The 132036-nt window shown below is 40.7% G+C and overlaps 2 protein-coding genes across 6 annotated transcripts in view; one reads left to right on the forward strand and one right to left on the reverse strand.

Annotated features, from left to right (window-relative positions):
- The window catches only part of LOC121396386 (protein kinase C delta type-like), a 5432-nt gene extending 3104 nt beyond the window's left edge, over window positions 1-2328 (forward strand). The window contains exons 7-10 of the mRNA XM_041571253.1: window positions 1-55; window positions 584-775; window positions 864-992; window positions 1448-2328. The exon at window positions 1-55 is cut by the window's left edge and continues 84 nt beyond it. Coding sequence (XP_041427187.1) covers window positions 1-55; window positions 584-775; window positions 864-992; window positions 1448-1579 — 508 coding nt within the window. The 3' untranslated portion in view covers window positions 1580-2328. The remainder of the gene's footprint in view (window positions 56-583; window positions 776-863; window positions 993-1447) is intronic.
- A 14765-nt stretch (window positions 2329-17093) lies between these two features.
- Window positions 17094-114972, reverse strand: LOC108697425 (leucine zipper putative tumor suppressor 2 homolog). 5 transcript variants are annotated; one of them, XM_041570952.1, is made up of 8 exons: window positions 114817-114972; window positions 79696-79807; window positions 79304-79373; window positions 78455-78532; window positions 27083-27604; window positions 22917-23459; window positions 20925-21194; window positions 17094-18192 (listed from the first exon to the last, which is right to left on the reverse strand). In XM_041570952.1, the coding sequence occupies exons 4-8, from the start codon at window positions 78470-78472 to the stop codon at window positions 17488-17490; spliced, it is 2058 nt and encodes a 685-aa protein (XP_041426886.1). In that variant the 5' UTR covers window positions 78473-78532; window positions 79304-79373; window positions 79696-79807; window positions 114817-114972; the 3' UTR covers window positions 17094-17487. The 5 variants fall into 5 exon arrangements, with proteins under 5 accessions (XP_041426886.1, XP_041426885.1, XP_041426888.1 ...); XM_041570951.1 differs by lacking the exon at window positions 79696-79807; XM_041570954.1 differs by lacking the exon at window positions 78455-78532 and having other exon boundaries at window positions 114817-114970.
- Between the last annotated feature and the right edge of the window lie 17064 nt (window positions 114973-132036).

Here is a 132036-nt window from a genome sequence, read left to right on the forward strand (position 1 = left end):
TGATGGAGACCTAACAACTGGCTGGGCCGGAACCATAGAATACATGGCCCCGGAGGTGAGATATGCAATTACAGATTATTTACATGGGTATTTATTTTCTATCTGTGAATATACCTTCATGTGAGCACTTTCACAGGCTGTATTTATTACACACATATAAAATAGCCATCCTAAACAGCACATCAATATACTAAGAGTAAATTTACTGTAGGTACTGGTAGCTAATAGGCCCGTGGAGAGAACCAGCTTAACAACATTTCTTTACTTGACATGACAAACATTTTTATTACTTGCTCAGCTTTACATAGAGCTTTGGTGCCACTCACATATTGCCAGACATTATCCATATTTGCTGACACAGTTTATTTTACCTGTGGCTGAGTTATACCCATCCAGCACTTACTGGGCTCTGGCAAATGTGACAGTTCTGATCCACACTAGAGAAACTAACTGGTCACATGCATTACTCACTGCACTCCATATGCTCAATGGGCAGCTAAACTCTGTTGCCAATATTATCTCAGTAGACTTACTTAAAAGCGCCATTTTACAATTTGGTAAATGATTCTTTTTCTTTTCTAAGATCCTGAACAGAAAAACATACAACGCAGCAGTAGACTGGTGGTCATTGGGCATCACCATCTGCAAAATAGCCACTGGCAAGTCACCGTTTCATAACAGCGGGAACAAGAATCAGCTCATTAGTTCCATCAAAGACCATGAACCCAAGATCCCTGATTGGCTGGATGAAGATCTAAAACATCTTCTGGGGCAGGTGAGTAATGACAGAGGGATAAAAGTATTGACATATTTACTAATAAATGAATTGCTGGGATTTAAATAATTTTCCATTACTCCTTTAGCTGCTAGAAAAGAATCGGAAGCAACGCCTTGGTGTTCGAGGAAACATCAGATGCCACCCATTCTACAAATCCATCGATTGGGTGGCGCTGGAAGAGGAAAGATTACAACCCCCTTACCAGCCGAGAACAGTAAGTACATGGTTGGGGAATAATAATCACAGATGATTATAACATTGACTAGTGAAATCAGAAAGCTGCAGCTTTAGTTTGTAGAACTTGTATTTAATCCTATAGGAAAACCTATACAAATAAGGCAGAAGGGATGCTCTGTGGGTACAGGTAATGAGATTATTAACATCTCTGAACCTTCTGGATTCTTCCAAATCTGTTTTAAATTAGCCCCACAATATCCCAAAAGAATGGCACAATATCGTACTGCCCTCTACAAATGTTGTATATTGCCATTGTAATCTTTTTTTGTAAAAAGATGTGAAATACATGGCAAACTGAAACACAAAGTGATATATTAATAGAATCAAAATGCTTCATATGGACTTCTAAAAGCAAATCCAATGACTATTCTCTTGCTCATAATATATATTTTTCATTGTCTTGATTAAAATAATTTTTCCCTTTTAATGCAGCCATCACCTGAGCTATTCCAGCCGTGTAAAGAGAAGCTGTCATTCCTGGAGTACAAGGAGGATGAAGGAACATCAGGAGACAGGGACACCATTCCCGGCTTCTCATTTCAAAGTTCCACCTGGCTGACGTAAGTATGGATAGGCGTGTAATCCAGCCAATAGTAACAACTATTCCATCAGCACAGGTTTTAGCAGATAGTGGACATGATTGTGGGCTGCAAGAACTTTTCCGCCTGCTGCATAAAGGCCAGATCATCTCTTGAGATTCCTGTTTCAACCATCGGCTCCACCTTCACCTGGGATTCCATCTACCAGGGTATGAGACTGCCGGGTAACATCAGGCCTAGAATTATGAGGGGCAGTCACTCATCTGGCACATCACACGTAAGTATAGGTGGGTATCTTTATGTGAGTGAATGTGTGAGTGAACGTGAGATATGAAAGGATAAGGGTGTAACATGAAGGCAAAGCAGAGTCTAAGATCACAGCCTGCGTTGTCTTCCTGCACATCATGTCTATGGAAGCCATACCCTGTTAGTTATGTATATAGTTCTGTAGTTCTCATAGTTGTGTAGAAATCCAGGTCAAGGGTTTTTTCCCATCTGAAGTAAGATGGGGTTTTTACCTTGTCCCTTAAGTTTTGAGGTTAAATGAGCAAAGGGTGGGACATAGACACGTGCAGTTTAAGCCTCGTTTGTTGTCTTTGTTTGTCACGTTTGTCCTGTTGTGTGAGGCGTTACACCCGGCGTGCCGGTAACAAGGTTGAAGCCTTGACGTGGCGTTACTGCTCACATGTATAAACATGTGCTAATTCAACCAATGCTGAGAGTGTGAGTTATGTATTGTTTCATTGGCAGAATTTGTTTCACTTGCTCATAACCTCTTTATCTCTTTGAATACAGCATTTACAGCATTCACTGTTGGAGGCATGTAGGCCCTATGGCAGTTGGGACAGGGCACTACAACCTATGCTTAGATTGTTTTCTTTCTACAAGCACTAGGTACAGAGGCCGCCAGACCCTGTATGCAGTGGCTTTTAGAATATGCACTGAAGGTGCGCCCTTTTGCCTTGTCGTAATAAATATCCCCTAACATTACATCTCTTTCATAACCCCTCAAAACACAAAACAAAAAGTTGTGGGGTGGGGGCACCCAGGTCACATGGTCTACTCTATGGTATTTCCCAGCTACTTTAAACTACAAAACTTGCCACCACCACCACCACTGTGAAGGAACCCATTGTCTACAACTTTACTCACAAACTTGTAGCCAGTGGCATTGTAATGATTTCCTTCAATTCTTGCTGAGTTGTGCTTTGTGTGTATGTCTGAGTATGCAATACACCTGAGATGCTTGCGGGAGGGTTATTATTTATTTAGCAGACCCAGGTAGTTTATCCAAGACACTGTAATAAAGCTAATCAATAGGAAAAGTTAGCGACACTCTGCTTGTATTACTTTTATTTTGGTTATTCATGGTTATTATTACTTAAAAGGTAAAGTGAATTTTGTTATTCAGCTAATCAAACAAATCATGTGATTTCAGTGACACAAGATCAGTCAGCTCCTGAGTAATAGTGCCTATTCTATATGTAAACTGGTATTCGTAATGATTTGAAATATTTTATTTGGTTTTCACAATAAACCATAAAAATCAATATGATAACAAATAATATGCAGAATAAGAAGATGAATACAATGACATATTATACAGAATGTATAACTTACAATGAAGTAATATGTAAAATAAAATAGAAACTAACAAGAACTAACTATCACTAACTAAGCCAGTGGACGCATAGACATTCTGAAAAGAAAAAGAAGAAAGAAAAAGCCCATTGTCTTGGGAATGTCAGATAACCCCCCCTATGAACAGTTTACAATTGAAGAAACTGAGATATTTGACTTTTGGTATTGGAGTCACAGAACTCAAAGTAAAGAGACCATATAAGTCTAAATGATTCTTTGGAATTATTTCCTTTAGTTTTTACTAATAAAGCTTCCTGCCAACTAAGCTGGTTCATATAAGCCATTGTGTCTGTCAATGAGGGAGACTCATTTTGTAGCCAAAAATAAAAGTCAATATTTTATTTTCTTGGGACTTTCATTCTATATTAAAATTTGAAGAGAGCCTACTATCATCTAGAAGCAACAAAGCAAAACTGCTATACTTAAGGCCCCCATGCACGGGCAGATAAAAACTGCAGACAGACCGATTTTTAGGGCCATCCGACGGGCGTCCATGATCGATATCTGAACGAAATTCGGGCAGATGGCGATCGGGCAAGGTAAAAAATCATTGATGCGGTCCCGTGATCTGACCGTAGAGTTAGACGCAGTGCAGGATCACGCACACCCTGTGGAAGATAAGAGACGCCTGGTGCACAAGGGTAGAGGCTCGGCCACCTCACAACAGGATACAAATCAGCAACATCCGATGGCACACAGGACTACAGGAATTCTTCCAAAAATTCTTTATTTACGGATTGCAAATGCAACGTTTCGGGGAAAAGAAATCCCCTTTGTCAAGCATGCTTGACAAAGGGGATTTCTTTTCCCCGAAGCCACAGATATCAGTAGTATTGGCCATTATGTAAAATGCAGAAGAAATGGAAAGAGTTACTGGCGTTTGTAGGTGCTATTTTACATTCCGTTTAGAGCGACGATGGTCTAAATCACCTGGTATGACTGTTGCGCCACAGATGCAGCATCCGTATCTGTCAGGAGCGCCCGATGGCGCTCCCGTCTGCGCTGCTTCCAGGATGGCGGCACAGATTGCCGCCACGTGGGTCATCCGTCTGGAGCGAAAATTCAAAATAAAAAGACGTCAAGGTCACGGGTTCGATGCCCGAGTGTAGGGTTTCCTGGGTGCTTCTAAATTTACTACTGCCTGTTTCCTGAACCTTTTGACCCTGCCTGAACTTTGATATTGCTACCCTTCTGCCTGCCTACTGATCTCTTGCCTGCTATTGACTACGATTACTCCTGATCCTCCTTGGTCCAGAATTCTCCCGCTGGGAGCCGATAGGTCCCCTGTCAGCATCTTTCTCCTCCTGCTGCTTTAGCCTTTTAGAAAGCTGTGCTGGTATCTAGGAGGTGGAATTGGGGGGGGGGTTGAGGAGCCCTGGGCCCCCCAGTCCGAACCTGCTCCAGAGTAAAATTCCAGCTGCACAAAATTGGGTGGCTCTTGAAAGTCCAAACCGTGGCAAATTCCAAAAGTAGGCAAACCTGGGAACCCTGATGGAGAGCATTTCAGCCAAAAGCCAATTGGCATATTGGTTTGGAAAAGACATTAAACAGCCACAACTATGAAATCCATTCTTGGCAGACACTGTGAAAAGAAAAATTATGTAACATTATCAAATTTTCAAATTATAAACCAGTTCGGTTTCCATGGAACAGTGAAAAACATGGCCACCAAAATGACTTTTGAAGCTCAACTTGGCTCCTGTTTATTAGGTGCCATAGCTAGGTCTGGAAACCATGATGTTTTGGCAATGGCTTATTGGGGCTTATTATCATTAGTATTAATTTAGCTCCAAGCACCAAACGCTTTCTTTTTATCTATCTCAGTGAAGGCTTTGTGTAACATAGTAAGTTAGCTTGAAAAAAGACACATGTACATCAACTTCAACCTTTTAACTGTATTTTAACCTGCCTAACTGCTAGTTGATCCAGAGGAAGGAAGGCAAAAAAAAAAACCTTTGAAACCTCTCCAGAGGGGGAAAAATTCCTTCTTGACATGCAATAACACATAAGGGCTCGTATATGCCCACAAGTACAGTTGCACTTGCACATTTTTCCTTGCAGTGAATTTCCCGTGAAACCCCATTCATTAAAGGTACAGGCATGGAACCTGTCATCCAGAATGCTTGGGACCTGGGGTTTTCCGGGTAATGGATCTTTCCATAATTTAGACCTTCATACCTTTAAGTCTACTAAAAAATCATGTGAACATTTAGGGAGTTATTTAGTAAAGTCAGATTTTTTTCTTTTCAGGCTCCATAGAAAAAAAAACTAGAATTTTTTGGGATTTATTAAACCCCGATTGTCCCAATAAAAAAGTACCCCAACTCAGGCATGCCCAGTTCATGTAGAAGTCAATGGCAGATGTCCCATTGATATCCTGATCTGTGCTGGGTTTTGTTCAATAAGATTTTGTGGTTATCGGGCGTCATATCCGATAAAAAATCATACGGTTCAGATTTTTTATCAATTTTTTTCCCGCACAAGAAATTCAAGTTTAATTTGCCCCTGAGGCCGCTTCAAACTGCCGCCAAGGAGGGTCTGCAGGAAACCCATTGTTTAATTGCCACAGCTCTATTGCGGACGCTAGGATACAGATCTATTTATTTACATAAAGGCACATTATAAAGTGGCAAAGGTTTATATTCCCACACACTTGACTTCTATAGTTTCTGGCAAAGTGGGAAAGATTTTGTCAGTGTATTAATATGAATCATGATTATGCTGCTCTCATCCCGCTAGCATTTGTAAAACAGAACACAAATCTGTGCAATATTACAACATACAGTATTTCTTACTTGTCCGGTTCATTTTCTGAACTGTCCTGCAACTGCCAATTAAGGTTGGGGGCAGTGGCATAACTAGATGTTACTGGGCCCCACAGCAAATTAAATTTAGGGCCCCAAAACATTGGTAAGCAGACGGGTTCTATAAAGATATATTGAAATTGCTTATTATATAGAGCCTTACTAGGCCCCCTACCCTCCTGGGACCCCCTGCAACCGTAGCGTCTGCTTTATCTGTAGTTACAGCCCGGTTTGGGGGACTAGCAACGAGCTTATGTTCCTAGGGACACACTCACTACAGTGTTCTAGAGTCTCTTTATTCCCCTGTGCAATTGATTTCCAGCCATTTTCCACGGTGTCCCCAAATCATAATTCCTTCTCTGGAAGAACAGAAGTAATACTCAATGCAATTCAGTTGGCCAGTTCAGGATCAAGTTTTTATTTTGGGTTTTTCCAACAGCACAAAAAAACATGCATTACTATGACTTTTTCAACATGAGGGTTTACATATACATATTATTATAGTACATCCTGGGGAATAAAGCAAAACTGGACAGGTGGCAACCCTAGCGCCAATCCCCATTGCTCCAGTCCTGATGATGAAAATTTGTGGGAATAAAGGGGAGGGGTTTACAGGGGCAATGAATGGCAGTGGGCCTAGGGGCACCCACTATGTAAATCCAGGCCTGGGTGAAGACCTCATTATTTTGAACTCCTGATGGAGGATATCCTTAGCCATATTATTGCTATAAATCATATCCATTAGGCTCCTTTTTACACTTCCCTAAAACTGTCTGTACCAAGCAGGCTCCATTTCTTCAGTTACCTTCATTGCAGAAAGGACTTCCCACCCAGTACTGCACCCAGTGAAAAGGAACATGGCCTGACAGGTGCCACCATCAAACAATTCTGATAAGAGTGCCTGCTTAGCATGCTAGATACTGTATGTTTACAGCACTAACAATGAGTTTAATAATGTCAACAATGTGCTGCTCGTTGAATAAAAACCTTTTATGGATAATGGATTTCCAGATAACGGATCCCATACCTGTATAACATTTTTATGTTGTTGGAAACGCGTGCTGTTTAATATTAATTTTATCAAATAGAGGAAAATAAACTCTATCCAAAATGACATATTCAAACATGCAAATCCCAAAGCGTCAAAAAAATAGATGTCATTCTCTAAGTCTGCTTGATATATGCTGTCATATTGATTTTTCTGGTTTATGTGAAAATCAAATAAATATTTTGAGAAAGAAAAAAATAGATGAAATGTCCCTTGTGTGGGGCGCAGTCGGAGCCCTGGGCCGGGGAAGAAGACTTCTTGGCTCTGGGCAGTGTAAGCAGAGCGGGACAGTTTATTTAACAAAGGTGCCAGATCTATTAAAAACTCTCCATTGCAAAAAAAAGTTTATGGTCTCAGGTATAATTGACATATTTTTTAGGGACGTGACTAGTTTACTTGATGAACTAGAACAGATATATTTAGCGGTGTGTTAGCATATTTTCAATAGAACATTTTAACAGACAGATGTTGGGGGGTGAGTTCCTGATATACATATTTTCCGTTATAGCTTTTAAATCGGTGATGCCCCAGCGGAGCTTGCAATCTAAGTCCCTATCCTACACACAGAGTCAATTTTATCAGGATGATGTTGGAGTGTGTGGGATGAAACCGGAGAACCCAGAGGGAACATACAATACTTTAAACAAGTACATTTATTTTCTCAGAATTATGAGCACGTTTTTGAAGGCCAAGTAATGAAAACAACTGTATTTGAAGATGCTGGGCAAACACACATTTATACATTCAGCATCAACAGAATATTTCTTGGCAGCAACAATCTAATATTTCCCTTAAATGTCAGCTTACAGGTTACATAATGGTTTATTCATGTAAATAACAGGAGAGAGAAGGTGCTGGGAGATGTGCATGTATAATACAGTCATGGAATTCCTCTGTGGCTTTTTATATCCTTATATTTTACAATAAGGGGTTCATTGTCTACTATACAAGTATAGGACCTGTTATCCAAAACGTGGGGCTTTCTGGATAATGGATCGTAATATGGATCTTCATATCTTAAGTCTACTAAAAAATCATGTAAACATTAAATAAACCCAATAGGCTGGTTTTGCTTCCAATAAGGATTAATTATATCTACAAGCTACTGATTTATTATTACAGAGAAATCATTTTTAAAAACTTGGATTATTTAGATAAAATGGAGTTTATAGGAGATGGCCTTTCTGTGTATGGGTTTCTGGATAACGGATCCCATACCCGTATATTATATAGTGATTAAAGTACCCCCTCTTGTAAATATAAGGATATTATAAGTTACTGAGGAGTTTCATGACCATATAAAAACATGAGGCCGAAGGCAAGGCCGAGTGTTTTTATACAGGTCATGAAACTCCGAGGTAACTTCTAATATCCTCATATTTTGCAACTGGGGGTACTTTATTTATTATAATACACAATTTTCAGTGAGTCACGTGACAGAAATGACATCAGAACTCACCGTTTATAACTGATGACATCAGAACTCACCGTTTATAAGGATATAATTTACAGGATATTCATGGATTTTGTGTATTATATATATATATATATTTTCACACCAATAGGCCCACATCTTACAGGGCCTCAGCAGAAAAGGGAGTTTTGATTGCAAGCCCTGTGTGACAGATAAATATAATAATGTCATATCACTGGCACCAGAATTTAATGGGAGGTGGGTGTACCCCTTATTCACGGCAGTTCCCACACAAACACTTTGTTGCACCTGCCACAACTGAGCCTGAGTTAAAACACTGGCACGTGCACATTTTGACAATTTGGAAACCGTTGTCAAAATTGTCCGAAATCGCATTATTAACGGCACAAAGCACATTTACATGTGATTTTTTGGGTGCGAGTCTGTTGTGTCTATTGCAGCCGGCAGTGAGAGCCCTGGGTGGCACTTGCTCCAGGGTCAATAGGGGCACTTGCTTGCCATTCAGCTGCACAAACTTGGGCATGTGCGTTGGTGGAAGAATCATGTTTAGATGTTTGTGCCTTTAATTAATAGCGACCGTATGTACAATTGCCTCCTCCAGCTGCAATTGCATAATTGTCTTGATATCACCCAGCATTACAATAAGGGAGTTTTTTTTATCAAAATCTGAATTTTTCAGATTTTTTTTAATAAAGAGAACAAACCAAACTAGACTCCACGATTTGCCCTTATTTATCGATAAAAAAAAAAATTGACCAGCGTTACACCCAAACATTTTGTGAGAGTTAAACATCTTCAAATGGTTAAGGGGACATCTGCCATTGATGTTTACGTGAATTTGGCAGGTTTTAGATGGTGTATTTTCAGACTCGGACTTGGAATAGCTTTGGAGCTTTTTTTTTTTTTTTACCACCACTTTTTCAGGTTTTCAGCGTCAAAATGGACACAGTGAAAAAAAAATGCCTTAATAAATAACCCCCTAAGAGTCAACGAGCAATTCCAGCGAAGTTCTGTTTATTGGCGTCTGTGCTGAAATATTGTCCTTATGTTCTGGTGTCCAAATGGTAACTCCTGTGTGTGGTTAGGGCAGTGGAATTATAAGTAGATGTAACCTATTGCAGATGCAGATCAAACAACAGTAATATTTTAGGCTCAAACACAAATAAGAGCATTTCTATTTTTATTGTACCTTGAAAGATGATTTTATGATAGGAGAGGGCCAGCGGGACACCGGGAAAATACCCGGGGGCCCCAGCCTACACCTGTTCTCCGGCTCTAGGGGTGCCATTAAGAAATAAACGTATGCAGCGTTTTCGCACATGTGCGAGCGGTGCAACGTGTCTGCGCGTGTGCGAACAGCACCTTACAGGCCAGGGAGTTGGAGCTTGGGAGGGGGCCCCCGGGGTCTGCCAGGATGGCCTTTTGTTTGCAGCCCCGGTGGACCCCCAAGGCTGCAGTCCGACCCTGGATATTAAATCCATCATCAAAGTAACACATTCACTTCCTCTCGGCTTGGGAATAATTTCAGGGATTTTTTAAGATTGAACAGTTTTGGCAACTGTGAGAATTAATTAAAAATTCTGCACAATTTCTAAAATAATCAAGGTTTTGTTCACTATTTTGCACAAATTCTGCATGTAGAGAGACATGATGTCTGCTGATTTTAATAGAATGAGCTCTAATACATCTTCTAGGCAAAAGGAGCCCCCCTATAAAATATATTGGATCATTCATCTGACGCCCAACTCCTGAATGAAGATAGAATGAGGAGAAACAGATGCTGAGAGAGGAATAGTGAACATAAACGTGATTATTTCAGAAACGGTACAGAATTTATAATCGATTGTATTTTGAAAGTTTCTTGTTTCAGTATGCTGATGCTAATATTCATATTTCATTTTCGCGATAGTTCCCCTTTAATGTAAGTGGACCCAAATCACAGAAAAATCTCTTATTCATAAAACCTCAGGTCACCAGCATAGACCTGTACAGTTATTATCAGGCCATAACCTAGTTTGAAAGAAGTTTACATACGCTTATAAATATGTGAAGTCACAACCTGGGCTGTTCTTGCTAGTGACAGGGCCTTGGGAAAAATACCATCTGTATATTTATTATATAATCTACAGCGGTTTAGCTGTTCTTCAGTTATTCCTCCACCCACATGATATTGGGAACATGGGCTCACGCTGATGGAAATATGCACCGATAAATGCGTCCGGAAGGGGGCCCGGCTCCTCTGCTGACACCTGGGCCGTGGTGCCTATTGATAGTTACGTTATTGGTTGGGAGTTATAGTTTTAACAGCCAACATCTGCAATTCAGAAAGCCATTTCACCTTGTCTTACCATGGAACATGCAGGGTGTTAGGGTTTTGGTAGATAAATGTGGTTAGATTTAAAAAAAAAAAAAATGATGTTGATTCAGGGGGTTAAAAGGAGTAGTCCTCGTGTACTTTTGGTAGTATCTCCATGCTGAGAATGAACAGCCAATGAGTAGCAAGAATGGACAGTGCCAGAGCTACATCATTGATACCATCTGCTTAGAGGTCCCTAACTATGTTTTGTTATGGGTGCCCAGCTGGTAAGGAAGAGAACACCCCCACCACCTTACTCGCAGGGTGGTTGTGAGTTCTGCAGGTCCCTTGGAAGAAGCAAACCTGGGTGTCCCACCAGACCAGTCCCATCCATTACTCTCAGAAAAGAAAGTATTGCCAATACCTGTATTTGATTTCAACGGGGTGCTCCCACTTTTATTCAAGGTGCTTCCAGACACTTAACAATGGATCAAACGTTTCGGGACCGCATGGCCCTTCCTCAGTGATGATGAGCGTGTGGCTAGGCCAGGGCCATATATACCTGCATCCCCTGCTACGATTATTTTCCATCCATTACTCTACCTCATTTATATGTTTCTAACAGATAAAAAAAAAAGGTACAATTTCAACTCTCATTCTGCTCATACATCCCCATGGAAAACCAGGAGAAATTTGACGAGTGTTCTGTTTCAGATAGGGATGCACCAAACCCACTATTTGGGATTCGGCCGAATACTGAACATTCGGCCGAATACTGAACCGGATCCTAATTTGCATATGCAAATTAGGGGCAGGAAAGGAAAAAAAAATATTTTTTTTGATGAAAAGTCACGTGATTTCCCTACCACCCCTAATTTACATATGCAAATTAGGATTCGGTTCGACCAGGCACAAGGATTCGGCGGAATCTGAACCGAATCATCCCTAGTTTCAGACAACTAATCTGCTTTTGATACAAAGACATTGGTGCTCATTTATAACCACTGGGCAGAAACCCATAGCCACCAATCAGTGATTAGATTTTTTCAGACAGCTGCTTTAACAATGAAAGCATCTGATTGGTTCCCATGGGTAATTTGCCCAGTATTAATAAATTACCCCCATTATTATTCCTTATTAAAAAAAGCACAGATTTGCTAAACAGCACTTCCAGAGATTACAGACTTTACCATCCCTGGCATGTACACAAATACAATGGACACAAATTAGGGTTGCCACCTTTGAACAAAAGAGGCAGGCTGTGACATCATAGGGGTGGAGCTACGGCACATAATTGGGCAGACGGCAGTGAAAACGGTAAGTTTTGATCGGATTGGGGGCAGGCCAAGGGCCTTTTTTAGGGTTATTACAAATTTACCGGCAGCTACATTGCCAGTAAATTTGTAATACCGGCCCTGGCAGGTGTTTTACCGGCTAAGCCGGTAAAATACCGGCCGGGTGGCAACGGTAACACAAATACAATGTACACGAATACTGCACACACTATGCTGAGTTTTATCGGGAGCCAGTTACTCTATCTGTATTTTTCTGGAGTGTAGGTGGAAACCAGAGAACCCGGAGGAAACCCCAAGCAGACAAAAGGAGAACTGGTATTTCCCTGGGTTGGAGTCTGTTTTTGTAGTTAATCAAGCAGACTATTGTTCCATGTCGGTTCATTCTATTTCACAGGAACGATTGGCGATTATCTAAACACTTGATCATACTGTGAAGCTCGCCTCTACATGCAGCTGCTTATCCATTGATTGTGTTTAATACTGTTAGCATTTGGTCTGATTTGTTGTGACAATGTCAGTTTTGCCGAAAAAGAACATATTTAAGAGCATGGCTTTGTTTTGGCTCTCTCTTCTCGGAATCACGGACATCTCAAAGCCCTCGAAGATCCACCAGAAGTTGAACCTTCTATTGTTTATTTTTTTTAAAATTTAGAACATATCCATTAACATGTAGACATTACTCAGGCTGGTGTCATGACCGCACATTGCTACTACAGTGCTGTGCGTGCAGATGCAAATCAAAACTACTGGGCCGCCCGTAACCCCAGCCAAGAAACCGAAATGTCCCTAAGGAAATAATCAAGACGTCGATTCAATGCAGATGCTGAAAAGAGAGAGAAGTGAATCACAGGCACAAAACATTACGTCAACTCAGCTGCAAATACAATACCCAGACCCGTCTTTCCATTACCCTCTCGTGCTTTTGGGTCAGAGAAATCGATACAATCCAGGATGAAAAAATATAGAATTAAAGGGGTTGTTCACCTATGAGTTAACTTTTAGTACAATGTCAAGAGTGATATTCTGAGACAATTTGTAATTGGTTTTCATTTTTTATTGTGTGGTTTTTGAGATATTTAGTTTTTTTTATTCAGCAGCTCTGCAGTTTGCAATTTAAGCAATCTGTCTGCTAGGGTCCAAATTCCCCTAGCAACCATGCATTGATTTGAATAAGAGACTGGAATATGAATAGGAGAGCCCTGAATAGAAAGATGAGTAAATAAAAAGTAGCAATATCAATACAGCGCATTTGTTTTTAGATGGGGTCAGTGATCCCCATTTGAAAGCTGGAAAGGGTCAGAAGAAAAATACAAATAAATCAAAAACTAAAAAAAAAAAAAAATAATGAAGGCGAATTGAAAAATTGCTTAGAATTATCCATTTTATAACATACGAAAAGTGATGGATTATGGTTTCTCCTTAAAAATGGATATCAAAAGTACATTGTTTCTTTAGGTCGAGATAATCCGAAGCCATGGACATGAAAAGGAGTTCTTGGCGGCTTAAAAGTTCTGGGCAGTAAAGATGTCATACATTGAAAGAGTCTCTGGTTTGGTCACCAAGAACGATATTGAAATGGTCTGTATAAGGCTTAGGGGAATGCAGGTCATCAGGATGAGGACAGCATCAACAAGCGATGAAGTCCTAAAGCTGGCCATAGACACAAAGATCCGATCGTTCCAAAAATGATTGACGTCCCCATCTGCCGACCTGCCATTAACCTTCAGTTAAAAAAGAACAGATCAGCCAATGTTAGAACAAGTTACCGGCCGCTCCATCTCCCTGCTGCCGGCTTCTCATCTGACTGGGACCAGGGAGACTTCTCCACGTACCGGGACACGTGTCTTCTACCGGAGGCCTAGTGATTTGCCATTTTTTATTTGGCTGCAGGTAGGGTTCGGGGGGAACAATAGAGACGGGGGGCCCCATGGGGATGCAAATGCGGCGCCCCCTAGAGACTTGCACCTAATCCAGCTCTCGCCTCATTCACTGCACTTCAACTACAGCTCTCCGCTTCCGCCGGCAGTCTCCCACTGAAGATCGTCAGATCGGCAATACACACAGAGCTATATCGGCAGCCGACAAAAATGTTCAAACCTGTCCGATCAACTGAACGACCGATCATCAAAGCACGACAGATGTTGGGACACTACACACACAATCCGAAAATCCTACAAATTGAGAATTCGTATGACCGGATCTTTGCGTCTATGGCCAGCTTAATTTTTAAACATACCCAATTTTCAGACAGTTTTTGGCCAGGCAGGCCCATTGAAGGGCCCCATACACAGGCCAATAAGATACCGATTTAGGAAGTAATGAATCGTGTGTTTTTACCAGGCCGTGTATGGCCACCTTAAGGGTAGGACTCCACTGGCGCGATTTCAGCAAGATCTGACGCAGGAGTCACGTCAGATGCGACAGAAATAAGGTAATAGCATTGTCGGATTTCATATGCAAATTAGGATTCTGCCCGAATACTTTGCAGAGGATTCGGCCGAATCCAAAATAGTGGATTCGGTGCATCCCTAATCCATATATGGCATTATGGACAGACAAGCCAACCCCATTCATAAGTACACAAATAAAGACAAGTTTTCACTGAGCACTGGAAATAGCAAGGTTTTATTAGACTCACTAACAAACTCCCAGAGAAAGTAGATATGGGGGGGGGGCAAGCAAATTGGCTTTAATCCCTTTGTCAAGAGAGGAGAGAGAGCAACTCTGGGCCATGTAATGTGCTACAGGCTGACACAGAAGTACCCGACCCAATCCGTTTACTGCATGATCAGTTATCAGAGGCTTGTGCTGTGATTGTGCTCTAGCAATATCTACCTGAGAATTTAAAGTGACTTTCTCATTCAGAATGCAAAAGGAAAGCATAGAAAGGTGCTACTCGAATATGTACAAAACCAAAGATATTGCTTTGGGGAAAAAGAAAATAAGATTTCATTATCTTACATTATGTACAAGTGATAATACAGCCATATTAAAATGTATTCATACTGTATTTAATATCATCCAAAACATAGTAATGAACGTAAAGCCTTGTTCCTTAAAGGAGAACTAAACCCTAAAAATGAATAGGGCTAAAAATGCCCTATTCTATATATTGAACATATTGCACCAGCCTAAAGTTTCAGCTTGTCAATAGCAGCAATGATCCAGGACTTCAGACTTGTCACAGGGGGTCACCATCTTGGAAAGTGTCTGTGACACTCACATGCTCAGTGGGTTCTGAGCAGCTGTTGAGAAGCTAAGCTTAGGGGTCTTCACTAATTATCAAGCAGAAAAATGAGGTTGGTCTGTAATATAAGCTGATGCTACAGGGCTGATTATTAAATTCTGATGCTAATTGCACTGGTTTCTGTGCTGCCATGTAGTAATTATCTGTATTAATTACTAATCAGCCTTATATTGTGACATTTCTATTCTATGTGTACTGTATATTGTGAGTGGGTCCCTAAGCTCAGTAAGTGACAGCAGCACAGAGCATGTGCAGTGAATCAGCAGAAAAGAAGATGGGGAGCTACTGGGGCATCTTTGGAGACACAGATCTTTACTGCTAAAGGGCTGTGGTTGACTTGGGCTGGTACAGAAGCACAAAACATAATGTACAACATTTCTAGCTACTTCTTTAGTTTAACTTTCCTTGTCCTTTGAGCTGTGTGATTAAGCCTTAAGGAGAAAATGCATAGCTATGATACAGGCTGCCCCTATAGAGTAATACTCACATTTATATAATATTATATTTCATACACACAAACACACACTAGTTTCCATGTGCTGCAGGAACTTGTTATTTCTTTGTGTGGTTTTCTTTCAACTGGGCACTTTCCAGTTAATAACTTCCCTTTGCTGCTACCAAATTCCACACATTATGATATACTGTTAGGGAATATTCACAGAACTTGTGGGAAGCCATAATGAGAAGCAAGCTGCTTCTTTCCAGGGTAATAATCGTCGTACATGGTCAGATTTGTTTCAGCAGCATTGCCCAACCATTTCAACCATAATAATTGAAGTTCTAGGCATGTATGGCTCCTCCAAGCTAGAAATTGCATTTGCTGATGCCCCTTCTTCACACAGAAATGGGTAAGTAAAAGTAAGGGTACATTTAGGTAACTTGGAAGCTAATAAATAATGTGAGCAATTATTTAAAGGAGAAGAAAAGGCTAAAATTAACTAAGCTTTATCAGAAAGGTCAATATCGGGGATCCCCAACCTGAGCAACATTCAGAAGTAAAAGGAGTTGGGGAGCGACACTACAATGAAAAATGTTCTTCGGTGCCAAATAAGTGCTGTGATTGGCCATTTGGTAGCCCCTATGTGGATTGTCAACCTACATTGAGGTTTTTATACAACCAAAACTTGCCTCAAAGCCTGGAATTCAAAATAAGTTTCTGATTTGAGGACACTGAGAGCAACATCCAAGGGGTTGGACAGCAACATTTTGCTCAGGAGCTACTGGGTGGGGGATCACTGGTCTATATAAATACACTAGTAAACCCTCAAAATAATGCTGCTTTGAATCCACTTTCAAAAGAAACACCACATTTCCTTCTATTGTGTACACATGGACTTCTGTATCAGACTTCCTGTTTTCAGCTTAAACCTCCTTGCCCCGGGCGTGAGCATGCTCAGTTTGCTCTTCTTCCCCCCCCATCTCTGCTGTAATCTGAGCCCAGAGCTATAAGTGAGCAGGGCGAGACTCAGGCAGGAAGTGATGTCACGTCAAGCTAATATGGAAGCTGCTATCGTAAACTAACATACAGAGAGAGTGTCTAGAGCTGTTTACTCAGGTATGGAAAAGCATTCTGCAGAATAAATATAGTTATAGCTTGCACTATTGTGGCTAATCTATTGGCAATAAACTGCTTCGGTAGCTTTCCTTCTCCTTTAAGGTGAAAAATAAACCTAGATGTGTTAGCAGGGTCACTGGGACCAGCAAAAAACACTGACAGTATTAAACTGACATTTAACACAACGGTGCCTTCCTGCTCCATGACAGTACCTATACTTCAGTCAAATTACATAACATGATGGGTTTTTTTTTTTTAAACAAAAGTGATATGCAAACACAAAAATAAGTGCTGTACATAGTATCATACATTCCTTATTGAATGACAATGAAATTCCATATCATTTGTGAGTATACATATATATATGGCTGCTTAATACTATATTTTGGATGAAATTCAGTGTTCAAGATCTGCCATTTAGAGATCGAGTTGCATTTAGTGTTAATGTCCATAAACCTATGGTTCCCTGTCAAAACAAATCAAATATGGTTTATCCACAGCAAGTCATATGGAAGAGCTTTTTTTTTTGAGTTGTGTTTTGGCAAAACCATTGGCTGGAATGTTGTAGGTGTGTAGAAAGGCAATTGTGGTAGCTCTGCATATTCATTGGCTTTAGATTTCTGTGGCTGTAATTTCCTCAAAATGAATTTCAGCCCCGTGCAAGTCAAACTCATTGAACTCTCTTGCGTCAAGTTCTACGGTCAGCTGCTTAATGTCCCTCTCCAGCTCACGGTTCTGCTGGTACATCTGGATATAATTGTGTTGCAGCTGTTTTTGATACCGTATCACCTTCTCTTTTTCCTCTTGCCATTTCCGCCGCTCATCTTCAAAGTGTTCAGCTTGCTCCTGATATCTGCTGCGCTCGCTTGCAAGGGCTTCCCTGAGACGCTCCACATACTGCTGCAAGCCCTGCAGGTTGTCTGCATTCTGACGCTGTGCTTTGGCCTCATCACTTTCATATAATAAGAAAGGGTCCTCCTTCTCATGGCAGAAGCATAGTCCATGGCGTAGGCTGGCTACAGCTGCTTCCCTTAGACTGGCTACTTCTTGGTCTAACTTGCTGACTTTTTCCCGCAACAGCTCTGCTTCGTTCTTCTTGCGCTGCAGTTCATTTTCGCACACTTCCATCTCCAGTGTCTTGGTGTGAGCTGTGTCCTGGAGCTCCTGCACCTGCTCCTCACTGATCTGTAGGTCACATCGAGCCTCTCGGAACTGAGACCGGAGAAGCAGTATTTCATTTGATTTCTGTGCAAGCTCAGCCTGGGAGTCCTTCAACTGTTGCTTCAGCAATGATATTTCACCAGATTTCTGACAAACCTATGAGAATTAAATAATAACAATTAGACTATTGAAATATTGGTTTACAGTTTAGATGCATTTGTAGAGACAGGAGATTCCCCTTTACATTCTATCAAACCCTGTGCGGGTCCATATTTATAAACCTGTCCCGTACCCCAATTGGCCAACTAACCTTCCAACCCAGGGGACTAGGGAAACCGGAAGTGACATCACATTTGCCCAGAAGTAACATCACTCCGGTGCTGAATGTTCCCAAATTTTTTTAAAAACTGGAGGAACCACAGGGGTAGGTGGGAGGGATCAAGCACATTTGTTGTGTACCCAGCCGGGTTACCCGCATGGCCAAGGAATCTGGGACTTTTGGACCGAAACCTGACCACTTTGCGGGTACCCGACCTGTTGCAGGACTCTACGCTACACCTACAAACTGGTCAAAGCTCTACAATGAATAAAGTTACAGTTATGAATATTATGCTTTTTTCAGGTGGTCTGAAAAAGAAACACTAATTAAGCAACAGTTTCACTAAAAAAAAAATCATAAAATGTGGCACAGAAACCTGAAGAGGGCCAAAAACAGTAGATAAGTAGGAGGAACCGCTTGAATGCTAATTAAGATGAACACTATGGGGCAAATTTATTAAAATGTTAGATTAGAACTCGCCACAACAAAATTTACTTTCTATTTATTCCTGTGGGATTTTTAGAATCGTATTTATCAATGGAGTTCACATGTGCTTTTGAAAATCCCATAGGAGTGAATAGAAAACGAGTGAGTTTTATTGTGGTGAGTTCTAAATTCACACTTTGATAAGTCTGCCCTTAAGTATTCATGGAGCTACAGCAAGGTGAATCATATGACAGTATCTTTTATATGACAGGTATGAGATGTCTTATCAGGAAAGCCAATGTTCAAAGGAACAGAAAGAATATTTCAATTTAAACATATAATTTAAAACAGTAACTTGTTCTTGATGGTAACTAAGCTGCATGAATCCATATGATTAAGTACCAGGGGGTATGAAACGCGTAAGGCGGAATACCATGTGGCCTGTATACCTATCTTTTAAACATGATTTTTTGAATAAAGACTATATTTTTTAATATAATATGGAGTTTTGGGATAACTTTTTTGGTTTTGAATGATTATACCCTTGTGAACTGGGGGTTTTATCCTAAAAATCATGGGCCCTTGTTGGCAGGCCCTGTGGAGCCTAGCATCCTATTATATATATATTTTTTCTTTAAAACTCTTGCAGACTTATGCCAAAAAGGCTTCTCAAGATGCAGGTTAGCATGAAATTAAGCAGAACATATATAATTTTAGCCGTTGCCCTAGTCTCAGAATAAAAAAAAAAGCTTTAAACAAAACCTTAACCACCTTTTCAATATCAGTCTCATCTTGACTTCAAAGTACAGCAAAGTACTTTCTTTGCACCAGGTAACCATGCAAACAAACTTTGGAAGGGGGGCCCAGCTCACAACTGCAGGTCACCAACCCCCTACTGCAGCAAAAGAACACATGGGCAGTGGGTTTGAATACAATACAATCCAGGTAGGTAAGCTCCTGTCAAAGTAGCATCAATAACACTGTAGAAAAAATGTTCTGACTAAGGGTCACCAAACTATGCGATACCATAGGAGACAAAATGACCCTAGTTTCCTTCCCACAAGCAGTAATGTGATTGGCTGGTGTAAAGAAATACACATTGCTTCCTTTTTCCAAACTATTCCAAAGGTGCCTTCTGAAGAAACTCCAGGCATTGCTGGTTAGACTGCAACTATCTAGTCATGTGTGGGCCAGCTTCACTTGTGTTGACATGCTTGGGCATCCCCTAAGTAGACTTCTAACACCTAACATACAGTTGCCCAAAATGTCACCTAGGTGCCCACACACAGTAAGAAGGCTGAGCTACTGTATATGGTAATTGGACCCAGTTTTTTTCCCCTGCAAAAGATACAGTCGATTGAAGCTAAAATTCGGTTTAGACTTAAAGTGATACTGATGCTTAAACTACTTTCAAAAATATGAATGTACATTAAAAGTTACCTATACTGTAGGTCATGTTGATCGTTTTTTGCTGAGAGGTTTGTTTTTGTAAGCAATTGTTGTTGACTGTCTTACCAAACATTTGTTTCTAATGCTAACGGACTCCTGCTGCACAAATATGGCAGCCCCCTTCATACAGGAACATGGGGCATCAGACAGGTAATGTAAAAGCATCGTGCAGATACTTTATGGCATAGTTATAAGTAGCTTTCAAAGGCATTATTATGAGAGATGTAAAAAGACTTTAATTTCTGGTGTCCGTATCTCTTTAAGCATGACCGCCTGGCAACTCCATTCAAAGGCCTACAGAGTTATCGCCGATTACATTCTGGGAATTAACTAACAGGTTAGACTACAGGGTATCACTGATAACACTCTGGGGATTACCCAATGCTATATCAATGGCTAGCAGGTGGTGGCAGGATTACTGCATCATGATTGATGGCATTCCTTCTGATTTGAGATCTGTGCTCACACAGCACTATACCTGGGAACATGTGCCCTGATGACTAAAGAAAAGCTGCCGAGGAATACCATCTTTCTCTAAGGTTGCAATCAATTTTGTTGTAGTGCAGTGTCCCTTTAACCAGTCTGGCCAATAAGAGAACTACATTTTAGTTAACGGAGTTTCCACACTGAACAAATTTGAAATTAAGTATTAAGCCCACTGATGACCAACAGCACCCCCAGGGGTGTGACCTACCTCCCACTTGGTCTCCTCTAGGCGAGGCCCAAACTCTGTCTGTTCTCTCTCAAACGAGGCACATCGCTTCTCTAGCAGCTCCCTTTCCTGCAGTAACTGGGAGAAATCCTCCTGCAGTTTCTTCTTCTCCTGTTGCAGTTGGAATATTTGCAGCTGAAGAACCTGCTGGAGCCGCTGAGCCTTTTGGGCTGCTTGCTTCATTTTCAGAGCGCAACTCTGTCGTAACTCCTCCATTTCTTGCTCGCACCGCTTCTGCTTTTCCTCATACACCTAACATGAGAAATAGCGTGATAAACATTTCTTCTACTTTAAACCTTTGACAGAACCCTGCGTTTTATCCTTCCAACTAATTGACTGGAGTATCTGCTCAGCCGTCTCAAAGTCTGCTTGCACTATTGATATGAACTTAGGAAATGAATGTGCTGGGTATATTTCACTGTATGAGAGATTAATTCATATCACAGCCCTTCTGTTATATTGGTAGCAGGATGTTAAAAACAGACACTAACTAAAAGTTCTGCCAGCAAAAACAATGCATACAAAATTAGGAAAACATTGTGGAGAGGAAACAGCCTGGGTCTTGGTTTGACAAAACCCCAGCTGAAATAAAGCAAGTGATGGGAGAATTTAGGTAAAGGTTATAGCCAAGCCTTTTGACCCCTTGAACCCTCAGTAAATCACATGTATCCTTGGTGCATACATATGTCAGCACAGGAATTTAAACTGCCACACCATGCAAATGTCAGCTAATTTCATGCACGCTCGAAGGGATATACAGAATACGGAATAGAAATACAACCTAATGCATTGCCAGTCAAAAGTATCTAGGGATGCACCGAATCCACTATTTTGGATTCGGTCGAACCCCTGAATACTAGATTCGGCCAAATACCGAACCAAATCTGAATTTGCATATGCAAATTAGGGGGGGGACATTTTTTTTACTTGCTTGTTTTGTGAATTAACTCTATTTCCCTCCACGCCCCTAATTTGCATATGGAAATTAGGATTCTGATTCGGTTCAGCCAAGCAGAAGCATTCAGCCGAATCCTGCTATAAAAGGCCGAATCCCGAACTGAATCCTGGATTTGGTGGATCCCTAAATGCATCTAAAAGATACCAGTCACAAATACACACAAAACTGATGTTCAGACAAATCTGTCATGGAAAAACCAGAAAAGCTTTTTAGATGTGGCCAAACAAGGCAAATCAAGCCTGTGTGGCTCTGAAGTTGTAGCGGAGTACATTTCATATCATTCCCAAAAAGCAGCTATGCTGGGTAGTTCACCCACATTTACAGATGTGCCTTTGAGGAATACTGGGACTTGTTGTTCAATCACACTAGGGGTACTACAGATATTTAATGGGGAGCTATCGTGATAATGAAAATTTAATCTAAGCTTCAGCATACTGAAGTAAGAAACTTTCTAAATACAATCAATTAAATATTCTGTTCAATTTCTGAAATAATCGAGTTTATCATCACTATCCCTCTCTCAGCAACTGTTTCTCTTCATTCAGGAGTTGGGTGTCAGATGAATGATCCAATACATCTTATAGGGGGGGGGCTCCTTTTGCCTTGAATATTTATTAGAGCTCACTCTATTAAAATCACCAGAAATCATGTCTCTCTACATGCAAAATTTGTGAAAAAGGCAGTCATTTTGTTTGTACGGAATCAGTTTTTTCTGTTAGGAAAAGGAGCCCCCCCCCCTATAAGATATATTGGATCATTCATCTGACACCCAACTGCTGCATGCAGAGAGATTGATGAGAAACAGTTGTTGAGAGAGGAATAATGAAGATAAACTTGATTAATTTAGAAACAATTCAGCATTTTTAGTTGATTGTTTGAAGAAGTTTATAAATGTTCATTTTCACAATAGTTCCCCTTTAACCCATTTTCCCCTGTGTCAGGAACAGGTCATTACCGTTCCTATTATGAATCAAAAGATAAGTTTGCTGATGGTTCTAACAAACATCCTGCCGTACCTGGCAAATGGCAGCTTCATTTTCGTCCAGATTTTCTTTAAGTTGCTGAAGCTCCATTTCCCTGTCCTTTAATTTTTCCTCCAGTTCTCTGATCAGAATTTCATCGTTCAAGATCGGGGACCCGGTGCTCTTGCTAGATGAAGAGCGCCCACTGTCTGAGTTTGAAGGACGAGTGCGACCCCTGGATGCTCGATCAGAATATCCATTTAGGTTACTGTGATTATCCAGATTAATATGACCCATAGAAACACTGACTGAGTCTAGCTGGTGACTACAGTTCGTGTTGGAAGTTGGAAGGCTTGACAAGGAAGTGCGTCCAGAGTCTGACATGGTACCAGAATGCGCGATGTTCCGACAGCTCAAGGAGTTGTGCTTTTCCGGGATCCCTGCTGAATTGCCATTGAATAGAAGATTCAGACTGCTCTGACTTTCTGAAAGGCCTGGCCCTCCATTGCGCTGAACAAGGTACTGCAGTGAGGGGTTGCGTTTCTTCGGCACTACTGGTTTGAAAGCTGTAGGTTTTATTAAAGTCTTTTCTACGTTCTGAAACATCAAATAAAGAAAAATGTTACATATTATCAATCTTTCCCAACAACAAAAGGTCTTTTTTTATGCTTCTTTTTTGTTTTCTGTTATAGAGCCCTGCTAAAGAGGCCTGATACAGTGGGGAAAATAAGTATTTAACACACCAAATATTTTTGTCAGTAAATATATTTCTGCAAAAATAAGGTTGAGAAGCTCTTGGGAGAGGCTCTTTGCTTATACCCAACATGAGATGCTACTTGTGTGATACCTTAGTAATGAGAAACCTTTTTATAGATCATCAATTAAGACTAAACCAGCTGATATTCATTTGCACAGAATTGCTTTCAGACAGATTTCAGCATGTTTCTTAAGGTGCTCATACAGTGAGAGATCCGCTCGTTTGGCAATGTCGTCAAACGAGCGGATCTCCCTCCGATATGCCCAGGCGATATATCAGGCTGATCCAATCATGGGCCCTAGGGCCCAACGATCGGATCCTAACGATGCCTAACGGGCGGTCGGATCGCGGGACCGCATCAACGAATAGATGCGGCCACGATCCGACGGGATTTTTTGTCCCATCTGATCGAGATCTGGCAGACTTTCGGCCAGATCTCGATCGGTGAAGCCCGTCGGGGGGCCCCATACACGGGCCAATAAGCTGCCGACACGGTCTGTCGGCAGCTTTTATCGGCCCGTGTATGGCCACCTTTAGCTTTCCATGCCTTTTAGAACCTAATTTTATTCATGTGTTCATTACTTGTTCCCTGTGTCATTCCACTTTATTAGACATAACTTAATTTATGGACTTTTTTGTTTTGAGATCATTGTATGCATGAATTACTTGGGTTGTTAAGAGACATCTGGTGTCAATTTCATATTAAAGGGGTTGTTCAGTTGTTTTCAGATTGTTCCCTATAAACAAAGTCTTTTTTCAATTATCTAGTATAGGTAAATCTAAAACAACTGGACTTGCTGAGTAATCATTGAAGACGTTTCACTACTCATCCGAGCAGCTTCTTTAGTTCAGTTGTGATTGGATTAGTGGGAGAGTTTATATGGCAAACTTCGCATTCCCATAGCAACTGAAGAAGCTGCTCGGATACAGGCCACTGAGCTGCCAACTGTAGAAAGGGCGGATTCTGCAGCTTTTATATTAGTGGGAAGTAGAGTCCTGCAGCGGGTCGGGTACCCGCGGGTTACCGACAAAAAAAGCGGGCACCCTGTGGAATGTGGGGAGGATGTTCAAGTGTGGGTATACCTGTGGGTCTGATCTAAATTTCTTATCTTATGTAATATTGTTTATAGTTTACTCCTTTTTAAGTTTTACAAAACTTGTTTCTGTCCCGCCCACTTTTAATGATGCCACTTCTGGTTTGCAGCACCATCACTTCCTGTTTGATGGTGGTCGGCGGGTTGCGTTGCGGATAAGGCAGTTGCGGGTCCGGGTCGGGTAGCGGCTCAAAGTGGCTAAATATACGGGTTGCGGTTCGGGCACATTTAACCGTGATCCATAACATTCTAATTCTAATTGTATAAGACTGCTCAAAGCCAGCTGCTGATTGGTTGCTATAAGTTGGCTGACAAGGGCCAATTTTGCCTGTGTTCAATTGTTAACTCTACTGTATGGGGGGAATTTACAAAAGTGGTGGTAAACTGGAGTAAAATACATTCTCCATATTCACAAACAGAAATCCACCTAAATTCCAACTCAACCAGCATTTTTATATTTTTATATTTTAGTGAAAGACAGTTTACAGACACTTATGAATTTGTCTTTCAAACAACATAAAAATGGTGCAAATACGACATTTTAAACAACATTTTCTCCCGACATTTTAAAAATGGAGTAAAGCTCAGTATAACTCTTCCCTGTGTGTCAGATCAAGTCTAAACTGCTCTGCTTTGGTTCACCCAATCTTCATTTCACCCCCTCTTGTAGGTGCCCCATTGGGGAATTATTATCATATTAATAGGGATTAGCATTTTATAGTCAGGGCACAAGTTTCTGTCTAACCCTATAGGTGTAAACTCCTCATTAACAAAACAAGTAAAACACTGATTAAACAAAGTGTAATTAATACAATTTGTTATGCAAAAAGTTTTAAACTCACACTTGCATTATTTTACGAGTTTTATCTTAATGAACGAGGCAATATTAGCAATTTGAGTGCATATATTATCTACAGGAAAAGTAAAGCCTCCCAGCAATTGTTTTAGTTTTAGCTGTAATTAGACACTTGACCTAAGATAATAAAAACTATTTCTGATACAAATCCCTATATTATTAGCATTTCTTGTATTTAGACCCATATATGTTGTTACAGAAGTAGAATTACACAAACATGTAGGCGATTTAGAAAGCCCATGTTTTCCTGAAAAAAAAACAATATACAATTTTCCTAGTTTAAATAAACCCCCTCCCCCAAAAATTGCAATTTGATGTCTGACTGACAGGTGTAGTAAGGGCTAAAGACAAATTCAGAAAAAAATGTCTTTAAAATGTTGTGCAAAAGACAAAATCTGAAAACTGTGTTTAAAAGACAAATTCACAAAAGTGGAGATAGAGGTATGTGAATTTGGTGGGAAATCCAACATTTTTATTCGCCCTATGTGTACTAAGCCCTCCAAGGGACATGTCTAACATCCCTACTCTTTATTTAGACTATATGCAGTGTTCTGCACTGGTTTAATTCAGGCAAACTAGGGAGTCTGTACTAAGAAGAGAGATTCTTAGGTAATACAGCACCTATCATTACTCAAAGGATGTGGAACAGGAGCTAAAAGCTGCCTTTAATTGACGTGCTGAACTTGGCCATTTCAATTGTGCATTTCAGTAGGGATTTGTAATTATGAGATAAAAATAAAGCAGTAAGTGAACAGAAACACTAAGCTCTTTGCTAGATTTGGACTTTTTATTCCACCTTCATCTTTTAAGGTTAGACAGAAATACATCAGAAGAATCCCGCAACACCTAGAAAAATAAGATTAAAATTGTGGCAGAACACTTTTACCGGATTTATAGATAGCAGCCAGAATAAAAGAAACTCCGGCAGTAAAGCTGCTGGTCCATTAGGTGTTTTAATTAATGCTATAAATAGGCCATTGCCCAGGATCATTTATGCAAATACGGCATCTCTGAGGGCTCTTACAGATAAGCGTCTTTTTACCTGCGCTCCCCTGCGTTCTGGTTTCATGCGTTCAGCCGCAGGGGAACGCAGGAGTAGACGCACTGAATTCTTTTCAATAGAATTTGAAAAGAATTCAGTGCATCTACTCCTGTGCTCCCCTGCGGCTAAACGCATGAAACCAGAATGCAGGGGAGCGCAGGTAAAAACGCTTGTCTGCTCACTGACCCAGTACCATTGATGTGAATCAGACAGCAGAGCTGAAGCGATGTCAGCTTAAATACACGAAAGGAGATATCTCCAGGCTGACCTCACCTTAGCTCTGCTGTGTCAGATTCAAATCAATGGAGCAAGGAGCAGATTCGCTTCTCTCAGCCTGCAAAAATACACAGTCTTAGAGCAGCTGGAGCCTTCAGCCTATGTGCCCATAGAAAATAGTCCGGTTTAGGCATTCAAATGTTAATAAAAAAATACTTGCAGATACCCAATATCCAATCAACTATTACAACGTACCTTTTCTAATTTGCCTGAAATGGGAATGAGCTTGGGTGGAGGCCCTCTTATATTTCCATTGATGGATCTCTCTTCCCGAATATCTTCAGCATCACTAGAGGGGCTGATTGGTACTCTAGCGTCATGCCATTCCTCTTTAAAGTCCTCATTGACATAGACATAATTCCCATTATTTCCAGAGGTAGTAGTCGAGGGTTTCTTTGTAGGAAGCCCATTAAACAGAAAATCCTGTGAGCTATAATTGGTTTTTAGTAGCCCCTCTTGTTGTTTAAAACAGTTTGGCATGTTGGTTGGTTTGCGGCACTTGTTGCTGAATTCGGAGGCCCTGCATTGCTTGTCATGGTATGTCCTCCCAGAGATTAAGCTGCTGACGCTTCCCATCGTATTTTCTGTGACAGGAGACCTTGTGTTTGTGTGGCTTTGGCTACCACTGGCCTCAGTGTTTTGGTCAATGGATAATGGAAGAGCTTGTACTGCAGCCATAGTGTAGATGATCTGAATACAGGGGACTGCATAAACCACCTAGAGAAATACACAAGAGAAAGGACACTTACATATTTTATAAGCTTTAAAACATAAACATTTATGAGAGATTTCTAAAGAAATTACTAAATTCATTTGTGAATTCATCAGCCTAGTATAAAAGATACAAAACAAAAGTTATTTATGAACAGTTTACATTCATGACTATAGTTTCCTTGTTTGCATATTAGTGGGAACCATCATTTTGCCTCTAACACAACGCTCTCCAAAAATAGTATGCCTGGGCCCTGAATGTGTGAAAGCCAATAGATAGTGCTCCGTAGTGTTCCCTTACGTACGGTCAACTGAGAGATTTATTGGATGAAAGCTGGAATTTTCAACATTTTCAAGCAGCATTTGATTGTTGGTTGGGGAAGAGGACTACAGATATTCACTGTAAGCATCAAACACACAAGTGCTTGACGGCACCATGATGCTTGGCAGCAAAATTTGTGGAGTGGAGCCCATGGGAACTAAAAGAGCAAACAATGATTTTACTCAGGGAAATTATGGATGTTTTCATACTAGTGATGTGCGAGTTAGGGTTTCCTTGACCCGCACCCGACCCTAACCCGCCCCTCACCCGGAGGTCCTTTTATAGACCCGCACCAACCCGCCGATGACGTCACAAAAGGGGTTGGCCAAGCAGACGTGAGAGTATAAAACAGGAACCCAGGAATACTAACTATATTAGAAAATGTTTTATTCTGCACCAATACAGAAGAATTTCCTCATCTATAATGTTAAAGATAAAATATACAAAGATTCTTTCATGGAATCTTCTGGCATTCGCCTAAAACAATTAACTGTAGTTATAAAGAGAGAATAGAGTTCCCAGGGGAAGGAAAGTGTGTGTGTGTGTGTATTTCTGGATGAGTGGATGTTTGCTGATCTAGCAGATTGTTTTATTGCTCAGTGTTGCAATTAATCAAATTGTTCTGGATTAGTAAATTGTATTGTGTCAATGAAGAACCCCTCTCCTTGCCTCTCTTTGTACGAGAGAGAGAGAGAGAGAGAGAGAGAGAGAACGAACGAGAGTGTGTGTGTGTGTGTGAGACAAATGCATATCTGACCTAGTCCACAGACTCAACGGTTTTACAGAACAAATACTTAACCAAATATCTTTTCAGATTTGCACTTTGTTTTCTGGTTTCCTGTTGTTTCTCCTACTCAATGTAACTGAATGTGTTGCAGCGGGACCTGGATTTTACTATTGAGTTCTGTTCTTAGATCTACCAGGCAGCTGTTATCTTGTGTCAGGGAGCTGTTCTGTTGTTGGGCTGCTGGGGGGGGAGGGGGGTGATATCACTCCAACTTGCAGTACAGCAGTAAAGAGTGACTGAAGTTTATCAGAGGGCACCTGGGAAACTGACAATATGTCTAGTCCCATGTCAAATTTCTAAATTAGAAAAAACTAAAAAAAAATCAGTTTGCTCTTTTGAGATACAGATTTCAGTATAGAATTCTGATGGAGCAGGACTATTAACTGAGGTATTTTGAAAAAAATGTTTTCCCATGACAATATCCCTTTAAGGGTCAGGGCACAGAGGCAGATTTGGGGCGGCTAATCAACCCGAACTGCCCTACCGCCGGCTAAAATGTTTACTGACCGGCGGGATGGCACTCGAAGCAATTCGTTTTCCGAAAGTCGCTCGAGGTTTCCTCTTCAGGCAACTTCAGAAAATGAATCAATCCGAGTCCATCCGAGTGCCATCCCGCCGGCGATTTACATTTTAGCCAGTGGGAAGGCAGGGGAGGCAGTTCGTGGAGATTAGTCGCCCCGAAGAAGAGGAGATTTGTCGCAGGGCGACTAATCTTCCCAAATCTGCCTGTGTGCCCTGATCCTGACCCTAAGGGTGACATACAGTCTGTGGACAACCCTGGTACGGGCTAATGCAACAGGGCCAAGTTGTCGCTCTACCTCTGCACCACAGGAACTTCCAAAAACCAAACACAGGGTGAGTGGAACTCAAACGTTCCATACAGAAGCAAAGCTAAAGTGAAAATTAGATAGAATTTAAATAGAAGAGTAGTAACTATATCTTTCAATTCTTTAGTAGCATTGGGGGGCAGCACATGTGCACCCTGCTTTTCACATTACGGCAGCAAAATCATCATCGGTTTAGGCATGATGTGTTGACTAGCAACAAGAAAACACAAGGAAAGCATCCAAAAACTTCAGGTATAAAATGTGCAAATGAATATACAATTATTAACAGTAACTGAATGACTCCCCCTGGTTCCAGGGCTGTGGAACATCTGAATAACCTTTCATAATCCATTCTCTACTCCCTCTTACCTCTTGGAGTGAAAACAGGAAGACAGAGCCATTATGCTGTCATCGCATGGCGGTGATTCTGCTAAGCAGCTGGCCTTTCTTCCCTTGCATGTAAAAACCTGCTTTATCTAGTTTAGGTCTAAAGTCAAACTTTTAGATAAACTGCAGAAAGCTTTGTGGTTACTTTTATTCAGAAGAGGGGTTTACAGTGGTGTGAAAAACTATTTGCCCCCTTCCTGATTTCTTATTCTTTTGCATGTTTGTCACACAAAATGTTTCTGATCATCAAACACATTTAACTATTAGTCAAAGATAACACAAGAAAACACAAAATGCAGTTTTTAAATGAGGGTTTTTATTATTTAGGGAGAAAAGAAATCCAAACCTGTGTGAAAAAGTAATTGCCCCCTGAACCTAATAACTGGTTGGGCCACCCTTAGCAGCAATAACTGCAATCAAGCGTTTGCGATAACGAGTCTTTTACAGCGCTCTGGAGGAATTTTGGCCCACTCATCTTTGCAGAATTGTTGTAATTCAGCTTTATTTGAGGGTTTTCTAGCATGAACCGCCTTTTTAATGTCATGCCACAACATCTCAATAGGATTCAGGTCAGGACTTTGACTAGGCCACTCCAAAGTTTTCATTTTGTTTTTCTTCAGCCATTCAGAGGTGGATTTGCTGGTGTGTTTTGGGTCATTGTCCTGCTGCAGCACCCAAGATCGCTTCAGCTTGAGTTGACGAACAGATGGCCGGACATTCTCCTTCAGGATTTTTTGGTAGACAGTAGAATTCATGGTTCCATCTATCACAGCAAGTCTTCCAGGTCCTGAAGCAGCAAAACAATCCCAGACCATCACACTACCACCACCATATTTTACTGTTGGTATGATGTTCTTTTTCTGAAATGCTGTGTTACTTTTACGCCAGATGTAACGGGACGCGCACCTTCCAAAAAGTTCAACTTTTGTCTCGTCGGTCCACAAGGTATTTTCCCAAAAGTCTTGGCAATCATTGAGATGTTTTTTAGCAAAATTGAGACGAGCCTTAATGTTCTTTTTGCTTAAAAGTGGTTTGCGCCTTGGAAATGTGCCATGCAGGCCGTTTTTGCCCAGTCTCTTTCTTATGGTGGAGTCGTGAAAACTGACCTTAATTGAGGCAAGTGAGGCCTGCAGTTCTTTAGATGTTGTCCTGGGGTCTTTTGTGGCCTCTCGGATGAGTTGTCTCTGCGCTCTTGGGGTCATTTTGGTCGGCCGGCCACTCCTGGGAAGGTTCACCACTGTTCCATGTTTTTGCCATTTGTGGATAATGGCTCTCACTGTGGTTCGCTGGAGTCCCAAAGCTTTAGAAATGGCTTTATAACCTTTGAAATTGAACTCAGGTGTGATAAACCACAGTTAAGTTATTTTTTAACAAGGGGGGCAATCACTTTTCACACAGGCCCATGTAGATTTGGAGTTTTTTTTCTCCCTTAATAACGTAAACCTTCATTTAAAAACTGCATTTTGTGTTCAATTATGTTATCTTTGACTAATAGTTAACGGTTTTTGATGAGCAGAAACATTTAAGTGTGACAAACATGCAAAAGAATAAGAAATCAGGAAGGGGGCAAATATTTTTTCACACCACTGTATATAAGATTTAAAGGGATACTGTAATTTTTCATGGTGTCGTTTCAATTTCTGTATCACACTGCAAATAATTCACTCTACCATGTAAAATTTAATTTCCTAACCCAACAAGTGTATTTTTTTAAGTCATAATATTAGTGTGTAGGCAGCCATCTCAGATTTTGCTTGGTCATGTGCTTTCTGAAAGAGCCAGCACTTTAGGCTGGAACTGCTTTCAGACAGGCTCTTGTTTCTCATACTCTATGTAACTGAATTTGTCTCAGTGGGACATAGATTTTTAATATCAGGGAGTGGATATCTGGTTACCTTCCCATTGGTCTGCTGCTGGAGAAGGGATGGGATGATATCACTCCAACTTGCAGTGCAGCAGTATAGAGTGACTGAAGTTTATCAGAGCACAAGTCACATGACTGGGGCACCTGGGAAACTTACAATATGTCTAGCCCCATGTCAGGAAAACACAACTAGAGAAAACAGCAACTGCTTAAGATGCTGTGCTGCTTGAACACAGATTATCTGGGGACTGGGGGCTCGAAAATGAACTGAAGTAAAGTCAGTAAGTTGAAAGTCAAATTTTGAGTGAAAGCTACTATTGCCAAAAGCTTGTCAATATGGTCAATTTAAAAGGAGAAAACTATTTATGTTCCCCGCTTTTAATTTCCAGGTAGATTTTCAGCAAAGGCCTGCTCCTGAAGTAGTGGGAAATTGTCAGAAAGCAAGAAGTGCAAAGATTCACGAAGCATCACATTCAAATCCAAAATATTGGAAACATTTATATATTTTTGAAAGAGTGAATTCTCATTTTCCTTTAAAGGACATTTTATAGAGATTTACAACTTTGAGTCTTGGGAAGAGTCAACAAAATGCTTAATAAACAGTAAATCTGTGCTGAGACTCTAATAGAGAGGAAAAAGTTGTTGCCAAGAATCTGCTTGGCAAAGGACCTTGTCAGATCAGTTCATGGCTGGCAAGCCTTATACAGACTTATTTCCTAAGCTACAAGAAGGCAGTTCTTTCGTTTCCCCCTGATTTCAGTTTAGCTTAAAGGGGACCCGTCACCCAAAAAATTATTTAAAATCCTATTTTATTACATTAGTCAAGTAAAATGAACTTTAATTACACTATATAAATGATTTAAATTTTGTTTCCTTCAGTCTGGGAACTCATAATTATAGCAAACAGGCAGGAGCCATTTTGTGGACAGTGTTATTAAGGCAAGCCTTGCATCATCTCAGAATCTTGTTCGTGCACCAGATTGGGGGACCCGATGTCCATCCCCATGCACTGGCCACAAAATGAAATGGTGAAGAGAAAAGGGGAGTGTGGGGAGAGCAATGACATCTAGGAAGTGCTGAATGGAAAGTGAAAATAATTGTCTGCCCCGCCTCTATGCCTGACGGCTGAGATTTTTAAATGAAATAAATACATTTATACACTGGGCATTACTTGTTCATCTCACTGAAACTAAAATGCAAAGTAGAATTTAAGAGCATCTCAGAAAGAGACACTTTATAGTCCTCTTTTCAAAAAAAAAAAAAAAAAAAAAAAAAGCCCCTAACCAGTGGCCTTTCACATGCCTGGTACTTGTACAGTGTACAGCAGAAGGTTTTGATCACTCAGGTATAAATTAGAAAATGAAAACAAATATTTGGTTACTGTGTGTAATAGCATTTGTTAACACACAATAATAAAGGAAAATGATTTGCCTTTTATTTATAAAAGTTAACATAAAGGGGCACGATTAAATCCTTTGAATCGAACGATTCAAAGGATTTTAATCCATCAATCGAAGGATTTTCCTTCGATCAAAAAAGCTTAGACACCTTATGGGGAAGGTCACCATAGGCTAACATTGAAGCTCGGTAGGTTTAAAGTGGCGAAGGACGTAGTCAAAGTTTTTTTTTAAAGAGACAGTACTTCGACTATCGAATTGTCGAACGATTTTTAGTTCGAAACGTTCGAATCGAAGTCGACGGTCGTAGTAGCCTTTTCGATGGTCGAAATTCGATGTTTTTTTACTTCGAATGCTTCACTTAGGAAATGTGCCCCCTAGAGTAATGTCCATAATTCTAAGCCACTGACCTTGTCAGAAAAGCATCCAAATTTTTTAAAATCCACCAAATGACTCCCCAGTTCGATTGGAAAAACCATCATCTGCAGAGCTATCTCCAAGAGGCCTCAACAAATCATTTACCCAGACATCTCTTAAAAGGACCAGTAACACCAATTTTTTTTAATTAAAAAATTGCGCTCCTCTTCAGAAAAAGGACAATCCATCATGCGGCACTCGATTACTCCTCCCTGGCTATCTCCTATAAGGAAAGCAGGGAGGAGAAATTGAGCGATGCACGATGGATCGCCAAATGACCTTTTCTGAAGAGGAGCGCAAGCGGAGTTTCGGTAAGTTATTTCTTACTATAAAGACTTAGCGAGTTAAAAGTTTAATATGTCTTTGTGGTTTTTTTTTCATTCTACACTAATGAATTTTGTAATAAAAAAAATTGATGATACTGATCCTTTAACCCTATATTTAAAGACCATATGTCCCTGTGGGTGAAGAAGCAATGCAGTAACATCAAGGTGCATTGGCCACAAAATACACAATGTGCTACAGGGAGGTCCAGCCACTACATAAACTCCTCAGCCAATTCCTCTGACAAGGCCAGCACAATTCAATTAAACAATCCCCCCATTAAATAAACATGAATTTTTGAACTGAAGCATTAAAAGCCATTAAATAGCCAATACTAGTAGTAAAGACCTTGTATATACTTAATCTATACTCTCTGTTCATTAGTTCTGCTGTGTACTGCAACAATACATGCATAATTTATAACAATAAAAGATGCATAAATAACTTCTCTTCTTAGAAAGTTGAATTTCTCATTTTACCAGTTTGTTTCAATTCAAACAATTGCTTCCCTACTGAAAGGCCCACAGCCAAGCAAGGATAAGGGCTTCTCAATAAGCTAAGGCACTATGTTGTAAAACTACAACTTCCAGAAAATACCACTGGAGGATGGTTTGTACCCATCCCTATCACATTTATTATGAAGTATTCACCTAAGCTCAATACTCTATTCTTTATGGGCATGATCTCTATACTAATCCCAGGTGCTCCTCTTCATACAACATTGTTTAGCCTGGTCAGTTTAGAAGAAGAAGGATTTCCCCTTCTCCTAAGCAATGGATGTCATGCAGTGTTCCTGGTTGCAATTCCACTAATCTGCTTGTAGTCTAAACCAAGTGGTTTAATTTCCTGGTATCCCAACATGTTTAGTGTGTCTATGGCAATATCATGTCCTTGTTGAGTTTGGTTAAGAGTTCTAGTTGGTGGGCTTCCATTTGTCATCCTCAAACAAATAACTCCTCAAGATTTAATGATGGCCCCCGAATCCTGCCTGTGGAGCCCAATTGAACAAAGGACTAGGTACTGTTGTAACCTTCACAAGACCAGTAGCTACTCTCCCCATTTGGACAACACTGTTCAACTGTAGGCCCTCAAGCCTAAATGTGGCCCTCTATGGCTGATGATAGATGGGACCATCATTAATAATTATGTAGGTAACCTCGGATGTTTTATCACCCCACACTAGAGGAGATCAAACAGAGGCAACCATACATCCAAAGTAACATTGCTGCCAGGATTAATGCAAATCCCTGGTGCACTGTATATACACTGTGTAGTAGCACAAAATTGCCATGAAAGGTAGGTCCATGCTACTACTAAGTGACACATACTGCATATGTTTTACCACTGGCAGTTTACATTAATACAGGCTGTCTGAAGCATTTTTATGGGCTCTGAGGCCTTCTTTGATAGTTTGAGTCCATCCACTGTAGGAAACAGAGCTACTGTAGATACGGATATTTTTTAAGAAAAGAAAATATTCCCATTCTGCCCAATAGTCTGAAATAAAGGGGCTAATGTGTTGCAACAAAGCTTTCCCAGCAGAAAGACAGACAAAATATGACTCATGAAAACATAAAAAACGAAATTCGAAGGATTTTCTGTGGATTCCAATACGACTTAACAGGCCCTCTGGGAGAAGGAGAATGACAGTGTAAAGGAATTTTCTTTGCAAGACTTCACCAGTGGTTACAGGGCTGGAATAAATCATGCAGACGTGCTATGGTGTTTAAATAACATCACCAAGATGGTCCGTCTCATAACAATCTGTGTAAATATCCTACCCAGTTCAATTCAGACATCTGAATTTTCTCATATCATCTCCCAGAGTTTTCCACTCTTTCAAGTCTGTGCGGATCTTTTTAGTTTTTCGGTCGGCCTGATCTTCGCTTTGTTTAGAAAAGAAACTTCTCCCCCCCCCTCTTTCCTATTTGTTGACTCTCTCCCATTGCTGCCATGAGTTCAAGTCTGCATTGCGTGACTAACTCACATTTGTGGAAACCCTAGACACCAGTACCTGCCTTGCACTAATCAAAACCATAGCTGGCAATGACCGTCTGCCCCACAACTAGCACTGCCCTGTTAAAGGAAAACTATACCCCTCAAACAATGTAGGTCTCTATAAAAAGATATTGCATAAAATAGCTCATATGTAAACCCCACTACATGAAAATAAACTATTTTCATATTAATGTTCTTTTTTAGTAGTATGTGCCTATGGGTGATCATAAATAGAAAATTGTAATTTTAAAAAATAAGGACCACCCCCTGGGATCGTATGATTCATGGTGCACACAAACATACCAGACAAACTATACATGTTAGGTCACATGAGCCAATTAACAGACAGAGTTATGTCTTTTGCTTCCGCACTTCCTGTTACAGTTAAGAGTTGCAGTATTTCTGGTCAGGTGATCTCTGAGGCAGCACACAGACCATCACTAAATGGTGGCTCAAGGCACGAGATGTAAAAGCACAATATTTACTTAAATATATATTCAAGTTTGATGATTCTTTAATATGAAACTTAATTTAATATAAACTGTTGCTTAAGTATGCATTTAGGGGTATAGTTTTCCTTTAACTACATAAAGTAATGGCCACCACCTGCTTTCTGTTCCAAGGGTAACACTGTGCCATTATCCGCTTAGTTTAAGCACTTTAACAAGGTCAGACATCAAAAGATCACAAATAAACCAGCTGCAATTCAGACCTCTGTTGTCGATTTCTCTGCACTTGATACACAGAGAAAGAGTTGGATGTTTTGCAAAAGGCAGAACAAATGTTAGAGTCAAAGAGGGGTAAAACTAAACGGAGTTAAAATTATTGTTTATAATTCATAATGACGGAACCTTTCAACTTATATGATTGTCTGCACATTGTGTAAGCTCATCAAACCTTTTACCTGTGATCTGTGTGCTCTTCTTAAGATGCCAGCCATCACAATGTTTACAGCCACATCATATTATTAATATAGAGCCAACATATTCGCATATGCATTTTAGAGATTTTATAGCATTCAGACCCTGCCTTAAACGGATATTGTCATGGGATTTTTTTCAAAACACATCAGTAATAGTGGTGCTCCAGCACAATTCTGCACTAAAATCTGTTTCTCAAAAGAGCAAACCGATTTTTTTATATTTAATTTTGAAATCTGACACGGGGCTAGACATACCAGTTTCCCAGGTGCCCCCAGTCATGTGACTTGTGCTCTGATAAACTTCAGTCACTTTTTACTGCTGTACTGCAAGTTGGAGTGATATCAGCCCCCCCCCAACAAAATAACAATGGGAAGGTAACCAGATAACAGCTCCCTAACACAAGATAACAGCTGCCTGGTAGATATAAGAACAGCACTCGATAGTAAAATCCAGGTCCCACTGCAACACAATCAGTTACATTGAATAGGAGAAACAACAGCCTGCCAGAAAGCAGTTCCATCCTAAAGTGCTGGCTCTTTCTTAAAGTACATGACATCCTTGGCGAAGGATTCAGCCGAATACCGAACCTGAACCCTAATTTGCATATGTAAATTAGGGGTGGGAAGGGGAAAACATTTTTGACTTTCTTGTTTTGTGACAAAAAGTCACACAATTTCCCTCCCCGCTCCTAATTTGCATATGTAAATTTGGATTCGGTTCGGCCGGGCAGAAGGATTCGGCCGAATCCTGCTGAAAAAGGCCAAATCCTGGCCGAATCACGAACCTAATCTTGGATTCGGTGCATCCCTAGTAATTTCGAAATAAAAACGACATCATAAAAATCATGACAGAATCCCTTTAAGGTTCCAAGACCTCACACACATCATTCAGATGAAAAACTGTGTGGGTCAGACACTTTTACGGAAGAGGTCTACATATATTAAGGCAGTGTTTCCTGAACTATTTCTCAAGAGACCCAAAACTATGTCTCAGTAGCATTATCATCCAAATCACAATTGGTTTAGAAACAACTGCACACCTTGTTAGAGAAAATTTCACTGCATTCAGCACTATCATAGTGACCCACTCTGAACAGCACAGAGGGACATTTTTGGTTCTGAATCAATGCTACAAGTACTACCCAAAAGTAGTATTATGTATTAAGTAGAAACGTATTCTTTACCTTTCCTGTTAAAAATATGAGTGTAAAACCTATTTATAAAAACCTCCTGGTCACCACATGCTACAAGACAATCATCTTTCAAAGCCTTAGCACTAGGGTTGCCACCTTTTTCGGGGGAACGAGTGGATGACGTAGAGGGGTGGACCAGTGACATAAGGGGGCAGGGCAGATGACGTCAGGGGCGGGGCTGATGACATGACGATCAGCAATTGGCTGAACGTCAATGGCCTGTCCGGATTTCCTAATTTGGAAATCTGGACAGGCACTTTTCAAGCAGACAGCCCTTCCAAAAACCGGGCTGTCTGGGTGAAAACCGGATAGGTGGCAACCCTACTGTAAGCCAATATCCCTCCATACATTTCTCTATTCTCTGGCATAAAATAAACAATATGTGCATTTGTTTTTGCCTTTGCTGGAGCCTACTGTATACTCATATTTAATGTTGTAATGCCAGCATTCAAAATTCTCTCTAACAGTGTTTCACTAAACGCTCATCTTGGAATAAACTTTGAGTTTAGAATAAATATTTTTAAAATATCGCAATCTAGTCTAGGAATCCGCACAATCCAGAAAATAAAAGGAAAATAAAAAAATGTTTATCTGTAAGCGTGAATATCCAACAGACGGCAATAATGCATTTATACAAAGGCGGCCTCGGATCAGACAGAAAGTAGATGGAGAATTACAGATAAGACTTTCACTGATATCTACTGTATGTCCCAAATCCATCTGGAGCCTTATTGTAAATGTCTTTATATTGGGGGGTGGGAATGCTTCCATTCACCATATGGTGTCTCCCGTCACAAATACTCCCCAGAATGATGTCTTATGGGAAAAAAAGAGAATCCCTGAGGGAGATAATGGCACTCATTTTCATATATATGATTTATGCTCTAATAATCTTCATTCCATAATTACATGGAGACACAAAATTAGCCTTTTCACTGGAGCCAAATTAAAATAAAGGCTGATTCTAGCCCAATGTTTCTGACATGACACAAATGTGCCCTGATTTAAAGTAAAAGAAATGAAGAAAAATACAGAGAGATCAGCACGTGTGTGACAGCATGCCTTAGCGATAGATGTAACCTCTCATAAAGAAATCTCCTGTCAATGAAGTGATTACTTTATGGGTCACTGATGTTAAATAAATGGGTAATATTTCTAAAATGGTTATCTTCAGTGACACATAAATCAGAGCTAATATGTATAGTACACAATTACATGTATTTTTATGAAGTTTATCAGTTACATATGTGTGTATTTATTTTACTATTAGTACAGGTATGGGGATGGTTATCCGGAAATCAGTTATCCAGAAAGATCTTAATTACGGAAAGGCCGTCTCCCATAGACTCCATTTTATCCAAATAATCAAATTTTTTTAAAATTATTTCCTTTTTCTCTGTCATTAAAAAACAGTACAGATATGGGACAGGTTATCTAGAATGCTTGAGACCTGGGGTTTTCCAGATAACTGATCTTTCCGTAATTTGGATCTTCATACCTTAGGTCTAATAGAAAATCATGTAAAGATTAAATAAACCCAATAGGCTTTTTCTGCTTCCAATAAGCATTAATTATATCTTAGTGTGGATCAACTAAAATGTACTGTTTTATTATTACAGAGAAATCATTTTTAAAAATTTGAATTATTTGCAATAAATGGGGTCTATGGGAGATGGGCTTTCCATAATTCAGAGCTTTCTGGAAAAAGGGTTTTCGGATAAGGGATCCCTTGTACTTGATCCCAACGAAGATATAATTAATCCTTATTAGAAGCAAAACCAGCCTGTTGGGTTTATCTAATGTTTACATACGTTTCTAGTAGACTTAAGGTATGAAGATCCAAATTACAGAAAGATCCATTATCCGGAAAACCCCAGGTCCTGAGCATTCTGGATATTATCTTTTCTATTTATTTATTTATTAAGCGGATACATTTACATAGAGTTGAAAAGAAATAATACATCACTCACAGCAATGCAGTGGAGCTTGCAATCTTAGATGTGGATTAATACTGCACTAATTATATCGAATAAGATCCATTAATACCATTAATAGTTTGAGAACCTTTATCTGCTGCATCTTTTGCCAGCAGACATTTGTGCTACCATTTGAATGAATCTTTAGAAAACCTAAACATGTGCAGATTATTATGCTGGGACACAGCAATATTCATTAGAACGTCCTTCCAAAAATAACTATTATCTGTAGGCCGAGTTAAACCAGTTCCCTTGGGATGCTGAAGTGTAGCACATACTGTATCACAATTCATTTCTCCATTGGCTGCTGGAAGATCCTGGGAACAGCAATTCGGCCAGCACGTTGTTGTCCCCAGACATTTGGAAAAATGTAACTTTCCATATCTTCTAAACAGTTGTGTTATGTGAATTTGCACAAAATCCTATGTACAAGTTATTCTGAATTGAGAAAGCCAGTTGGATGACTGGTGAAACATCTTCAAGAAAAACACAGAAAGTCTAGTTGATTTGACTTATTTCTATAGATATACCATGACCTGGATGAATGAGAACTTTCACAAACAAGGTTCGGATTAATCCAATCATAATAGAACCTGAGGGGCCAACTCTACATTTTGAAAAGATGATACTGTGCCCAAAGAAGAGACCTAAGTTTCCCAGAGAGCTCGCATTCCAACGCTTTAAGAGAACCATGTTTTTGGCCGCTAGGTTTTAACTAGGAATGGCAGTAAGCAGACCCGAATGAATAGAAATTTGGTGCCAGCGTAACTATAACGTAGGTTTGCTTTGAAGAGAAAAGCTGGAGGCTTTTTATGTAAATCACTGCAACACTTAAGTTTTACTTTATGAGCTTGCCAGCCACTGTGATATAAAAGCAACAATTAACTTTCACTAGGAAACACGTTATACTCAAAATACTTGGTCTCCCAATGTGTCCTTAGAAAACATGGTAATAGAGAACAAAATAGATGATGGACTTTGTGTTGGGAATGAAGGCTGTCTAGATGTTACCCATTCTCTTCTTCCAGTAGCATTACACAAGCAGCCCTTTTTAGAAGAAGCAAGTTTATTAAGGTCTAAATCAATATTACACATCCATACACAAGCACCTGACCTGAGTAGCCAACATGCACAGATCTCACAAGGTATATAGGAAGTATTCACCAGGAATAAGCTTGACAGAACTAGCAAGTACATTTCAATTGATTTAATTCTTCATATGAAATGGAACGGGCCACTGTGCACCACACTGCTATGCTGCAGTAAATCCTAGCAAGTAGCATTAGTAGCCCCTACCTCAAAATAGCTTACAATCTAGTTAAAGGGTGGTGGCACATGGGGAGATTGGTCGCCAAGCGACAAATCTACTCTACTGCGGGCGACTAATCTCCCCAAAATGCCTTCCGCCGGCAAGAATGCGAATCGCTGGCGGGATGGCATACGTATTGCTTCTGTTCTCAGAAGTCGCCTGAAGTTTCCTAGTGAGGCAACTTTGGGCAACTTCGGAAAAAGTATCACTACGTATGCCATTGCGCCAGCGGTTCACATTCTTGCCGACGGGAAGGCATTTTGGGGAGATTAGTTGCCCGCAGTAGAGAAGATTTGTCGATGGGTGACCAATCTCCCCTTGTGCCACAACCCTAAAGGACCACCGATTGGGCAAGACTAATGTACAGCATACCACAAACCCTTTCACAGTGGCCATTACCCCCACTGTTACTATAGGCACCATCTCTTCCTACTATACCTGCTATCCCACAGTCACACTCCCTTCCCAGAGACTATTATCCACTGTTACTATAGACACTATCTCTCCCTACTATACCTGCTATCCCACAGTCACACTCCCTTCCCAGAGACTATTATCCCACTGTTACTATAGGCACCATCTCTCCCTACTATACCTGCTATCCCACAGTCACACTCCCTTCCCAGAGACTATTATCCCACTGTTACTATAGGCACCATCTCTCCCTACTTTACCTGCTATCCCACAGCCACCATCCCTTCAGTCACAGTTTAAGAAATTAATTCATTTATTTATTTTACTTATTTCCTTCTTGTCTGTAAAAAATAGTACCTTGCAACTAAGATGCATAAATTCATACCGGTGGTAAAACAGTCCTATTTGGTTTATTTAATATGTCAATATTTTTTGGTAGACGTATGGTGATAAAAAAAAAGCACAAAAAACCTGTCTGGAAAATCCTAGGTCCAAAGCATTCTGGAAACTAGATCCCATACCTGTACTGCTCATGACTAATAAATACTAATATGTGACCCTTGTTTATTCTTTTCCTTCTCTTTCATAACTAAAACATTAGCAATTCATTATCAATATTCAACATGGTAATAACAAAAAGAAAACAACTCAAAATGGAAGTGTTGCCTCTCCCTGAGGGAACTATGTAAACTATAACAGTAATGTCCGGTGTCCCGTCACTGTGATTGATGATATATTTAACTGAAATCTAATCCCTGCAAGTAAATTATTATGTAGGTTGTTTATGTAAAATGGCAAAGCTATTCAGCCATGGTGGGTTTTCTCAGCTCTTGAATAAAAATGCAGCATTAAAAGGGAAAAAAAGTATCTATTGACAATCTTTTTAAAATGTTTAAGAAACGAAGACTTCAGTTGCACAAACTTATATTTTAGTAGTATGTTTAAGTAAAATGTGGGTTCTCATGGTAGAGAACCTGGTTTGATTCCCCGTGGAGCGGAGTTTCGGTAAGTTATTTCTTAATAAAGGCTTTGCGATTTTAAAGTTTAATTTGTCTTGGTGTTTTTTTCCAATGTATACAAAATTTTTTTTTAAAAAACTATTTTGATGTTGCAGTTCCTTTAGGGATACTGTCATGGGAAAACATGTTAATAGTGCTGCTCCAGCAGAATTCTGCACTGAAATCCATTTCTCAAAAGAGCAAACTGATTTTTTTATATTCAATTTTGAAATCTGACATGGGGCTAGACATATTGTCAGTTTCCCAGCTGCCCCCATGTCATGTGACTTGTGGTCTGAAACTTTTACTGCTGTAAAGCAGGTTGGCGTGATATCCCCCCCCCCAGCACCCTAACAAAAGAACAATGGGAAGGTAACCAGATAGCAGCTCCCTAACACAAGATAACAGCTCCCTGGTAGATCTAAAAACAACACTTAATAGTAAAAGCCAAGTCCCACTGAGACTGATTCAGTTACATTAAGTAAGAGAAATAACAGCCTGCCAGAAAGTAGTTCCATCCTAAAGTGCAGGCACAAGTCATATGACTGGGGCAGCTGGGAAACTGACAATATGTCTAGCCCCGTCAGATTTCAAAATTGAATATAAAAAAAATCTGTTTGCACTTTTGAAAATTGGATTTCACTACAGAATTCTGCTGGAGTAGCACTATTAACTGATGCGTTTAGAAAAAAAAAAACATTTTTTTCCCATGACAGTATCCCTTTAAGGGATTTCTATTTGAATCTCGTGCACATGCACTAATAGTATGGATGCAGGCGATCAAATGCCTTCTTTTCTACACTGAGCAATAACTTAGAAACTGAGTAGATCCCTAGCAATATCAAAACGAGAGGGCATAGAAGATATTTATGGTTGTTTTAATACAGTGTTTTACATTGTATAAATGTACCCGATTCGTAGGGTTGTAAAAATGAAATTTACTAAAAAAATGCTACTGGCAGAGATGAGGGTATATTCTAACAATCGCATAAAAGGCCCAGCCTTTCTATCCTGTCAAAGCAATTTTGTCTTCATGCTTAGAACTGGGTATTTCTGTTGGTTTCACTGCTTGCCATAGGTATGACCAAGTACAGGGGATTTGGGAACCTATAGTATAAAGAAAGATAATACAAAAAAATCTACAGTCTACAATATATTGAAACCCAAGATTTTTTTAAATTTCATAAAGAGCAGAATAAAAAAAATCTCAGTGATGCAGCTGGGAAAGTCGTTTGCCAGAAATGACCAATAGGAAACCAAAGCGCAACAAAAGAACGGCAAGTCCGATACAAAACAGGAAATGTTTTATCATGTCGCAAAGGCGCGGGGATGTTAAACTGGAATGCACATTGTTTTAAATTTAAAAAGAAACAAGCTTGCAAACAATGCTGATGAGTGAGAATGACATACGTTCCTTAGTAACTGATGAAAATGCTTCACAATAAAGACACTTGTGCTGCCACTTTCATTGGAAGGATTTGATAATTATTGCATTACTTGTTACGCCTAGTTGTTATGGATACCCTGACGGTTTGGGGTTTCCATGTACCAGCATTCTTATTTATTTTTATTTTGCGTGATATAGTGCTTATAGAGCCACTTTACCTGCACCAACAGCACTGGTGGGTATAAGGGAAGTCACTGCAATTATTGGAAAAAACACAATTGCAATTATTGGAAAAAACATATTCAAAAATTCAAAACCAAAAAACATCTAATGATCACACATGCATGTCTGGCTAGTGAGCGACAATGATGTCCCATGATAATAACCATGAATCTTCCTGTGATAATGAAGAACAATCTGATTTAGGGACAAAACACCACAAGCCATATTGTCTCAGCAATGAAGAGCTCTAGTCACCTTGCCAATGAAAATAAATCTGACAGGATATTAGTAGTGACGGTCTTGTTAGTCTGTCCCGAATCAACATCATCAATTGTCATACATTTAGCCACCAACTGGTGTCATGTCACTCACATCACAACATAATAATAAGTCACCTTTAGCACTATAACCTTACAAATATAGTTTATATACAAGTTGTCTATTGCCTGTGTGGATATACTTTACTTGCAGGAGTTTGTCTACATCCTGTCACATTGAGAAGCTGATTTTAGGGGAATTGAGGTTGGTCTGTAATATAAGCTGATGCTACAGGCAGAAACGTAACTAGAGGGGGGCGGCCCTGGCGCAGGACGCGCAGCCGTGCCCCCGCCCCCCTCCGTATGCCCGGAATTGGCCGGGAATAAGCGGCGAGCGAATATATATATATATATATAAATAAAATGATGTCATGATTCCTTGGCAGGGAAAGCAGTGTGGTAGCTCCAGCACTGGGTGACAGTCTATCTCTAAAAACCCGCAGGAAACAGACCCCTTAGAAAACCTGTGGATTGCTGTTCCATTTTATGATTTATGATGACCAAAGTATGAAGGAGAGTCTTCTGGGGGTGCCAAATGTTAGGCACCCCAAGTGATTGTATTTACTTACCTGAAACCCCGGGCTGGTGCTCCTATCAGCAGAAAACTGCACCAGCCCGGTGTTCTTCCAGTGAGCACCATGGAGCGATCCTCTTCCGTCTTCCTCTTTCTTCTCGAGCGAAAAGCTGAACTTTAGCTATAAAGTCGCCGAATTCGTTCTACTGCGCATGCGTCTGCCCAAGGAAACCCGAAGAAGATCTCTCTGTGGTGCTCACTGGATTAACCCCGGGCCAGTGCAGTTTTCTGCTGATAGGAGCACCAGCCTGAGATTTCAGGTAAGTAAATACAATCACTTGGGGTGGCTAACATTTGGCACCCCCAAGTGCAAGACGACTTTCCTTCTCCTTTAATAAAACAGGCTGAAGGTATGCAATATAAACTCATTCAGTGAGCAACCATTACAAGAGTGAGCATCTCCAGTCAGGCTTTGAGATCTCTGTAGAGGATATATGTTATCTTGCACACAGTTTTTCAACACTCTGAGGGAAGCCATATTCTCTTGCACCCCTCACTTCCTTTACAGAGAGCAAGCAGGAAGTGATAAGTGCAAAACTTATAAGTTATCATCATCATCCCCAGCTGATAATGGATGGGCCCCTTTTTCTTTTCCCACAGCCAAGGGAAGCAAAATAATCAGCTGAGGCATTTGCCCTGTCATATATAAATGACACAAAGCAGAGCCAAAGGTTTTGTGTACATTTACTTATTTCTTCTTCCAATTATTAATGCACAGACCTGTCAGGTATTTGCAGTATTTTTTTTGCAAATCTTTCATAACATAATATGGAGAATATTGAATATTTTAAAACTATGACTGAAAAGGAAAATCGGGGCAAATAGTCCGGACAAAGTAGAGCGATGGTTTGTCCCACACAGACATGACATAAGGGGTAGTGTGAAACGGACTGACAAGCTGATAAGTTTACATAGAAGTCTGAAAGTGGCGGAATCCAACCTAAACATCCGGGGTCTGAAAGGAACAGGGATACGAAGGGGGAAATGCCAGGCTTTGCCCCATTCATATTAGCGCTCTCCATCCTCATTAGCGCAGCGCTCCCCTTACCTTCCATGGACTCATCCATCCTGCTGAATGCGCGCAAGTGTCCCAAGTGAGCCGACGAGCGGAATCCTTTCGGCTGCGCAGTGATTATTAATAACTGCTTCACCTTCTGCAGACACATAAACCCGCTCTTCAGACCGCAGTCACAAAGCCACGACTGCCTCCCTCTCCTGCTAAACTGATTAAGTTTGAAAATGTTGCTTGCCCGTGTAACTCATCGCTCACTCCCCCCGCCCCCCTAGTAATCAATCTCCCCGCCTCCCAGAATTCATTGCGCGGCCAGCCCACCGCCTGCCAATGTCCTTTGAGTGGCCCCATAAGAGAAAGTGTTGTGCAGCGAGTTCGTCAGTCCCTCATACAAATACACAACTACTGGGCTGACTTTCCCTTTATATCAGTGACACAGATCCCTCAATAAATGTATCTTTCTTTTTTCTTCAGCCATCTAACAGAAATGTTCGAATTACAGACACATTTGACTTAAGCTCTGCAAACAATTTTGGCGGTGACAGCAGCAGGGTTAGATTTACAATTTAAGCCATCCTAAAGCTTGGCCACACACACACATCAGACCTGCCCATTAGAAATCTGGCTGATTTTTAGCCAAATATCTGTCAAGGAAGGCCCATACATGGCCAGAGAAGCTGCTGCCCATTCTGAATGATCCAAATAAACAGCTTACAGGGATGGTTCACCTTTCAGTTATCTTTTCCTACATTATAGAATTGCCAATTCTAAGCAACTTTTTAATTTGTCTTAAAGGAGAATTCAATCCTAAAGTTAAAAAAAACCCTATCCCAACTAGGGTTGCCACCTCTTGTTGAAAAAAATATCGCCCTTCCTATATATTTATCTCTTTTCCTATAACATTGGGATGAGCCATAATTTGTACCGGCAGGGCCGGTGGTAAAATACCGGTCAGGTGGCAACCCTACCCCCAACCCTACATAGACACTCCTCCCTCCAGCCTAAGCTGGCCATAAACGCAAAGATCCGATCATACGGATCAACGCACGATCGGACTTTCCCATCTCCCGACCCTCCACTAACCATAAAGATCAAAGTCGTACCATTCCGATCAAATAAAGTAGTAAAAGAACATATCAGCCAATGTACTACCTCTGACAGCAATCGTACGATAGTTATGTCTGACAAAGCTAGTGACAGTCTCCCACTGAAAATTGTACGATTGGCAATACAAGCAGAGATATTATCGGCAGCTGACAGAAATTTTCTAACCTGTCCAATCGACCAAGCGACCGATCTCAGCTGGACGAAAAATGTCGGGACTCTACACACAAGGTACGAAAATCGTACGAATCGAGGATTCGTACGATCGGATATTTTTGTCTATGGTTAGCTTAAGGTTGCCACCTGCCCGGTATTTTACTGGCATGGCTGGTACAAATGATAGTTGATCCCAATGTTATTAATAGGGAATAAATATATAGGAAGACCGGTATTTTTTTCCAGAAAAGGTGGCAACTCTAGTTACCCCGGGCAAATGCCCCTAAAGTTTTACTTACCCCTCGGTACAGATTCAGGCACTGAAGCGCCAGTCTCATTACGAAGACTACCAACGTAACTGAAGATGGCGCTATCTTCAGCTGCTTCGGTAGTCTTCGTAATGAGACTGGCGCTTCAGTAATTTTCATTAGTTTCGGCTACGGTTGCCACCTTTTCTGGAAAAAAATACCGGCCTTCCTATATTCTTGCCGTTTTTTCCTATTAATAACATTGGCATCAAGCATCATTTTTACCAGCCAGGCTGGTAAAATCCCGGCCAGGTGGCAACCCTAGTTTCGGCGCATGCGCAGATGTCGCGAAATGGAAAATTGCGCAAACTGCACATGCGCCGACATGCCGGTCTCATTCCGAAGATATGAAGATGGCACCCGTGAAGTCTGATGCCTGCATCTGCACCGAGGGGTAAGTAAAACATTAGGGGCATTTGCCCAGGGTAACAATTAGGCTGGGGGGAGGAGGGTCTATGTAGGGTAGGGGGTAGGGTTTTTTAAGTTTAGGGTTTTAGTTTTTTTTAATCATTTGTCTATTTCTTCTGAGCTTTCAAATAAGGGTCACTAAACCCATCTAAAAAACAAAAGCTTTGTAAGGCTCCAAACGTATTGTCACTACACCTTTAGTTTTTTTACTCATCTTTTTATTCAGGCCTCTCCTAAACGTATTCCAGTCTCAAATCAATGCATTTGGACCCTAAAAAATAATTATACCAATAAAAAAAATAAAAATCCAATTGCAAAGTGTCTCATAATATGACTCTCTACAGTCTACAGTACACCATACTAAAAGTTAATGCAAAGGGGAACAATCCCTTTAAATCTGCTCATGCACAGCAATCAAACCAATCTGTCCAGGAGTACTTTATAGCAGGGTAGGTGCCTTCCATCTTTCCAGGAATCCTCCATGCCAGGTCAGGCTTGACCATCTACCCGTAGTCCACTGAGAAGCCCTCTGTTTAAACAAACCTCTCTTTCCCCCACCCCCATTGCAGCCTGTAAGTGTGATGGCACATGGTACATCTTGTCAGTAAATCTGTGCTGCCACGGGCGACAAAACATACAGCAGGGGGAAAATAAGTATTAAACACGTCAACATTTTTCTCAGTAAATACATTTCTAATGGGGACGTGAAATTTACACCAGATGTCGGTAACAACCCAAATAATCCACACCACCAATAAACCCATAAATTAAGTTATGTGTAGTAAAGTGAAATGACACAGGGAATAAGTGTTGAACAAATGAAGAAACGGAGGTATGGAAAGCTAAGAAAAATGCTAAAATCTGTCTGAAAGCAATCCTGTGCAAACCTTAGCTGGTTTAGTCCTAACTGATGCCCTATAAAAAGGTTTCTCATTACTAAGGTACAGGTATAGGATCCCTTATCCTGAAACCCGATATCCAGAAAGCTCGGAATTAGAGAATGGCTGTCTCCCATAGACTCCATTTTATCCAAATAATCCAAATTTTTAACAAATGATTTCCTTTTTGTATCACACAAAAAGCATCTCATGATGGATAAAAGCAAAGAGCTCTCCAAATATAATTACTGACAAAAACGTGGACGTGTTCAATACTTATTTTACTCACTGTATACGGTTCTTCCAGTTTCTAGACTATCACTCTCTTCATCATACTAAAAGTTAACTCAAAGGCGAACATTCCATGAGAGCATAGGAAACCTTTTATTTAGCTTGGGGTAAGTTAATAGTCTGTATTTAACAGAAAGAAAGGAAAATGAAAGCAAAGCAAACAAAAACAAAATAGGCCTGGAGATTCCTAAGTTAAATTCCCATGACAACCCCTGTGCATATTCCTTGTGAAAATAAATTTTATTCCCCTGATCCCAGAATGTTGTGCAAATCACCCATATATTCCTGGCCGGGCAGAGCAGGAGAAAGAGGTCTGGACTTAACAGGACATGGTCGGGGCAGAACAGGGTATAGTGAACCCAGAAATCGAAAGAAAGCATGCTGGGAATTGTAGTCCAGCAGCATCTAAGGAGCTTAGGTTAGGAAACAATAAAACTGTGATGGTCGATGCTTGGTACAGTTCAAACTGTGCAATCAGGGGCGTAACTACAGAGGAAGCAGACCCTGCGGCTGCAGGGGGGCCCAGGAGGTACAGGGGGCCCCATGAGGCTCTCATTGATGAGCAATTTGAACATATATTGGTAAAACAGGACAAACACTGGATATGTTGGGGGCCCTAAAATTAATTTGCTGTGGGGCCCAGCAACATCTAGTTACGCCACTGTGTGCAATACATAGATATCTGATTTCTCTATGTAAGTGAAGCATGAGATGGCAATAGAGACACCAAATTAGTGATGCAAAATGGTTGGAGCTAGTGGAGCAGGAGCACGAGGGGTGCATTTGCTGAGAAGGCATATTGGCACAGATTCACACACACACACAGGAACTATATTAGGATAAGAGAATGTGTGCTGGCTTCTCTGCAAAGGGAGCAGCATTCCTGGGACTATTTATAAAAGCCCAGAGAGGGCACAGTACAGCAAATGGCTAGCAAGGTATGTTCCTCCACCTACAAGACTGTTTTGTCTGATGTCCTCCATTAACCCCAACTGCTGCCAACACAGAAGCTCTATGGCTGCCAGGAACATATATATATATATATACATATATATATATATATATATATATATATATATATATATATATATATATATATATATATATATATAGTCCCCATTTCCCTATTCAATGGCATTGCCCATTCCAAAGCTGCTGCTGACCATAAAGGGTCAACAGGACATTTAGGGCTAGGTTTATCAAAATGCGAGTTTAGATTTTAATAAATAAAATCTCACTCACGTTCTATTCTTTGCTATGGGATTTTTAGAAGCATATTTACCAATGGGTTACATTTAGAACTCCCTACGTGGGTGAATTTTTATTTATTCAAATCTAAACTCACCTTTTTGATAAATCTGCCCCTTATAATTATCACTGCAGGTCAGAAATGACAAACAAAATTCTCACATTGTTCTACCCACAACTGAGTGTTTGGTGCAAAATGCAAATATACAGATAGTGTATCAATGCACCTTTAGTAAATAGTAAAAAGGCTAGAAATCCACAGATTAACGCCCCACAGTCCCAACAATCTGCTGTGTTTCTAGTTTACAGGGAGTCTATCAGCGTTGCGCATCACAGGGAGCAAATAGGGGAAAATAACAGTAATACAGACAATAATAAAGGGGTTCCTATATTCACTAGTGTTATTCTTCTCACTAGTCACTAATGCCTGTGTAGCTGTAGAAAGTTACTAGGGTGGTTCAAAGTTACCGTATATACCCGAGTATAAGCCGAGTTTTTCAGCATCCAAAATGTGCTGAAAAAGTCTACATCGGCTTATACTTGGGTCAGCGGTACCCGACCCAGTAGCTGAGATTACAGTCACTTTTAATCATTCCTCTACCAACAGTACACTTGGGGAGAGACTGCAATATCCCACAATGCCCTCTGTTGGTTATATGAAAGAATAACAGTGCGCCCTCTGTTGGTTATATGAAAGAATAACAGTGACTGCAATATCACACAGCGCCCTCTGTTGGTTATACGAAAGATTAACAGTGATGGCAATATCAAACAGCACCCTCTGCACATAGTAGTGGGACAATGCACACAGTAATCCGTTTGGCAATTCTCTGTCACCATCAACTTTGCAAAGAAGTCCGGTTGATCGCTGGGGTCACTTTGGCAGAATGTGCGCTGCTGGGAGACAGGGCTGTAGTTGTGTCTAGGCTTATACTAGAGTCAATAAGTTTTCCCAGGTAAAATTAGGTACCTCGGCTTATACTCGAGTATATACGGTAGTTTTCCAACTTTTCAATTGTCCTTTTTTAAAAAAACAAAATAGTTTTGGAATGATTCGCCTTCTTCCAGGGGCTCTGCTGCCATGAGGCAAGTTGAGAAAGTTAAAGTTGCTCATAGTAACCTTAATAGCCAAATTTCACATCATTAAACCAAAAATTGGGCTCATTACTGATGTGCCCTGGACTCACATTGCAGGAGCAGAGGCAAAAAAATCAACCCTGCCTTCTTTCCAGCTTTACAATGGGGGTCACTGACCACAGCTAAAACAAATGCTCTGTACTACAAATATATTGGCATTGTTAATTTTTATTACTCATCTTTGTATTTAGGGCTAGTGATGATCAGAGTTTTGCCGCAAACATGACACCCATAGACTTATATGGTGAAAAAAAATTTGACGCGCCGCATCGCGAAAAAACAAAAACCATTAATGCCAATAGACTTTGATGCATTTTGGGGAATTTTCACAGTTTTGATAATTTTAGGCAAATTGAAACAGATCAGACTCGCCCATGACTATTCAGGGCCTCTCGCATTCCTATTGTAGTGTCTCATTCTATCTGATGCCTGGTTGCTAGGGGAATTTGGACCGTAGCAGCTGAAATTGCAAACTAGATAGCTGCTGAATAAAAAGCTAAATATTTACGTGCAGAGACACACGCTCAGATTCAGGGATATTAGTCGCCAGACGACAAGTCTCCTCTTCTTCAGGGCGACTAATCTCCCTGAACTGCCCTCCCGCTGGCTGGAATGTAAATCACCGGCGATGGCACTCTGAGTGCTTCGGTTTCCGGAGTCACCCGAAGTTTCCCCGTGAGGCTACTTCGGGCGACTTCGGAAAACGAATCGCTCAGAGTGCCATCGTGCCAGCATTTTACATTCTAGCCAGCGGGAGGGCAGTTCGGGTAGATTAGTCGCCGCGAAGAAGAGGAGATTTGTCGCTGGGTGACTTATCTCCCCGAATCTGATCGTGTGTCTCTGCCCTAAAGAAAACAAAAACTAATATTGCTCGCTACATCATATTAACAGTTGATTTAAAGAATCCCTTTAAAGCTAAGCACTGTATATATGATTGCCAGAAGACAAAACAGATTCCTGCATTAATCTTTCTGTTTGAATAGGAAAGTACAATTTCCATCAAGGCCTCACTATGAACTGCATCCGACAGATATTTTCAGAGGTTACACTGCCTCAGCTGTGTTTGTTTAGTTAGTGTGACAACTTGTTTGTCTGAGGCCACAATTTACCCTCCGTGGCAGCCTCTGGTGAAAGTAGTGAGCTAGATACTTTCCCACCACGATTCCGAACATGTCACATAAAATCTATTGACTGGGGCAAACGCCAGACAATGTTCCTGAATTAAAGAATCAGTGATCCTCTCCTAGAATAACTGTCAGAATTCCATTATCACAACCCGAAGCAACCGGCGAATTGTTTTGTAATCTCCCGAGATATCGGACATGCCCTTACATTTTCCAGCCGCATTAAATACAGATTCCTATAAGAGAGGATTACACAATCCCAACTGCCTTCACATGTGCCCCCGCACATTTACTTAGGGTCGAATAACGAGGGTTAATTAAACCTCGATATTCGACCGTAGAAGTTAAATCCTTCGATTTAGTGCTATTCAAACGATTCGAAGGATTTTAATCCATCGATTGAACGATTTTCCTTCGATGAGAAATTGGCTAGAAAGCCTATGGGGGCCTTCCCCATAGGCTAGCATTGATGCTCGGTAGGTTTTAGGTGGCAAATTAGGGGGTTGAAGTTTTTTTTAAAGAGACAGTACTTCGACTATCGGATGGTCAAATAGTCTAACGATTTTTAGTTCGAATCGTTTGATTCGAAGGTCAAAGTAGCCAATTCGATGGTCGAACTAGCCAAAGAAATACTTTGAAATTCGAAGTATTTTTTATTCTATTCCTTCACTCGAGCTAAGTAAATGTGCCCCATAATGTCGTTTTCCTAAGTCTCCCAAAATTGCCTCACGAGGAAAGTTCGGGCGACTTCGGAAAACAAACAGATGCGTGCGATTAGCGCCGGAGTTTTTCCATTTTAGCCAGCGCTAAAGAGAGATTGGTCACCGCAAAAACGAGGCGATTAGTCGCCAGGTGACCAAATCTCCCAAAAAAGCCCTGACCCTTAAGAGCTCATATACAAAGCCCTGACGATTACCAGGGATTGCCGTATGTAATGTGTTTTTCATGAAGTATTTTAAATGAATTAAAAGTGAAGGGCGATGTATTGTTGGCTGATTCATCACACATGGAAAAGAAGATTTGCCATCAGGGGATGAAGTACTCCTGTATTAAAGAAAAAGTAACAAGAGGTCAGACTCAGGTCTGACCTGTTGTTTCTTTTTGTTCAATACATTGGTGCTTTATCACCCGATGGCAAATCTTCTCTGACACTATAAAAGAATATGATAAAAGGTCCTATATATGCAGTTATATATCGCTATAAACACCATCTCTCCCTACTATACCTGCTATCCCACAGTCCCTTCCCAGAGACTATTATCCCACTGTTACTATAGACACCATCTCTCCCTACTATACCTGCTATCCCACAGCCACACTCCCTTCCCAGAGACTATTATCCACTGCTACTATAGGCACCATCTCTCCCTACTATACCTGCTATCCCACAGTCACACTCCCTTCCCAGAGACTATTATCCACTGTTACTATAGACACCATCTCTCCCTACTATACCTGCTATCCCACAGCCACAGTCCTTTCTTAGAGACTATTATTCCACTGTTACTATAGGCACCATCTCTCCCTACTATACCTGCTATCCCACAGTCACACTCCCTTCCCAGAGACTATTATACCACTGTTACTATAGGCATCATCTCTCCCTACTATACCTGCTATCCCACAGTCACACTCCCTTCCCAGAGACTATTATCCACTGTTACTATAGGCACCATCTCTCCCTACTATACCTGCTATCCCACAGCCACACTCCCTTCCCTAGAGGTAAATTATTACTCTTTTATTGCGATTTCTAGCTCTCTTCCTGCATTAACCACTGATCAATGTGAAGGGCCCAGAGCAGCTGCCTTTGCATGTACCAACAGTAAAGCCATCTCTGCTCACCAGGCCTATCCTTTAAAAACACCAAATTCAGGCTAAATACATATAATTACATATGACAGTAATTACGCATTATGCCAAGGACTGTTATTATCCTATGTATGCAGCGTGATGTAGCTGCCACTTTAACCACATGGCTAAACATTTATTATTCATGCTGAGTGAGTGGGAGATACATTGTCTATCCCACTGTTCTTTGTGCGAATGCTGAAAGTCTACCACAGTCACTAAATCCTGCAGTCATTTTCTCCCTCCCTTATAGTTAGGCGAGGAGCAGGGAGGTACAATCCAGTTCGCAGAGACAGAAAGGTTAACAATTAAGTGTATATGTATGTCAGCTGGCAAAACTCGTACTAAACAGTGGAAAATCACACATGCTCCTGACATAAACTGGTGATGGTTGTATGATCTCCAAGTAAAAATCCAACTACCAACAGCTGAAACATTGACAATTATTGGGGTATACACAGCAGTCATGCTTCTTGGCTCTCTTGATGGGCAGAAACCCCCCTTCCAGCAACCCCTCCTCCAACCATGTCCAGTGCTTTGCAAGTGATACAATTTTACAGTAGCACTTTTATAGGCCAGGTACTTTATGGTAGCATGACATTCACAGGGATATTATCACCCCAATGTTGTTCTATGCTGTCTGATCTAGTGTGACAGTCTTTTGTCTTGGTTGGAAAGTGATCGTGAGACGCCTATTCTTCCTCCCCCCACCTTGTGGTGAGCAGGTCATGCAATAAATGCAGGGTCTTATGGATTGCATTCCAAGTATACCAATTGTTTCTCTGCATAGTTACATGTTTAGGTGTATTTAGCCAAAGGCATTGCACAAATCTCTGCCTCTTCTCTAAAAACAGCCCCTGCTGTTACATCCTTTTGTCTGAAAGTGTCTCGATATAAGGCTGAATCTGCCAAATAAAAACTAGATTTGGCAACTTTCGTACTCAAGTCATGACTTTTATGATGTCGTTTTTATTTCTAAAGTAAATGGTTTACACTGCATTTAATTCACTCTACAATATAACATTTCATTCCATATTTTACATAATGAACTTATTGCACCAGCCTAAAGTTTCAGCTTGTCAATAGCAGCAATGATCCAGGACTTCAAACTTGTCACAGGAGTCACCATCTTGGAAAGTGTCTGTGACACTCACATGCATGCTTTCTGTGCTGCCATGTAGTAATTATCTGTATTAATTACTAATCAGCCTTATATTGTGACATTTATATTCTATGTGTACTGTATAATGTGAGTGGGCCCCTAAGCTCAGTAAGTGGCAGCAGCACAGAGCATGTGCAGTGAATCAGCAGTAAGAAGATGGGGAGCTACTGGGGCATCTTTGGAGACACAGATCTTTACTGCTAAAGTTCTGTGGTTGCCTTGGGCTGGTACAGAAGCCCAAAACATAATGTACTAGCCTACTTCTTTAGTTAACCTTTAGCTCTCCTTTTTTTGCAGTCATTTTTTGTGCCTAGCACCAATATATGATGCCCAATATGTACACAAGTTATTCCCCCATATATTGAAACATTTGCACAGTATATTGTTCCCATTCGAAGAAACACTGCGTTTGAGCCCATGATTCTTCTGTATGGGAGTAGCTTTTATCAAATTCTTTCACTGCAGATAAATTGGCTCCACAAACCCTATGTGTGGGCTGCAAGGACATCAAGTTTAAACTAAAACTTAGAAGAGATTGCCCTAGGGGGAGGCTAAGCACAGGATTCCAATTTAGAATACAATTCAATAAATGAGGAAAGAAACTCTAGAAGGGAGGCAAGAAAGAGAAATAATCAACAGGGAAAAGCAGAGGTATTATAGGTAGAAGTTTCCAAGGAATCATAAAAATGAAGCTGATATGATATGTGCTGCTATGGGGTGTTTAACAGGATATTAACAAAACGCAGGCGCAGAAGCTGATCCTCAGCCTCATGTAGCCTTACAGTATAATTCACCACAAAATTGTTTTAGCCTCTGAAAATGCTAGAAAAATAATGCACTTCCATTGCAAATATAAACTAGGGATGCACCAAATCCACTATTTTGGATTCGGCCAAAGCCCAGAATCCTTTGCGAAAGATTTGGTCGAATACCGAACCAAATGCGAAATTGCATATGCAAATTAGGGGTGGGAAGGGGAAACCATTTTTTACTTCCTTGTTTTGTGACGAAAAGTCACACAATTTCCCTACCCGCCCCTAATTTGCATATGCAAATTAGGATTCAGTTTGGCCGTGAAAAAGGATTCAGCGAATCCGAATCCTGTTGAAAAAGGCTAAATCCTGGCCGAATCCTGAACCAATTCCTGGATTAGGTGCATCCCCTAATATAAACAAATAGATTCTACTGGGCCTCAAAGAGACCTTGGCATGTAAAATGGATTAAAATCAAGTGGCTACATTGGCTAAGCCCCAATGCTCAGATCTAAGACTGTAGACTCGATAACTCACCTAAATTGTTAGATACAGTCATAAAAAAGGGTGCAGACAACCTTTATGTAGGCTTGATGGGTGTCACGTGGTTGGTCATAAAATAAGTGTGTGGGGCGGATTTACATTTTTGAATCGGAATTCTAGCTTTGTTGAGCCATTGCCTTTACCCCTCAATGCCCAATTATGTGTTTTAACTCATACACCATGAATTGTTATGAGGTTACAATAGGTGCTGCACACCAGAAGGCAAAATGGAGAATATGAAGAAGCAACAGAATATCTTGGGCATTAAACGAGTGAAGGTTTTGATGGACATCAATACGTGCACAGGTTAATGGCCAAATGGGAACGCGATCAATATCCACAGAGGATCTTCTTAATGCATGCAGATAGGAAGGCTGTTAACTAAAATTAGACAAGACACAGACCTCGTAGCAGTAATTATTAATACAGGCTCTAGTCTAACGCAAAGAGGCACAGCACGTTTCACATTCATTAAAAGCACAACTGTTGGGTTCAGTAGTGTTCCTCCTTGCAAGTTGAAAGCCAAGTGATTGACAAATGTCCTGTTTTATATTTGTAGTATATAATCAAACTCTTAGGGCAGTGGCACACGCTGTTACTGGGGGAGATTAGTCGCACAGCTTCAAATCACCTCTTCTTCGGGCAACTGATCTACCCTATATGCCTTCCCGCAGGCTAGAATGTAAATCACCTCACGAGGAAATTTCGGAAAGCCGAAGCGATCTGAGTGCTGCCCTGCCGGCGATTTACATTCTAGCCTGCGGGAAGGCATATAGGGTAGATTAGTCGCCCAAAGAAGAGGCGTTTTGTCGCTGGGCGACTAATCTCCCCCAGTGACACCTGGAGATTCGGGGAGATTAAGTTGTCCCAGCGACTAATCGCCTCTTCTTTGGGGCGACTAATCTCCTCGAACTGCTTCCTGTGTCTTCCACCAGCTTCAATGAAAAAACGCCTGCGGCAATGTACGGGAAATCAGTTCAGGGAGATTAGTCGCCCCAAAGAAGAGGCAATTAGTCGCCGGGATGACTAAATATCCCAGAATCTCCAGGTGTGCCCTTACCCTTAAGTGACTTTTCAATCAGAAGAAAAGCTACAAGGCCGAGGAAAGAATAGGCACCTCTTGATAATGCAGGAATTTGGGATCCCAACCAGAGACAAATTGCTCTTGGCAAATGCTGGAATTTGCATTTTGAGGAAGACCAAAGGGCTCCTTATGAAGCTAGGCAAGGGTACAAGATAAAGTTATGTAGACTAACACATTATTTTATGAGATTATACTCTATTCTATGGAAAATATATGTGGGTCAGTATACAAACAAAGTACAGAAACATATAACCAATCAGTAAAAGGCTTCTATAAGTCTATGCTTAATTAGAAAAACAAAAGGTCGGATTGTTTGCTAAGGGTCCATATATTTTAATCCATTAGCCACATGTATGAGAGTCCCCAGCTGATTTGAAACATTAGTTGCAAAGATCATTGTGAATGGCTCTGTTGTACTGAACAGTCAGTAGGTGCCACTATTCTATTGCAGTCCAAGGAAACAAAAGAGTGATATTAAGTTACAAATAAATCAAAACTATCTAGCAAGATTAAAAAAAATGTCTTCATCTTAACCATCTGGAAGATCTATACAACATCTCCATTTGGGGGAAAAGTCATAAGTGGCAAGACTTTCCCTTTACTAGAAATGGTTAAAGCAAAACTTCCCCCTGACAACGGGTTAAAAGAGAAGGAAAGCTACCAAAGCATTTTGATTGCCAATAGATTAGCCACAATAGTGCAAGCTATAACACTATATTTCTTCGCAGAATGCTTTACCACACCTGATTAAACAACTCTAGAAGCTCTCTATGTTTGTTTAGTATAGCAGCTGCCATGTTAGCTTGTCGTGTCATCACTTGCCTGAGTCTCTCCCTGCTCTTTCATAGCTCTGGGCTCAGATTAAAGCAGGGAGGGGAGGAGGGGGGAGGCAGGGGGAGAGGGAGAAAAGAGCAAACTGAGCATGCTCAAGCCCTAGCCCTTGAAGTTCATGCTGAAAACAGAAGTTTGATACAGAAGCCCATGTTTACACAATAGAAGGAAAGAAATGCAGGGTTTCTTTTGGCAGAGGACTCAGAGCAGCACAAGAGGGTTTACTGGTGTATTTATATAGACCTTTCTGATAAAGCTTACTTACTTTTTACCTTTCCTTCTCCATTAAACGTGCAAAAAAATGTAATACTGAATTTTTTTTTTATTATCACTATTACATTGGGCCGATATACTTTTATTCAGGGTGTTTGCCTAAATATGTCATTAGTTGGGAAATGATACATTCATGTAAAAGACGCATTAATTAGTTGGAAGAGATTTGCCAGAGCAACAAGCTATTTATTTGATTTCCATTTTATCACAGATTCTATTCCCTGCAAACTCACATCAAAGAGCGGCCGCGTTATGTTTGTCTGTTCCTTGGACACAATAAAGATTTCCCAGGCTCTGTCAGGCTGAAAGGAAAAGTTTCCAAGTAATTGCTTTCTTTCTTCCCCTGTTGCACTTTCAATTTAAAGGCTGCTGAGAAATGAAAAGCAGATGAAGGAAGGGGGCCTGTCTGTCTGCCTAAACCCGAGGCTTACTGAACCATTCTGGGCATTCAGGCCTCAAATTTGGGCTCGCATGAAAGACTCTCCTCTGCGCCCTTCCCCCAAATGCTCGCTGCATTATTTAATAGCCCCTTTTATTGCAAGAGGTTAAAGTTAATCTGTTTCTCCCACTGTGTTAACCTAAAACCAATGGCTGTTAATACACACGCATAAGCTTCACTGCAACCTAAAAGCTTTCAAGAGATGACCAGAGTTGAAGGCTATAAACAGATCCAGATAATGTTACCCGCACTCTTGCAAGTCATATGGTTCTTCAGCGTGCCGAGATCCATAGCCACCTGCCTAAAGGGGCTTCCAGTGTGCCGCTTGCCAAGGTAAAGGCAGGACAGGGGCATTAAGGGATTTACACATTCACTTTCAGGCATACCTGCTGTACGCTTTAATCTGAACTCCTTATAACACATGGAATAAAAGGAATAATGATAAAAGGAAAAGTCTATGCAGGCTTTATCTTTACTTTATATAAAATACTCTATCCAGCTAAAGCCTTGGAAAGACAGGTATTTTTGTAGGGTAACCTTATTTGACCCCCAGACCAGGCTGCTTCTCAACTCACTTAGTGATCTTATGTTCAACTATGGGGCCTTGGTTGTAGGTCACTGTCTAGGGGTATGTTTTAATGGACAGTGCACGTGTATGGGATCTGTTATCCGGAAACCTGTTATCCAGAAAGCTCCAAATTACGGAAAGGCCATCTCCCATAGACTCCATTTTATCCAAATAATCCAAATTTTTACAAATTATTTATTTTTTCTCTGTAATAATTAAACAGTACCTTGTACTTGATCCAACCTAATATATAATTAAACTTTATTGGAAGCAACCAGGGCCTATTTAATGTTTACATGATTTGAAGATCCAAATTATGGAAAGACCAATTATTCAGAAATCCCTAGATCTGAATAACCGGTCCCAAAGCGGTATTAGCACCCAAATGCCCATTAGAAATACACACAATGTCCACAGAGTCGTCTGCGATCCCAGTGTCAGATTTACATAGGTGCAAATACATTTTCTTTTATTATGCAATATTATTTTTGGGGTCGACATCCCTTTTAATCATACCCAACTAGGTGTAGCCACATAACATGCCTGTGCCCCTGTACTCTAACCTCTTCACCCCAGACCTGGAAAACAAACACCACAAAACAGTGTCGGACTGGCACACCAGGGGCCCACCAAAAAACCTTAGACCAGTGGCCCACCAAATGTTTTTAGACCAGGGGCCCACCCTCAGTATTATTTTCTTCCTCTCCTCACTCAACCTCAATTCTCCTAGTCTCTTTTCTTTACATACTATAATCTATTATTCCACCTATCTAGCCACTTTGTTCTCATAGAAATAGGGAATGGTCATGGAATAGGCCAAAAGTTTAGTAGCACTGACACCTGGGCCCACCGGGAGTTTTCCTGGTATCCCGGTGGGCCAGTCCGACACTGCCACAAAAGCAAAATCTCATAGCCTTAGACTTAAAATGTAAGCTTTACGGTAGAGTCCTGTGCAGGTCTTTTTTTTTTCTAAACCCGTATCCGACCTGTACCCTCAACCGGCAACCCGGACCCGCATTCTTATCCGCTTGGACCCGCTACCTGACCAGCAAGAACCTTATCCGTAACCCGGACCCGCTGACCATCAAGAATCAGAAGTGCTGCCATTGTAAACTGGAAGTGACATCATCGGAAGTAGGCGTGATCAGAAAAAAGGAGTAAAATTCGATATTGAGAAGACCCGCGACACGCAAAACCGCCGACCCGCGTCTATACCCGCAGGACACAACCCGAAGGGTACCGCAGGTTTTTGCGGGTAACCCGCGGGTACCGACCGGCTGCAGGACTCTACTGTACGGGACTTCCCTACTAATGTGTCTCTTTTAACAAGGAAGTCTGCATATTTATACATATATTTATTTATTATAATATTTGTAATCCCAGTTTGTACCTTGCTATGTTTTAAAAATTGTACAGCTCAGCATATCCTAGTACCACTTTAAAAATATAGTTTATATATCTATGGTATGGGAAAACTTCCCAACTGAATGGCTGAGGAATACTTCTTCATGCTTCTTCAGGCCTGTAGCAGATCGGGTCCTGATCCACTGCTGTTTAGAAAAAGGGCAACTGGTGATAAACAGAGTGATAAAGTTATTCTTCAGCCATTGACTAAGCAGAGATGAAGTGAAGCAATAAGATGCAATGGCAGATCCCTTGTTTTAATAAGTCAGATATACTGCGCCCATACTGGAAGGGGAGGCCAGTGATTTATTATTTTGTTGCTCTGTGCTTTTTTATTGAGAGAGAAATATATTCAGAGAAGAGATCATTTTGATCGATTTTCTACTGGTTATACCACTTCTTACCAGTTTGGCTGACACCAATATTTCCCATAGGGTGCAAGAGAACAGTGCCGCCAGCTAGATCTGCTGCACACAAAGCATTAACTCGATGGGGTAATTTATAACGGAAAATTTTGTTTTTTTATATTAAACAATAGGAAATGGTAATAAGAAAAATAAAACCCCTTTTTTTCAGATGAAGACAACGTTCAGCTGAGGGAAGCTTGGTTTCAAACCTAGAAATTGAATATAATATGCTCTTCATTTGCCCTAATTTGCCCTTCCCTTTGTAATCCGCCCTAGAGACCAAATTAAACACATATCTCCCTAAAGTGCTGCTCAGGGATCTTCAATTCACTGTTTGTAACCTAATACCTGACTCATTCGTTCAATGGAAATAGAATCAACAGAAACTCCCCACAAATTAGCTTTTTAAAGAGCCCTGATTAGTCGACTGCTGCCTTAATTCCGTGGTAGCAGGAGGCATGGAGATTTCAGCATAGCAGTCTCTGAATTTTTTTTATAAATGGCAAATTGATAGAGAAGCCCCCATTCATTCTATACAGCATGGATTGCGGACATTGTGTGCTGCAGCTGTAGCGGAACTACAACTATCAGCATCCCTTTAACAGCTAAATGCTATCAAGAAGTGTTTGGAATTGTAGCTGAAGTTTTGCCATTTCAGCTGTAGCGGAACTACAACTATCAGCATCCCTTTAACAGCTAAATGCTATCAAGAAGTGTTTGGAATTGTAGCTGAAGTTTTGCCATTTCAGCTTTCCTTGGAGACTAAAAACCCCAAACATTTAATTTAATGGTTGTCCTATATTTCTATCAAGCTCTAAAAATTTGAAAAAGTAAAAAAAACAATAAAACCTTTAATGCCAAACTTGGCCAAGTAAAAGTTGTTTCGGTGCTATTGTTGTCGAGCTGCGCTGACCACTTTTAATCAATTCGGACTTTAAAAGGTTTTTCTGATTTTTTTTTTTCTCACTAGAAATTGCCCGAAAAACATGAATTCTTCCGAGGTTTTAGAGGTATCTGTATTTTTTGTGCATCATTACGCATTTTTTCTTCATTGGCACTTTTCATATAGGGATCTGTTAGTAAATTCAACGTCAATCGTCGTTTTAGTGTTTGTGAGTTTTGTTGTGGTTTCCAAAACCTCTAAAATTCGACCTTTAATAAATAAGCCTTGAATGGGCTTATTTATCAAAGGTGGAATTTTAGAGTAATGTGAATTTTTTTTATACTCTAATAAATTAGATTTTAATTACAATTCAAATTTTCTGTTATTTCTGAAAAAGTTTGAATAGAATAGTAGCGACCTGCAAATTTTAATTTAATCTGAATCAAATTTAGTTTCCTTCCAAAAAAAAAAAAAAACAACTGACTGTTGCGGGACATTTTTTTTTTTACCTTTCAGTACTGGGAGTTATTAATCATAAGAGAAGGGTGAAATTTCCCTGATCATGAGCATCTGTCCCATTAATGAAAACATTTAGCCCACTGAAACATTTATGTAAGCTTACCCTCAGGCTCCCCTTTCATTAGAACAACAAATCAAGGGTATTGGGTTCCTTTCTAGAATGAGGGTAGAGCAAAACAAAAGAAAACACATCCAATGTCTTGTCATGATTTATTCCACCCAAGGAGGAGCTGCTCCATTCACAGCACAATCTGTGTTGCTAATGGCACTGCCACAAGCAAAGGCCAATGTACCAACATAGGTATGCCTCCACAAACCAGTAGCTATGCAACACACGGGACTCTTGTATATCGGCAACTTGACTGCAGCAATACACACAGGGGCAAATTTAGTAAGTGGCAAAAATTTTCCAGCGACGGCTTCGCAGTCATTGCAACACTTCGCCAGCCGAAAATTCGACAACGCTTATTTACTAAAATGCGCGTTTTCATTCTGGGCGCGGGACGCTGGCAATGCGAGCAAATCAAATCAAAGAATCACTGGTGTTCAAATCTGCCTAGCGCAATTTCGGTAGATGACTTCGCTCAGGCTAATCTGCATAGGGCAGGAATTTAAACTTGAATAGAGGGCTGTATGTTACATGTTGCAGCTAATACATTACATTTCCACTGATAACTACACATGTCCAGGTAACATAAATAAATCCAATACAATTGTTATAATGCCCTACACATGAGCCCGCTTAAAAATAATGTTCCATATGTTAGAAAATGTATGGGGGAAACCGGGTACCCGAAAAAAATTGTTATGCCTTTTTGCAGCCTAACACTGAAAAACTGAAAAGTCACTAGGCTTTTTTGGACTTTGTTAGTAAATCGGTGAAGTGGCCAGAAATGATAACGCTGGTGAATTGTTGCCAGTGTTAGTCACTTCGCCCTTTAGTAAATTTACCCCACAGTTTTTAGCTGTAAGGTTTTAAAGTGACCTGGTTGTAGGCTTGGACTGTCAATCTATGACTGCTGACAAATGCCAGAGGGGCTGCAGTAAGATGCCATAAAGAGTCACTGTTTAGTTTAGGGCCCATGGGGGTGGGGGTTTGGGCTTTTATATATTGGATATGCCAGGGCCTATTTTGAACCCAAGTCTGGATCTGCGTATGGGCTCTCAAAAAAGGGGCACAAAACTTCTGATCCTTTATTTAAAAAAAAAAAAAGCTGTAGTTCACCCACATCTGGAGGGTTGCAGGCTGGACTACTGTTGTACATATTTTTTTTCCCTGCAGACTGAGCCCCCAGTATTTTTATATCACTTATTGTTTTATATATATTTCTACTATTTATTTGTACAATGTTTGGGAGAAGTGACCCAGGGATACATGATACTGTACAACATGGGGGGGGGGGAGGGGCACACATGGCTGGATTACCATTTTAACTCCCAGTGACCTTGACGAGGCACGTCAACTGACAGTGCCACAGGCATGAAAATTAAGCCGTGGAGCACGTAACCTACAACAAACCTTTTAGAACAGCTGTATGGCATTTTTATTCTTGCAGCTTAAGGTAATGCAGGAACATTTAAAGGATAACCAAACCCCTACCCTACATAGTCCCCCCCCCCTGCTGGCCCCCATCCTAGGTGTAATCTGGGCGCAAAACCCCTCCCTCCTCCCCCCTGGCCTACCTGTTCCCCTGGGCAAACTAAAATGTTCTGAAAGCTTGCTATGATTATATTAGTTAGCCAATAAAGGTATCACCTTTATGCCACTTTTGTTATTTTTTTTTTTATTTCAAAAGGGTTGCCTCATATTATACAGTTGCACCTGGATGTTCCCAGATGTCCAGAAGACAAAACAAACCTATTACAAAGAAGCCAATCATGCCTTTGGGCATGTAATGACATGTAAGGTCAAGTGCACGACCTATGTATCTCCCCAGGACCCCAAACCGAAAGAAGTGTCTTTGGTGCTTCGTGGATCAGTGACAAGAAAGTGAAAACTAATCTGTGCCTCCATAGAGAGGGAGAAATGTGCCAAACTATAACAGGATCACATTGCACGTCAGTCCAAAAATAACGATCACTAGCAAATGAGCTCCTTGTGTGAAACCAATATAATTTGATTTAATCTGCAACGGAGTGTTTTGCTATATCCAGTTTCTCTACATAAGCCATTACTTTAAAACACCCAGAAGCCTTGACAGCAAATAATTTAGCATCACATGAAGGCACACTTACATCCACAAGTGGAAGGAGCAAAGTGCAATTTCAAGCACAATCGCAATGTTTTTTTTGCCATAATATACATACATAATGAAGTTATTTTTTTCTCCCCACAATTCTGGTGAGAAACTGGTATAGCAATTCAGGTGAATAATTGCATAACTGCAATTGGTATAACTGAGCTCAGTGGCGCCCACTTTGTCAATTAAAGTCCAGTGATTGGGGTGCAAGTGACGTCTGCATCCAATTATTTAGGCGCAAGTGTGCTGCGCAGCAGAGATCAGAATGGAAGGAAAGACTGCGTAGCGCAGAGCACAACGATACAGGAGTGCATTTTTACACAAATAACAATACCAGGTTATCTGGAAACCCATTATCCAGAAAGAAGCGAATTACAGAAAGGATGTCTCCCATAGACCATTTTATGCAAATAATCCAAATTTATATTTCAAATTTTTTAAAATAATTTCCTTTTTCTCTGTAATAATAACATTTGTACTTGATCCCAACTAAGATCTAATAAATCCTTATTGGAAGCAAAACAATCAATCCTATTGGGTTTACATGATTTTTTGGTAGACTTACAGTATGAAGATCCAAATTACAGAAAACCACAGATTCCAAGCAATCTTAACAGGTCCCTAACCTGCACCCTTTAACGAAAGTGGTTTTAAGCGCAACTGACTACAAGAGAATTTTGGGGACCGCAACTGAACTTGCTAGTGTACTGTGGAGTTTTCTATGATGCCCGGGGGAACGTGGGCAACATGTAGATGTTAAATTAGCAGCTACCAACAAAAGCTTTTTATTTGCTAGGTTTATTCCATGTGGCTTGTACCAGCTGAATAATAAAATCATCAACAGTATTTGTATCCAGCTACAAGCCTCTCTGCTACATGTTACACTAAATAAAACCCCAGCAACTGTTATAGATTGATCCCCATTTCTAACAAATGCCCTCATGCCCTTTATATTGGACAACAATTACTGATGTTTCAATATAGTGAAAAGGAATTCTGGGGCCTGTCTGCCTTTTAAAGGACCAATAACAGTAATTTAAAAAAAAAATTGCTTTTTTTTAACGAAAAAAAACCAACACAGTTTAAACTTTTAATTCGCAAAGCTTTTATTAAGAAATTACTTACCGATTCTTACTTCTGAAACAGCGACAGAGCGACAATCCATCGTGCGGCGCTCGATTTCTCCTCCCTTGCTATCTCCTATAGAAGACAGGGAGGAGAAATCGAGTGCCACACGATGGATCGTCGCTGTTTTCAGAAGAGGAGCGCATGCAGAGAATCGGTAAGTAATTTCTTAATAAATGCTTTGCGAATTAAATTAAAATTTTTAATTTTTTTTTACTGTTACTGGTCCTTTAACTGGTTGCCTGCAAACTGAATCACAATCAGTGCTCATCAGCCAATGACTGATGAGCGCTACAAGCTATACCCTATATATTTATATCCAGCATGGACTCCCGAGTGACATCTGAAGACATCTGAAAGCAACAGTGCTTTTGTTAGAATTTGATTTAACATGGAATTTAATCTGATTGTTCTTCACTTGAGCAAATAAAGCAATAAGTACATATACAATGCCAGCCTGTTATGTCAAGAGGTCAATATTTTAAAACCCTTCTATGACTTTTTGGTGTTCTCAAGATAATGTAGTGCAGATGTCCCTTATACGTACTGAAACAAGGGTGGCCTTGTCATGTAGAGTGTGACATGGAATGTGAATGTTTGGTGACAAATGTTTGGGGTGATAAAACACAATGTGCAACAAAAAGGACACCAGAACTCAGGGACAAAAGAGAGAACAGTAAAACAAATTGTGACTCTCAAGCTTTTGTCGAACACCAGTGATGCTAAGGCAGCCATACAGATAATATTAAAGCCGGACAAAAAGGAGGGGTAATTATTAAAGGAGTACAGTCTACAATGCTGCTCTATTCTCACCCACAAACACTAAACTTGTACCATTATTACTATCATTATCACGTATTTATAAAGATCCAACATATTCCCAGCTGTACAGTACGTGTGTATATGTATATATATATATATATATATATATATATATATATATATATATATATATATATATATATATATATATATATATACATGTATAAAAAATACAGATTGCATACAAATATAGACAGAGGATACAAAGGGCCTAGTTCAGTACAGATTACTTGTAAAAAGGATTGGCTATGAGATACAAGTAGCCTAAGCTAGTGAGGCCCAAAGAGACCTGATATTTGCATTAGGCTTAAAGGAGAACTAAACCCTAAAAATGAATGTAGCGATTATATTTTATATACTGAACTTATTGCACCAGCCTAAAGGTTCAGCTTTTCAATAGCAGCAATGATCCAGGACTTCAAACTTGTCACAGGGGGTCACCATCTTGGAAAGTGTCTGTGACACTCATGTTCAGTGGACTCTGAGCAGCTGTTGAGAAGCTAAGCTTAGGGCTCGTCACTAATTATCCAGCAGAAAATGAGGTTTGTCTGTACTATAAGCTGATGCTACAGGACTGATTATTAAATTCTGAGGCTATTTGCACTGCTTTCTGTGCTGCCATGTAGTAATTATCTGTATTAATTACTAATCAGCCTTATATTGTGACATTTCTATTCTATGTGTACTGTATATTGTGAGTGGGTCCCTAAGCTCAGTAAGTGACAGCAGCACAGAGCATGTGCAGTGAATCAGCAGAAAAGAAGATGGGGAGCTACTGGGGCATCTTTGGAGACACAGATCTTTACTGCTAAAGGGCTGTGGTTGCCTTGGGCTGGTACAGAAGCATAAAACATAATGTACAACATTTCTAGCCTACTTCTTTATTTAAGCTTCACTTCTACTTTAACTAACCATACCTAACTCAGAGAGAGATAGGTGAAGATGAAGAGGAGGATGTCACAGAAGTGCTTATGCCATGGGGGAGAAATTTAAGGCTGCCACACACAATTACAGGTGTGGGACTTGTTATCCAAAATGCATGGGACCTTGAATTTTCCAGATAAAATATCATTCTGTAATCCGGATCATAATTTAAGTCTACTAGAAAATTATTTAAATATTAAATATAATAATATAAATCTTACTGGAGGTCAAGTACAAGGTACTGTTTTATTATTACAGAGAAATATGAAATATATTTTTTTTTTATAAACTTTGAATTATTTGATCAAAATGGAGTCTATGGGAGATGACCTTCCCATAATTCAGACCTTTCTGGATAACGAATCCTATACTTGTATACTACGTTGTCCATTGAAACTATTGCTTAGTGCAGGGGTGTCCAAACTTTTGGCTTCCCTGGCCCACTTTGGAAAAAGTAAAATTGTCTGGGGCCACACATGAGATACACAAACACTTTTGATTTGTAAAAGTAAAATACACATAAAAGTAAAATAAAATACCAGTTGGAGCTATACAGTGGAATATAGGACACCTGAATATTAGAGTAAATAGACTTATTATTATACTATATACTATTGTGACATTTCCTCGTGAACCGAGTGTTTCAAGCTGGGCCGCATTCATATCCATACTGGGCCGCATGTGGCCCTCGGGCCGCAGTTTGGACACCCCTGGCTTAGTGTGACATTGGATTGCAGGAGGCAACCTATGCACCCAGAGCAAAACAAGTGTTCCAAATATTCTATTTCCCTTGTAGTGTATAATCAGCCACTAATGTAACAATATAAGTTGTACTGTTAATTGTGCTAAAAATGCTTACACACAAGGATACTGTTTAGCCCAGTGCCCCCCTTCCATATGATCCCCTGTATGGCCACACAGGTCACCCAACCAAAAGACTGACTTGTAGGCATATGGCAGGAGTCGCAGTGCAGCCCAAAAAATATTTGATCTGTTTGCTTTGGTACAACAAACAGATGGCTTTTCAGCCCCCTCCCCAACCTATCATTTGGTGTGACAACAAATTGTGTGAGAATCTTAAGAATCTTTGAGACCTGTAAGCCAAAATATCAGGTGTGCTGAACATGAATGAAAGTAACTGGCTGAACCGGTTCATACCATGAATGTGACATTATAGCATGGGTTTATTTTGCTTCCTATACCAGTCACTGTAAAAACACCCATTAGGGATGACAGATATACTGAGCTGCCAGCCTTGGGTTTTGGCACTCTCCGTCATGCAATTTCTAACCAATAATTTCATGTTCTGTACTGCAAAGTGTTCTGGGACTGACTATTTCAAGTACACCGAATGCTGGAAAGCAGCAAAGTGATTGTGTCATCTTTTCACTGGGACAAATACAAACTGATGAATGGTCTCCTACAAAGGATTTCCTTTAGTGGTCACAGAAGCCAGCACAAAAATTCCTATCCCACAGCCACAGTCCCTTCCCAGAGACCATTAACCCCACTTCTACTATAGGCACCATCTCTCCCTACTATCCCACAGTCACACTCCCTTCCCAGAGACTATTATCCACTGTTACTATAGGCACCATCTCTCCCTACTATACCTGCTATCCTACAGTCACACTCCCTTCCCAGAGACTATTATCCCACTGTTACTATAGGCACCATCTCTCCCTACTATACCTGCTATCCCACAGTCACACTCCCTTCCCAGAGACTATTATCCAACTGTTACTATAGACACCATCTCTCCCTACTATACCTGCTATCCCACAGTCACACTCCCTTCCCAGAGACTATTATCCACTGTTACTATAGGCACCATCTCTCCCTACTATACCTGCTATCCCACAGTCACACTCCCTTCCCAGAGACTATTATCCACTGCTACTATAGACACCATCTCTCCCTACTGTACCTGCTATCCCACAGTCACACTCCCTTCCCAGAGACTATTATCCACTGGTACTATAGGCACCATCTCTCCCTACTATACCTGCTATCCCACAGTCACACTCCCTTCCCAGAGACTATTATCCACTGTTACTATAGGCACCATCTCTCCCTACTATACCTGCTATCCCACAGTCACACTCCCTTCCCAGAGACTATTATCCAACTGTTACTATAGACACCATCTCTCCCTACTATACCTGCTATCCCACAGTCACACTCCCTTCCCAGAGACTATTATCCACTGTTACTATAGGCACCATCTCTCCCTACTATACCTGCTATCCCACAGTCACACTCCCTTCCCAGAGACTATTATCCCACTGTTACTATAGGCACCATCTCTCCCTACTATACCTGCTATCCCACAGTCACACTCCCTTCCCAGAGACTATTATCCACTGGTACTATAGGCACCATCTCTCCCTACTATACCTGCTATCCCACAGTCACACTCCCTTCCCAGAGACTATTATCCACTGTTACTATAGGCACCATCTCTCCCTACTATACCTGCTATCCCACAGTCACACTCCCTTCCCAGAGACTATTATCCACTGCTACTATAGACACCATCTCTCCCTACTGTACCTGCTATCCAACAGTCACACTCCCTTCTCAGAGACTATTATCCCACTGTTACTATAGACACCATCTCTCCCTACTGTACCTGCTATCCCACAGTCACACTACCTTCCCAGAGACTATTATCCACTGTTACTATAGGCACCATCTCTCCCTACTATACCTGCTATCCCACAGTCACACTCCCTTCCCAGAGACTATTATCCCACTGCTACTATAGGCACCATCTCTCCCTACTATACCTGCTATCCCACAGTCACATTCTCCCATCTTACAAACTGCTAATCTAGGGGCCATGCAATACACAAGCTTTGCATGTATTGTCTCCAAACTCATCCAATCCTAAAGCTGACCATAGACGCAAAGATAAAGTTGTACCAATTGAATACAATTTTTGGACCATGGCGATCGGTTGTTTAGTCGATGGGACAGGTTAAAAGATTTTTTGTCAGCTAACAATTTTTCTGCATGTATTGCCTATCTGATTATATCAATGGCTAACTATCACTGCTATTTGTTGGACATAACGTTCGTATGATTGCGGTCACAGCCAGAACATCATCTGATTCTTTTCTTTTACTACTTTATTTAATCTGAATAGTTAGTGGCAGGTCGGAAGATTGCATAGTTGGAAAGCCAGTTGTCAGAGAATAATGCACTGCAGCATCCCCTAGACCAGGGGTCCCCAACCTTTTTTTACCCGTGAGCCACATTCAAATGTAAAAAGAGTTGGAGAGCAACACAAGCATAAAATAGTCCCTTGGGGTGCCAAATAAGAGCTGTGATTGGCTCTTTGGTTGCCCCTATGTGGACTGGCAGCCTATAAGAGGCTCTACTTGGTACTATACTTTGTTTTTATGCAATTAAAACTTGCTTCCATGCCTGGAATTCAAAAATAAGCTTCTGCTTTGAGGAGCAACATCCAAGGGGTTGGAGAGCAACATGTTGCTCGCGAGCTACTGGTTGGGGATCACTGGACAGACAAGCTAATCTACAATGCAAATACAACGGATTAAATGGGTAAACTTTAAAAGAAGTAATTTATATATATGTATTAATATGCAAGTCATTCAGCTCTAATAACTCTGCTTTTCATCATAATAAATTACTCATGTCAATCACATTCATTTGACCAAAATACAATAACACATTCTGACATGATGGGAATGATGTTTAATCTATTAAAACACTGTAGAATATGCTGGTGCTATATAAATAAAGAATAATAATCTTGGCAGACTAATGTGACATACAGTGAAACCTCCGTTTTACATACCCTGATATTAAGTTGTCACATATTTTAAACAGTTTTAATGGTCCAAGTGATATATAATTGATTTAGCTGATTTTACACCATTTGTTTCTCTGGCCCCCTGAAAAAAGTAAAGGGGAAGTTCTACTATGTACATATTTGCTGCATGCCCCACTCATTAACAGACAAGATCCAAACCTTTCCCAAGCACAGTAACCCTATGGATGGAACCCTATGTGCATTTACACTGTAATATGACATATATGGATGGTAACATCTATCATCGGATCCCGAATTAAACATTGTTGTACAGGGAAGAAAAAGCAAGACACAGGGAACAGGATGGAAAAAAGCAGTTTACAATTTAAGAAAAACTTTTTTTTTTTTTTGCAGTTTTATTTTGCCATAAGGAAAAAACACTGGTGTGAAGGGGACATAAATAGGTAATCAATTCAAAACCAGTTCATTAACCATGTCTGTTAGATAAATGAGTTGTTGGAGTAAGTGAAAGAGGAAGGGAAACTACACATTTGCAGCTATGTGTGATCTTGTTGCAACTGGTAAGGGCAAGTAAATACCTACACATGATGGCAGGCAGATATAAGTCCTGTCCTTTTAATGCATAACTACAAAAGGACACCCTCCATTCTGTTGGGGGGGGGGGAGAAAATTACTAGGCATATTATGGAAAGTATAAAGTGCAAACAATACAGAATCAGATAAGGATAAAACCAAATGGCCCCTAGGCAGGGGAATGATTTGGGCCTCCCACCAGCTTTTCAGACACATATGGGTTTTGCTTTCATGTTGCACCACCAGTACTGCTTCAACAATCCAAAATCATGAGCTCCACACTCTATGTTCCATTGCTATGTCAGGGTGTTGTAGCACTCATGGGGCCTATTTGTATTGATAGGGCTCATTGTATATTACAGTTATGGGACCGGTTATCCGAAATGCTCAGGACCTGGGGTCTTCTGGACAAGGATCCCATCCATAATTTAGATTTCCATACCTTTAGTCTGCTAAAATAATTTAAACATGAAATAAACCCAATCTGATTGTTTGGCCTCTAATAAGGATGAATTATATCTTAGTTGAGATAAAGTACAAGCATTACATTAATTAGGATTTGGTTCGGCCAGGCACAAGGATTTGGCTGAATCCTGCTTTAAAAGGCCAAATCCTGTACAGAATCCTGGATTCGGTGCATCCCTAGAAAATAGGTTTTATTTATTATTAGATAACCCTCCCATAATTTGGAGGTTTCTGGATAACAGATACCATACCTGTTTAGACAACTTCACTAAAGACCCCTATACAGGGGCCAATAAAAGCTGCCGACAGACTAAGTTTGCAGTTTATTGGCCTGTGTTTGGGTCCATCCGATATTGGCCAAGTCAGCCAGATCCAGATCGGGCAGGTTAAAAATTCTCGTTGGATCACGGCCGCTTTGGTGTGTCTATGCGGTCCCGCGATCCGACCACCTGTATCATGCATTATGATCTGATCGATCAGCCCCATATCACCCACTTCAATGTGGGCATATCTGAGGGAGATCCGCTCATTGGCGACATCGCTTAAAGAGCAGTTCTCTACGTCTATGGCCACCTTAAGATAGGGTACTGGGTACCACTTAATCTGTCTTGAAAATTTATTGTAGGGCAAAAAAAAACTGTGCAAATGATCCTAATTGCACTTAGCATGGTCATTAGCTGGCATTTTATTGCACAAATTGTCACTGCAGACCCTTACAACACATATTAAAAGTACAGGATATGATAAGATGGTGACAAGTGGGGCTGCTTTCAACCAAATACAGTCAAAAGGTGATTGTACTACTTCTAGAAGGTGTAAATGTAATTCAGATAAGAGTGTTTCTAGTACCCCCAAACCAGCATAAAGAGAAGACAGTCAGTTAAGCATAACAGAGCAACAGGCAAGGAATTTGTACCTCCAGGGCAAGATAAAAAGGTTCAGCCCTCTCTGTCAAAGATTACATACTACAGTATTCATTTAACACTTAAATCCACACATCTATAAATAGGAAGATACCAATAGATTCTGTCACAGTGTGTCCCCCATACATGTCTTCCCATAAAGACTATAGATCAGGGTTTAATGGAGACCCAAACTTAGGGAGTCAGATTTGTGACCCATAACTTGGTTTAGAATGAGGTATATAAAACACCGCTCCATCGGCACTCACCATTCAAAAAGCAAATGCCAGGTGCTCACCATCAATAATACACAAGTACTCACGACAATTACATTTGTGTAACAAAGGGACAGAGTTTATTACTCAATATTCACATCCGCTTTTGGACTATTAAATACAAGCTATAGATTTACGCATCTCTGCATGATAATTAAGCCAATGAAGCTCTGTACCATGCAACGGGAGAAGAGCGAATTATTCTAGCCTGTTTCAGCATTTTCTACCTTAAATGACGATTTATAAAGGGAAATAAAAAACATTGTTTTTCCATTTTTGTGTGTGTGATAATGCAGCGGCAGTACTAACTCTAGTGCAGAGCAGGTCTTTGTACAAAATGTATAGTCGCAGAACAAATTACATATCGGTTTAAATTCCCTTTAATGACTCTCATTATCAACATCCATCATTTATTTATATACACAGATTTTAATGAATTTATGCTAAGACCCCTATTTTGTAATCAATTTACAAACAAGGGTTATACAATAAAAACAAGATCAGAGGGCCCTACTCACAATAGCTTACAATTTAGGAACAGTAACACCAAAAAAATTGTTTTAAAGTAATGAAAATATGATGTACTGTTGCCCTGCACTAGTAAAACCGATGTTTGCTTCACAAACACTACTATAGTTCATTTATAAACAAGCTGCTGTGTAGCAATGGCAGAAATTGAAAAAAGGATAAATGGCACAGGTTAAATAGTGGATAACAGATAACACCATTATGTTCTACTGAGTTCTACTCTGCTGTGTAACCTGAGCCTTTTCTCCTTTGAATGGCTGCCCCCATTGCAACACAGCAGCTTATTTACATAAACAATAGTAGTGTTTCTGAAGAAAATACAGTAGTTCTACCAGTGCAGGCCAACACTGCATTATATTTATATTACTTTAAAACACTTTCATTTTTTGATGTTACAGTTCCTTTAAGGGCTATTTGGGGGGTTACTGAGACTACAGCTGGAAAGGAAAGAATAAAAGCCAGGTCCACCCTGTGAACCTGCTAATAAACGGTCAGACTGGGTCTCTTAAGGTCCACTGAAACACTCACATCTAGGGCCCATAATACTGCTCAATGGTGTCCATAGTGTGTGTGAATGTGATAGGGGCACCATAAACTGTAAGCTCCACTGGGACGCTATATAAATAAAGGACAAGAACTCTATTCTTTGTCCTTTCACAGCTTTCAAGGAAACAAATGGAACATAAAACCTACTTAGAAATATGCTTCCCTTTAATGTTCCCTACAGTCTACTTTGATGCTTTATCATGAACCATCTTCAGCTCATTTATTAAACAAAGCCCAGTGATCGGAAGCATTTTCTGCAATAAATCTCCTGCCTCAAAGGTAGAGGAAGCCGGATGGCAAGGTAATGGGGAGTCTATTAATGGGAAGCCTGTCAGCCTTTATTTGCTCGCTCTTCCTGCATGGCTGACTTCCAATTAGAGATGAGTGCAGAGCAGCGTTTAGGAACAGGGGCAGCAGGGTAGGAAAGAAGGAACAGCTCAGTGGAAAAAGTAAGAGTTGCCAGGAGAGGGGAAAGAATGAAGCGAGTGTTGAATCAGACTGTCACGGGCCCTCAGGCACTTTTAGTTGATACAAAGCAATCCAAGGGGGCCTGGGGAACATAAATCTGTTATTTCCAAGCTAAATTTAGGAGTGCACCATAATACTGCTAATGCAAAAAAACAAGCTTCATATAAACGAGCATGGGCTAACATATCATATACCAGCTGCAGCATTATACTATTTTATTTAGCTTTAACATAGATACCTTGAAATTTAAAGGGAAAAATGCATTATTATAATGTTTGCTTTTACTCACTGACTAAATTCTGGTAAACCAGTCAGGCCCTGATGAACTCCTGGTGGGCCGAAGCTTGGAGATCTCCTGGTGGGCCCAGAGCTTGGAGATCTCCTGGTGGGCCCAGAGCTTGGAGATCTCCTGGTGGGCCCCGAGTTTGGAGATCTGCTGGTGGGCCCAGAGCTTGGAGATCTCCTGGTGGGCCCCGAGTTTGGAGATCTCCTAGTGGGCCACAAGCTTAGCGATCTCCTGGTGGGCCACAAGCTTAGCGATCTCCTGGTGGGTACCGAGCATGGAGATCTCATGGTGGGCCCCCGAGCTTGGAGAGCTCCTGGTGGGCCCGAGCTTGGAGATGTCCTGGTGGGCCCCGAGCTTGGAGAGCTTCTGGTGGGCCCTGAGCTTGAAGATCACCTGGTGGGCCCCAAGCTTAGAGATCTCCTGGTGGGCCCAGAGCTTGGAGATCTCCTGGTGGGCCCGGAGCTTGGAGATCTCCTGGTGGGCCCGGAGCTTGGAGATCTCCAGGTGGGCCCCCGAGCTTGGAGATCTCCTGATGGGCCCCCGAGCTTGGAGATCTATTATCTGCCATCCTTATTTAAACCAGGGACCTGTATAGTAACCTGTACTATTTTGCACTATATTCATATATAAAATGTATTTGAAAGAAGGCCCAGGGTGTCTGCATCTCTAGTGAGCTGCAGAAGATCCAGTCCAACAACTTTTTACATGGGTTGCGATTCCCTTTAGGACAAAAAGTCCCATTCATTACAATTAGTGGTAGTGTTACTTTATGACGTATATTACGGATTTTACTACTACATTCAGTATCCAAAGTTGTCAACTGTCTCCTATCATCAAGTATATCTCTTTAAAAGTATACTAATAAAATCATAATTTTACTATAATCTCTGTAAGAGAACAGCAACATAGATTCTCTGGATTCATGGGATGAATGTGCAGAATATTATTATATTGGATTTCTGTGGATGGACACCATGGCCGATCTGCAAGGTTTTGCAAATGGCAATGCAGCAATGAAATGATTTACGAGTTCTGATTTCTTTGCTTAAGGGGTTACCTGATCTAATTTGATAGAAAAAGCAGAATTGCTCCTCTTTGTCAGAAAAAGGCTACAGCTGGGAGACCTTCCACTCAGCAAATGCTTATTCCAACGTTTGTGCTGCGAGTGGAAAAAACTGCTTTGCGGAAAATGCAACCCAGGGCTCTGCTGGTCAGAACAGATTTATTTCAACAGCCGTTCCTCTATTCACATTACCAGAATCCTTACACTTGATAACCAGATAATATTTAGTAGAAGTGCTGAACTTGACAACGGGTAACTATGTAGTGTTAGTAGTGTCTGGTATGTTATAAATTAACTACATAGCATATTATATACAGGTATGGGACCGGTTATCCAGAATGCTCGGGACCTGGGGTTTTCCGGATAACAGATCTTTCTGTAATTTGGATCTTTTACTTCCACTAAGGATTCATTATATTAGTTTGGATCAAGTACAAGCTACTGGAAATCATCAAAAGGAAATCATTTTTTAAAAATTTGAATTATTTGATTACAATGGAGTCTATGGGAGATGACCTTTCCGTGATTCGGAGCTTTCTGGATAACAGGTTTCTGGATAATGGATCCCATACCTGTATATAAAGAGATATATATATATATATATATAAAGAGATATATATATATATATATATATATATATATATATATATATAGATTTTTCATGCAGGTGTGCACCAGTATTTTATTCACTGCAGGGTTTTCCATAAACAGAGCACAACAAAGTAAAAAAAACAGCATAAAGTCAATTTTATTGTCACATTACAGATGGTCCTCGCAGACATCACTTTTTCAGCAGGGGACTCATTCCAGTATCTAGCCTTACAATGTGTGTATTCTCCATTTACGGTCTCACAGATCATTCTGGGAAACAGACATCTTCCATTTGGAGTCTTGCCAGTTACTGTGCCACAAATATAGAATATTTATATTATTATATATAGGTATGGGAACTATTATTCAGAATGCTCAGGACATGGTGCTTTCCGTATAACAGATCTTTCCATAATTTGGTTCTTGTTCCTTAAGTCTACTAGAAAATCATGTAAACATGAAATAAACCCAATAGGCTGTTTTTGCTTCCAATAAGGATTAATTATATCTTAGTTGGGATCAAGTACAAGCTACTGTTTTATTATTACAGAGAAAAAGAAAATCAGTTTTAATAACATGGATTATTTGTCTAAAATGGAGTCTATGTGAGATGGATTTTCCCTAATACTGAGCTTTCTGGAAAACGGGTTTCCGGATAATGGATTCCATACCTGTATTACACATATCATTATATATATATATATATATATATATATATATATATATATATCATTATATATATATATATATATATATATATATATATATATATATATATATATATATATATATATATATATATATATATATATATATATATATATATATATTAATTGATTGGGTCATGCAATTCTTGACATTCCAGCCAAATGAAAAATGGGATGGGGTAGAAATTTAAAGGGGCTGGATCTCTGCTCATGCTTATACTCTGTCTGCCCCACCACTACCCTTCAACTTCCCTCACCAGATCCAACCCCTTTACATCTTTGCTCATCCCCCTTTCACCCGTCACCACCACTTACATCAATACTCCACCCCCTTTTCCATATGGCCTTTTCTTTAGTACAGTTTTTAGACTTACTTGATATTAAGGTGTCTATGGTCAGACAGAATCGTGTCTCTTGCCATTCATCAGATGTTCAAAAAAAAACCTATAAAAAAAAAAGAAAACATTGAAATAGTAGTTTGCAGTGTTTCTTTTGACAGAGGCAGCATTACTTTGAGGGTTTACTGGTATATTTATATAGACCTCTCTGATAAAGCTTACTTAATTTTAGCATTTGCTTCTCCTTTAAAGGAGAGGCCGGTTGTGCATGAGCAGTTTTTTGATTCAAGCTAGAGTCACGTAACCAAATATACGGTAAGTTCTATGTTTGTGAAACCAGAGAGCTTATACAGTGAGCGCCCTGACTCATGAAGCAGCACAATATAAAGATACACTGTACCCAACTTTGTACATTTGCCAACGCCTACCTCTTGCAGTGTCACTCCAGGCCTAGTGCAAATATTCATCTTGCAGAGGGGCTTATACACCTCCCAAAATACTTGTCCTCTGCCACATTCTTCCATTCACTCCTATGACTCTCTGGAGATGAAATTAAATCTCTTGTCATTGCGTTTGTCATCTCATCTCTATGTATCCTCACACTGTGTCTCCATGCCCTTCTCCCATTACCTCTTTGCATGAAGTCCTACAGCTGCACCTGTTCTATTGAATTTGCAATCCCGAGCCACCAGTAAATATCCCTCCCAACTCCTATCTATCGGGATAATCTACCTTGATCTGGATTGTGTGCAATACCACCATAACAACACAGACAGAGAAACAGACTTGTGTCCCATTAGCCTTTAAGGGGACCCGTCACCCAAAAAAAAATATTTTATCATGTTAATCAAGCAAAATACACTGTATAACTTATTTGAATCTTGTTTGGGTCTGGGAATTCATAATTATAGCAAGCAGGTAGGAGCCATTTAGTGGACACTGTTATAAAGGCAAGCCTTGCATCATCTCAGAATCTTGTTTGTGCACCAGAATGGGGGACCTGATGTCTATCCCCATGCACTGGCTACACAATTAAATTGTTAAGAAAACTGGGGGAATGTGTGGAGATCAGTGACATGTAGGAAGTGCTGAATGGAAAGTGAAAGTAATTGCCTGCTTCGCCTCTATGCCTGAGGCATAGAGGAGGGGCAGACAATATTTGATTGACAGCTGAGATTTTTAAATGAGTTTATAACAGCTATGAACACTTTAATAAAAAAAAAGAATTTGGATTTCATGTTTAATTTTAAAAGGACTTTTATTATCCAGCTTTTTATGTCTGGGTGACAGGTCCACTTTAAAGGGGTTGTTCACCTTCCTTTACATCAGCAGAAGACTTGGACATCGGTCGGTTCATCGATCGTGCTGGGCGGAAAATTTTGTTTGGTTGCCATTCAGTCATTGTTAATGCTGAATTGTCAGATACAGGTAGAATTCTATTGTTTGTACCTGTATTTGACGGTTTAGCTCTACACGTGTGTGCTGAAACGAACCATCTTTCTTGAAAAAATCTTCTAATTGTAACGTTTATGGCCACCTTTAGAGCGCACGTTACCAGGCTGCTACCAAGATATTCTGCATTGTCACTTTAAGGACAGAAATAGATGTAAACAGTAACATCTATACTGTGTCCAATATACATGTAAACGTTACCCGCATTAAAAGCACATAAAGCTTATTAAACCTTTAGCTGCCAGCAACTATGTGAACCCTAATGCCTATCAATATGTCATTAATAAATAAAGAACAAGAAAACAATGTACAGCTACAGGTGAGGATGAGGGCTCCCATAATAATGTTTTTATATGGTAAGTTAAATCATCTTCTCTTTCTAATAATTTTTTTGTCCGTGTCTACAAACATGGACTATTCCTTGATATAAAAAGAGACCATTAACACCCCAGAAACGGTATGGAGCTTTTTGATGGATTGTTATACCGGCATTGGCGTGCAACATGGAAAAGTCAATGTGATTATTTTGATGTAGGTGTTATGCTGTGATTACACTGTGCTATCCATTGATCCATGCCGAGTAATTTCCATTTATCCAGGCTGAAAAAAAGTATTATGACTGACTGGCCACTAGGTGGCGTTTATGACATTGGCTTCCTGGAAAGGCAGCTATGTAAGGGTTTTCCATCATTTCTGTAAATCTCACCGATGGAAAGATCCTAAGTCAAGCAATATGGATCTCCAAATAAATTTTCACTTACCGATTGCCTTCAGATGGGCTTTCCTCAGGATTTTTCAAGTTATAAGGGGTAATTTATTGATTCCCGAGGCTCAAGAACATGCCCCTTAGTGGCGTTGCTTAAAGGAGAGCTAAACCCTAAACATTAATATGGCTAAAATTGCAATATTTTATATATTTAACATAATGAACCGGCCTAAAGGTTCAACATCTCAATAGTAGTAATGATCCAGGCCTTTAAAATCATCACAAGAGGATCCAGGCCTTTAAAATCATCACAAGAGTTTCCCATCTTGGGTTTGGTTAGAAGTGTCGGTGACACTGCACATGCTCAGTGTATTTTGAGCAGCTGTTGAGAAGCTAAGCTTAGGGGTCGTCTCAAATCATCCACTAAAAAATGAGGTTTGCCTGTCATATGAGCAGTTGCTGCAGGGCTGATTATTAATGATGATGCTACTTGTGCTGGTTTCTGGGCTGCCATGTACCAATAATTATTTACTCATCAGCCTCAGCTTTAAATTGTGACATTATATAATCAGTAAAGTGAGTTAGCCCCTTAGTGCAGTAAGTGACAGCAGCAAAGAGTAGTGCAGTGAATCAGCAGAAAAGAAAATGGGGATCTACTGATCTTCCCTGCTAAAGGGCTGTGGTTGCCTTGGGGCGATTCGGAATCCCAAAACATAATGTACAATATTTCTGTCCAACTGCTTTAGTTGAGCTTTAGTTCTCCTTTAACGCAGGCAGGTCACTATTCATTGGGGCCAGTACCCGTACTCCATAACGTAAAGGCACTGTACTATATATATATATATATATATATATATATATATATATATATATATATATATATATATATATATATGTTCTTTTGCTATATATGGTGTGCACCCTTTGGACTATTTTATATATATATATATATATATATATATATATATATATATATATATATATATATATATATATATATATATATATATATATATATATATATATATATATATATATATATATCTAGTTTCTTTTGACATAGTGTCAAAAGAAACAAAATTTATTATCGGCGTTTCGGCACTGTAGGTCGAGCCGTCTTCAGGAATCAGGCTCGACCTACAGAGCCGAAACGTCGATAATAAATTTTGTTTCTTTTGACACTATGTTAAGACCTGTTTGGTGCGTTTTTTTGTTCTAGCGATTATATGATTTTTATAAACCAGCACACAGGCACTGACGTTTTCTTTGCCGTGTGCACCAGTTCCAAGTTATATATATATATATATATATATATATATATATATATATATATATATATATATATATATATATATATATACATATATACATATATATATACACACACACATACACACACACACACACACACACACTCTGTACATATATACACACACCGATTGCTTTCAGTTCCATAGTGTCCAGATTGGAATCAAACCAGCGCTGCAGCCACGCTAACCAAGATAGAACTGTGCCTGCCTCCCATAATGAACCATATTTTTGGAGAAAGGTCACTGAAGTGTAACAATGATTACTGTGATCCCACAATTCACAGCACAAGTTTAAAAAGTACATGTCGTCGGATTCCCAAACTGCTACAGGAATGTAGTGCCACCAAGTGGTCATCTGAAGAACTACCATCATTTTTACAATATAAAAATCACATCATTAGGATATGGAAGTCAAAGTGTTTCTTTGCAAGTTCACAAGGATAATGAAAGCAGAGTGGTGCAGGTTTTATTTTACACCGTTATTTTAAACCACTTCAGACCTCAAGTGATCTATTAAAATCAATGGGAAAAATCTGTGCGGCAAGTTAATTTTTGGCGAGAAAAAAAAAGCAGCAAAAATGTGATGGATGAACATCACTTTTTCCCTAGCATTTTCTCACGACTGCTTCCATTTACACCAGATTTTTACAGAAAGGTATTTTGTCAGTAAAACCACCTTTGATGATAAATGTTGTTTTGTTTAACACTGTGAAGTTTTGTGACGTGTCAGGTATGTTGTCATCAGGTTTTTTTTGTTTTTACACTGCATAACAAATAGGCCACTATATGTGTTTTTAAATGTAATTTAAATTAGTGCATGCAGTCTTTGCAAATATAAATGCTATTTTAATCCATTCAAAAAAGGTTAACTGCAACATTTTCAAAACTGCCCTCTGAGTAATAAAGTGGCCCTACACTTACAAAATGTGGCTATTGGTGTCATTTGAGTTAGACAAGACTGGCCTAAAAGCTCTACAGACTCATCTGCCTAGCTTCCAAACAAAGATATAAATGGGTTCTCTGGCCCTCTTGAAAATGTTGGAGAGCACTGGTCTACTGCAAATGAATCTAGTAAAGACCTATATTTGATTGGTTGGCTGTAGCTCACACATTCAAGCACCTTTGCACAGTCAGGGGGTAAATTCATGACCAATTATTCTGCATCCTCACAATCTTCCTACCAAAGCTGCTACTAAGAGACCAATAACCAGCACTTGGACCCACCAAAAATCACCTCTCCAGAGTTTAGTGCAATGGCTCCGAAACGGAGGGGCCAAGATCAGAGAATGGTTTGGCTAGGCCTGTAGCCAAGTTAAGGTGAAATTTAGTGAGAATACAGATTTGGTCTTTAGATATTTTTGGAAGTCCAACTTGAAGGTCATTCGTAGGTGAACTTATGATCTGCCAACATATAGAGCTGAACTAACATTGGACCTTAAAGGAGGGATTGAACCCAAAACATCCAAGAATACTAGTCTAGAGACCATAAGTGAACTTTTTTCAATTCTGTTGTTTTTAGATTGTTCCCCAGAAATTAAGACTTTTTTTGATTACTTTCCATGATTTATTTATTTACTGTTTTTCCAAAATCAAATTTTAAAGTCAATTGTTCGTGTCTCTGATCTCTCAGTCTGGCAGCTCAGGAATTCAGGCGCAGACTTGCAACATTTAGTTGATACATTTCTCATCAGCATCTCTAGAGTATTAGCAACTATTGTATCAATTCTAACAGCTGTCTGTAATGAATCCCAGTAGTAAAGTCCTGCAGCGGGTCGGGAACCCGCAAAAAAAGTGCGGAACCTATGGAATGAGGGAAGGATTTTCAGGTGCTGGTATAGATGCGGGTCTGTCGGTCGCATGTCTCATCTAAATTTCTTATGTTATGTACTATTGTCTATATTTTACTCCTTTTAAAGTTTTACAAAACTTGTTTCTGTCCCGGTTTGGAGCAACATCACTTCCTGTTTTATAGTGGTCGGCGGGCTGTGGGTCAGGTTGCGGATAAGGCAGTTGCGGGTCAGGTAGCAGATCAAAGTGGGTAAATATGCGGGTTGCGGTTTGGGTCGGTCTGGGTCTTAGAAATTGGTTCCGCGCAGGTTGGGATTTCCCAATCCTAACCTGCCCTCCCTTAGGCCGCCCGCATTCGCACTTCCGTGTTGCTATTATAGAGTGATGATGTCACAAAAGGGGTGGGGCGAGCAGTAGCAGCGTCTATAAAAGACAAACCCGCAAGTCAGAAAGCTGGCATTTGACAGTGGCAGGCGGGGAGAGCAGGAGAAAAGCTCCGCCCGCCACCCGTGAAGAAGTATGCGATGCCGGCTCGAACCAGCCTGACCCGCGGGTCCCGGGCCGGCCTGCAGACCACTAAACACCAGATATTCTGTTCAGCAGGGACAAAGATAAGAAATGTATCAACTAAATGTATTAATTTAGAACAGTTTACAGGGCCGGCGACCCCCCCTCCCAGGGCTGGTTCAGAAGGTGAAAAAAGATACTTGACACTTCAAAATTAGAAAAACAGTCACACATAGAAAACGGTAAGTCATTGGAAAAAGTCATTATTTCTGGTGATCTATCTGAAAACAACTAGTTGTTTGAAGGTAAACAACCACTTTAAAACAATAAATTCACATGATTGTAGCTAAAAAGAAACCATTTAAACAGGTAAACGTCTTCACCCTGACCAGCGAGCTTATAAGCCTGGGGAAGAAAATACATTCTACCGTAACTGGAGCAAGATGTTTAAATGTGCTTGTTTGCCAATATGTAGCGGCTGCAGGGAGAAGCAACAGTATGGGGACAGTATGAGAAGTGCAACCGCCCTTTGCCTAAGCCCATGGATAGGAGGGGTAGGTGTTTGCTGGGAACGCAGAAGACCAATTTTCCACCCATTTTCTGCTAGACAGTGTGGAAAATTGCTCCACTTGCCCAGATAGTAAAAGCTCCTGGTTTGGATATTCTACAGAAGAATATGGAACACCCTGTTATTGACACTAAAATAATAAAGAGGTGCAGCATTGCTTACATAGCAATATAGGATATGCCAGAATGGCTTCCAAAAAAAATGTTCTATGAACTTTATTCTAAACTGTTCCCATATGCTCCCTACTGTTTCATTTTCTTCAAATGTGATTTGTTTAAATAAAAGTAAGGTTAATAGGCTGTGCTTACACATGTTATAAAAGATTGTATCCTATTTTTTAAACCCAAAATAGGGCTATCAAAGTTGTCCAAAGTGGTGCTTCATTATGGATCTCCATCGAGACCCACCAGGTTTCAGAATTAATATTTAGTAGTCCACGGACTGTCCTATTCCAGGACAACCTGTAACTGGCCTTGGCTTTTTTGTTCCTAATTTAAATACTCTCCAGATCTCAAGGTTGGAATTACAACTTGTAGAGATAAGGTACACAGGGCATTTTTTCCACTGATGCCATCTGGACAAAAACAGAGGAGAACAAAATGCCCCTCTCTGAAATTGCTCGGAATGAACCCAACTGGAAGCACAAAGAGCAGCAACAGCAGGACCTCAACTTCAAAACACTTGAACTTCATTAGTATTAGGATCAATGATAGGCGGAGAAGGCCATTTTGTCCCGTTTTTGGTCCAGATAACATTGGTGGACAAACACCCTGTATATCTTATCTCCTTGCTTGGAGATGGCATTGAAAGACAAAACACCTACTTCATATTGCCAATGATTTAGAGCTGACTGCCCTATAATGCAGACCTTTATATAGGAGAAGGTGAGACTATACACAGTGGAATATATAATGTCATAAAGGAACGCATGGCTTGATTCAATATGTTCGTATACATAGTTTCCTGAGCATAAATAAAATATATGTATACAGGTATAGGATCTATTATCTGGAAAGTTTGGGACCTGGGTTTTTTTCAAATATTGGATCTTTCTGTAATTTAGATCACAAAACTTTAAGCCTACACAAAAACATTTAAATGTCAAATAAAGTAAAAACCCCATTTAACATTTTATAAGGACCAGGGAAGAAAAGTGTAGGGAAATGTATTATGCATTATCATTGGAGGGACAACAGAAAAACAGTGTAAAATAAGGGGAAACTGGTTATGTAACAGGTTATATAAAACAGAGGTTTTATTGGAATCAACCTAGGATTGTTTTGCCACCAACATGGATTCCTGCAGAGTAGAACAGGTTACTTTTATCATATCTTTTTTTTAAAAATTATAATTATTTGCTTAAAATGAGCTCTATTAGAGACGTTCTTCCAATAATTGTGAGCTTTCTGTAAATAGGTTTATACATTTACATGCTATGCACACATATTCGTTTTTAAGTCCTATAGGGCTTGTACTGGACAACAAGTAACCTTGATGGGGTTGTTGAATTACAATACTCCACATCTCCAGATGCTCCTCATACTTCTTCATTTAGAAGCCATCCTTCTCTCCTACTGCCCTGTCAGCAGCTCCAAAACAGTGACTGTCGAGCTACAGCATGCACACTGATTCGGTCTTGACTTTCAGTTTGTATCAGTAATAACCCCAAAATGTCGCAGTTGTAGGACCCGCAACCAACCCATACCCACATTGCCCCTCTCTCTATGCCAAACCTGTGTGTGCCTATGGTAAGGGAAACCGCTAGAGAAAATGCAGAGTATACTTCCCCAGTCTGACCCGCACCCAACCTGAACACACAATGGTCTCCCAAATTTCAAACCAAACCCATAGGTCCCTCAGGTTTTGGGTCAAACCACACATCATGTTCATGCTCCTGGATATCAATCACTACCATGGTGCCTCTGATAACATGGCCAAACACAATGGCTTCCTTTTGGGAGTTGTGTAGTTAGGCAGGGTGGCCTTGGTTGGAGATTTATTGTGTTAAGAGTTGAGCTCTCTTTAAAAACCACATTACAGATACAGATTTGTTTTTATTTGTGGTTTTTGAGTTTGGGTCCAAATAATCCTAGCAACCATGCATAAGAGACTGTAATATAAGTAGGAGTGGGCCTGAACAGAAGGATGAGTAAAACAATTTAGCAATAACAATAAAAAATGTGTAGCCTTACAGTGACCCCCCCCCCCCTTTGAAAGCTGGATAGACTCAGAAGAAAAAGGCGAATAATTAAACTAATGAACACCAACAGAAAAGATGCTTAGACTTGGCAATTCTACAACATACTAAAATTTAACTTTAAATATTCCAACTCCCTCCACTATTTTAAGTCGCTTAAACAGCCACTACTAAAACTCTACTACAGTACTGAACTGATTATACTATTTTCTTTCTGACAAATAGAGCTTCTAAGGATTTATTATATATACAGATATGGGACCGGTTATCCAGAATGCTGGGGACCTGGGGGTTTTCCTGATAACCGATCTTTCTTTCTAATTTGGATCTCCATACTTTAAGACTACTAGAAGATCATGTAAATATTACATACACCCAATAGGCTGGTTCTGCTTCCAATAAGGATCAATTATATCGTAGTTTGGATCAAGTACAAGCTACTGTTTTTTTATTACAGAGAAAAAGGAAACCATTTTTATAAAATTGGATTATTTGGATAAAATGAAGTCTATGGGGGATGGTCCTTTCGTAATTCGGAGCTTTCTGGATAACAGGTTTCCAGATAACATATTCCATACTTGTGCCATCAAAAAGCCAGAAAAGGCATCTCTAGTGTCTCTTCATCAGGCACCTCGGTAGTCTAGAAACGGTACCGTGTTGTGAATAAACAAGGTAAGCAATGCCAAATAAACAGTATTGCAGCAGATTTAAGTTTAATATTTCACATGCAAATCATACCTCCCAACTGTCTCGATTTTAGAGGGACAGTCCCTCTTTTGACAGCTCAACACGCAGTCCCTCAATTGTACCGGGAAGTCCAGTTTTACTCTGCGCTGAACAGCCAGAAAAAGAAACAAATTTTCTAACTTAATTGGCTTTTGGCAGAGAGCCCAGAACAGCCACAGCGCAAGATAAGATACTTTTGTAACAATTTCCAGATATGGAAATAGGTAGTTGTAACAATATAAGATAACAGGTTCCTTGGGAAAAGTTAGATTCACAGCTTAAGGGTAAAGGGCACACCAGGAGATTCGGGGAGATTTACTTGCGGCGCTTCAATTTCCGAAGTTTCTTCACGAGTAAACTTTGGGCAACTTCAGAAATCAAATCGCCACAAGTGCACTGGCACATGCGTTTTATCATTGAAGCAGACGGAAGACAGGGGGAAGCAGTTTGGGAGATTAGTTGCTCCAAAGTAGAGGCGATTAGTCGCCGGGCGACTAAATCTCCCCGAATCTCCAGGTGTGCCCTTACCCTAAAGGGCAATTCACCTTCATTAGCAAAACTGTAATAACGGGAAAAAAACACCGAAATATGTTAAAAATGTCATAACCTGTCAAATTTTGTAAAATGAACATGGTAATTAGGGGGTGTGACCACAAAAATGGGTGTGGTCAAACAAAATCGGGCACCAACTTTTTTTTGGTCCCTCTTTTTATTTTCAAAATGTGGTATGTGCAAATTATTGTTCTAAACTAGTTTTACCTGTTTTGGTAGCCGCAGCTGAAGTGTTCTCAGGAAAGGTTTCAATAACAAAAATGTGGTGGATTGCCTAGAGTATGGCACCAAGGTTATTTAATTTAATATAATGTATTATATAGTGCCAACATGATTATTTAATGGAGTACTTTTCATAGTATTCCCTGCCCCAGGGGGCTTGTAGGCCCCGAACACGCAAACTGTTCCAATTCATGAGAAACCAATTAACCTGCCTGTACATTTATGGAGCACAAGAGGAAACCAGAACCTGGCAGACATGGGGACAACACAAACACCTTGCAGATAGTGCCCTGGCTGGAACTGAACTCAGGACTTATCTAAATTTCTCCACAATAGTTGAGGACCCACCCTGGCTTTACTGGTCTCAACTAGCTAGAGATATTGTTTTATACAGTGTACATCAAATCCCAAATTTAGCAGCAGTATCAAAGCCACAGATGCAGGATAAACTGTGAAAAACCACAGCCGTGTGCACAAACGAGAAGCTTGTATGAACTATTAGCAAACACAGTGTAAGCATAAACCCCCCCGCTCGCATAGTAAATAGCATTTTAGCCAATATCCACCTTCCCTGAGCAGCAGATTTATATAGTGCTTATTCAGTTAGATTCCACGCCACTGAGGCAGTGTTTAATGAATGGAATGGAAAATTGTGTCACTGGAATGTACAGGGTGAACGGAGGCAGCACCCCCCGCCCCATGCTTTACAGCCTAGTGTACTAATGCCGGTTATTTTTATGTTTTCCTTACTTGGTCATGAATGGAGCCTTTAACCATTCAATCTGATCTCCAACATTAAACAGCTTCCTTTATTTAACCTCCAAGCCTGCTGGATACAAACAGCCTGGGGGTTCAGCTGATGTTCCGCCTTGGGGCTTACAGAAGCAGGCCACCGGTGATAATTAAAGACACATAAACACCTATTTACGTTATATGAGTAAAGGGGATGAACGTGTTACGATTTCCTCGTGCATGAACTCTTAGTCCCACACATTACTGATTCTGCATTGCACTACAGAGGCACTGTTTGTCTCATAGTCTCATTAGCCCTCTTTTTGCCATTCGGTCACTTTTAAGATGCCCAAATATGGCAAGCTATTATCAAGTGAGCTAACAAACATATCATTTATATGACTTTGTAGAAATTAGAGATGGAGTGGATATATGCATAGAGCTGTCAAGGGCTCACCACCTCAATTCTCCCATCTTTTAGGTGCTACCCACCCCAGTCAAACCAAATACCAACCCGCTAGTGATGTGCGGGTCGAGAAAAACTTGATCCGCATCCGACCCGAACCCACTGTGCCCCAGCCCACACCCGACCCCTAACCTGGCTCGCTCACCTCTTTATATACCAGCACCAGTCCCGCTGTGACATAACACAGGGGTGCGGCCTGCCCGGGTATATAAAAAGGCACTCACAGAGGCGGAAGTGGGGCAGAAGAAGGCAGCCCGAGGACGTACCGTGGGAGTCGGCCCAAATCCGCCTGACCCGCAGGCTTCAGGCAGGCCCGCACATCACTAGAACCTGCTACTGTCCCCCATGCACATTTCACCTTCTCCTTGCACCCCCCGATCAGGATTGCTGAAGCACCCACATCCCCAGGAAGCGAACAGGCCTGGGTCCACAAGTTTTGTCCTGGTGTCTCACCTGCCCTTTTCAAACATATAAATGTGAGACTGTAATATTGGTCTCTAAAGCAAAAATCTTTTGCAATGTGAATAAATGTTCACAAATTAAACAATTTTGCCTTTGCAAACACTTGCCCCTCACGCAACAGTAGGATAGCAATTGCGAAGGTAAACGTTTGTATAGAAATAAACCCTAAAAGTGAAGATTGCTAAAAATGCATAAACGGAACTTATTACACAAGTCTAAAGTTTCAGCTTGACAATAGCAGCAATCATCCAGGTCTTCAAACTTGTCACAGGGGGTCACCATCTTGGAAAGTGTCTTCAACACTCACATGCTCAGTGGGCTCTGAGCAGCTAAGCTTAGGGGTCATTGCAAATTATAATGCAAAAAATGAGGTCTGATGCTAATTGCACTGGTTTCTGTGCTGCCATGTAGTAATTATCTGTATTAATTACTAATCAGCCTTATATTGTGACATTTCTATTCTATGTGTACTGTATATTGTGAGTGGGTCCCTAAGATCAGTAAGTGACAGCAGCACAGAGCATGTGCAGTGAATCAGCAGAAAAGAAGATGGGGAGCTACTGGGGCATCTTTGGAGACACAGATCTTTACTGCTAAAGGGCTGTGGTTGCCTTGGGCTGGTACAGAAACCCAATATATAATGTACAACATTTCTAGCAACTTCTTTAGTTAGGTTTTAGCTCTCCTTTAAAGAGAATTTTTTCCAGGGTTTAAAAAACAATACATCAGAAAGCCCAGATTAGTGGACCCCAAAAGGTTAGCAGGAAGTGGGTGAGGTTTCTGACAGCTCAGGGTCGAGTCTGCATTTAATAACCCTGCAAAGGTTAATGATTTGTGGCCTAGCTTTCCACATTTAATTTGGAAGAGTTTGGTGGAACAGAATTAAAAAATCAAACTTGCTGAGACCATTGTAATTCATACCAGCCAGGCACAGCAGTGACATCATATGGGTAGCTAGTGCATGGATTAAGCAAAGTGAGTTGAGATGGACATGGTGGGGATTGAGACAGGTGTATGGGCTTAAAAAGGCAAGTCAACATCAAAAAAACAAATCTGCCTAATAAAATAAAACAATTCTAATCAACTTTCCAGTATTCATTCAAAGGGGAACTCCACACAAACATAACTTAAGCATTTTGAAAAGTAAACATAATTTCAAGCAACTTTGCAATATACATTAAACAATATGCAGACTTTTCATGATTTTTCAAGGTTTGGAACAGTTCTCTAAGCCTAGTCTCCTGCTGATCTGTCTGACTATTTTGCTGAGCTGGCTGACTACTGTTACTTTGTATCAGCAGCCATCTGTCCTTAGACTGCATCCTCCAAACCCCACAATTCCCTGCACATGTGATTTCAATAAGGAAAGGAACATCACAGTGCAATGCATTGTGGGTTATGTAGTTCCTGCATGCTGTCTGTAAGATGTGGAGAAGTTGTTACAATTTGTAACATCGGTGTTTAGTCCCTCCTTCCCTGTCAGGATCTCAAATGATGCAGAAAGAGAAGAACTGTTAAACAGCTGGATTTCAGCATAGAAAATGGCATTTATTCATAGTTTTTGAAGAATCCGGTAACTGTGATGGGTATATTAGGGGTTTCTGTGTTATGTGGGCCTCTTTATCAAATTTTGGTTTGGAAGCTGGAGTTCCCCTTTAATAAAATATTTCAGTGCTTTTAAAGTTATTTGTAAAAAGAATTGCTATTGAAAGCAGCATTTGCTTAACTCCTGGTTGTTACTCATTGCAAAAGTGAGTTCCCCCGCATACACAGGTCTGTTAATCAGCTGTCTTATCTTACATTGGGACTGAGAAGGACTGATCTCAATAGCAATATATTAGTGATTTGCGGGCTGGTCCGAGTCCTCGACACCGTCAAATGCGGGACGGGTCTATAAAAGCAACGCATTACAAAGTTGCTTAGAATATGCGGTGAAACTTTTCATTTCTCATCCAAGATTCAGTGTAACCAATGAAAGTAGATTTTTTGTGAACAAAGTGAATGTAATCTCTACTTAAACATAGATTATACTTTTCTTTAATGTCTAAACAACAAGAGTAAACCGGTTCTGCGTGGGATGGTGTTTCAGAAAAACAAAATTATTTATAGCAATTCCAGCAATAAAATGTAATAGCCGGTGAGCTCATCACATTTACTATAAGCTGCTGTTAGTTATGAGCGGAGGCATCATCAGGAATGAGGCAGTGGCATGTCTTATAAACACACACTGACACTGTTAATTATAATTACACTTCATGTACTTCAATATAATCTCTGCATGTGTATCATTTAGGTTTCTTTTGCATAAGAATCACAATTAAAAGGCATATTGTCATGACTCTAAAGAAATGTTGCTCTAGTTCTGTCTGAAACAAAGGCAATGATTCATTTGGTTCAGGGGAGCACCAAAAAGATGTGTGTTCCTTGCAGAAGTTGGTTGGCCATCTGATTGAAGCTAAATGCTGCATTTGTAATAGGTAGTGCTCTAATGCTTGCATCAACTTAGAAGATGTTTTAGTCAATCAAAGCCATATCTGTAGAAGTAAAATATCCACAATTTGAGTGGGATATGGCACTGAGAGTGCAAAAGCCAACTAAAAAAGTGGGTAGAACGACAGCTTTGGGAAGGATGAGGTAGATGAGATGTTTACCTTCACTTTGAAGGTACAACCAAGATCTCACCCACCTCAACCCACCACAGCTGTCCATCTACAGTTGCCTTGTCCATACAAGCATTGAGAATGGTGGGAGCTCTACTGGCAAAATCACTCTCTGAGCCTGAATTATCCTGACAGAGTGGGGTAGGAGACTGCTAACCCTGGTGTGTGAGAGGAGGCACTGCACAGGTATCATCCAACAAATCTGGATCTGGATAACTGAAAGGCTGTGTGTATATATACATGGGAGTTCGTGTAGGGATTTCCGGTGTGTGGGGTTGGGAGGCTTTCACTAGTAAAGGAAAATATATATAAGGCAGGCAGTGGGCACGTGTGTTAATTCTATTGGTCTTCACTCATGGAGGAGAGTGTATGGAGCATAGTACCTAGTCAAGAGAGAGCCCTAATGAAGCATCTCAGGGGATGATGGGGAAGCGTGACCGCCATGAACAAAGACTAGCTACTTGCGGCAAAAGTCATATTTGTAGTCACCCTGGGAGACAATAATAAACAATGTATAGGTTTATTACCCGTGGAAGTCTTCACCAGTGTAGGGAATCAGCTATGTAGTAGACTCTGGGTATGAATCACTTGGAAATCATCTTGAAAGGCCTTACCCCAGGAGTGCCCATACTAATGTGAGGTCTACTTTTAGTGAATTTGTCCCATTATGATCTACTGAACATCCATAAAAGCATTCTGTTACATAGAAAATATTACTTAAATAATGATTTATGAAAAAATGCATATTGCTTTATTTAACAAACAACTATTTCTTATATAACCTTAACATAATAAACAACTGAATGAAAAGCATGACATTGATTTAGTGATTTAGACAAGCTGTTTGCGGTCTTGAAATCTAGTGATCACCAACTAAAAGTCTACTGTTAGATCCCAAACTAACTTTTGGACACCCATGTCATAACCCCATGATCAGAACACCAGCATGAGTACTGCTACAGTATGTAAGTAAGTAGCCTTGCAAGGCATTATAACATATCAAGAGAAAACAAAGGCGGAACCAGCTTAGTTCATACTTCAACATTTCCCAGTTGCTGAAAAAGTAGTCAATTCAAATGGGTTGTGCAGGCTACGGGTGCATCATGGCAGGTAGAACACCTCTCATGTGGCAAAGCTTTGTCAAAAGTAAGAAGTGGTAGACCCCCTATCAATGATTACAGACAAATGGCCAGTTAAAAAGAGACCTGAAAAATGTGTAATACCATCTCCGGAACTGTGAGTTTCTTCCAATAGCAATATGATTAAGAAATGCAAAGGTGCAGGTTCTGGTACTGGCTTCTCCACATGCCACCAAAATACACAAGTAGCAAATTGGAAGCCAATACCTGGAAACGTGCAGCACCAACTTTATTGTATGGTGCTCAAGACACTTTATATGCAATCAAATGTTTGGGACCCAAATGGGCCTTCTTCAGTGATGGTGTACCAGTGAGACTGTACAATATCTATAGGAAACAACACACTGTCCCTTACTGGGGTAAAACAATAAAAGGAATCAGAAAGGTATTGGCTTCCAGTTTGTTACGTGTCTTCCTATACTATAGCAATGACATAGTACCACAGAAGGCAACTAACATCATCCATGTAACGCTAGACTCAAGTTTTAGATGCAAATAGCCCATCGCCTGCTCGCTATGAATATTTTTCTAGTTCTGCCAAAGGAACAGTAACATCAAAAAATTTAATTGTTTTAAAGTTACAAAAATATAATGCAGTGTTGGCCTGCACTGGTAAAACTGCTGTGTTTGCTTCACTACTATTGTTTATATAAATAAGCTGCTGTGTAGCAATGGGGGCAGCCATTCAGAGTGTGGCCCAGGATGGATGTGAATGCGGCCCAACTTGAAAAGCTCAGTTCCAGAGGAAATGTCATAATAATATAATAAGTCTATCTAATATCCAGGTGTCCCATATTCCAGTGTATAGCTTCATCTGGTTATCCAACTGGTAGTGTAGTTCTTTTATGTGTATTTTCTTTACTAAAGTGTTTGTGTATTTCATGTGTGGTCCCAGACAATTTTTCTTTATCCAATGTGGCCCAGGGAAGCCAAAAGGTTGGACACCCCTGCTTTAGGATGTAGTCTAATAAAGCTGGCCATCGACGCAAAGATCTGATTTTTGGACCGTGTGTGGAGAGTCCCGACATTTTTCGTCCGGTGGAGATCGGTCATTTGGTCGATCGGATAGGTTATAAGATTTCTGTCTGCTGCCAATAATATCTCTGCATGTATTGCTGATAGTACGATTTTCAGAGGGAGACTGTCACTAGCTTTGGTTGGACATAACTTTCGTACGATTGCTGTCAGGGGCAGAACATCGGCTGATCGGTTTCCTTCTACTTTATTTGATCGGAATGGTTAGTGGCAGGTCAGGAGATGGGGAAGTCCAATCGTACGTTGATTGATCTTTGCGTCTGTGGCCAGCTTTACTTATGCTGTCATTGGCCAAACCTCTTGTGTTACAAAACCCTTACTAAAGCCTTCCTGGTGGTGTGGTTTTATGTGCTACAAATGCAGCCAGTGTGAAGCAGTGAAAACAGTAATCATGCATTGCATTGCTGAGACTGCTCATAGCTTTTGCAGGGTGATACCATACAAATTTATCAGAACCGTTTGCTGTGTATGTCTTTAATTATATAGAGATACTTGTATACTCAGCACTGTACATTTTAACAGGTGGGGGGGGGCAAATTAAAATTATATATAAATAATAAAAAAATAAACAAACAAACCGCACTCCAAGGACTTCCACTCTCCTGAAGACGGAAACGTTGGGAATAAAGCACTATCTTTTTTGAGCATCTTGGAGTGCGGTTTGTTTATATTATATATTCAGTGATTTGACTATATATATATATATATATATATATATATATATATATATATATATATATATATATATATATATATATATATATATATATATATATATATATATACACACACACACACACACACACACACACACACAATAAATATAGACAGTTACAGCACCTCAGAGTAACCTTCACATAGTGATTGGGCAGGGCCTGCAGCGTGCAAAGCCAGAATCAGCACACATGTCGCATTTAAACAGATAATAAAAGGATTATGGGGAGAGGTTTTACCTGCATCTCATAAACCATTAATGTACTCTATTTACTGCTATTTAATCATCTCTCTCTCTGATTTTATACTCCCTGCCTGGTCTACTCTGCCATGTACACTAACAGATCAGCATAAATGCCCCAGTTGAGTTTATAATACTCCTGCACAGCAGAGCAGTCGTATCTCCTACTCTAGTAGGCCGAGCTGTGCTTACACGGTTGACCACTATACATTAAACGTGCCAATAAACTTATCAATTATTGCTTTACAAAACAATTTGTGTTAATTACAAATCATTTCCTTGAGTAAAACTAGGGAATTTCCATGTGTGATAGGCAGATAATTAAACCAATATTGATTGGCAAAGCCAAAGATGAAATTTGCCCTTTGTCATGACAAAATGAAACACAGGAGGACACTCTTTTATAAGAGGCTTTGGAAGAGATCTCCCATTTAGTGGTAACAGCAGCTACAGGTATGACATCTATTATTAGTAATGCTTGGGATCTGGGGTTTTGCAGATAAGAAGATCTGCCATAATTTGGATCACCATACATTCAGTCTAATTACAAATAAACCCAATAGGATGGTTTTGCCACCAATATGTATTTATGCAGCTTAGGTACCATCAGACACAAGCTAGTGTTCTATTATTACAGAGGAAAAGGAAATCATTTATAATAAACAGAAATATTTACTTATAATTTTGCTTATTATGGGGGATGGCCTTCCTGTAATTCAGATGTCTCTGGATATAGAGTTTTACGAATAAGAGATCCCATACCTGTGGGAGGGCAGCTCATGTGCACATAAAGATGCCTGTGTCAAATAAGTTATGAAAAGGAACTCAAGCAATAAGATATCTGAGAGTAGAATATTAACAGAAGCAAACTGTTGCAGTTCTACAAAAATGGAGGCCGTGAAGGTACAAACGGATGGCATTCATTAGAAGGTACTTGCAGCCAAAGCTGCTTCTTATGCTCAACTCCACTGCGTCCTCCTCTTGTTGCAAATTGTATGCAAGTGCGTCTATGGACAATGTGGGGGCTATTATTAAAGTCCGAATGGCAAAAACTCAAAACTTTCAGTGGAAATTTTTTTACGCGATTTATTATACCCCGAGGCTGCTTAAAGTCTGAATCCGAAAATACTCCATCTCCAAACTGTCACGGTCATGTAGAAGCCAATGGCAAAGGTCCCATTTCAAATTTGAAGATCAAAATCCTTAATATTTCTAGTTTTTTTTTATGAACCGATTTTATCAAGTTTTTTCAATCATAAATAAGGTCAAATCATGGATTCTAGTTATGTCGGACTTTCTTTTAATTGAAAAATTTGGATTTTTATAAATAACCCACTGTGTATTCCAGCTACCACCACAAATGTGGCCATAGCTCCGGGGTACCCCCAGCAGACAGCATCAATACACATAGTGGTACTAAACAATCACATCCAGATGTCATTTTGACACAGAGAGTTGGAAAGGACGCAATCCAGATTTGCCCCAAAGTGAGGGGGCAATTGGACACATAGGATGCATCTCCCTCTTACAGCAGCAAATACATGTAATTGTAGGGGGGAAAATGCTGTCCTATGGATAAAAAAAAAAATTAAATTTTTTTTTAAAAAAAAAACATGGCAATTTGCACAATCACTTGTAAACAAGCTCTAAAACATTGCAAAAAATTCCCCGGAACAGCCCAAAATTTACAGTGCTAACAAACTGAATTGAAGATATTTTGTACACAAATAAGCCCCTTTATTAGCACTGGCTGTAGCTCTTTCTGTATCAGGCAAACGGGAAGCAGACGTACCGTAAAAATCCTTTGTTGCAAGAGCAAATGCGCATAAGAGAGATTCAGTTCGCATTGAAGCCAGATTAGACAGGGAGGAGTGCAAATAATGCACAAAAGGTTTGCTAGACCACAATACAGCCACACCTATCAAGTACGCCTGAACAAATAACATCAAAACAACGTCTGCATCTTCCCCGGAGCAGCATTTTTTCCTTGCACAACCTTGCCTTTCTGGTAAGGCTGTTGTCAGTCTGCGTATTTTTGCAGGCTGAGAGAAACAGAACTGCTCAGTGCCCCTGCTCCATTGATTTGAATTCAATCATCCTGTATGCAGTCACACGCAGGCCGAGGTCAGCCCAAATACTAAACTCAGCTTCAGGCAGTTCAGGGAGATTGTCGGCCCCGAAGAAGAGGAGATTTGTCGCTGGGGTGACTAATCTCCCTGAATCTGCTTGTGTGGCCTGACCCTTAAATGGAAACAGAAGGCAAATCCTGGCATTCTAAATGTTGACAGCCAAAGGAGACATATATAAACAAACTACAAGAAAAAAGGGGCTACGTACAAGATAGGGTCTATAGGTTTGTTCTTAAGTTGAATTTGTATGTCAGTTGAAACATATACATTTACTTATTAAATGCAAAAATACAGATGTTTGTCTTAACATACTATTTATTTTTACCTTTCTGTGCTCTGCAGTAGACAACACACACCAGAGGGGATTGGGGCAGGTGGTTTATTAAAGCTAAATGCTAATAAAAGTCAAGCAAACCATAGTATGTTACTGTAACAGCCTGTTGCTATGGGTTACTAGACCTGGTTCAAACAGGGTCACCACACTTCCAAAAAAAAAAATAATAATAATAATTGTATATAAATCCTAGGTCTGTTGTCTTTCTTCCCTATTAATAACATTGGCATTAAGTATAATTTTTACCAGCCGTGTCCATATAATACCAGCCTTGGGGCACACTGTACATATATTAAAGGCCCTGGAAACTTTTTTCTTTTAAATATAATTATGTTAGTAATTCGCATGAGTGTAACATACTTAAACTATTGTTCCCATTTAATCACAACCAGATGGCTCTGTGTGATTGTTATAGCGTTTGCTCTCTTCTTAGACAAATGTTTTGATTGGTAGCGGGAAACTTTACTAATAATTTTGGCATGGAAAGCTCCATTTTGTGTGCAAGTGCTTTGTCATTTGCTCATGAGATTCGGGTTTTTACGTGCTGGCTTCATATATCTGTGTAACCTTTTCTTGGCAGGAATACCTAATCTGGCAGAATACACTTTAACCGGATTTCTCATCTGGGCCCTCACAAGGTAGTGAAGCAACGATTTTAGGAAGCTAAACTGTAATTCTTAACATTTTAGTACTTTGTCAAATAACTGGGCACCAGTGATTCTTAGAGCTCTTTTTTTTATGAGATTAACATGCATTTGAGAGGCATGTTTTAGTGCACCTAAACGCATTTAGCGAATAGATTCCATAATATTCTGCCTGGTTGTACTCTTTAGCGATTTAGTTGCGCTTTACTCCATTCGCACTGCATCGCATTTAATTTGACTGTAGTATGCGGCATTGTCTTGCTCTTGATGTGCGCTCACAAACCAGTAGAATAAAGGGTTGCATTTGGAAAAGTGTGGGGGGATATAGCAGAGGTAAAGCACAGTGGACCATGCACCATCACCCAGGAGACAGTAAGGATGTCCTGCAGTTGGAAGACAACTTAAGGTGGCCACACACAATAAGATCCGCTTGTTTGGCGAGGATCTTAAACAGATATTCCTACCAAAGGAAGGGTGATTTCTGGTTAATCCGACTGTTCAGCCCTGGGGCTGAACGATCAGATTATAACGAAGGAAATGGGCACTGACGGGTCATAGGACTGCATCAACTAGCCAATGCGATCCCCGATCGCAGGAAAAATCAAACCTTCCCGATCAATATCAGGCCAATATTTGGCCTGATTATCGATCGGGAAGACCCATAGCAAGCCCCCACACACTGGTAGATAAACTGCCGAATTGGTCTTAAAAACCAATATTAGCAACTTTAATCTGCCCGTGTATGGCCACCTTAAGTAGTATCTTAGGGAAAATCCCTTTCCATACTGTGCTCCCTACATGGGTGTGTGTCACCTGGAAGTACTAATGCCACACTACATTTTCTCAAGGTCCTTCATGACTTCTCTAAGGATTCTGGGCTCCTTTGGGTTCAAAGCTTATGCTCCATGCACCCAGCACATTCACCCCTGGTACTAAATGAAGGTGAAAAAAGAAATGCCATGTGCTCCCTCCTATTATATGACCGATGGACAAGAACTTATCACAAGATCCCTGGAAAAGCTCCCTCATAAAGGGCATATGTAACAGTACCGGGATTTTGTGAGCATTAAAGGAGATGAACCCTTTGGGCCCAGTACATATGCCTAAAATACCAGATCTCCAGTTATCAATATGGCTAGCTATCTGGCTATGGTCACAAATATTCTAAAAATGCTTGGTACAACACTACCTACTGCCAGCAACCCTTGTTGTCCACTTCTATCCAGGGCATTTGGTGCCAGCAAGTTTCTGGGACATGTAGTCTTGGTTTACTGACAAATGTTCACACCCTTCCCTTGGAGAATAATTTCAGTGCTGGTAGGTCTCTTTCCTTAATCAAAATACAAATGTTTTCCTTCCTTAGACTACTATATCAAATGTCAAGTATCATATGACACACTCCAAGGAGTCGGAAACTGGAATTCTAACATCTGTTTAGCAGATACATATTCATGCTCTGTCAAAATCAAAAGTGGGCAGGGGTGGCCCTGGGGCTGAGCCAATGCAAATGCAAGTAACAATCTCTATGAACCCCAGACAGTCATATCTATACTGTAAGATATGTGCAACTATACCTGAAATATATATCTTGCTGTATGCAACAGAATCAGTGTATATAACTACTGTAAATGAGGCCCAAACAGCCCCCACAGGCTCAATAAATATGGATTGTCTATGACATCTTAGAGAAGCCCTTTAGGTATTTTCCAGAATCACAGATGGTTAGTCTTGGTTTGCTGGGGGGTGTCCAGTTAATATGACTTTCTCTGTTTTTAACGAAGTGGGGAAATATGTGCATCTGTTAATCCTGTTTTTAGTTTTAGAGTATACTTTACATTTTGGCTTTAATTTCTCTTCACTAAGGAAGAAAGAGTTTATTTAGCCTTTAAGACAGACAGGCTGCTCTATGATATAAAATAAGTAAGGGAGGTTACTCAGATTATTTTACCTGCACCGTTTCAAGGACACGCAGACTCACAGAACCTGTTCCTACCAGAATAAATATGTTAGGGAGCTTCCGATTTTTTAGAATTTTGGGTCTGCCATTCCAATGCTCTGATCATTTTGGCGTTACTAAAATTTGTGTATGCATCGTTATCAATATAATTTTTTTTTGTGCCAAAACCAATGCCACCTGCGTGTTTACGAACTAAACTTATGAAAGCAGTAGCATATATTTTCTGCATCATTTCTTGTCAGTTGCAAGATTTTAGAGCTCCTTTAGACCAACTGCATAATCTGTGTTTTTTGGCACCACTGCAAATTTGTTATTTATTAGCAGGATAATTAATCCTTATTAATTGGAAGCAAAACCAGCCTTTTGGGTTAATTCAATGTTTACAGGATCTTCTAGTAGATTTAAGGTATAAAGATCCAAATTACAGAAAGATCTGTTATACGGAAAACCACAGGTCTCGAGCATTCTGGATACCAAGTCCCATACCCATATATTAAATTACCAATTAATTCACTAATAATGCAATTCTAGGTACCATTCTTCCTCAGGGAATTAATCATTTCTTTCTGCTTGCATGACATTATCTCTACCAATGTACAATTTCTCTGGGTGGAGATATAAACTGTAAAAATGTTGTCCTTATTTGGTGATAACTCTGGCAATGGCCTTTAGTAAACCCTGCGCAAAAGCTTCTGTATCATGGATGCAATAATAAGCGATAATATATGTGTGACATAAAATCTGTGATGACAGAAGAGTTTGCCGTTTAATAAAGAGGCTCTGGTGTTTTATTTGATGCAAATCATTGCTGCCTTCTATTGTGCTTTAAGGTGGTCATAGAGGTAACAATTACAATCATTCTTGGAAAAGATTTTTCTAAGAAGGATCGTTCGTTTCGATACACACGTGTAGAGCTTAATCGTCAGATATACAGGTAGAAACAATATAATTATACCGTTATCCGACGATTCAGCACTAACAATGGCCGATGTTATGGTGCCTTCAAAGGCACCCAATCAAAATTTTCCGTCCAGCCCGATCGACGAGCCGACCGATATCCAAGTCTTCTGCCGATATCGGTCGACTTTTTTCCCCACCATGCACGCACCGAATATCGGACAAAATTCTTTTTTGTCCGATATTATCTGTACGTCTATGGCCACCCTTAATAAACATATGCCTTTACCATTTGCGTAAAATTTTCTTACCTTTTTTCAGGAATATTTTTTCCATAGGCAGCAACATATGACACAAACTAGTTCTGATTTGTGCTGGAGATAAAACTGGAAAACTGAAAGTCTTTTGACATTACCCTCCCACAAAAAAACGAAGAATGAGTTGCCACTCCAACCACTTTCTTTTCTATACCCTATTATTCTAGTCAGTTTTCTATCATTCTAGCCAATTTTCTGCTGTAATATATTTTCAAAGAAGAAACAGAGGTCACAAACAGGGCTGCCACCTTGACTGGAACAACATACTGGTCTTCAGATCTATATAGGATCAATATCTATATATTAATTGTTTATCAGTAATAACATTAGCATTCTATAACATCTTTACAGGCCACACAGGTAAAATACCATCCAAGGGGGAAACCGTAGCCACAAGAAGAGTTAAGCATTTGGCAAAGGAAGGGATTGCCAGTTGGCAGCGACCTCTTGTTTCAATGGAATAAGTAACCACAGTGATAACTAGTAGATTTTGGCCCTATTAGATTTCAATTATCGCTTGAGTTACTGTAGGAGCTTTCTCCTGTCAAGCATATGATTATTAAAGAGAAGGAAAACAGCCAGAAACAACATTTCCCTTTCACTCTAGGAAACACACCACCCAAGTCAGTCTGCCCTCGCATGTTACTCTTTCGTCCAGAATGCAAAACAAGTGATCTGCTTGAAATTCATACAGCAGAAACAACTTGTCCCATTTAGCAGATCACAAGGCTCAAGATCAGAATACATGAACAGTTAAGAAATTGTTTTATTGAACTACACCTACCAACATTCCAGCCTTCTGTTGTAGTTATGTTATGGTGATTGTAATTCATCAACAGGAGGAGGGTGGCAGGTTTCACATGTCCATTGTGGTATATAAGCATCCCACTTGACCCAATAAATTAATTTGCAAAATAAGTGAACATGTTATTACATGGTGCCTAAATGATGAAATCATTAGGATTAGATGGTCTAAACCCATCACTCAGAAAAGGTGAATAAAGGCAAACCACATTATACAGACTAAATGCATATTCTATTTCTGCCTTTTGGTACCTGTGCATGCCTGTATGAGCTGCCACGGCAGAGAGAGACTCCATATATTTCAGCACACCACCACATTTATTTATTTCAGCTATAGGTGATGCATTTACAAGTGTTTCCAAGAGTTATTTGGGACCACTCCCAAGTCACATACCCCAAACTAGAAGAGGCTTACTGGCAAGCGGTTGTGTTTTGGGTGGGTCAAAGTGGTTTGATGACAGGGTTTTCCCTCTTTTGGTTTTGGGTTATGCCATAGAGGTGAGAGCAGGACCAAGAAGGGACTGGCTTTGACTTGAAGGGGTAGGACTAAGACGCAAATGGGGGCGATGATGGGACACTGATTGCCAAAGGGTAGGCAGAATAGGAGAAAAGGGAGTTGAATGAGGTAATGGGCAAGATGACCAGGGAGTAGGGAACAAAATTGGTGCGGTTTATGGGAGGGTCAGAGGCAGTGTTTACAAATTTACCGGAAAGTACATAGTCGGCAACCCATTTTGACGTCATGGCATAATACCCGGGGGTTATGTAATAAAAGGCACTAAGTTTGCCCATGAGCGGTAACCCATAGCAACTAATAAGATATTTGTTTTTAAACAGGTGCTACCTGCTGATTGGTTGCTACTGCTCCTGGGCAAACGTAATGCCTTATATTACATATGGGGGCCAGAGACTTAATTTTAAAATGTTGGAAGTAAGCACTTAAGAGACTACTAATAATTATATACATAAAGTACTGTAACTAGAGGGGGGCGGACCCTGGAGTGTGACGTGTAGCCGGGCTCCCGCCCCCCTCCGTACAGCCCGAATTTCAGTGGCGCGCGGGCTGCCGGGGGGCCCTGGCCTGCTCGCACCCCCTGCTCCCCCTGTAGTTCCGCCAATGTATACATACACAATCGCACATCTAAATACAGAGAGAAGGACTGACCTGTGCAAGTAACCAGCGATGCTGCCATTCTTCCTGTCCCTCCAATAGAAATAGAAGATAAGGCCGCCAGTAAAGAGCCCCTTTAATTAGGTGTGTGTTTTCGAATGTAACGGAAGCAGGCCACTCATGAAAAGAATACAAATCTCACAAAAGCTTAAAAACCAGAAAACGGCTGAAATGAGCTTCTCTCTAAAGCAGTTTGCTGGTTTGGGAAAACAATAGCGACGTTCATTCCCCCCCCCCCCAATCATCAAAATAAAGCCCATTTGATGTTCCAGCTATTTATATCTGCTGATATAATTTAAAACACATTCTTGGGCAATGCCTGGTCTGCCTCAGTCGTACTCACATTTCACTCCCGTCGGAAACAGCCCCTTACACACTCACATTCTAGCGCTGTTTAAACCTGTTTTCCATTATGTCGGTGCTGTCTTGTACCATACAAACGCCCTTTTGTATGTTGGTTGCTGCTTTAAATGAGGCCTGGCAAAATCTCACAATGTTTCAACTTCACACAAAACAGTTTTATGATGTGCAAAACTCTAACAGCACTAAGGAAATTGTAGAGCTCTAATGGTTTAAAGGGCAAGTACAACTTTCATGTTATGTGCACGAAGGTGAAGTTTTGTATGCAGGGAATGACCCAAGTGTTGTTCATGATGCCACCAGGTGAAGGGCAGCTGGCTGCCAGATGGAAAGCACAAGGTGGGGGCTGGGCTATGAACTAAACTGCACTGGGCTACTGTAACTTGAAGCAATACAGCAGCATTTTCTCTACAACTTCCAGCATGCCTGCTGCAGCTCAAAACAGCTGGAGGGCTAAGAGTTTAATGCACTTCAAAACTTCATATAGCAGCATAAAGGCAAACTATCTCCAAAATATACCATTTGTATTTTTGGGTTGGGAATACAGGCATAGGACCTGTTATCCAAATGCTTGGGACCTGGGGCTTTCCGGATAATGGATCTTTCCATAATATGGATTAGAGTCCCGCAGCGGGTCGGGTAGCTTCGGATTAATCGCAAAAACCTGTGGTACCCTGCGGGATCGGGTAGAAGTTCCGGGTGCGGGTATAGATGCGGGTCGGCGGGTCTTCTCAATATTGATTTTTAATCAATTTGTAATTTACACACTCTTGATTTTGGCATTTTACTTTTTATTTGCCCTTTACAGTGTGGTTTGCCTCTGGAAATTTTGCTTAGGACAGATCACTAGTGTAATTTATTTTCTGTTGGCTTCAGGCCTCAAGTGACTGCCAAAGATGAACTTAGCCAAAATGCAAGCTAGCTTTTTAGTGTTTCTTTAAGCTTTTAAAAAGGGGTCGATACACACTGCACTTTTCAGATGGTCAACTGTGCACTTAGAAACTGACATCACAGACATTGTTCTACAATGGAATATTATAAAGGCTGTTTAAAGGGGAACGTCAAACTACCTAACACATTTACATATATATATATATATATATATATATATATATATATATATATATATATATATATATATATATATATATATATATATATATATATATATATATATGTAATTTGGATCAACATACAGGTGTGGGATCAGTTATCCTGAATGCTCGGGCCTGGGATTTTGCAGATAATGGATCTTTCAGTAATTTGGATCTTTATACCTTACGTCTACTAGAAAATCATGTAAACATTATATAAGCCCAATAGGCTGGTTTTGCTTCCAATAAGGATTAATTATATATTGGTTTGCATCAAGTACAAGCTACTGTTTTATTATTACAGAGGAATAGGAAATCATTTTTGAAAATTTCTATTAAATGGAGTATAAGGAAGACAACCTTTCCATAATTTTGAGCTTTCTGGATAACCGGTTCCCGGATCACATACATGTACTAAAAAACAATAGGATTGTTTTGCCTCCAATAAGAATGAATTATGTCTTAGATGGGATCAAGTACAAGACTCTTTTTTTATTATTACAGAGAAAAAGGAAATATGATTTAATATTTTTAATTACTCAATTAAAATCTAGCCTACAGGAGACGGTGTTCCAAAAATTTAATGTACTGGATAATAGGTTTCTGGATAACAGATCCTATACGTGTGAGCAGTGACTTGTAAAAGTATTCGGACCCTTGACCAATACTCAGATTTTCTCCATGAAGTACAGGTAAGTCAGATGACTCTTGTGCATCCCATTTTCCAAACATTTTCCCATAGCAGGATTGACATCAGGTTCTTTGACTGCGTTATTGTAGGAGCTCCCTCCAGATGTGAAAACAATGCCATTACCACCAAATGGCAAACAAAAAACAATCCTATCAAGAGCTCAACATAAGGGTAAGGTCACAACTGCACATTCGGAGAAATTTAGTCGCCTGGCAACTAATCGCCTCTTTTTGGGGCAACTAATCTCCCCGTTTTTTCATTATAGCAGGCGGAAGATAGGGGGAAGCAGTTCAGGGAGATTAGTCGCCCCAAAGAAGAGGCGATTAGTCGTCGGGCGACTAGATCTTCCCAAATCTCCATGTGTGACCTTACCCTAACTGTGTGGAATGGAGACAGCCTGGAGTTTGCATAAGTGCATGCAGTGGAGTAACTAGATGCTACTGGGCCCCACAGCAAATTAATTTTAGGGCCCCCAACATTTCCAGAGGTTGTCCTGTTTTACCAATATATATTGATATTTCTCATTAATTAGGGCCTCATAGGCCCCCTATACCTCCTGGGCCCCCCTGCAGCCGCAGGGTCTGCTTCCTCTGTAGTTACGCCCTTGAGTGCATGAAAGTGATGTGGCTTTCATTTGACAAAAGGTCTTGGGGTCAGATAAGAGCAAGCCAGAACTAAAGTTTACAGCAATATATTTAGAAAATCGAACGCTGCCTACACAACTGCCCTGATCACAAGTTCATGGTGTATACTTATAAGGGCAGAGACACGGGGAGCTTAGTCGTCTGGAGACAAATCGCCTCTTCTTTGGGCGACTAATCTCCCCGAACTACCTCCCTGCCGGTAAGAATCTAAATCGCTGGTGGGATGGCACTTGGAGCGCTTCGTTTTCCGAAGTCCCCCGAAGTTTCCTCGTGAGACAATTTCGATAATAGCCGGTGGGGAGGCAGTTCAGGGAGATAAGACACGCGAAGAAGAGGCGATTTGTCGCCGGGTGACTAATCTCCTCTTCTTCACAGCGACTAATCTCCCCGTTCTGCCTTCCGGCGGCTAAATTGTAAATCGCCTGGGAGCAGGCACATGGAACACTTCGTTTTTCGAAGATGCCCGTAATTGCCTCACGAGGAAACTAAGCACTCCGTGTGCCTGCCCCCAGGCGATTTACATTTTAGCAAGGGGAAGTCAGATCGGGGAGATTAGTCGCCATGAAGAAGAGGAGATATTTTTGCCTGGCGACTAATCTCCCAGAATCTGCCCGTGTGGCCAGACCCTAACAGTAGTTGTGCGTGTGGTTGTTGGTCTTCAATAAAACGACTTTAGGACCAGTTCTGTAGCGATTAAGAGTTTTATTTATTTTTTTACTGCATCAGGTTTTTGTTCACTGCCCCAACCACCCTCCTTCTGCTTTGCAACCAGCATTGGACTGGTGGGGTCTGGGCCCACTTCCACATCAGGGGCAAATTCCCTGCTGTCCCCCCATACTCAGCACGTGATGTAAAATTGAGGTTTCACTGTATACATTCACTACAGTGCTACGCAATATGTACAGTGCTACGCAATATGTTGGCGCTATATAAATACATAATAAAATAATATACACGTCAGGCCCAGAGTATAGGGAAGGCAGAACATAGTAGGAGGCAAGGAAACCTATGAGGACCACTCTAAGATCTACTACATACAGTGACACAGTGCTCGTGCCCCTTCAGCAGTTTTTATGAAGTATGAACAGGTGAACAATGAGGGCAGTTTAGTCTGGGACTGAGGGGTGAACAGTACAGGGCTATTTTTAGGGGTGTGAACAATAGAGGTGTTACAACGTGAAAAATGCAGGGGGATTACGTGTGAACAATACAGGGGATTACAGTCTGAATTTGAGGTTTTAACAATGCAGGGGCCATGTAATTTTAGTAGGGATACCTTTTAAATCTTAAACTTGGTAAGCAGACAGCAGGCAGACTTTCATGTGGGGGCTACACAAGGTAGTGGTCCCGTGGGCCGCTAGTTGGACAGCCCTGATTTAGAAAGTTGGAGCCAACAGTGTACATTTTGTACCAGAGTGACAAGTTGGGGTTGTTGGATGAGGCAAGGGAACAAAGGCATATAGATCTGTGCCAAAGATTTCTTTGTAGCAGTTACAGGTGCCTGCACCTACCTGCAGGTATCACCCCAGATCATACAGTTTCTCATTCAAACCACTACTAGGTTGTTAGGATAAAGTGGACCCTAGCAACCAGATAGCTGCTGAAATTCCAAACAGGACAGCTGCTGAATAAACGACAACATTTTTTTTTTTTTTTTTTTTTTTAAATGAAGACATATTGCAAATTATCTCAGATTATCAGACTCTGCAAAGTATTAAAATTTCATTTAAAGGCAAGATAACCCTATCATCCCAGAAGACTGAATGTATTGTCACAACAGGGACTTGGAGGAGAACATGTTACTAACAGGTATGGGACACGTTATCCTGAATGCACGGAACCTGGGGTTTCCGGATAAAGGGGTCTTTCCGTAATTTGGATCTCCATACCTTAAGTCTGATAAAAATCATTGAAATATTAATCAAACCCAATAGAATTGTTCTACCACAAATAAGGTTTAATTATATCTTAGTTGGGATCAAGTACAAAGTACTGTTTTATTATTACAGAGAATTATATAATTCATTGATTAAAATGCCGTCTATGGGATATAATGTTCCCTTAAATTCTTTCTGAATAACAGATTTCCAGATAACTGAACCCCCATACCTGTATCAGTCGGGAAAGCAGACAAGAGAATTATAACAGAGTCAGAAACTGCTTTCCATAGCAATTACACTTACAAATAACTTTAAAATCACCCTTACAAAATGGATTCAAGTTGTTTTCTGTTCATCCTTTGGTTGGACACCTCCTTTAGAATTTGTGGGATCTAAAAATCTATTATAGCAGATACTAGTCTGTGGCATGGAACATGGAGAAAAAACCCACAGAACAACATATTACGTAAATGAACATGCCGGGGAGCCTTCAGAGCACTGGAGGAGGATAATAATGACATTTATAATAGGCAGAGTGAGTTTTACGATTTCTAATAAATGTGGGAAGCCATTTTCCCCAACGAGCCCCATTATGTAACAATAATAATCTTCTTGGCTAAAAATAGGAAAAAAAGCTCACAGATAAGTGTTCTCCAAGTGCATAATTAAAACACATACATTTTGATGCATTCTGCAGACTGCACTGATTTCTGTGCAGCTATGCTATTTGTCTTTATTATATGTTTCATTTAAAATGGGTGCATAGCTGTCTACATAAGTTATAATACAAAAATGAAAATTATTTATAAATTGGGATGCCCAGGAGGGGTGGCAGGTGAAATTCAACAGAGGTTGTAAGAGGCCCGTGAAAGGGTATGGCTAAACAGGACTTACAATTCAATGGGGCCTTTTTACAGGCGCCAACTGGACCTCGGGAAGGAAAAAAGTCACACGGGACTGCAAATTATAATGCAGAGTAAAATGTATTAGCAGGAAGAATTAAAGACAGTTTGCATATATATTAGCATGCATTGATCTTTAGACAACACTACGATATCAACTGCCAAACTTGGTCTCCAAGAAGAATTTCTTTGTCCTAGAGACACTGCCCCAGAGACTCAATACAGCACCTAAAAAGTCCCACATGCAGATAAAGGGTTATTAATTGGTGGCCTGGAGGCCTGTTATTCTATTCAAGTGCAACAAGCCTTCTAACTGTCACCTATTCATGGACTCCTTAAACTCGGGCACAGCACAGAGCTTCCTTTCCACTGGCTGACAACCAACGACATGAAGCAACAATGGGTTAAACCAAATACAATGATGGGTGCGGGCAGTGAGGCAACAGAGGACACAGCAGATTTCTCAGCATGCTCACATGGGAGTTTCCAAGTCAAGCAGCAGCAAATACTTATATGAAACGAATACTGCACATTATGGGAGACAGGGCACCAGCCTGTAAGATAAAGTTCGAGAAGTGCTCAGAACATTCCTGTTTTGTATATTTTCATTCAAGAGTAAGAGGTGCCATATTGCTTGAGCATTCCTTATAACGAGAATCCTATAAAATTCTGCTGTGAGCAATTACTCCAATTATCTACTGCAGTTACACAGAGAGCAATGAAGTCAGTAGCAGGCACCTGACCGGATTACTAGCCAGCCATGCCTTGCTCTTTTGCAAGGGATGATTAAAGGCCCAGACACCTCCCTGCCATCCAAAGATCCTAAATCCCATGCTATGCACAGTGAAACCAACCCATACACAGGCCAATATTAGTTGCTCAATAGCGTACTGGCCCCTGCATGGAACAGACAGTCAGCCTGGCCAAAATCAGCCAGGTCTGAAAATCCCAATAGACGAATTAAATCAGTACTCTCCCACCAGGTCTCCTTCCTCTTATGTGGTTCAACCAGTGGCCCAGGGAGACAACTGGATCACATTGGTTGCCAAGTACAGGTAAAGAGCCACCTGAATGGCGATCATTGGCTAGCACAAGGGTCCCCAACCTTTTTTACCCGTGAGCCACATTCAAATATGAAAAGAGCTGGGGAGCAACACAAGCATGGGAAAGTCCCTTGGGGTGCCAAATAAGGGCTGTGATTGGCTATTGGGTAGCCCTTATGTGGACTGAAAAGTCTACAAAATGCTCTACTTGGCACTATACTTTGTTTTTATGCAATTAAAACTTGCCTTCAAGCCTAGAATTTAAAAATAAGCACCTGCTTTGAGGACACTGAGAGCAACATCCAAGGGGTTGGAGAGCAACATGTTGCTCGCGAGCTACTGGTTGGGGATCACTGGGCTAGCAAGAAGATCTTCTGGAACACTGGGAACGGATAATCAGCCCCCTTGTGACAGGTAGTTACATGGAATCTCTGAAACTGGGTCCAGCTGTCCAAGTCACACATAGTGTGGCATTAATATGAACAATCAAGGCTGGGTTGGGCCCAGCTGGCACAGAAAAGAACACAAGTGTTTTTGCTATATACCAGGAAACGTTATGTGCAGCCAACTACCACCTATCCTACAATAGCCCTATTTGCTCCATGACAAATCATATCATTTCTCTAATAACAACACTGGCATTGAGTTTATTTTTATAGCACGGGAAACAAATACCATCCAGATGCCAGTGTCTTTGCCAGCCCAGCAGTTGCTAAAGTACTGCATAAAGCTGATAAGAAGCGGCTGCAAGTTGTAGTTTAGCAACTGCTGGAGGGGGCCCGTATGATATCCCTGCAAGTGATATAGATTGGAAGCTCAAGTATAAATGTGAGCATGAATTATTTGGCAGTACAATGCCCAAATGGTTTGCTCTGGTTTTATCATTTTCAACCATGTGTACTGGTGAAGTCACACACAGCTTTTAGGAAAATATTACACAATTCCACCTAAACAACTTATGAGAATCTGAAGTTTATAGAATTGTTAAAGGAAGAGGAAAGTTGTTAACCACTTTGGGGGTGCCAAATGTTAGGCACCCCAAAGTGAATGTATTTAATTACCTGATAACCCGGGCCAGTGCTCCTATCAGCAGAAACTGCACCGGCCCATGGTTATTCCCCGGGGCAGGCGCATTTGCAGTAGACTGAAAAAGCCGAATTTTTAGTTAAAGTTTGGCTTTTCACTCTAATGTGCATGCGCAGCTACAAGAAGAGGAGGATCGATCTGTGATGCTCTCGGTGTAACCCCGAGCCGTTGCAGTTTTCTGCTGATAGGAGCACCGGCCCGGGGTTTCAAGTAAGTAAATACATTCACTTGGGGTGCCTAACATTTGGCACCCCCAAGTGGTTAACGACTTTCCTTCTCCTTTAATGAGAAGAAAATCCCCTTCCTGTCTTATATTTTTTAAAAGGGCTCCACAAATACTCCAGCAGTCCTGTATTGGCTGCCCCCCTGCCTGTATCTGACCAGAGAGAGAAGTAGGGATGCACCAAATCCACTATTTTGGATTTGGCTGAACCCCCGAATCCTTCATGAAAGAATCGGCCGAATACCGAACCCTAATTTGCATATGCAAATTAGGGGTGGAAAGGGGAAAACATTTTTTACTTCCTTGTTTTCTGACAAAAAGTCATGTGATTTCCCTCCCCGCCACTAATTTGCATATGTAAATTAGGGTTCGGTTCGGCCAGGCAGAAGGATTTGGCCGAATCCGAATCGTGCTGAAAAAGGCAGAATCACTAACCAAATCCTGGATTTGGTGCATCCCTAGAAAGAAGAAAACCAAAATTAGGGTTGGCTGCCCCACATGCAGTCTGCAGGCTCCCAAGTGCTGATTGCTGAGGTGGAGCGTGCTCAGACATACAAATTATAATAATTTCCTGCGACAATTAGAGCTGAATTGTCAGATATACAGGTAGAAACAATAGTATTGTACCTGTATGACAATTCAGCAGTAAACACTGACTGATGTTCGGGTGCAAAATTGTATGACTTGGCCAGTCGATGAGCCGACTGTTATCCAAGTCGTTTGCCTATACAGGTTGGCTTATCCTCCACCATACACTCACCTAATATTGTACGAAACAAAGTTTTTTTCATATCTGTGCGTCTATGGCCACCTTAAAGTTGTGGTTTACCTTTATGTTTATTAAGTTATAGAATGGCTAATTCTAAGCAACTTTTCAACTGGCCTTTTATAGCTTTTGAATTATTTGCCTTCTTCTGACTTTTTCCAGCTTTCAAATAGGGGCCCACTCATCCTATCTAAAAAAAACAAAGTCTCTGTAAGGCTATAAATGTATTGTTCTTGCTACTTTTTATTACTCGTCTTTCTGTTCAGTCCCTCTCCTAATCATATTCCAGTCTCGTATTCTGGCCCTGGTGTCCAGTGCACAGGTACAAGTGTCAGGGCCAGAATAACTAGTTGCCACTTTACTTTCTCATGAGAGACATGGAGCTGGAGGGTGGCAGATGGGTATGAAATTGATTTGAATGTGTTGAGGGGGAAGAGGTGGGCACTTTTAAAAAGCGGCAGGGGTTTTCCTTGTCCTTTAACTTCTTTGCTTGGACCAATAACATCAGGAAAAATGGTTTTAACTGGTAGAGACACAAATTCAAGTTTTCTGGTACAAATGTACACTTTACTCCACTTTAACTCCAGTTTTGCAATGTCTCCACTTTTGTAGGTCTCCAGCCCTACATCATCAAACCCATAGCCATAACCCAATTCCAGATTTCACTGCCAAAGCTGCCCTGACACATGGGTGCAATTAGGACTTAGCGACGCATGAGGCAATAAAGTCTCAGAAGCAGCACAGATTTCAGTGACCCCTATTACTTGGCATTTACTGGGGCTCATTTATAAACACTGGGCAAATTTGCCCATGGGCAGTTACCTATAGCAACCAATCAGTGATTAGCTTTTTAAAGCTAGCTGTAAGTAGAACAATGAATGCAGCAATCAGATTGGTTGCCATGGGTTACTGCCCATGGGCAAATTTGCCCAGTGTTGATAAATGACCCCCAGTTGTGAGCGTTCCCAGACGCACAAAGTCGCACTGTTGCACGGCTACTCTAGCTTTAACTATTTAGTGCCGCTGGGGTGAGTTGGAATTGGGTCATTAGAGTACCTATGCGACATGCAGGAGGCACAAGTCTGCCGGATTCCACTCCTTCCATGTTCTATAACAAACAAAACACTTACTTGGCTGAAGATCGCTTTCCCACGCACCAAGAGGCAGCGATTATTCCAAAAGTCGCTTTTAGAAGTAGGAGCTCACTTTCTCTCCGGGACCTTTCTGTCGCTTGCCCTGACTCGCGCAGCAGCGACACTTCTCATTGTCAGAACACGATACAGCTGTACCAGATTTCAGAGCCTTTCCGACAACCCCCTGTCTCCTCCCCATTGGCAACATCGTAGGACACGCCCACTGCTTGGAAGCGTCTCGCCAATGAGGCACCGATGAGGGACAGGGAGCCGTGGGGGCCAAATCAGGGTCACAGCGACTGAACGCCTCTCTCGCCCGCTCTAAGCCAGTACAGAGTTTTGTCACCTGGGACACGTCTGGGCTGGGTCCTACTAAACGAACTGGTAAAAAAAAGTAACTATTTGAATGAATTCTAGGCCAGACTATGGTTTGGCAAGGCATTGTGGGAGTAGGAGTCCTGGCTGCAGTTGAGATGATCTGAGCAGATGGAAGGTAGAAGTAGTCTGCAATTGTGACTTCCTGTACACATACATTTTTCATTATTGAAATTGTTCGGGGACATTTTGTCGCCTGGCGCATAATCACCTCGTCTTCTGAGCGACAATCTCCCCGAACTGCCACAGCGTGTTTTCCCATAGGTTACAATGAAAAGTCGATGCATTTTTAGAGGCAACTTTGGGCGACTATTGAAAACGCAGCGCCCCGCAGGCAACTTTTCTTTGTAGCCTATGGGAAAACACATGAGGCAGTTTGGGGAGATTGTTGCTCAGAAGACGAGGCGATTAGTCGCCAGGCGTCAAAATCTCCCCGAATCTCCTCGTGTGGACTAGCCCTTATTGTTGGCAGCATTTAGAATCGTTCTCTCTCCAGTATGGCCTTTATATTACTGACCTCTAACTACCAGGGATTGACTCATGTTTCAGGGAAAAAAAGGTTGCATAGCCAGGTGAATAGAATGACAGATAATCAAAACAATAAAAAATAAAGTCATTTTCTGCTGTGGGTTTTATTGTGCTGTGGGTTTTATTGTGCTGTGGGTGCTATCAGGCCTGGACTGAGAATAGGGTTGCCACCTTTTCTGTAAAAAAATACCGGCCAGGTGGCAACCTTAACTGAGAATTAAAGTAGGCCCTGGCATTTCAGGTACACAGAGAGGCCCAAACAGCCCACATCTGCCCAAGAAATAGCAACTGTATATGGAAACTTACAACTGACATTTGTCAGAGCCCACAAATTGCCAGTCCTGCTATTGATCAGCTGCACCCTCATAGTGTTCAGTGGTGGCTAAGCACTAATATCATACCTCCCAACTGTCCCTTTTTTGGAGGGACAGTCCCTCTTTTGACAGCTCAACCCGCAGTCCCTCATTTGTACTGGAAAGTCCCTCTTTTCTCTGCACTGAACAGCCAGAAAAAGAAACAAAGTTTCTCACTTAATTGGCTTTTGGCAGAGAGCCCAGAACAGCTAACAGGTGCAAATAAGATACTTTGTAACAATTTTGAGACACAAAAACACAGTTTAGATAAGGAGAAATATTTTCAAACTTTAATAACCTGGCAAATTTTGTAAAACAAACATGGTAATTAGGGGGTGTGGCCACAGAAAGGGGTGTGGTCAAAAAAATTGCTGCGCTACGTGCGGAAAATTTTTTTTTGTCCCTCTTTTTACTTTCAAAATGTTGGGAGGTATGCACTATCTATAACCCTCCTGTATCCAGAGCTGCCATCAGTTGGGTAAGGGTCAGGGCACACAGGCAGATTTGGGGAGATTAGTAGCCCGGCGACAAATCTCTTCTTAAGGGCGACTAATCTCCCCAAACTTCCTTCCAGCCGTCTAAAATGTAAATCACCGGCGGGATGGCACTCGGATCCATTCGTTTTCAGAAGCCGCCCGAAGTTTCCTCGCGAGGCATCTTCGGAAAACGAATTGCCATGCCACCGGCGATTTACATTTTAGCCGGCTGGAATCTGCCCGAATTTGCCTGTGTGCCCTGACCCTAAGGGCTCTTACACACAGGTGTTTTTTTCTGCAGTTTTCAAATGCTAAAAGTGCGTCAAGGGCAAGACAATGCAACATGCTGCATCTAAACAAACACATTGAAATGCAAATGCAGTAAAATAAAACTCAGAACACTCATGAGTACAGCCAGGCAGAATATAATGTAATCAATTAGCGAATGCGTTTATTTGCACTCAAACGTGCATTTAAACACGTGTTTAACATAGAAAAAAATGCCTGTGTGTAAGAGCCCTAAAAGTGCTGTTCCCAGGTGACCATTGGGTTCATAATTGTGTGGCCCCAGGGGGGAGACTCTACTAACTCATTCTAACCTTAGTATGAGGTCTCATAATTTCTGATGGCACCCTTCCTATATCACATGTGTATATGTAATCTGAATTTTTGATTCCTTTATATTGTACCTTATAAATAATAATACCTATAATAATGATATATGTGTCCCGGCAGAGATATGAAGGGGAAAATGGTGCATTTGTTTCATTAATCCTAGAAAAACTGCATTACGTAACCTCAGAGAGGCAATCACAGAATATGAGTTTGTGTGATAGTGAAGAGAGGATTATCTGATATTAAATTACTGCAGATTACATTTGTGGCTGCCATTCTAGATACACACAGCATTATTATTCAGAGATAGAAAGAGCAGAAGCTCAAAACCAGTGATGCCGCTTCTGAACTTCAATTACTTCAGACTCCCATAACCAAAGCTGCTCAGGGGATGCTGGGATCTGTAGTCCTAACTGGTGGGCTACAAGTTGCACATCCCCTGACAGTTTTGCAGGTGCCTGTGAGTTAATAAATATATGGCGGAAACAGGTGATTATTTGTATGTTTTTGGCACACAAAAAGCAAAATTTGCTGCCCCCTTCTGAGTCGCCAGTGGACTTTGCCCTTTGCACTCAATTTCCAGGCTGGATTGTACAAACTGATTATTGGGGAAGGCTAAAGGTGGCCATAGACATAACAATTACGATCTTTCTTGGAAAAGATCTTTCCAAGAAAGATCGTTCGTTTCAATACACACGTGTAGAGCTGAATTGTCAGATATACAGGTAGATATACGGCAAAAAACAATAGAATTCTACCTGTATCTGACGATTCAGCACTAACAATGGGCGATGTTTGGGTCCCTTCAAAGGCACCCGATCAAAATTTTCCATCCAGCCCGATCAACGAGCCGACCGATATCCAAGTCCTCTGCCGATATCGGTCGGCTCTTTTTCCACCATACACGCAACGAATATCGGACGAAAATTCGTTTCGTACGATATTATCTGTGCGTCTATGGCCACCTTAAATCTGTAGGCAAACAATCCAGTCACAGATGGCTCTGCTTTAACTGTTTGCAAGCCAGTAGTGTACACATTGCTTTACACTCCCTTCTAAGGCAGATTATAATATGAATGCTTGATGGTGCTAATATTCACTCCAACCTGCAATGGGTCATGCATAGCGAATTGAATTGTTACGTGATATCAATGTCCTGCCCATGCTGCTTAGAATTGCCATTTGCTTACCTTAGGTAGGTAGGGGCAGAAGGCCAATAAGTCCTAAAGCAACTCCTATTTATTCCATAAATTTAATGGCTGCTACTTGCAGAAGTCTGAGAAATTATTAGGGGCTCATAGCAGTTCGGGGAGCTGGCTAAAAACTCGTAATAAAAACACGCAAAGCTGTAACACCAGTATAATTGACTCCTGGGGCTATCCTATTCCACAACTGTCATTGGACCATATTATATATTCTATACCCCACTTCTGCTAGATGGATTAGGTATTAATGGGCTGGAAGTTGGAATGCCACCTGTCCAGTTTTTAACTGAATGGGCTGAACTGCATGGCGCGTTGATGTCTGATTTGTCGCCATGCGATGACATAAATGTGACGTGTCGGATGTGCAGAAGATAATGGAACTGAATATGAAATCGCAGGTACAAACTACATGTATCCGACTGTCAGATGCAGACACAGCGCGCGGCATTCACATCCCACAGTTGGATACATGTAGTTTGCACCTGCGATTTCACATTCAGTTCCATCACATAGCGGACATCAATGCTCAGTGGAGTTCAGCCCAATATCTTAGGATTTGTAAAAGGTTGTATGTTCAAAGCAATCGGACTAGTTTCAAAACTGCTCCAGCAGGTCCGGACTGAGAATTAAAATAGGCCCTGGCATTTCAGGTACACAGAGGCCCAATCAGCCTACATAGAGGCCCAAACAGGCCCCACCAGACCACTAAATACTGACTTTCTATGGGACTTTATAGCAACCCCTCTGGCATTTGCCGGAACCCACAGATTGCCAGTCCAGGCCTGTGCTCCAGTCACGCGCATGATGAGATAATCCCGCCCCTGAAATCATGACTTTACCCCACACATCTGTGGCCCGCCTCCTGACATCTCAGTTCTGTCCCCAACTTCATCAGCCAGTCCACTTTGTCTGGGTTTTGCCACTGGCAAAGATGGCAACCCTAGTCCTGATATCCATGTCCTTTGGTTGAAAAATATTTCAACAAAATAAAGACTGATTAAGGGCTTGTACATACAAACAGTTTTGCCTGTGTTCAACCTAATGCACTCAACCACAGTGGTCAATTCAGGTATATATCTGCTTGTATGGCCATCTTAACGAAAATCATGGCTAATTTACAAATAGGGTTGCCACCTTTTCTGGAAAAAAATACTGGCCTTCCTATATATTTAGATTTTTTCCCTATTAGTAAAATTGTGCACCTCCACATCGTTGTGCTTGCAGATCATACACATTGCACCAGGGGAGCTCCGGAACTACTGCGGGTCGGGCAGGTTTGGGCCAACCTTGCACTTCTCTCCGCGGATGATGGGCGGGTCGGGTTGAACTCTTCTACTGCTCTCCGGCCTGTCACCTTGCACTGCTGGCTTCTGACTTCTGGCATCTTCTTTTATTGATGCTACGCCTGCTTGCCCCGTCCCTTTTGTGCTGTCGTCGGCAGGACGGGTTTATAAAAGGAAGCATATAGGCGGGTGTGGGTGGAGGAAAGGTGGCCTTCGGGCGGGTGCGGGTCGGGAAAAACCCGACCCGCACATCACTACAGCGCACCACCAAATTTATACGGGCATGCCTTCTGCAAGCTTTTTGTGGTCCATTTTGTCTGAAAGCACGCATAACTCCCAACATGTATGGGGGGCATTGTGAGGGAAAAAATATGCCCCATGCCTGATAAATGATTCTTAAAATCAAACTCCCTCTTTTGTTTTTAATTTACTGCACAGCGATCCCCTGTGTTACTTGATTCTGTGGTATACATGTGTCTGTTAGTGCTTATAGGGCTCCATTTGCAATTAGATTTTCAGCTTCAGTAAGCAGATCCAGGACTTAATAAGCAAATGCAGGGTCCAGCCCTGTGCCGGTCAGTGTGCTGTGAATGTAATGGCTGCAGTAGGACACAAAGTAATTAGAAACCTCTAATTTATTCACACAGACCGGGGCTTTCTCTATACTAGTACCAGGCTGTATTCAGTAATTGGAACAGGTCACAATTGTCCCCATGTTAGGGTGGCTAATAGCTTTGCATTCAATAACTGAGAAATTCCCCTGCTGAGAAATCTGCCTCTTTTTTATACTAAGAATAGCAAATAGTCCCTTTATGCGGTTATACAGACAGGAGTTTGAAAAGATGGATAATGAATGAACTATGTGAGCACTGGTGGGGCCTACACATTCCTTGCTTTATTCCATCCCCTTGCTATAAGCTTAATCATTTTACATATAATATTCCTTACTCACTGACAAAGCCCTGAATTAAAATGAAAGCTGGCCATACACAGGCTGATATAAGTTGCCAACATGGACCCCCTAACCAAGTTAGTAGCTTATTGGCCCAGGTATGTTGGGCTGCCCAATAGCCTGCCTGATCAATATCAACCAATTTGAAATGGCAGTTCGTGCTGAATTTCACATAGTATGATCCAATCATCAAACTAGCCTGGTTTGGCCCAGCACATGGATGGCCACGTTGTGCAAAAATCCATTTTATTTTTTTGCTGTTGGTCCATTTATGGTCCCAAAACTACTGAGCAGAAGCTGGAAGATTCCATTGTCTACAGACTGCAATGGCTTTGCATTGTGCGTAAACCTCTATATGTGAACTGGTTTCTGGGATGCAAACAAACAATGAACCTGATCTGGTCCATCTGGTTGGAGACCCCTTGTTTGTTACACAGGTTATGATTTGTCCTGTAAGTGTGTCCTTTTTTTTTTATATATATAATCTCTTGGAATATTTTTCTACCATGCATTTGAAGAAAAAAAAGTCCCAATGTAAAGCCAAAGAGTTTATTATTTCACCAGTAGTACGTGGGGTCTGGGTGCTCATGCCCCAGACCTACAGCTCGAGGTGGAGGTATCCAGCCAAAAGAAAACGTGGCAGGCACTCACAGATACCACAAACAGACTTTAAAAAAAACTGCAAACTTTATTTTAGGGCAAAAATAAAGCAATACATAGCCTTGCGCATTTCGTATCGTCCGGCACTTAATCATAGGCTTAAACAAAGGCAGACCGGTATGCCGGATATATATCCCAGGCCCACCACCGGGATTGTACCAATCGCTGCATCCCAGTATATACCCGGCATACCAGCTATGTATTTATTTAGTTTTGCCCTAAAATAAAGTTTTCCGTTCTTTTTACAAGCCTGTTTGTGGGATATGTGAGCGCCTGCTGTTTTTTCCTTTGGTTGGATACTTTTCTACCATGCCGAAGTCCTATGGCATGCACAGAGAAAAGTGCCAAAGTCCTAAGGTGCAATTGCTTTGTCTTCATGAGTTGGATTAGTACATTTGTTCATGTGTACATCACTGATCACTGGATAAACTGTCCCTAATCTAAAGCTTTACCAACACAGGCGCTCACATGAGCACAGGTAATTCAGCCAGTGATTCAGTCATTATGCAGATCCACCTCTAGTAATTATACAGCCACCTGGGCTGGTTAAAGAGATGTGCATTTTCAAAGCTGCTCTAAGAAACATAGAATAGTATTCTGTTTCATAACAGGATCAGATTGCAGTTTGGCTTGTTTGGCCTAATTTTATATTTACTTCTTTGTCCATTGGAAGGCAGATATGCCATTTATTAGTAGTGATTTATGCAATAACAATTGCATTGGTTCTGGAGTGACTGGTGTACTGACTTTAGCGCAAAAGTGCAAATGCCATGAAATTAAAATATCTGGATCTTCTTGGCCTATACTTGTATTAATTCATGCTTTTCCTAAACTCCTGGTTCTGGACTACTGGCCTTATCCTTGACTTTCCTTGAATTCTGCTTCCCTTGACTATTGCCTGGATTTTAACCACAAATTTTAAGGTCCCTCCTAGGTGCTATGATATTGTACTTTTACCTGCCTTGTGGCCTTTGCCTATCTTCCCAGTGTCGGACTGGCCCACCAGGATACCAGGAAAACTCCCGGTGGGAGTTAAACATTTGGCCTATTTGATGACCATTACTTATTTCTATGAGAACAAAGAGGCTAAATAAATGAAATAATAGATTATAGTAGGTAAAGAAAAGAGACGAGGAGAAGAGAGGTTGTGAGGAGTGGAAGAATAATAGTACTGAGAGTGGGCCCCTGTTCTAATCCTTTTTAAAGATTAGACTTTTTTTCTAGTACTTGTCCTGCCCAGGATCACATTTGATAGTGTGATGTCCCTATCCAACCAGTTTCACCACAGCCCCCTCCTGTTCAGCTTGGAGCCCAACTAACAGTACACATGTAGCTAGGACAAAAGTGCCGGGTGATAAAGTAAAACCACCCAACCAGGGGTGTAATTACAACAGAAGCAGACCCTGTGGCTGCATGGGCACCTAGGATGTATAGGGGGCCCAATGAGGCCCTAAATAATGAGCAATTTAAACATATATTGGTAAAACAGGACAACCTCCAGATATGTTGGGGACCCTAAAATTAATTTGCTGTGGGGCCCAGTAACATCTAGTTATGCCACGGCATCCAAGGCAAGTCTGCGCCTCCAATAACCTTCCTGCTTGTTACTACCAAACCACCCTCCCACTAATCTGCCCACTCCTGCTCCTCAGCAAATCGTCCACAACCCATCCTGCCCTGCTTTTCCATCACTAGAGTTGCAAAATGGGCTGGAACCATGTTTAGGCAAACAGAAGAGGTACATACCTAGTACCTACCCACTGCTAAAACCTATGCACATACCCTTCTGTCAACTCCTAGGTGCACCCCTGCCGGGCACCATACAGCTCTTAGAATCCTACTGCCCTAGGACTTTATGGCCTCCGACAAATCTAAACCTGGTTCTTTCTGTGTCCTCTGTTCCTGTTTCCTTCTTTGACATTCTTGCACTTTATCTTTCTATAAATGTTAGGTAAATTATAAGGATTAGACTATTTGAGACAAAGGGGGAAATTTACAAAAGTGGAGCGAGGCCATTTCTGGAGTAAAAGTGGTGGTAAACTGGAGTAAAATACTTTCTCCGTATTCACAAACAGAAATCCACCTAAGTTCCGACTCAACCACCACTTTTCACATGAAAGAAAGACAGTTTTATGAATTTGTCTTTCAAACGACATAAAAATGGTGCAAAAACTACATTTTAAACAACATTTTCTCCCTACATTTTAAAAATTAAGTTAGGTTTCTGTCTAACCCTATAGGTATAAAAACCTAATTAACAAAACAAGTAAAACAACAACATGATCAACATCATTGATAGTTGCATAGTTGAAAGAACCAAGCAATAACTTTCAGACAAAGTATATGAGATGAGGAAATGCTCCTCCCCTCCTTTTTTCACTAATTATTTACAACAATAAAAAAAAAGACATCATCAAATGTCATATATTTTTATCATAAGCGACTTTATTGTTGTTTATTATTAATATTTAATTGCCTGGCTATTAGTGTTTCTTACTGTGCATCTTTATAAAAAGCTTGCTTTGGAAAATGTTAGTGCTTTCAAAACACTTTATTACACATCAATAACGAGCTCTTTACTTCTATTTGCCTCAGCAGAGATTGGTTCTGGTGTCATCGGATGTTATGCCCCTGGCTGTTTCATTATAAAGCTAATATTAAACAAGAATGTTTCTTAGCTGGTACAAGAGCTCTACAAAAGTTCTATGTTCTGTAGAATGAAGAGTTGGCCAGGCTTTCCCTTTATAGAGGGCTCTTATGAAATATAAAAATTGCAGCGTGCTGGTCGTGGGTATTTACAAGAGGTCCTGTATTAAAAAGAGCACATACAAGGGCATGTAATTAGGAAGAAAGCTTATAACGATTACACCTCTTTGTTGGGACCACTGCAAAGCTCAGCAATTGGATGCTTAACAATGTTCTAAAGGACCGGGAAACAATATGCGCCTAATTGTGCCATCAGCACATACACATAACAAGCCCCATTAAAACAGCACTTACATTAAAGCTAATTTAGGTGATTAGCTGATATCTAAAATGGGAAGCAAAATTGAATTAATCATATATGCAAATATGATATATTCCTCTCCTACCAGTATGTGCCATAGATTTATTCTCATGTAACATGCATGCAAACCCTGGTGAAATTCCTTTAAATAAAACAAAATCTGAAAGCAAATTGATTTCAAATCTAGAACTGCAGTCAGTTCACATAATTATGACTTTTTGATGATCAGGTTACAGGAATAAAGTATTAGATTCACTTTCTGTTTTTTTTTTAAATATTATATACACAAAATATACAGTTAATATTATATAATATTATAATCTTTTACAATATGTATTATATAATATATTGTTGTTCTTGGTAACAAACTAATCATGGTCTCTTTAATACCCCCTTGTAGAGTCCTGTGCGGGTCCATTTTTTGGAACCCGTACCCACAACCTGCAATCCGCAACCCAGACCCGCATTCCTACCTGCTTGGACCCGCTACCTGACCCGACCCGCAAGTACCTTATCTTCCAAGAATCAGGAAGTGCTGTCATTGTAAACCGAAAGTGACATCATCGGAAGTGGCCGTGATCAGAAAAAAAGGAGGAAAATAGGAAGTGCTGTCATTGTAACCCGGAAGTGACAGCATCGGAAGTAGGCGTGATCAGAAAAAAGGAGTAAAAATCGCTATGGAGAAGAACCATGGCCCGACCCGCAAACACGCAGAACGGCCGACCCGCGTCTTTACCTGCACACGGAAATTATACCCGCAACCGGCAAGTTTTTGTGGGTAACCAGCAGGTACCAGACCCACTGCAGGACTCTGCCCCCTTGTGCTTTAACACAGTAGCCATTTACTTAAAGGAACAGTAAGACCAAAAAAATTAAAGTGTATTACTGTAATTACAATAAAATGTACTGTTGCCCTGCACTGGTAAAAGTTCTGTGTTTTCTTCAAATATTTTACTACAATTTTTATGAAGAAGCTGCTGTGTAACCATGGGGCAGCCGTTCAAGCTGGAGAAAAGGCACAGGTCACATAGCAGATAACAGATAAGACCTGTAGAATACAATGTTGTTTTAACTGTTATCTGCTGTGTATCCTGTGCCTTTTTTCCACCTTGAATGGCTGCCGTTAAGAACTTGGATTCGGACAGATCCAGCTGAAAAACGAAATCCTGAACTGAATACTAGATTCAGTACATCCGTAATATTGAGAATTGGATTCCAAGCTTAGGCAACTGAAAAAAAACCCAGAGATAAAAGATGAGAAACTACTGAGGGCACAATATCAAGGGCACAGGTCTTCACTTTTAAAGGGCTGTGGTTGCTTTGGACTAGAAAACGTAGACTTTATTTAGTTCTGCAAGTTCAGTGAGCAAAATGCAATTTCAACCACATTTTTTCCCCAGAATTCAGTGTTATTGCAGTCACCAGTGGCTTAGCAGCGCTTCATTGTTGAAATAACATCAAAGTGCATGATTTTTAGGCAAGGTTGCTCTGCAGTGATTGACGTGGGCCTCTCAGGATATTGATAATAGATTTTTTTGTTTCATGAGCAAATGGCTCAAAATGCAAGTTTGAGCTATGCTGAGATTTGGGAAAAGGATGACTAGCCAGGGACAGGGTTCAAGTGTAGAAGTGGAAAGCAGAGTCCTTACCAGGTCCGATCCACCCTCTCCCCTACAGAGGCTACTGCAAAGTAGCTCCACCGCTTGGTTTGTTCTGTATGAAAAATGAAAACCTGCTAAAACTGAGCACTGCTCCTTTAAAGGAGACATTTTGTGTAAAAAATAAGAACATACCAGTGCATTATGCTCATTTAGATATAGAAGAATTGTGCTAAAAAAAATAGTATTTCAGACTGATTTATTGAATATTTCTGCAAAAACCCTAATAATCCCTCCCTTCTCTTTCATGTCCTGCTCCCTGAATTTTCAGGCTGCGCAGGGGAGCCGGCGGCTCTCAGCTCACTGCACTGTAGGACAGGAACCAATCAGCAGCTAGCAGGACCTGATAGGGAACTGAAGCCTGTCTCTGCTTGTGTGACTGCAGGACTGTGATTGGCTGTCCCACTCCTACTGTGCTTCTGGCAGGGACCGTTAGGACATGCCCATCCCTCCTTTGAAACAGGGACCAGAGAACATCTATAGGGAGCTCAAATCCAAATTACAGAAAGATCCCTTATCCAGAAAACCCAAACATTCTGGTTAATAGGTCCTATACCTTTATATAGAATGTGCACCTATATTTTCTTGGTGCACATTTATGTTTTCCCCTAGGATCACATCAACACTATGTAAGCTGTTTCCCAACAGTTTAGGTTTACTAAAACTTATCTAAACTAACAGCCGATTTATATCTAAGTCAGGAAAGTGGCGTTATATTAAATAAAGCAACAAAATTGTCATAGAGGGTGAGATGTGATGTCACTTATAAACCAGTATCCATTAGTGACTGTAATCTTATTCTATGTGCATTCACTAATAATACTGAATATAAAAGTGAAAATATTGATGACTGATATTAATAAATTGGCCAAAAGTAGTTTGCTTTTTATAGTTGAAAGATGAATTAGTTATAAAATAGTTCAATGTTGCTAAATTAAATGATAATGTGAGAGTGTGTATACCTGGGGCATTCTTGTCTCGTAAATGGAGAATACTGCTACCAGGAAAGATTGCTACTGTATTTCCTTAAAGGGGACCCGTCACCCAAAAAAATTATTCATAATCCTATTTTATCACATTAGTCAAGCAAAATGAACTTTAATTACACTATATAAATTATTTGAATTTCGTTTCCTTCAGTCTGGGAATTCATAATTATAGCAAGCAGGCAGGAGCCATTTTGCGGACACTGTTATTAAGACAAGTCTTGCATCATCTCAGAATCTTGTTTGTGCACCTGAATGGGGGACCCGATGTCCATCCCCATGCCCTGACTACACAATTAAACTGTGAAGAGAACGAGGGAGAGCAGCGATTTCTAGGAAGTGCTGAATGGAAAGTGAAAGTAATTGTCTGCCCCGCCCCACCAATATTTGATTGACAGCTGAGATGTTTAAATGAGCTTACAACACCTTTGAATGCTTTAATAAAAAATAGAAATTGGATTTCATGTTTAATTTGAACAGGACTTTTATTATACAGCTTTTTGTGTCTGGCTGACAGGTCCAGTTTTAAAAGATGCTGATTTCATAACCCCTTTGACACATGATAAAGCCCATTATCAAGAGGCTTAACCTCCCTTCCTGTTTCCTGTTTTTCTGATTGTGAAAGATTATTTGGGATTATTGTGCCTTATGTTGCTGCTACAATGGTTAGGGTTAATTTCCCTCTCATTCCTCCAACCTACTTTGCTCCAGGATTTTTATTTTATGGATTTTCAGGCCTAAACTGAAATAACTCAGCGTATAGCACAAGCCTGGCCATTGTTATTCCCTGCATTATGTGAGGAGACTCTGTTCCCATACCCTTTGCTCGATGCCAGCGAAAGCTCAGCTTTATACAAAGTGGCATCTTTGTAAGCCCGTGCCTTCCACTTCTCATCCCCCCAGTCAGCAATTAAACTTGTACAGTACATGCCCTGAAGTCAACACATTAACATTACAGAACAATGACAAATATCAAAACTTTTATACAAAAGAAGTGACCAGACGTCAGACTGTATTATTAGCAAGGTCAGAAGATGCAGCTTAGCATATCTATGCCCTATATGTTGCGCTGAGATGCAAAAGTGGAACAGCATTTTTTTTCGTTGGTTCAAGATGAACGCTAGCGACCTGGAAGCTCCGCAACCACATTTAGTGGAGGTTATATCACACTGTAGTTTATACACAATAGAGCAGAGGATAGCAGGTCCTACTAATGTCCCACTGGTGCTCCGTCCTGGCACCAAACAATCATATCTAGAACTTTGAAGGGCATATGTTGCTCGAAACGTGTGGACTGCAAAAAATTCACACTTTAGCAGTAAATCTGCATTGTTGTCCTTCTGTCCTCCACTTCGAAGTTCTACACTTAGTGGAGGTTATAATTTAAAGACAAATCTATTTGTTGGTCAATTTCTATAGTTGTCCCCACTGTCACAATCCCAGGCTGTAATTAACACATTGGGTTGCAGTGGGAATATGTGGTGGTGCAGTTGTTGCCAATTCTGACAATGATTTGCCAAGCCTAAAACATGTGTACATGCGTATGTGTGCATGGATAATAGGGATCGTCCACCATAAGCTCCACCAGCACAGATGTACTTTATGAATGTTATCTGCTAAATAGGACAATAACCTACACAGTGGTGGATCTAGAATTTGCAGGGCAACACAGCTAAATCTTTATGTTTAGAATGTTTTCTTTGGTGCCTCCCAAACCCTGAGGAAGAATAACCTGTTCTAAATGACATATTTGCATATCAGGTTGGACTCCCCTATAACCCTCTTTACTCCCCCATGAGCCACTGGCTGTCCTGGCCATGGCCATATACACTTTTACACAAAGCAAATGGCATCCCTAATTGATCCTGGGTGTGGGTAAGATAATGTGTGCTGTAGTGAAGGAAACAAAACCTTATTCTTGGGGAACAGCTCAAGTGTTTATTTCATAACAAAATTTTGCTTTCGGAATGGATGCATGTTGGTGGTGAGAAAGCAATGCAAGCAATCTGATTATAATATGATGAAGATGTTGAGACTTGTGTGAGCTGAGCTAAGTTATGTAATAAGCGCTTTGGGGAGTATATCCCTTTGAAAAACATTAATTGTGAGTCCATCCAGAAAAAGTAAATCAAAAAGTAATAAAAAGTAGAAAAGGCCTGATGCGTTTCGTGCCTATTAGGGCACTTAAGGTGGCCATACACGGGCCGATAAAAGCTGCAGACAGACCGAGTCGGCCCGTGTATGGGGGCCCCCGACGGGCTTCCCTGGTCGAGATCTGGCTGAAAGTCGGCCAGATATTGATCGGATGGGACTAAAAATCCCGTCAGATCGCGGCCGCATCTGTTCGTTGATGCGGCCCCACGATCCGACCGCCCGTTCCCGTTCGTTAGGATCCGCTAGGGCCCAACGATCGGATCAGCCAGATATTGCCCACTGAGGTGGGCATATTGGAGAGAGATCCACTCGTTTGGCGACATAGCCAAACGAGCGGATCTCTCCGTGTATGGCCACCTTTACTCATGAGTAAGTGCCCTAATAGGCACAAAACGCGGCAGGTCCTTATCCATTATGTCCTAATAAACATTTTTGTACTTTTTATTACTTTTTGATTAACTTTTTTGTGCCCTAATAGGCACAAAACGCATCAGGCATTTATCCATTATGTCCTAATAAACATTTTTGTACTTTTTATCACTTTTTGATTTACTTTTTTGGAGGAACTTTTCTTATGAATGTGCACCCACGGAATGGGATGAACTGTGAGTATACTCGCCATATTTTCATGGTCTTATATACACTATTGATGTTCAACTTATAGTGGTAGTGCTTATACTGGCTTTAGGCAACCTTTTTGTTAGAGTTTATCCCTTTATCATTGTATTTATTTACTTGGGTAAACCAGTGTATCATTGATTTGTATAGTATTTAACAAAAGTTAAAGTCGATTGGACAGGTTAAAAGATTTCTGTCGGCTAATGAATTCCTCTGCATGTATGTGACGGTATCAGTGGGTGAATGTCGTAACTTTCGTACGATTGCTGTCAAGAGCAGAATATGGTCTAATTTGTTCTTTTACTGCTTTATTTGATCTGAATGGTTAGTGGTAGGTCAGGAGATTATTGGGAGATTGATTGCACGATCGTTCATTCAATCAATCCTATATCTGCACGTCTATGGCCAGCTTTAGATTGAAAGAAAACAAACCTGTACTTTTAACCCTTATTAGCAAACTCTGGGGATGTGGGCTATTAGGGAATGGCGGTCTACATGTCCTCCTTATGCTGAACACCCCTGGGGTGGGCTGTCATTCTCTCATAATGTCATGTACTCAGGCCCGGACTGGCAATCTGTGGGTTCTGGCAAATGACAGAGGGGCTGCTATAAGGTCCCATAGAAAGTCAGTATTTAGTCGGCTGGTGGGAGCTGTTTGGGCCTCTTTGTGGGCTGATTGGGCCTCTGTGTACCTGAAATGCCAGGGCCTATTTTAATTCTCAGTCCGGACCTGCATGTACTGGTTTCCATAACCCTGCTTTCCCAAGACTGTCATCACTCTAGTCCATAATTAAAGGGGAACTATTGCGAAAATGAAAATTTAATATAAGCTTCAGCAACTTTCTAAATACAATCAATTAAAAATTCTGCATAGTTTCTGAAATAATCAAGTTTATCTTCACTATCCCTCTCTCAGCATCTGTTTCTCTTCATTCTCTCTTCTTGCAGCAGTTGGGTGTCAGATAGTCTTTGACAATAAGATCCAATATATCTTATAGGGGGGACTTCCTTTCCTACAACTGCCAGGCTCATACGCCTCTGGTCATATGACTCTTCCTCTGCCATGTCATTCTGCCAGTCTCTGCACTGGCATCCACTACCTTTCAGAATAAAATTCATGGCAATGCAGAATATTTGGGTGCTTAATAAATACATATTAATTATAATTAATATAAGGTTACAGAGAGATGTATCCCATACATCATTACCCCTAAATCAACAGGGTTACATATGAAGAACTGGCCTATGTCATGTTCTTAATGCCTTGGTCAGGATTTTAGGGGGCGGCATGCTGTCCAACCACATTCACATTGGTTCAAAAACACTGGGCTGGAGATGCAAAAAATTTTTAAAGTTCCCATGCACCAATCCCCATTACTCTTGTCCCCCTGGAGGGGACAGGTGCGACAAACGGCAGTGGGCCTAGGGGTGCCCACTATGTAAATCCGGCCCTGAAAGGGGCAGGGTAATGAATGACATTAAAGGGGTGTGATGGATCAGGCCCAATACACCAGAAATTTGGTTAGCTGGGCAGAGGGGGACAGGGTTAACTAGGCTAGCACAATACCAGCCAGATGGCAACCATAGCAGTGCAGACAAGGAGTATGAGGTAATGGGCACATGGGTATCCCCAGGAACATCCTTACCTTGTGGGTCAGAACAAGGAAACCAAATAAGTGCTTGATGTCCTTTAGGCATCCACACGGTCGGACTGGCTTATTGGTGGGCCACTGGGTTCCAAACTTCGGGGGCCCCCGCGTGCACAAAATCCAGCACGCCATGCATCACATGTTTTTCTTTTAGGTCCTGTCGATTGGAGAGCAGGTCTATGCCGGCTTAGTATCCCGCCGGCCCAGTCCGACCCTGGGCATCCGGAAATTTGCACCTATAGCAGAAATAAATGCACCCTAGTCTGTTTCCAGAAACAGAAGGACAGACGGTCATTTTATCAAGTTACTGTCATGTATATGTGATTACCCTAAGATTTCCCTACTTATTATAAGCTTGTTAGTGTGATAAAGTACATAAAGGCAAAGTCAAGATTCAAATGAAAGTAAAAGATTCAAATGAAAATCAACCTGCACAAACCTAATTCATACCCACGTTGTCTTGCTATGTGCGCTACTTCTGTGCCCGCTTCTCTCATTCTTCTGCAGCAGAAGAGGAATGTACTTCCTCAGTCTGACCAGCACCCAACCATAACCCACGATGGTTGGCCAAGTTTATCACTTTTAGTGTGAACATACACAAAATTGAGAGAAATAATCTGCATTCGTCAGCATCCTATCGAGCCTGCTATAACAATAACACATGGACATGAAGGATTAGATAAAGCTCATTGCATAAG

Source organism: Xenopus laevis, chromosome 7S (genome assembly GCF_017654675.1).
Source record: "Xenopus laevis strain J_2021 chromosome 7S, Xenopus_laevis_v10.1, whole genome shotgun sequence".
Lineage (NCBI taxonomy): Eukaryota > Metazoa > Chordata > Amphibia > Anura > Pipidae > Xenopus > Xenopus laevis.

What these genes read in the sequence shown, in the direction of transcription:
- LOC108697425 (XM_041570951.1), bottom strand. An exon ending in TTTCAGGCAAATTAGAAAAG is followed by an intron (nt 23,460 to 27,082) that starts GTACGTTGTAAT and finishes TTGATGTTTCAG; the next exon opens with AACGTAGAAAAGACTTTAAT. An exon ending in TAGAGGAGACCAAGTGGGAG is followed by an intron (nt 18,193 to 20,924) that starts GTAGGTCACACC and finishes TAATTCTCATAG; the next exon opens with GTTTGTCAGAAATCTGGTGA.